Source organism: Pelobates fuscus, chromosome 13, assembly GCF_036172605.1.
Source record: "Pelobates fuscus isolate aPelFus1 chromosome 13, aPelFus1.pri, whole genome shotgun sequence".
In the NCBI taxonomy this organism is placed as follows: Eukaryota; Metazoa; Chordata; class Amphibia; order Anura; family Pelobatidae; genus Pelobates; species Pelobates fuscus.
In genome coordinates, this window is record NC_086329.1 from 72,121,404 (window position 1) to 72,265,582 (window position 144,179).

General features: G+C 43.3%; 1 protein-coding gene across 1 annotated transcript; it reads right to left on the bottom strand.

The window, feature by feature from the left end:
- Window positions 1-40,665: 40,665 nt before the first annotated feature.
- On the bottom strand, window positions 40,666-79,906 carry LOC134582615 (serine/threonine-protein kinase N2-like). The gene is made up of 19 exons (XM_063439280.1): window positions 79,538-79,906; window positions 70,075-70,129; window positions 69,636-69,790; window positions 67,679-67,769; window positions 63,161-63,288; window positions 62,263-62,422; window positions 61,202-61,387; window positions 57,076-57,153; window positions 56,876-56,985; window positions 55,915-56,058; window positions 55,284-55,359; window positions 53,655-54,711; window positions 53,377-53,508; window positions 48,356-48,541; window positions 46,572-46,634; window positions 45,867-45,943; window positions 43,571-43,713; window positions 41,806-41,886; window positions 40,666-40,869 (listed from the first exon to the last, which is right to left on the bottom strand). Exons 1-19 carry the CDS (start codon window positions 79,904-79,906, stop codon window positions 40,666-40,668), a joined length of 3,495 nt encoding a protein of 1,164 aa, XP_063295350.1.
- Between the last annotated feature and the right edge of the window lie 64,273 nt (window positions 79,907-144,179).

Sequence of the window (144,179 nt, forward strand, 5' to 3'; positions counted from 1 at the left end):
GACTACAACCCTCTGTTGCCTGTCACTCAGCCACTGCCTTACCCATTCAACAATATTGGAATCCAAACTCAAAGATTGTAGTTTGTTGATAAGCCTTCTATGTGCAACAGTGTCAAAAGCCTTACTGAAATCGAGGTAAGCAATGTCTACTGCACCACCCTGATCTATAATTTTAGTTACCCAATCAAAAAAATCAATAAGATTAGTTACATATTACACCAGTTAATATAAGTAGATCATACTATGTAGAGAGAATACATTCGTTGGGATGCAACAATCCATCGCCCATACAAAAAAAACAAAAAAAAATAAAACCAGGAAGTCATTAATATGTAATAAACAAAAGTCTGTGGAAATATAGTAGGAAGTATATCCCTGAAAATAAACACAAATTTAGATACCATGTCCATGTGGTAATTTCTACTGACTGATTGGAATTGCATCATCCAGACCCCCATCACCTAAAAAATTTAAGAATTACCATAAAGTAGGGAACAGTTTTTTAGCCAAAATGAATACCAGTCTCTTTTTTTGAGACCACTGACCGGGTATTAAGAATATCATTTTCCATTGTTAGTTGAAATTTAACTTGATTAATTAGGGAAACCTTCTGAAAAGGCTCAGAAGATTTCCACTGTCTCGCTATGATAATTTTGGCTGCAATAAAGCAATGAGTAGCTAAACAACTATATTTACTTGATTTAAAAGGCCAGTTCAGATGGAGGAGGGCCGAGGCTGGATTTTTGTTTATATCGTTAAATGATGCCTCATTCAGAGATATTTCAGAAAAGATATTAAAAGTCCAGGCCCATAATGGCTTAAGTGCTGGACAAAACCACCATATATGGATAAATGTACCTGAATAGGTGCCACATCTCCAACAAGTTGAGTCTTGAGAAGTATACATTTTGGCCAATCTTGTCGGAGTATAATACCATCTGTACAGTAGCTTAAAGTGGCACTCAGTCAGGTTTAAGCCATGGACAAATTTGTTTACCAAAATTAAAGAAGAAAACCAGTCGTTTGGGGAAATCACTAAATTAAGTTCATTTTCCCATAATTTAACCAGTTTGTGAGGAAAGGAATCTAAACCTTTAAAAAGCGAGTTAGCGGGGGGCGGGGCCGTTCCGCCGAGCTGGATGGTCGCATGCCAGACCAGCTCCTGCAGCCTAAAGCGAAATCCCACGCAATCTTACCGTTTTAAGGCACAAAATCGACCAGCGACGGCGGCCCCCACCGGGCGGAGCACCCTGGAACCAGGGTGAGGCTGGCCCAACGGGCTTCAGTCCCCTGGAGGAGGAAGCCGATCTGACCCAACTGCGGCCTACTCCGGAGGCGAGCGGGGCGGACGGCCGCTGCCCTGCCGCACACCGTCCAGCGCTCAGAGTCAGACCAACGGGGAAACCGGCCCCGCACCCCCCCCTATGGACCGTGGGGGTGATCCCGGTCCACACCCTCGGGACCCGACCACCGATAGGTATAACTGTTGAAGCAGCAGGGCCACCATAACCCGCGCTCCAGACACAGACACCAAGATGGCGGAGGCCACGTGGGATGGCGTGCTGATCAAAACCTCCCCAGGCTGCTCATACACAGCGGCGGCTCACCACAGGCACAAGTCCTCGTAGCACAAATACACCTGCAAGCACCCCTGCATCTCAGTATGCTGCCTACCTCGCAGAGACAGTACCCTCAGAGGCCGACCGCAGGTCCCCGGTGTGCCCTCACTCCTCCAAGCAGGGCATCACACCGCCCCACAGGGACATTAAGAACCCATCACTACCGCTGCACTGGGGGGCCCACCGGCACAGGAAGAGGGAAAAATGGACCGTCCACATTGCCGCTGTCAGAGAGAGTCTCGCATGCAGAGAGGGCACAGCGGAGATCTCGCCAAGCACTACAGCATGTACGCCCTGATACCACACACCAGCAGCTGCAGAGGGGAGACATTTTCCGTCCATCTGAAGAGGGACTTGTTCTAAATGAATGACTTACCTTTCGCCACCTTTCCCTCCGGAACCACCAAAGCCTAAGATATGATGCCTGGTGCTATGCCCCATCACGATGCCTGCCTATGGAACACCATAATTATGAACACCCAGCTTGTGGATCTCACCAGCTTGTCTCTTACAGACTGTCACTTATTACAATCACAAACGTATGTTTAACTGATGTTTATCCCGATCAATGACAAATGCAGGATTTGAATAGGCACACTTAATTTAACTAGGCAACGCGACTTCACTAGAGACGGTCACAATATTCAACACACGACCCACCAGTTTTACTTTACTTATTTACTTTACGGCCTGACTGGTCGGACCGCCTGTCACTGCTCCCTACCACGTGAAACATGCACGTCATACCAGAGCACAGTTAACCGAGTAAAGCAAGACTGCACCTAGGGCCCGAGGTTTAAGCGACGAAATCCAACACACTCACCAACCCTAAGCTAATGTAACCAAACGACTGAAGAATACACTATTGCTGACCAGCACGCACTCAGCTTGATTTTTATATTTTCACTTTATGCTTTGTTTGCCTCTCGTACAATAGTCGACCTAGAAAGGCATTACTGACGGAACAACATGTTCATAACTTATCAAAAAAAAAATGTGCGGAAAACCTCATGCCATAAATGTAAAACTACTATGTGTATGTCTTTTAAAATGCTGTTGTGGCACTGATAAATGCTATGTTATTCCTTGCACAAAGAAAATAAAGAATAAAAAAAAATAAAAAAATAAAAAGCGAGTTAGCAACCGTAATAATCTTGGGTACAGTTTGGAAAGAAAATAGAGTTTGCAGCTCTTTAGCCCATGGAAAAGAAGATTGGACAACATGTTTCAGAATATAATGTTTGATACGGAAGTAAGTAAATAATTCTTTAGATGGTATATGAAAGTTATCTGCTATCTGTTGAAAGGGTAGAATATTATCACCCATCATAATATTCGAAAAAGTTAGTGTATCTTTGTTAGGCCAGTGTCTCAATGATAAATCCTCTACATTGGTTTCTGATATATTTAATTTACATGTTCTAGGGATTAAGTTAGTTAAACCCAAAATTTTCTTAATTTCAGCCCATGTTTCCAGAGAGGGGGCCAACGATATTAAGCAATTAGGCAAGCCTCTCAAGAGCTTCCCAGGATCTGACCAAATATAAGAATAGAGACTAGAAGCATGTAAAGCTTCGGATTCCATTTTATGCCAGGGTTCAGAGAAAAATTCTGGTTCTTGTAAAATGTATATATGTCGTATAGTATTCGCATAATAAAGATTAGTGATGCTTGGGAAGTTTAGCCCTCCCTGGGACAGTTTTTTTTTACTTATTCTAGGCTTTTTATTTTTCCAAATGAATTTATTAATAGCAGATTGGATCATCAATAGCCAAACCTTAGGGATTTTGAGAGGGACCATTGAGAACAGATACAACCATTTTGGTAAAATATAGGAATTAATAATATTATTTCTACCTGTCCATAGGGTTTCTAAGTTTTTCCATTTTTAAAAGTTTTGATTCATTTCTTTCATTAACTGCATAACGTTCCTCTCCATTATGTGGGAGGCGTTAGCCGGGAAACTGAGACCCAAATAATTGATTTCTGTGTCAGTCCAAATAAATTGATATTTTTGGGATAACCTTTCAACCTGTATCGGAGATAAATTGATGGTTAAAGCAGTGGATTTTGAGACATTTAGTTTAAAATTAGAAATATTAGAAAAATCATCTATTTCTTTCATTAGTGCAGCTAATGAATCCTCCGGAGATGTAAGAATGACCAAAGCATCATCGGCATATAATGCGATCTTTATGTCCTGAAATTTAGTGAGGACCCCCTTTATTAAGTGATTGTTTCTAATGTTAACCGCGAGAGGTTCGAGAGATAGAATATACAGAAGCGGTGACAGGGGACACCCCTGTCTTGTTCCGTTTTTAAGATCGAACCAGGTCGAAATAATATTGGGACCTACGGTTCTGGCAGAAGGAGAAGAGTACAGTACCATAATTGCAGTATATATCCAACCTTTAAAGCCATAAGGAGTTCTCTCAAGTAGTCCCACCCGACCCTGTTGAACGCTTTTTCTGCGTCCAAAGACAGGGCCAGGAGGGGCTCCTTATGGACTTTAGCTAAGCCGATAATATCAATGAGCTTTCAAGTGTTATTTGATGCCCATCTTCCGGGGATGAACCCTATTTGATCTGGGTGAATCAATTTAGTAATAACAGATTTCAATCTCTCAGCAATAATGGCGGAATATATTTTCATGTCTACATTGATTAGTGCAATCGGTCTGTAGTTTCTTGGGTCCCTACTATCTTTTCCAGGTTTTAAAATTGGGACAATATTTGATTGTAATAATTCCTTTGGTATGGCCTCATTTTCTGCGGCTTGATTAAACATTTCAGTAAGAGGTTTTAAAAGATAAGATTTCATATATTTATAATATAAGTTTGTAAAGCCATCAGGACCAGGAGTTTTATTTGTAGCTAATCTATCAATTTGGAATTGTACTTCTTCAAGTGAAATCTTTTTATTCAAATTGGTCAGATCCTGGGAAGAAATTCTCGGAATTTGGGAACTTAATAAATATTCCTTGGTGTCCTTGGTTTCTGGGGACAGCCTTAGATTGTACAAGTCTTGATAGAATTGGTTAAACTTTTGTCTAATCTCAGATGGGGTGGAGTATACAATTTGGTCAACCACCAGTTTTTCTACCCTATTTTTAGCATATTGATTACGTAATCTCCTAGTTAGACCTTTACTCGCTCTATTGCCCGAGATATAATGGTTTAATTTTAGTTTATTTATATTTAGCTTATTTTTTTACTCTTCTTTTAAATTGATTTGAGTTTGTACATCTTTTAAATGAGTTCTCAACTCCGGAGAAGATTGTAATTTATTCTTTTTAGAGCATGAGTAGAATTCAATATATAAATCAGGCAATTTTGTGCCGTTCTTTTTCTTAAGAAAATGGTCTATTTTAATTATATAGCCCCTCATTACGTATTTATGAGTGCACCAGTTTATTAAAGGGGAGGTATCTCCCAGATTATTTTCTGCCCAAAAATATTCCAATAATTTGGTTAGATCCTCCCTATTACTTGAGTCCTTTAAAATGGTGTAATTCAGTCTCCAAGTATTGCGATGTAGAGGAGGAGAATTACCAAGATCAAATAGGACAAAACTATGGTCTGACCATGTGTTTTTCTTAAGATTAATATGATTAAAAAGCGGAATTGTATTGGCATTTGTTAAACAGAAGTCAATCCGGGAGTAAGTACCATAGACCCCAGATAGATGGAAAAAATCTTTTTCGGAGGGGTGCAATAATCTCCACATATCGTATAAATTGTATTGCTTACAGATATTATTTCGTTTTTTAGCTTGTTTAATAGGTCCTTTGTTATTAGACGAGGTGGACAAAGTAGTTCTATCCATGGATGGATCACTAACACAGTTAAAATCCCCGGCAATGATCAAATGTCCCCTATTAATTTTATCAACTTTATCCATTATCAGGGAAAATTTGGTCATTGGGTCAACATTAGGTAAATAAACATTGACCAATGTAAAGACTCTATCTTCGATCTTACATACCAGAATTATAAACCTCGCTTCTGGATCTAATTCAATATGTAGAATATCAAAATTGATGTCTTTTCTAAATATAATTGCCACACCCCTTTTTTTTATTATTTGTTAGTGAGGCCTGGATCACAGTTACAAAATTTTCTCCACCCCATGTTTGTTTGGTATCTTTAAGCCAATGCGTTTCTTGTAGAAAAGCTACCTGTATGTTTAGTTTTATCAACGAGTCATACAATCCATGCCTTTTCTTATTTGTGTTAAGCCCCTGGACATTCAAGGATAGAAACTTCAACATAGGAATACATAAAAACAATATTTTTGACTTCCTGAAAGAAACAAAACCAAAAATAACGTATCACACTGAAAAGGAAAAAGAAAGAAAAATAAAACCCAACACATATACTATCTGACGTAGGGCACTGAGTAAGACCCACATCAACAGTCATCCATTTAGGTAAAAACCTAATGCTGTAGTAATCATTGAAAGCCATATTGGCGCAATGAAAATCGAGTAGCAAAACTACACAAGAGTGGAAACCCCAAACCATGCCCGAGTTAGAAACCTGCCACTGAGATGCCCTCCCTCTTTCATAGTGTCACTCTCCCTTATATATGGAGGAGGGGGAGAAAAGAGGAGAGAGAAGAAAAAAAAAATCAATAATTTTTAATTTAATTTGTAGATACCTTCATTGGTCTATCATTGTCTTATAGATAGTGCATATAGTATAAATCTATTATGTGCAAGCTATAATAGCTAATAACTTAAGCTTGTGAAAGAATTAATACATTTGTGATATATTAATATACCTGAAGCAACAAATAAATGTTGCCTTTTGAGGTGTTAGTTAATTCGCAACAATTTTACTTTAGATCATATACAGTGATAGTGAGACTGCTTAAACATGAATATCCTTCTTATAATACAACACAGGTAGAATACCTATAGTAACTGGTTAACCTATTTAATAAAATTATATAGTATAAAAGCACCAAGAGTAGTAAATAAATATTGCTTTTTCAGGTATTAATTACTACACAAAAGTTTTACCTTAGTGAATATAAAGTAGAAGTTAAATATTTCGTAAATAGATATATTTCTTATGAGAAAAAAATATATTTTTTTAATTACATTTGGAAATGCCTTCATTTGTCTATCATTACCTTAATCATAGTGCATGTAATATAAATCTATTTTGTGTTAGCTATTAATAGGTAGTATATTAAACTTGTGGAAGGATTCAAAGATTTGTGATATATAGAACCACCTAAAGCATCAAATAAGTGTTGCTTTTTAAAATATTGGTTAGTTCGCAAAAATGTTGCTTTAGTGCATATAAAGTGATAATGACATTACTTAAAGGACCACTCTAGGCACCCAGACCGCTTCAGCTTAATGAAGTGGTATGGGTGCCAGGTCCAGCTAGGGTTAACTAATTTTTTTATAAACATAGCAGTTTCAGAGAAACTGCTATGTTTATCAATTAGTTAAGCCTTCCCCTTTTTCCTCTAGTGGCTGTCTCACTGACAGCCGCTAGAGGCGCTTGCGTGATTCTCACTGTGAAAATCACAGTGAGAGCACGCAAGCGTCCATAGGAAAGCATTATGAATGCTTTCCTATGCGACCGGCTGAATGCGCGCGCAGCTCTTGCCGCGCGTGCGCATTCAGCCGACGGGGAGGAACGGAGGCGGAGAGGAGGAGGAGAGCTCCCCGCCCAGCGCTGGAAAAAGGTACGTTTTAACCCTTTTCCCCTTTCCAGAGCCGGGCGGGAGGGGGTCCCTGAGGGTGGGGGCACCCTCAGGGCACTCTAGTGCCAGGAAAACGAGTATGCTTTCCTGGCACTAGAGTGGTCCTTTAAACATGAATATCCTTCTAGTGGAACGACACAAGGAAAGTGCCTGTAGTGACTGGACTAAACTAATTAGTACAATTGTAAAAGCACCAAGAAAAATTAATTACTTCACAAGAGTTTTACCTTAGTGAGTATATAGTGAAAATAAAATGTTTCATAAACGATTGCTTTTCTTATAATGCAACAGAGAGGAAAACAAAAAAAAAAGAAATCTACAAATTCCCTCCCTTCCCTTTATCTCTCTTTTCACTTTTTCTCTTACTCTACTTTCTGACCTCCTATATTTACATTAACCCCCTACAATATAAAGTTATAGATCTACAGCAGTAATTTGTTATTTTTGAGCCAATCTGTTAAAGACGCATTGGCCTCAAATATTTCTCTTTTGCCTTCATATGAGAGGCTAAGTTTTAGGGGGAAAAGCCACTTGTATTTTATATTGTGGCTTCTCAAAGATCGGGTTTCTTTTTGTTCTGGTTTCAAAGGATAGATCCTGAAATACTTTGACTTTCTGAAAGGGTCCTTCGGAAACTGGATTGGTTCTTGCAAATTTCAAAATGGTTTCTTTGAAATCAAACGAGAAGAAACATGCAATAATATCTCGAGGAGAATCATTTTGAATTACTTGTGGTTTAAATGTCCTGTGGCATCTTTCTATTATCAGATCTGAAGATTTAAAAGGGACACCCAATATAGATAGGTACTCCATCACAGATTGCTTTACGTCCTCTTGTCTGCCTTTTTCTGGAATGTCTCTAAAGCGTAGATTTTTTCGCCTAGATCGGTCTTCTAAATCAGATAATTTATTTTGTAAATTTACAATTTCCCGGTGTGTCTTATCACAATCTTCTGTTAAATTTTTTTTTTTTTTTTTTTTTTTAATTCTTTATTTTGGTGTGCATGGAAATTACAAACTTGCCGTAACTGCCACAACAGCAGGTACCGGCGGTTCTGGGATAGCAAACATAAGTTACAACTGCACAATTTTTATATTTAACATACAAGCTTGGTTTCAGGCGAAGTAGTAGCTATGTCAGTGAACAGTGAACAGGCAACATGCAGCGTAGCAGATTAGACAAGAACGGGTATGCAAACTGACATTAAAATGAAATGATTGCAGACATGTACAAGTTCAGGTGTCTGACATAATATTTGCCCTAATTCTTGCTAGTGTCGCGTCCTAGGCCCTGAGTCTTGCTATAAGTTTAGGTCAAGTAGGAGCATGAATAACATAAAATAAGAAGTAATGCAAGGTAAACTGTGGTACAGTCGATTGAGTGTAAACAGGCGGAAGTCTAGTAGCTAGCCTCTGCTTTGTATAGTCCACTGGGGCTTCCCTGCCCCTTACTGCTAATAGCACTACTTGTGCGGGCAGGTAGGTAGGTTAGGTGATGCTCAAGCCCGCACTAGGAATAGTTACTTAAACATAATAGAAAAAAAAAAAAAAAAGGAAACACTAATAATTTTAAATACATAGAACAGGCCCATGTGGTCTTAGGTCTCGTAACTTTAACGCTGCGTAAAACATGCTAGGTTTAACGTTTGTGTGAGAGTAGGTAATGTTCCCTTATTCAGAGCTTTACACTTAAAATATATATGAATGAGTACATGCTGAACTACAATAGCAGGCATTATAAGCGTGTAATCCCATATAAATGGACAGCGCACCTGTTAGTGTATCGTACTAGGAAAAGTAGACAGTCAGGAGAGAAAACATATTATTAGGGACAGGTTTGTTTCACAATTTAAGATACTGATAACTACTAGTTCAACTTTAGAATGGAGTTCAAGAGCTGTATTTGCAGGTTAAGCTATGCTTCAGTAGATGTGCTAGGCTATGTACAGGGTGTTTGTCAGGTGTCACATGTGAGTACCTAACCGTCTATGGCATGAGATATGCTGGGTGTACATGTGATGGTGTAGCATTGCTCACAGGTGCATATACAATAAGTGTGGTGTTTCACTAGGGTAATAAACATGTAAGAGTTGTAAAACTAAGTGTGTTAATGTGGCCCTGGCTAGAGAGGCAAGGCTGGATAAGGATGGTGTGAGTCAGAGTCCTCTTCGGCTGCGTGGGCTTGGTGGTGTGGTGGTTGCCCTAGCCGTATGATGGCAGTTGGAGTCAGCCTACTCCTGTCGTCGGTGCCAGCAAAGCACATAGAGAGTCCAACTGGGTTTCGGCATCGCGGGTCAAGTAGGCTGGAGGGATACCGCTGCTGCCACCCGGTCCTCCGTGAGTACCTTGGGTGGTGGGGGTATTTCTCTGGCGGTTTGGCCATTTCTCTACTCCCCTCGTGGTTTTGCAGGCCGGAGTCTCTGTGTGTCCCTGTGGTATGGGAGCGTAGCCCTTCTGGGTGCTGTTTGCGGCACTGTGTCGCTGCTTCTGGGTGATGCGCTGGCAGGCCTTGGTTGTGCTTGGAGCCGGCCGTGTCCCAGCCCCTGGAGTGCGCCATTTTGTTTTATTTAGTGGCGGTTCTTGTTTGGGAGCCCTCCGAGTCGGTCGGGATCCATGCCAGCGGTGTCGGATGCGCGGTCTGTGGTTCTTATGTTCGAGCATAGTTCTCGTTTCTGTCAGCGGCAGGGTCAGTCGTTTGGGTTTGTGGGCCCGTCGGGAGCTTCGTCCGTTTTGGCGCCCATTGCTTACTTTATCTGGGGGAGGGAGTTTGCGCCTGCTTAAGGAGTGTGTCGGTAATACCTTGGGTGAGCGTGTGGCCTTATTGTGAGCCTCCGCTTTTCGCTCTTTAGCTGCCATCTTCTCCAAGAACGTAGTTATTATGGCATCTAGCCTGGTCATGAGGTCGGGTCTCTCTGCGGTGTGATTCCACGTGGCGGCGGCCATTTTGCAGGGCCGCGCCTCGTCTCTCCGCTCGTTTGCCTCTTCCTTTCGGTTCTGTGCCCGTGTGTGTCCGCTTGGACCGGGATAACCCCCGCCGGTCAGGGGGGGGGGGACACAGGTTGCTGGCAGGTCCGTTTCTCCGGTTCGTTGACCGGGAGAGCGGCCGTCTCTCCCTGTCGCCGTCGCGTGTAGGCCCCAGCCAGCCATCGTGGGTTCCCGATCACCGAATCGCTCGTGGAAAGCGTCAGGCGTATCAGCGGGACCTCCTTTATGCAGGTAGGGTATCCTGGTAGGTATATGTCTCGGTTTTTGGCTAGTTAACGGTGCTAGTCGGTGAATCCAGCAGGAGCTCAGCCTTCGTGCGTCTGCTCCGCTTGCTGGCTTGGCCCCGCCCCCCTTCTGTTAAATTTTTAACTTGAAAATCTAATTGTTTAAGGTGGTCTTCAAAAATTTCCATTTTTGCAGCGAGAACTTTTATTTCAGTTTTAATATCCAGTTTGATATCTGCGGCAGTTGAGGCCAGTTCAGCTTTAAACTCATCAAGATTGAGCTTAAGACTAGTTTGGAGCAAGGAGATAGTTATTAAATCTTTATCAGGATTTCTTATTGGATCTGGCTCCAGGCTTTTCGAAGTCAGGCCCATATCATTTAATCTCTGTTTGGAGTTCTTTTGTTGCTGGGGAGAGAAGTATGTTGTTAGTGATTTATCATGAGTTTATCTTGGGTGGATTCTTTTTTGTCTTTCCTTGTACAGGGTTTGGTTTCGTGTGTTTTTTTCGTAGCCATATTGTAGCAATTCACCGCTTATGGAGAGAACAAGCCCCTACCAGTCGATCTTTATGCAGACTTGCTATTTTATGGGCTTCAAATTTTTTACACGTTTTGTTGAAATTTTCTCTTATTCTCCTCTCTTTCTCTTCTTATTTCTTGTTTCTTCTTTCTCTTTCTCTTTCTCCCTGCTGCCTTCTGTTTCTTTCTCTTTTTCTTTTCAGCCCCTCTCCTCCTTTCCTTTAAGTTTCTTTTAAATGTGGTCTTAATTTTTTTCTGTTAACTATGGTATAATTAGCTGTTCTATTTCTTTTAGCCTTTACTCCTTATTGCACAACTATAAGTGCCTCAATTAAGTCTAGATACCTGTAGCCTTTTTACATTACGGTGTTTCTCTCGTTTTTTTTCCTCCTTCCCCCCCTTTTTTTTTCTCTTTTCCTTATTGACCTGAACTGAGCTGAGGACACAGAATGTAAATGTCAGCACTTTGAGTTTAAATTTAGTTTCACCCAATTGAAATATAAGTTTATACTCACTGCCACAAAGAGCAGCTAGAATGTGGAGGTTTGAATTATAATATGCAAAAATCTACTTCACCATGTTGTTCCTGGCGTTTGTATAAAAACACACGTGATTCTCTCTCGACGGTACTTCCATACGATTACAGAGTAGAGAAGTAAATAAAAAATGTTTTCGGAGTGCAGCGCTCAGAACCTTGAGCGTATAGTTTCGAGGTGTATCGCAAATGCTGTTGTTTCCCTTTCCTTCGTCACCAAACCTCCCTGAGGACAATCAATTGGGGAGAGAAACTGTTTGTGTGATCTTCTCTTACACGGCAGAGAGAGAGGCATTCAGACGCGGCTACCTCGGCAGTGCATGGCGGGCTCCCCTCCTACTCCGTCATCCCGGCGAGCGTACATACGCACGTCCACACGTCATGACGCCAACTGCCTATAACATTTTATAGGTTTACCGTATTGCAACTTGGGGCATATTACCTAAATCCTGTTTTCCCATTTCTCCTGTATATCGAATCTATAATCTCTCTTATAGGTTTATCTTCTGTTATACTTCCTATATCTACAATTATACGATATCCTGTGTTTATTAGTATGTCCAAAATTATCTAATAAAGACCCTGCAATTAACCACAGTTTAAGTCTCATCCCTGACCTGCACAAGATCATGACAACACTATAACCCTATATTCACACAAACATACTCCATACAAAAACACTGCTCAGTGCTACATACAACCCTGCAAGCATGGGCAAATGGTAGAGATCCAGCTGCCAAAGCATTGCTGGAGTTGCACGACAGATAGGGATCTACCTTTTACCCACCCTTGCAATAGTGGGGCCCAAAACCATTATTGCACCAGGGCCCTTTCTACTTTAGTTCTGCCACTGCGAGGGGGTGAAGGGCATGATTGCATGCCAGGGAGTAGGGGGAGGCCCAAGCAAATGCTTGCCCAGGGTCCAATCACTATTAAAGACGGCCCTTCTTATAAGAGCTGCATTATGGCTGCCAAAAACTTGATCAGTTCCTCTAATCACATCTCATTAACGTGACTGCTGCTGGAGGCGCAATCTTTGAACATTTGCTGTACAGGGTTTATAGGATAATTCCAGAACCCTCAGACTAGAATTAGTAACTACTGATGGGAAAGTTGTTGCTTGTTTGGCATATTTTGTCATAACAATTTTTTTTTAAAAAGGGAAGTGACCTCCAGCATACAGCGTCCTTTAATTCTATCTTTCTGTCTATTTGATGTCCGTAACTTTAAAACATTTTTTTAGTATTGTATGTTTAAAAGTTCGACACAAGATGTTGGCACTGGGGTGCACCTGCAGCTGGAGCCCAAGATGTATTTACAAATCTGCAGTACTGACTGTTCAGTGCTACGTGGCTTCTAGGCACCACATACATAAATAGCAAATATACTGAAAACATTTACAATGGTGTTGTGCCCCCCCCAATTCAAATGTGGTACTGACCTCTCTGAGTAGAGGTGCTAAGCCACACCCTCATTTTAAGCCCCACCCTCATTGCGCCTGGTAACCTGACTGAGCTGGAAGGTGAGCAGACACAGGTGAGGGGGCTACATAAAGGCACAGGAGAGGGGCTAAAGAGGCATAGGAAGGAAGGAGAGCTACATAATGGCATGGGAGGGGGTGGGGCTACATACAGGTACAGGAGGGAAGAGGGCACAGGTGGGGAGGGGTGGGCTAAAGAGTGCATAGGAGGGGGAGCACAAAGACACAGGTGCTGGGGAAAAGGGCTCACAGAGGGTCTGGGGGGCATAGAGCGACACAGGAGCTAAGGGGAGACAAAGTCACACAGAGTGTCTGGGGGCACGTAGACATACAGAGGGGCTGGTGGGACAAGGAGGAACCTAGAAGTACTAGGGTGGGGGGTGGGGCAAAGACGCACAGTGGGGCTGGGGAAGCAAAAAAAGACACACAAAGGAGTTGGGGGAAGAAACAGACACCTGCTGGCGGAAGAGAGAGGCCAGCCGGCTTGCCACAGCAGCCAGACTGCCTGCCAACCACAGCAGCCAGCCCGGATCGGCCCTGGCGAGACACATGGTCTGCAGCTCTGCACCTGGCAGAGTTACGGACTGAATATCATGGCCATTGGTATTTTAGGTATTTTAGTCTGGGAAGGTTGCTCACTTAAATAGCCTATCATTCCACACAGTATCACCCCCTACACACACATTGTCACATTGTTTTTTTTTAGCTGTATAAGTTAGTTTTGGAAGTTATTAGTGCCCCTCCTTTCTCCCCCCGGCCCGCACGTTTTTACTGTTTTATCTTATGTGCCCCCCTTTTATATTATTCCTAGCAGGGGTGGACTGACCACTCACAGGGCCCCCCTCTTGGTCCTGGTACAAGATTTTCTAGTCCCCTGCTACTCGTCTCCCCCTTCTTGCTGCTTTTACACATATATTATGTGTAGGCTGCCCAGCACACAGAATGGCTGTGTGAGAGCCACACAGCCCTGACTCCCACACTAAAAGAGCCCACAAAAATGGCCAGATTTACTTTTAAGGAGTTAATCCAACCAAAAACAGTGTATTAATAAACACTGTTCTTAGATGGAGTAACCCTTGCTGGCGTGCCTTCCCAGCAATTAAAGGATCACTATAGTGTCAGGAAAACAAATCGGTTTTCCTGACACTATAGTGCCCTGACGGTGCCCCCACCCTCAAGGTCCCCCTCCCGTGGCGCTGAAGGGGTTAAAAACGCCTTCAGCCACTTTCCTTAATCCAGCGCTGGGCTCCCTCGGCGCTGGTGACCTCTCCTACCCGTCTGACGTCACCTCATCCCCCCCTGCTCCTACCTGAACCCCCCAGTACCCACCTCAGCCCCCCCGGTACCCACCATGGCCCCCCCAGTACCCACCTCAGTCCCCCAGCTCCTACCTCAGCCCCCCAGTACCCACCTCAGCCCCGCAGTACCCACCTCAGCCCCCCCTGTACCCACCACGGCCCCCCCAGTACCCACCTCAGCCCCCCCAGTACCCACCTCTGCTCCCACCTCAGACCCACTGTTCGTACCTTAACCCCCCTGAGAGACAGGAATTAGGGTATTGGGTATTGTAAGTTAGGAGGTCTGCTCTATCTTTTTTGGTGATGGTATTTATAGTGGTGTTGAGGCGGGTTGGTGAGTAATTTTATAAATACATTTTTCTTTTAGATAATTTGATTGTTTGTTAAAATCTTCTATTTGGGAGCAATTCCTTCTGAGACGAAGGAATTGGCTTTGAGGGGCACTTTCCAACCAAGGTTTGTAATGGCAGCTAGATCTTTCGATAGCTGTGTTGACGCAGACCTTTTTAAAGAATGTTTTGGTGTGGATGGTGTTGTCTGTAATGAAGATGTTGAGGTCTAAAAAATTTATAGATTCCTTACTTGTTTCGTGGGTTAGGGTAATGCCTCTATTGTTGATGTTGAGGTGGTGGATAAAAGAGTTAAAAAGAGCTTCTGTGCCATCCCAGATAAAAAACAAATCGTCTATATATCTAAAATATGTTACAAGGTTCATACACCAAGCTTGCCTTCCCCATATGGCTGTGGATTCCCAGTCGGCCATAAAGAGGTTGGCGTAGCTTGGCGCGAACCTTGTAGCCTTGTTTTTTTTTTTAGAATCTTTATTTTTGTTGTGCATGGTATGACAGTAGGCTTATTCAGCCACAATAGTATTCGTAAGCGGAAACAGGCATAACATTCAAAGCATGGCATACGAATATACTGCACAATTTTTTTAAGTTTTGTTGAGAAAAAGCGTTTTTACAAGTATGACATTTGAGTATTGGCACATTTTTAAGATGAACCACAAAGTTTCCACAATAGTCATAGCAGCTTGCATCGACATATATCAGCATATAATGGAGATTAAACAGTGGCATGCATAGTCACACAAGTTTCTCTCTATATTTATGCAGGGTACAACAGTTATCGGTTATTGTCTAGCTAAACAAAACATCCAACTTAACCTTTACGATAAGGCACTGTAATATTGTAACACGCTTGGTATGAGTTAGGTTTTATATTTGAGGAACCAACAGAGTAGTATGTGTGGCTTGGAAATATAATTTGAGATTAATGCTAGACAGCGCTGCTCGGTTGTCTCGAGTGTGTTAGGGAGGGGGATGAACAAGGGACGTATATTTCCTACGCTTCATGGAGGGAGAGGGGGGACATGTTGTCATTAGCTGGAGAACATAAGGCAAACAAGCATCAAACTTAACCATGTCCCTAGTCAATAAGGCAATCGGGTCCGGCATATCGGGTACTTCTGGCGTGACCTGTGCAGCAGAAGGTACATTCGCGATCAGCCGACACCCATCAACGGGAAGTGCAGAGACCTTGGTAGGTGAGTTGCAAAGTCCCACAACGCCGTCCGAGAGATCTGCCATCGGTGTGGAGGCTTGCACATGTAAGCACTAGTCAGCTGTATTGTCCCTGATCCGGGCTGTAACGCAGGTTTGGTGTTAGCTGGGTGTGTGCCGGTTGGCCGTTCGCCCCTGCTCGTCAGTCTTGCCTTAGTGGAGCCGGCGGTGCGGTGAGCGGGAGATGACTTTGGGCTTCCGTTTTGATTGTGGTGCCATGTTGGTTGTGGGCATCTGTGGCCCTGAAGGGTGGTGGACGGTCCGCCGGAGCTTCCCGTGGGTGGCTGTGGTGCCTTTGCATGGCTTCCAACAGGCCGCTTCGTGCGGGTAATGCCCTTTTGTCGCTTCATCTGCTGAGTTCCAGCGCCCTGCACGCTCCTCCGCATCGGCAGCGCTGTGCATGGGTGTCCCGGCTGCTTTTTAGGGGGTGCGCTATGATTCTTTGCCGGTGAAGAAGGCATCGGTCTGGGATGTGAGCGCCTTACCTCCATTCGTTCCCAGAAGCGCAGGTAGACAGCATCAAATTTAGCCTTGAAGGCCGTCGCCCATTCCTCAGCGGTTTGCTGCTGCAGGTCAGTAACCCCACCGTCGGCCATCTTGGCTGGGCCTTGTGGGCCAGACTGTGTGGTGTGGCGCTGAGTTGCGTCCCAAAGGTGGGTGCTCGCCATATGCTGGTGGACCGGGATAACCCCCACCTGTCCAGAGGGGGGGGAACTGGGACCCTTCCATACCGAGGTCCTCACCCGTGGTGGGGGGAGAGCGGCCGCCTCTCCCGCTCCCACCGGTTGGGTAGGCCTCCTTCGCTTGTCCGGTATCTTTTGCTCATTTCGCCGCTTGATGGGTATCATTGCCCTCCGCTTGATGTTCCCTGTCTATTGCTGGGTCTTTTGACCCGATTAGTCTCCGTTTTGGACGGGAAAGGTGGCTTTATTTTCGGATTTGTGCCGGAGCTCCTGAGGTTGTCAACCACTCGGCTCTGCGGTCAGGCCCCGCCCTCGCAGTGCCTTGTTTTTGTAGGTAAAAGGAGTCAAAAAACCAAAAATAGTTGTTGGTTAAAATTATATTACTACCCCAATAACATCAACACTCATTTGAAAGAAAAATCCAAATTTTACCCTTCCTACTGCAAATCTGCACCCCTCATGTTCGAAAAACTTGTGTTAAAAGACTTTGAAAAAATTAAATATAACAAATATGACTCACACAACCTCACCCATGCCGAGCGCAACACACTGAAACAACTACAAGAAGACAAAGATATTGTCATAAAGCCGGCAGAAAAAGGAGGTGGGATCGTTATCCTATCTAGCAAGATGTACATAGATGAGGCACATAGACAACTACACGATAAGGAAACATATAACCAACTACCCTCTGACCCCACCCCTACCATCCAAATTACCCTATCCACTTTTTTACAAAAAGGCTTGGATTCTGTCATCCTAACCAAAAACAAATACAACTATCTTAATATCAAATACCCTAAACTCCCTGTCATATATTTTTTTACCAAAGATACATAAAAATATTAATAACCCCCCTGGCAGACCCATTGTGTAAGGGATAAATTCCCTACTCTGCAATCTGTCAGAATACATTGACATACTCCTCCAACCATCCGTTAAATTAATGCGCTCTTACCTAAAAGACTATGTCACTACTACGTTTTTTAGACAAATTCAAATGGCAAACTAATTAAATTTTAGCTACTTGTGATGTCCAATCCCTATACACGATTATACCCCACCATATAGGATGCCAGGCAATCAGAGACATTTTAACTAAAGAAAACAGAATCCCCCCAGCCCAAATAGATTTTATTTTAGAGAGTATTAATATCATTTTAACCAACAACTATTTTTGGTTTTTTGACTCCTTTTACCTACAAAAACAAGGCAATGCGATGGGTACAAGGTTTGCGCCAAGCTACGCCAACCTCTTTATGGCCGACTGGGAATCCACGGCCATATGGGGAAGGCATGCTTGGTGTACGAACCTTGTAACATATTTTAGATATATAGACGATTCGTTTTTTATCTGGGATGGCACAGAAGCTCTTTTTACTCTTTTATCCACCACCTCAACATCAACAATAGAGGCATTACCCTAACCCACGAAACAAGTAAGGAATCTATTAATTTTTTAGACCTCAACATCTTCATTACAGACAACACCATCCACACCAAAACATTCTTTCAAAAGGTCTGCGTCAACACAGCTATCGAAAGATCTAGCTGCAATTACAAACCTTGGTCGTCTCAGAAGGAATTGCTCCCAAATAGAAGATTTTAACAAACAATCAAATTATCTAAAAGAAAAATGTATTGAGAAAAAATACTCACCAACCCGCCTCAACACCACTATAAATACCATCACCAAAAAAGATGGAGCAAACCTCCTAACTTACAATACCCAACCCACCACCAACCCCATGCCCCTTTCTGTTGTTTTCAATTTGAATAACAAAAGTGGCCATGTCAAAAAAATTATCAAAAAACATTGGCACCTCTTAAAAGAAGACAAAGTACTTAAAAATATTATACCTGACAAACCTAATGTTGTCTTTAGAGGTGCCCCAAACTTCAAATCCATTTTAACCACCAATTTACAAAAGAAACCAAACCTACTTTTAATTCTTTTATGCCCAATGCCAGTGGCTTTTATAAATGTAAAAGATGCATCGGATGCAAAAACACAGACCCCTCCGTCCCTTCCAAAACCACCAGTTTTAAATCTAATATCACTAACAAAACCTATAAAATTAAAGATTTTATCAGTTGTGATACCAAAAATGGCATCTACTTGTTGGAGTCCCCTTGTGGTCTCCAGTATGTAGGCATGACCACAAGAAGTCTTAAAGTGAGACTGAGTGAACACTGTAGAAATATCAAATAAGGCTACCTGAATCACTCAGTCTCCAAACACTTTTATACACATAATAACGACATAAGACACCTTAAATGCATCGGCATAAAAAAAATGTATAATACCATGGAGAGGTGGTAACATTAAGAACATATTAGGTAAAGCTGAGATGGAATGGGTTTTTAATCTAAAAACTCTTACCCTATCTGGTTTAAATGTTGATTTTGACCTGTTCAATTTTATTTAAATTCCTATATACAACCCTTATCTACATGCTTTTATTCTTTATGTTTGGACCTAACCAACCCTCATAATAATAATTTTTAATTTTTCATCTATGCCTTTCCATTTATGTATCTTGTATTCTGTGTTATTTTTTATTTAATTTTATTTTTCTTTTATCTATTATTTTCATTTAACATCTGTAATATATTATTACTCTGGGGTATAATTTAACCCCTATTTAAATCATTATGTTTGTGATTATATTACCCCCTTTTCATGCATACTCCATTTACATATATCTCTGTATCTCTGTACCTTTAAACCATCTACTTATGTGTTATTTATTTTTTCGATATGTGACGTATGTTTTTTTTATTTATATTTGTTTTTTATGAACTTTATAAAACAACTTTTTTTTTTTACTTTTAAAAAACAACTTTCTCACCCTCGTTTTTACATTTAAATAATTTAAATGGACTCATCACCTTTATAACATCACTCCCATACTTTTGAATCCTAATTTTTAAAAGTGTTTTTAAAAATTGTCTCTGATTGGCCAATTACAATTTTGGCACAATTTTCTAATTAACATAGCCCTATTTAAACAACCCCTGCCAGGTTACTACTTTTATCCCATTCTGAAGAAGCCACTTATGGTGAAACGCGTTTATGGGTATTAATTCTGTATTTTATTGTGTATTTTAGATCAATAAAAGTTTTTTGGCTACTTTATTGTACCAATCCTCTTTTTATTGCACTCTCTATGCACTTTAAACTTTTTTTTACCTATTCCTGGCATTTTAACCTCTCCTGGTTACTTTTACTTCCACTGGCAATTTTAAAGTTCCAGTACTCCAAGAAATCCTAGGTGGGGATCATACCACCAGCGCCTATCCATAGAGCAGTACCTCTGCTCTATCTTTGTATTATTTTATTTCCTCTACTACTCTCTTAACCTATCACAATTGAGAGCACTATTGCTGCTTTTTATTCTTCTATATTGGAGCCTTGGATCAACAGACGGTGCTGACGGACGTTTCGCCGCTACATATCCTATAAGTGGGAATTATACCGCTGTACGCTATCCACACCAGAGCTGGCCATAGCTCCCTCAAATGTGAGTTTTTTACCTCTACTTATCTGCACACTGAACCACATCAAAATTGAGAGCACTATTGTCGCTTTCTGTCTTTCTTTTCCGAGTTCTGGACTACCAGAAGTTCTGGACTACCCCCTCCCTACATATCCCATAAGTGGGGATTATACCGCTGTACGCAAACCACACCAGAGCTGGCCATAGCTCTCTTGAATGTGAGTTCTCTACATTTTGTTACCTATCACACCCTGAACTTTCCTACTATACCATTAGTCGCCTCTACCTCTCTTGTATTTACATATACCGAACGGTCTACACTAGACGCATCCACAGAGGAACTCTATCAAGTATCCTAGACCATCTATTGGCACCCTAGCAATACTTTACTTGACTATCTACCCTTATTTGGCGCAGCCCTTCCATATCTTTTTATAATAGACAATCACAGTCTGCTTAAACTAATAACACACAAAGAATTACATGTTGCCATGTTTTTATTGAACACACCATGTAAACATTCACAGTGCAGGTGGAAAAAGTATGTGAACCCCTAGAGTAATGACATCTCCAAGAGCTAATTGGAGTGAGATGTCAGCCAACTGGAGTCCAATCAATGAGATGAGATTGAAGGTGTTGGTTACAGCTGCCCTGCCCTATAAAAAACACACACCAGTTCTGGGTTTGCTTTTCACAAGAAGCATTGCCTGATGTGAATGATGCCTCGCACAAAAGACCTACGATTAAGAATTGTTGACTTGCATAAAGCTGGAAAGGGTTATAAAAGTATCTCCAAAAGCCTTGCTGTTCATCAGTCCACGGTAAGACAAATTGTCCATAAATGGAGAAAGTTCAGCACTGATGCTACTTTCCATAGGAGTGGCTGTCCTGTAAAGATGACTGCAAGAGCACAGTGCAGACTGCTCAATGAGGTGAAGAAGAATCCTAGAGTGTCAGCTAAAGACTTACAAAAGTCACTGGCAAATGCTAACATCCCTGTTAGCAAATCTACAATACGTAAAACACTAAACAAGAATGGATTTCATGGGAGGATACCACAGAGGAAGCCACTGCAAACAAAACATTGCTGCATGTTTACAGTTTGCACAAGAGCACCTGGATGTTCCACAGCAGTACTGGCAAAATATTCTGTGGACAGATGAAACCAAAGTTGAGTTGTTTGGAAGAAACACACAACACTATGTGTGGCGAAAAAGAGGCAGAGCACAACAACATCAAAACCTCATCCCAACTGTGAAGTATGGTGGTGGGGGCATCATGGTTTGGGGCTGCTTTGCTGCGTCAGGTCCTGGACGGATTGCTATCATCGAAGGAAAAATGAATTCCCAAGTTTATCAAGACATTTTGCAGAAGAACTTAAGGCCATCTTTCTACCAGCTGAAGCTCAACAGAAGATGGGTGTTGCAACAAGACAATGACCCAAAGCATAGAAGTAAATCAACAACAGAATGGCTTAAACAGAAGATAATACGCCTTCTGAAGTGGCCCAGTCAGAGTCCTGACCTCAACCCGATTGAGATGCTGTGGCAGGACCTCAAGAAACCAATTCACACCAGACATCCCAAGAATATTGCTGAACTGAAAAAGTTCTGTAAAGAAGAATGGTCAATAATTACTCCTGACCGTTGTGCATGTCTGATCTGCAACTACAGGAAACGTTTGGTTGAAGTTATTGCTGCCAAAGGAGGTTCAACCAGTTATTAAATCCAAGGGTTCACATACTTTTTCCACCTGCTCTGTGAATGTTTACATGGTGTGTTCAATAAAAACATGGCAACATGTCATTCTTTGTGTGTTATTAGTTTAAGCAGACTGCGATTGTCTATTGTTGTGACTTAGATGATGATCAGATCACATTTTATGACCAATTTGTGCAGAAATCCATATCATTCCAAAGGGTTCACATACTTTTTCTTGCAACTGTAGTCATTTTTTAATAGTCCTTAAGAAATTTCCTGTATAGAAATGAAATGTTGATCTTTTTATTGACTTATTTACATGAAATAAAGGAATACAAAGATGGCCTATCCTATTAAAATATATATTTTTCAGAGGAAAATGCTATTATTTTAATATCTTACTAAGTAAAACTCCCTTAAAATCGAAAAATAGATCCAATTTATTCCTTACTAGGGAAATATTCAGTGAGTATAAATGTCAAACTTTGTTCATTAATAAATAAAAAATAAAAATAGCGTCTGTACCATTTGATCAGGACAGTAGATAGAACGATACCTATTGCGCACTAAAACTGTAACAACGTAACCAGAACCTTTTCTATAACACTCGCCATCTTCTCCCATTACAGCCATCATCTCCACAGACTTATAAACCCTAGAACCAGCAGCCACCAAATCCATCTCATTCTGTATTTCTAATGTATGCCAATACCCATCACTCTAAGCTTCTCAGACAGGTTATTCACTAAATTGAGAATTGTCAGAATTAAAGGACCACTCTAGTGCCAGGAAAGCATACTCGTTTTCCTGGCACTAGAGTGCCCTGAGGGTGCCCCCACCCTCAGGGACCCCCTCCCGCCCGGCTCTGGAAAGGGGAAAGGGGTAAAAACTTACCTTTTTCCAGCGCTGGGCGGAGAGATCTCCTCCTGCTCTCCTCCTCCGATCCGCCTCTTCTCCTCCCCGTCGGCTGAATGCGCACGCGCGGCAAGAGCTGCGCGCGCATTCAGCCGGTCACATAGGAAAGCATTCACAATGCTTTCCTATGGACGCTGGCGTGCTCTCACTGTGAAAATCACAGTGAGAAGCACGCAAGCGCCTCTAGCGGCTGTCAATGAGACAGCCACTAGAGGACATAGGGGAAGGCTTAACCCATTCATAAACATAGCAGTTTCTCTGAAACTGCTATGTTTATGAAAAAATGGGTTAACCCTAGAAGGACCTGGCACCCAGACCACTTCATTAAGCTGAAGTGGTCTGGGTGCCTAGAGTGGTCCTTTAAAGTCAATTAAAATGTTCACTTTAAAGTAGCTGAACTCAAAACAAAGCCGAAATGCAAAGTTTTTCCAGTTGAGTTATTTTTTTTTTTTTGTCAATCTTTGTTTTTATTGAGGCGTATGATGGTTCAGTACAGAAAGTAAAGTAATGGGTTAATGCATGTAAAACATAGTTTGCATAAGTGATGTACACAATAGTTGCATGTATTCCCAAGAATAGCGGCCTCTCTTTTTTTTTTTTTCTTTTTTATATTTTAACAGTAGAGTTGTCATTACAGGTTAAACAAACTAAGCAATTAAAACAATGAAGGTGTGCTGAACGAAGTTGAATGTGACCTAGTTGGTAGAACAGTAGCACTATTACTAGCAGCAACACTACCAGAAGTATCATTATTACAGGCTAAGCAAGCTAGACAATGACGGTTCGGTTAACTGAGTGGAATGTGACCTCGCTAGTAGGACAGTAATATTATTGCTAGTGGTGTCGTCACCATTAGTATCATTATTACAGACTAAAGCAAGCTAATCAAGCTAAACAATAAGGGTCCGTTTAATTAAGTTGAATGCGATCTCGTTTGTATAACATTAGTATTATTACTAACAGCATCATTACCAGACTTTGAGCTATGCGGAGGCTAAAGATTAAGTGGCTAGGAGGCAGAGAAGGAAAAACAGGGGGAGCATGCAGACATTATATACTGTGTATGATTTGCTGGGCACATGCTTAGATGTGAGGTGGTTAACATCACCCCTTAGGCCCTTATAGCTGCACCTAGAGGACAGTAGTAGGGCTGAAGCGTTAAGACAGGAACATTTTATATTGTACAGGCTAACCCTTGCTGAATCCTGCCTATCACAAGGGGTCATGAGAGGGACAACAGAATCAGCAAAATTAAGGTTTCGCCGTTTAGTGTGGGCTGAAGTATATTCACACTGAACTAATCACAATTAGAAAATTTATGCAGGAGTCCCAATATACACAGTAATTGCTTAGGTTAATTATGCCCCGCTTGGTGCTGCATGTTGCCCAGTGTAACATGCCCGCTACGTCCCGGTGAGCATAGGTCCTGCTAGCTGCGCCCCGTGGTGTGTGTGGTTAGTCAACCATGCTGATCAAAGTAGCTTACATAGATGTTTCGACCGGCTGTTTCAAAGATTTTGGCCCAAGTCCAGGTTAAGCACTTGTAAGTCCGCGTGGTAGTAGCTAGCGTGTCCGTTACTTATCCCCTGCCCGTCTGTACACTCAACCGGGCCTGCTGTTGCGTCTCGAGGTGGATATTGCTAGTCTTCAAGTTTCCCCAGTGTTGTGGTGGCGCTGTGTCCTTTGTAGGCGCTCGTGCCCTTGATCCCTTCAGCAGGATCGAGGGCTCTGGGTTCCGATCCCATTCTTCCCCCAGGGTGTATGGCAGGCTTCAGAGGGGTTCCTCTGTGTGAGCACCCAGCCCAGAAGAAGGGCGAGCGGTCTCGTGGGCGGTGTCGTCCTCGTGAGTAGTTCAGCGTGCAGGGTCTTCGGTGCTTTGTGCCTGGAGTGTCTCCGGGCTTGAGTCCTTCGTTACAGTGTGGGCCGTCATATGTGTGCTGCTTTGTGTTCCATGCCAGGTGGAATCTGTAAACAGCCTTAGACTCTGCAGGTCGGACCCAGCACCCGTGGCCTCCGCCATCTTGGCTCTGGGTTTGCATGGTGGTCCAGTAATGCCTCCGAGTGTAGGCTTGGAACTAGGACCGGGATAACCCCCCCGGTCCGGAGGAGGGGGGGGGGAACAGGACCGGGTCCGCCGTTGTGCCTTGTGCATGACGGGCTCCGTGGGGCAGGATAGTGAAGCGGCGGCCGTCCGCTCCACTCACCGCCAGGCCGGATCCCGCTGGTTGCTGCAGGTAATCCTCCTCCGGGGGACTTGAGCTCCGGGAGCAAGCCTCTCCCCGGCTCCGGTAGCCCCTCTTCATTGCAGGTCGCAGTGCTTGGTCGTCTGGGTCCGAGAAAGCCACAGTTTATAGCGTGGATGGGGCATGTTAAGCAGGAGCTGCTCTCCCCTGCGACCGCTCGGCTCGGCGGCCCGGCCCCGCCCCCTTGAGTTATTTTTTGTTATACTTTTAATTCACTATAACTGAATTATAAATAAAAGTGTAGAATCTGCATTTGGCCACAGCAATAGGCAACATGCACAACATCAGCTAGAGCACCAGATTGCACCCACATCATCATATTGCACCCACAGGACTTTTCACATCACAGCACCAGGTTGCACTCACAACCTCCCACAGCACTTTATAAATGCCAGAAATAATAATAATGTGCCCCAGAGAGGGGTCTCACTAACAGAGGCCATCTCAGTATTAGAGCAGAGCTTTCCAAACTTTTCACATTGGTGACACACTTTTTCAGACATGTATCCATTTCCGACACGGTGATGGTCGAGACAGCGTTTTATTTCTTCTCTTCTATTTGCCCTTCTTCAGATCCCCTCTCCTGAGCCCTTGTTCTGTCCCCCACCCCTCCTATGCCCTTTTTTAGTCCTCCCTTGCCCCTTGTGCCCTTGTCTTTCCCCTTCCCTATGCGTGCTCAAACTCACCTCACTCCATGTAGAGTGGCCGAGCAGGTGGACCACTCGTAGATGAGCTTCTGTTTCTCCTACCCAGTCTGATAGGAAGCAGTTCTGTGCTCTCAGTGAGCACTTCCTGCTAGACCGGGTAGGGGGAAACAGAAGCTCGGCCACACTACATGAAGCGATAGCAGGAGGGTAACGCTGTGCAATGTGCTCCCCTTTCTGTCGGACACCTCTGTGCGACACATTCAAACAGTGTGGCCGACACATGTGTTGCACCACAAAATTCAGAAAGCTGTGCATTAGAGTCTTTTATAAAAAAAATACATCTTCACCTGTGTGTCTCTTAACTCCACTTTTGTGTTTCTTATCCTATTTTTCTAATGTCTAAACTTGTATCTTACCACCCATTTAGTGTATGTTATCCTCCATTTCTTTCCCCATTCTGCCCACAAACATTCACCTTTTTCTATATTCTTCCCACTTTGTGTCCCCTAACTTCTCTATTATAATCAGACATACAACAGTATACAGCCAGCATTTTAATCGTATTTGCGGTCGTTTCATTAGACACACACCTACCACTTTCTTCATATCCCACCAACTTCTGCCCCTTTTCCCATATCCCCTTAACACACACCTTTAACTTGCTCCATATTTTGCACCACACCATAAATTGCTCCATATGCCCCCTCACCTTTTGTCCCTTTTCTAATACTTCCTATGGAGGATCCACGAAGGACAGCAGGAGTATGGGGAAGGAGGAGCCAAGCATGACAGCAGGAGGATCCGGAAGGAGGAGCCAGGCAGGACAGCAGAAGGATGGGGTAGAAGGAGACAGGCAGGACAGCAGGACAATGGGAAAGGAGGAGCCAGGCAAGACCGCATGAGGATGGGGAAAAAGGAACCAGGCAGGACAGCAGGAGGATGGGGAAAGTGGATTCAGGCAAGACAGCAGGAGCATGGGGAAAAAGAAGCCAGGCAGGACAGCAGGAGGATGGGAAAGGAGGAGCCAGGCAGAACAGCAGAATGATGGGGAAAAAGGATTCAGGCAAGACCGCAGGAGCATGGGGGGAAAAGGAGCCAGGCAGGACAGCAGGAGGATTGGGAAAGAGGAGCCTGGCAGGACAGAAGGAGGATGGGGAAAGAGGAGCCAGGCAGGACAGCAGGAGGATGGGAAATGAGGAGCCAGGCAGGAAATCAGGAGGATGGGGAAGGAGGAGCCAGGCAGGAAAGCAAGAGGATGGGGAAGGAGAAGCCAGGCAGGACAGCAGAAGGATGGTAAAGGAGATACCTGTCATGACAGTAGGAGGATGGAGAAAAAGGAGTCAGGCAGGAAAGCAGGAGGATGGGGGAAAAGGAGCCAGGCAGGATATCAGGAGGATGGAATGGAGGAGTCAGGCAGGACAGCAGGAGGATGGGAAGGAGGAGCAAGGCAGGACAGCAGGAGGATAGGGAAGGAGGAGCCAGGCAGGACAGCAGGAGGATGGTAAAGGAGATGCCTGTCAGGACAGCAGGAGGACGGAGAAAAAGGAGTCAGGCAGGAAAGCAGGAGGATGGGGAAAATGAGTCAGGCAGGATATCAGGAGGATGGGAAGGAGGAGCAAGGCAGGACAGTAGGAGGATGGGGAAGGAGAAGCCAGGCAGGTAAGCAGGAGGATGGGGAAGGAGGAGCAAGGCAGTGCAGCAGGTGGATGGGGAAGGAGGGGCCAGGCAGGGCAGCAGGAGGACAGGGAAGGAGGAGCCAGACAAGATATATCAGGAGGACAGGGAAGGAGGAGCCAGACAGGATATATCAATAGGACAGGGAAGGAGGAGCCAGGCAGGTTATAAGGAGGATGTGAAGTAGAAGCCAGTGAGGAAAGCAGGAGGGTGGGAAGGAGAAGCCAGTCAGGACAGCAGGACGGTGAGAAGGAGAAGTCAGGCAAGACATCAGGTGGATGTGAAGGAGGAGCCAGTGAGGACAGCAGGTGGATGTGAAGGAGGAGCCAGTGAGGACAGCAGGTGGATGTGAAGGAGGAGCCAGTGAGGACAGCAGGAGGAATGAAAGTAGGAGCCAAACAGAAGAGCAGGAGGATCCTATGTGAATACGTTTTCCCCTCAGGATGTACTACAACTCAGCGATAAAGTATTACATGCATTTACAGAAAAATAACACCAGTACCCAGTATGCATACCTGGATGGTCAGGTTGCACTTCTCTTGCTGCTCCCCCACTGGATCCACATCACCTGAGAACAGAGCACAGCACAGAAAAAAAAATAGCGGCCTTTGCATTGCTGGCATTTCTGCAATATCGGCACCGGCCATACAACCTTAAATACCAGCTGTGCTAGTAAAGTACCAGTTAGGTGGCAACCCTACATGTGAGAGATTTATCAAAGTGTCTGTTCTAAAGAGTGGTACAAAAATGGAAAAAGGGAGGAGTCACCATTAGAATATGCCTGCTGGTTCCAGTGGTTTCATGATGATTGCCCCAATTCTAGTTCTTTTGACCACTCTTTATAACAGAACACTATGATATATGTTTTCTCCACCAATGCAGTGTGTGTCCTGTCTGCACCTGAACTGGATTGTGACGATATTTGATAAATCCTAAATATAATGGATTGGCTAGTGATGCTTCCTTGGTCCCCTATGATAGGATGCTTTAGTGTCTTAGTTCTCGATTACTTGAAGATACAAGTTCCTAAAAATCCACTTATCCATCTTTCTATATAGCTAGCTAAATATGCTTTACAGCTTGGGCCATATAAAATTATGTATATCTGTTGCTACAGTCGAAATAAAATATAGTTAAAATACTATATAAAGGCTCTGCACTCACTACTAAATCCAGAATAGAACCTATGTGATCAAAAGAGACACAGTGGTGGTAATGGGGAGAAAACAGGGTGTAACCCCTAATTAATTTAAAGGACCACTATAGGCACCCAGACCACTTCAGCTTAATGAAGTGGTCTGGGTGCCAGGTCCATCTAGGATTAACCCTTTCTGCTGTAAACATAGCAGTTTCAGAGAAACTGCTATGTTTACAAATGGGTTAATCCAGCCTCTAGTGGCTGTCTCATTGACAGCCGCTAGAGGCGCTTCCGCGCTTCTCACAGTGATTTTCATATAAACTCAAAAAAACAAAAGCACATGTGGTATACTAAAACATATAATTTTAAAAAGGCCAATTTCAATAAATTAAGAGCAGCATTACAATATATTGACTGGCATAAACTAGTGAAAAAACAACACTGAGGATCAATGGATCATCTTCCAACAAATATTAGAAATGTACATTTCTCAGTATGTACCATTGGGAAATAAATATAAAAGAAACAAATTAAAACAAATGTGGAACAGTACAAAAAAATCAAGTAAAAAAAATGGCGCTATACAATTAATGAAAGTAATTAAAATATCACAACAAAGGCTAGCAAGCACTAATAGAAGTGAAAATAACTCTAAAACCACTCAAATAGTATGTGCAGAAAAAAGTGCGCTGTGCCTTTAAGTGCTAATTTAACAATTTTAAATCAGTCTGTACATAAATTTAATAAAAGGATAATGAATAAAGTGCAAATACAATAGGTTATATACTTAAAGTGCAAATATATTAATTCCAACGTTATATATTGAGTGAATTTGTGCTTTAGTGAAATATAACCAAAGGAACAACTTACTCCTCACAATATTGAAACAGCTGCAGATGAAGGACTAATTTTTAAAACGCTCCACATATAAATAAAGGGAATAAAAAGACAATATAGTGTAAATCCATATGATGAATATAAATCAAAATAACAAATAGATTGGCAACTCACAATGGCAGAGCAGAAGAAAGTCTGCTCTAGCTTATGATGCTTTGAAATCCTTTCTGTAGGATTCTGTAGAAGTCGGATGGTGTGCTTTAAAACAAGCAGGACGGCACCAGAATCAAAAAAAGCCCTTTATTGGTTCAAAACAATATAAAATTAATCACCCCTCTCCCTGGAAAGCTTCGATAGATCTCCACACACTTTGGACTCGCGGCATGCACTTGCGGTCTTTACAGTGTTAGAATGCTTCCGGGAATGGGAGGTGCTAGTAGCACGTACTGACGTCGTGCGTCCAAAAAACGTGATGACGCGTTTCGCCTTGGCGGCTTCCTCAGATCACGTTCAGGTGGTTGCCGTCACTCACATAATATACCCATCACTGTGGGCGTGGTTTCTTTTTAAATGCACATAATTAGTCCCAATAATAAAAACAAGTCCGTGAACTCAAGGGCATATCGCCTAAATGTCTCTTTATGGAAATGTCTCTTAATGCAAAAACGTCCACTATATGAAATGTAAACTGATAATATCATTGGATCAAAAGAAAATAATGGGTTCAAATATGCATATACAGATAAAAATATCCTACTTCAAGAGGGATAAAAAAAGAGAGATATAGATGTTACTTAATAGAGAATTACAAAACAAACACATAATAATATAGACCAAAAATGAAAAAATGTATATTTAAAATCTATTTAAAAAACAGAAGAAACATTAGAATAGTACCAGACAGAAAGGACTCATCATAAGAAATTATATAAATCAAATTCTATGTTAAGTCCATTGGGCTCTAAGGTACCTAATTTATGCACCCATTTCATTTCTTCCTTCCCAATGTCTGCAATATAATCGCCACCTCTCCAAGATTTTTTAACTATCTGAATCCCTAGAAATGTTAAGCCACTAGGATCTTGTTTATGGTATCTTTTAAAATGAGCTGAAACGCTGTGTTGTTCAAAACCCCTTTTTATATTGTATATATGTTCATACACTCTTTTGTGTAAAGGGCGAATAGTCCGGCCCACATATTGCAATCCGCACGGACAAATTAAAAGATATATAAGATTTTTACTAAAACAAGTTATGAAATCATTTATTTGTAAATCCTCTTCTTTTTGCTTTGTTTTAAATTTGCTAATGCCTTTAATAGTTCTATTTTTACTGCATTTGCATCCCGCACATTTCCCACATGAATAGAAGCCATTTTTATTATTTTTTAAAAAAGTAGTAGTTACTTCAACTTTAGGGTGGTTAAAAGTTAGCATACGTTTAAAACTTGGTGCTCCTCTAAAAGTAATAAAAGGTTTGTCAGGGATCACTTTCAATAGCTCTTTATCTTTTTTAAGAAGGTGCCAGTGTCTGTTTATAATAGATTTCACTTTTTTATTATCATTATTAAAATCTAGGACCAAAGGCATTAAAGTTGAATTATCAGATCTTTTATTTGTATTACATTTGGAAATTAATTCATGCTGATTTAATGTATTGGTCTCTTCAAATGCTTTTTTAAGTAATGTGTCAGGGTATTTCTTTTGTGCAAATTTGTCTAAAACTATCTTAGCTTGTTCTTTAAAAATATTATCATCAGTGCAATTTCTACGGATCCTTTGTAGTTGTCCTTTTGGTATATTGTCTAACCAAGGCGTATAGTGTCCGCTGTTATATAAAACATAGCTATTAGCGTCCACTTTTTTAAAGATTTTTTTTTTGTTTTAAGGGTATCCCCTTCTGTATATATCTCCAAATCTAAGAAATTAATACTCTTAGTACTAAATTGGCTATTTAGTTCAATACCCCAGTTGTTATTATTAATACTAATTAAAAAAAATTTCAGATCACTTAAAGTTCCCTTCCATATAAAAAAAAAGGTCATCTATATACCTATGGTATGTGACCAGGTTCGCTCCCCATGCCGTACTATTAAAAACAAATGTGGCTTAGTAGAGAAGTAAAACAAGAGATTAAAAATAAGAAAAGGGCATTTAAAGCATTTAAATCGGACAAATCAGATGCATCTTATAAAAGATATAAGGAAGCAAATAATGCGTGCAAAAGGGCAATTAGATTTGCTAAACTTCAAAATGAAAAAATGATCGCTAAAGAGAGCAAAACCAACCCCAGAGCATTTTTTTTAACCCCTTAAGGACACATGACATGTGTGACATGTCATGATTCCCTTTTATTCCAGAAGTTTGGTCCTTAAGGGGTTAAGTACATAAATTCTAAAAAAAAAAACAAGAATGAAAGTGTAGGTACACTAAAAACTGAAACGGGGATGTTAGTTAATTAAGACAAGGAAAAGGCAGGAATTTTAAATAACCTTTTCTCCTCCGTATATATTAAGGAAGAACCCATGGCTATAGATGTGTAAATGATTGCTACTAAAAACTTGCAGAATAATTGTAATTGGTTAACTCAAGACAAGGTGCTGCAGCAACTAAAGAAAGTTAATATAAACAAAGCTCCAGGGCCTGACGGTATCCATCCACGGGTACTTAAGGAACTAAGTGTAGAAATAAGTGAACCTCTGTTTTTAATCTTTCAAGATTCTTTTCTTTCAGGAAGTGTTCCGGAGGATTGGAGGAAGGCAGATGTGGTTCCTATATTCAAAAAGTGTTCAAAATCCTTGCCTGGAAATTATAGACATGTGAGCTTAACTTCTGTGGCTGGGAAAATATTTGAAAGGTTATTAAGGGATAATATTCAAGAATTCCTTGAGAAGAACATGTTTATCATCAAAAATCAGCACGGTTTTATGAAGCACAGGTCATGTCAAACTAACTTGATTGCGTTCTACTCAGAAGTAAGTAGAAGTATAGATCAGGGTGTTGCAGTGGATATGATCTATTTGGATTTTGCCAAGGCATTTGATACAGTTCCACATAATAGATTAGTGTTCAAACTCAAGGAAATCGGTCTAGATGAAAATGCTTGTTCTTGGGTAGAACATTGGCTTAAAAACACAGTACAAAGAGTTGTCATTAATGGTAAATTTTCAAGCTGGACAGAGGTGGCAAGTGGTGTCCTTCAGGGGTCTGTTCTGGGACCCCTTCTATTTAACATGTTTATAAATGATCTTCAAGACAGCGTTGAAAGTCATGTTTCGGTGTTTGCAGATGACACAAAACTCTGTAAAATAATACAATGTGAGCAAGATATTACTTTGCTGCAGAGGGATTTAGATAGACTGGGGGACTGGGCACTCAAATGGCAGATGAAATTTAATGTTGAAAAATGCAAAGTTATGCACTTCGGCGTAAAGAATACACAAGCAACGTATACCCTTAATGGAAGCGAATTAGGGAGAACACGAAAAGGACTTGTGAATTGTTATAGACGACAAACTATGCAACAATGTGCAATGTTAATCAGCAGTGGCCAAGGCCAGTAAGGTATTGTCATGCATGAAAAAGGGCATTCATTCTCGGGGCAAGAATATAATTTTGCCTCTTTATAAATCACTGGTAAGACCACATATTGAATATGCTGTGCAATTTTGGGCACCTGTTCTAAAGAAGGATATTATGGCACTAGAAAAAGTGCAGAGGCGGGCTACAAAATTAATAAAAGGAATGGAACATATCAGCTATGAAGAAAGGTTAACAAATTTAAACCTATTTCGTTTAGAAAAACGTCGCCTGAGAGGGGATATGATAACAATATACAAATATATTTGGGGCCAATACAAACCATTGTGTGGAAATCTATTCACAAACCGGACTTTACATAGGACACGAGGTCATGCGTTTAGACTGGAAAAAATACTATTTCGTCTAAGGCAAAGGAAAGATTTTTTCACTGTAAGAACAATAAGGATGTGGAATTATCTGCCTGAAGAAGTGGTTTTATCAGAGTCCATACAGATATTCAAACAACTACTAGATGCATACTTGCAAAAACAGAATATTCAATGATATCATCTTTAAATGTAGGGTAATAACTGCTTGATCCAAGGATAAATCTGATTGCCATTCTGGGGTCAAGAAGGAATTTTTTTCCTAACTTGTTGCAAAATTGTGCTTCAAACTGTTTTTTTTTTTACTTCTTTTGGATCAACAGCAAAAAACAAATGTGAGGAAGGCTGAACTTGATGGACACAAGTCTCTTTTCAGCTATGTAACTATATAAGAAGACGCCAGCGTCCATAGGAAAGCATTAAGAATGCGCATTCAGCCGATGACGGGGAAAGGAGGAGTAGAGTTCCCCGCGCCGAGGGACCCTGGCGCTGGGAAAAAAGGTAAGATTTAACCCCTTGCTCTCCATCCAACGCGGCAGGGGCATCCTCAGAGCACTATAGTGCCAGGAAAACGAGTATGTTTTCCTGGCACTATAGTGGCCCTTTAATTGGTAGGTAGTAAAAAGAAACAATGCTAAAGAAAAAGTGAAAAAAACCAAGACAAAAACTACCAGCAGGTGTCTCCCAGGAGATGCAATTAGTAAGTAATATCGAGGTGAAGCCTTTTCACTGTAACATATAGTGATTATAAAACTTAACTTATAAGGTTTATAGTTAAAGGGATTCTCCAGTGCCAGGAAAACATATCTGTTTTCCTGGCACTGGAGGACCCTCTAGTGCCCCTCTACCTCCCACCTTGTCTTGAGTTAACCAATTACAATTATTCTGCAAGTTTTTAGTAGCAATCATTTGCACATCTATTGCCATGGGTTCTCCCTTAATATATACGGAGGAGAAATAGTTATTTAAAATTGCTGCCTTCACAAAACTCTTCACCAAAATATTAGCCACCCGACTTAACAACCTGATGCCTACACTAGTGCACCCCGATCAAACAGGGTTCATACCGGAGCGAGAGGCTCGAGACAGCACCCCGAGAGTCCTCGCTATACAACATTTAGCGAGACAAAACAGATCCCCACTCCTTCTATCCACGGACGCCGAAAAGGCATTCGACCGAGTAGACTGGACATTCTTGAAAACGGTGATACGTCTCTTGGGGTTTAACGTCAACATACAGAAATGGATCGGAGCGATCTACAGCACCCCGACGGCGGCGGTACGCGTCAACGGAGCCCTGACGGAGTCCTTCCCAATTCGAAACGGTACGAGGCAGGGCTGCCCCCTATCCCCGCTATTGTTCGCACTAACATTGGAACCCCTGTTGGAGGCAATCCGACGAAATATTAATATCTCAGGCTACACTGGGAAAACCGCCACCCACAAGGTTGCAGCGTACGCTGACGACATGTTATTCTTCATTACACGCCCAAGACTCACCTTACCTTGCCTAATGGACGAACTTGAAAAATACGGGCACCTCTCGGGCCTCAAACTTAACCTAAGCAAATGCGAACTGCTCAACATCACGGACCCGACGGGGGAACACAGAGATATAGCCTTGACCTTCCCGTTCCGGTGGTGCCAAACCCAAATGAGATACCTGGGGATATGGGTGATGGCGCACCCCAACACCACCTACCAGAAAAACTTCATTCCACTCCTCACGCGCATCCAACATGATCTCCGAACATGGAATTACCCACACATATCGTGGTTCGGCCGCATAGCGGTCATCAAAATGAATATACCAGACCTATATTTGTTCCATACCATCCCAGTGGCATTTCCGATGACCTTCTTCGCAACACTAAAAACCGCATTCCTGACCTACGTCTGGAGAGGATGCAGACCACGACTAAGATATGAAATACTATGCAAGACCAGGAGACAAGGCGGGCTGGCACTCCCAGACTTACGCAAGTACCACCAAGCGACAGCCCTACAACGGATACTGGAGTGGCACACTAACCCAAGATACAAACAGTGGGTTACCTTGGACAAGGAATCATGCGGCCGATCCATTTTCGCATCCCTATGGAATAAGAAAACGCCACGAAACAACTATCCCAGCGCACCCTCCCCGGCGAGCCAAACCCTCCGAACATGATGGTCAACAATGAGGAATACGGCGACCATCTCCCCAACACCCAGCCCGATGACCACGCTAACGCACAACCAAACACTAGGAGGAGGACTACCGATCAAGGCCTGGGACTTTCTACAAGGGGCGGACTTCATCCCACTCGCTAACCACCACTGGACTGACCCCCCTGGAACAACTGATGGAAGGCCCACCAACGCCCATGCGCAGATTCAGATACTCCCAGCTGACACATTTCTATCACACACTACTGAACAAACAAGAGGTGCACAGAACCCTCACGTGGTTTGAGGACATCTGCGACAAAAAAACACCAATCCAGAAACCAACGGCGACGCTCTACCAATACCTAATCACGGATGGTCAGCAGGCAACACGAAGAAAATAAAGAAAAATGGGAAAACATCACCGACCAAGTCTTCACCGACGCACAATGGAAAAAAATCTCATCCTTCATCACAAATCTACGATTAGTTCAAAATACCAAGAAATGAACTATAAGCTATTGACATTCTGGTACAGAACCCCACATCGCACATACAAACAACTCAGCTGACTGAATTACACAAAGCTAGGACATAAGACACATGAAGGAGAGGAGGGAGAACAACATAACTGGGATGGACCTGGGAGCCCATCACACACTGAAAACAAACGCCACTCGCTCCAACCACCCACGACTACAAGACAACCTTGTCACGAGAGCTACACCTACATATCAATTACTGTTTACCCAAAAATACACTGCGCAGAATGCAGTTTACAAAGGAGCACAAATTAAGGGATCGGAACCTCGGAGCCCTTAGGAACCACCGACATATGTGCCCATATGGATATTTCATACACATCACTAATACCTTTATATGCAAACCCAACATAGGACCTACGTAACCCACACGATCCATACTGCGAAAGCATATTACAACGAGATAATCCTAAACAAAAAACACAACAGTGTACCCCACCTGAGAAGACCTAATCTCCTCATGAGAAGATAAACCTCTATTAGGACCTGCGAGTCCACTATATTTCAGATATATGCTCTCATATGTGACCTGTGTGTCACCACACTGTATTAAGATACTCAATAATCCTCCTAATTGAACGAAATCGCAACACTCATATGGGACCTGCGAGTCCACACTGCTTTTCGAAGTAATGATGAAAAATATACAATAAAAATATATTTACGAAAACACTTGGGAAAGCCACAAACACCAAAAAAAACAAGTTGCTCACTGCAGGGTACCACAAGCAATTAGAACTGAAAGAGACAAAGCAACAATACCTAAATCGGACTCCAGATGCTTAAGAAGTATAAATATACACAGTCCTGTAAAAATACCCTGTGGTATTACACTTTGTATAAGTGAATAATAGGTTTCAACTCTAATCTCTGATTATTAAACGGTTAATTGAAATTGCTGCCTTTTCCTGGTCTTCATTAACTAACACCCCCGTTTCAGTTTTTAGGCCGCCATTCGACAAACGAACATGTGGCGGCGACCATTTTAATTCAGCTGAAGTTTTACCTTCTCCAGACTTCAATGCATTCGACAATTTGAATGCCGTTCGACAATTCGAACACCATTCAACAGTTCATTCGACAATTCGAATGGTTGGCGTTCGTCTGTTTGAACTGACTTTAACATGGAAAATAGACCGGTGTTCTATCATTTCACTATAACTTGTCAGAATTCTATACCGGAAGTGACGTTTCCCAGCTGGAGGAGGAGGAGGAGGCGTAGAAGGTCAGGTAGGTGAAATTTTCAGCCACAGTACGGGGAGAAGAGGCCGCCCATTGCGCATGTGAAAAACCAAGCAGTCGTCCACCGGGACACACTGTGCCTGGACCAACAAGAGGGGGTGTGCGGTAGGGGATGTAACGGGCCAGTGTGCACGCCGGCTAAGTACTCCCGTCATGCACACAGAGCGGGATACACCGCACGTGCGCACCAGCGTCCAGGGAGAGACGAGCATTTATCCAATCTCCCTGCCCCACACTGCAGACGCGCCTACCCAGCAAGGACAGCCTCGCGCACAGACACCGCACGTGCGCAGTATGGGGGTAGGGAGGTCTGATGGTCCCTTTCACTGTCAAATCTCTATACCCCATACTGCGCACGCGCGCACAAAATCAGCTGTGGCTTGCCTGCGGACACCGCGCGTGCGCACTTAGGGGTATAGATATCTGATGGCCATTTGTGCTTCTGAGAAATCTCCTACCCCTTAGTGCGCATGCGCTGTGTCCGATCCTCAAGTGCATCCTGACATCTATCAGGTCAGTCTCGCTCCCAACACTCAGCCATCCGGGGGAGGGGGGTCTGTGCAGTATGGGGGGGGGGGGGTTGTGCAGTGTGAGGTGGTCTGTGTAGTATGGGGGGGTCTGTGCAGTATGGGGGGGTCTATGCAGTATTGGGGTGGTCTGTGTAGTATGGGGAGGGTTTGTGCTGTATGGGGGGGGTCTGTGCAGTATGGGGTGGTCTGTGCAGTATGGGGGGGTTGTGCAGTATTGTGGGGGTTTTTGTAGTATGGAGGGGTTGTGCGGTATGGCAGGGTTTGTGCAGTGTGGGGTGGTCTGTGCAGTGTGAGGTGGTCTTCTAATTCTAAAATTATGGGGGGGGTGTGCAGTATGGGGGTGGTCTGTGCTGTATATTGGGTGGTCTGTGCTGTATATTGGGGTGTCTGTGCTGTATATTGGGGGTGTCTGTGCTGTATATTGGGGGTGTCTGTGCTGTATATTTGGGGGGTCTGTGCTGTATATTGGGGGGGTCTGTGCAGTACATGGTGGGCTTTGTATTAGGGGGCTGTGCGTTAGATGTAGGAGGCAGTCTATTAGGGTGCTGTGCGTTAGTTGTGGGGATGGGTGGTTGTGTGTTAGATGTGGGGGGGGGGGAGGGCAGTGTACTAAATAGGGGGCTGTGCAGTATGTGGGGCCTGTGTGTTAGATGTGTACAGCCCTAATTTGACTACAAAACATTTATTTCAGAGATCTCAGACGCCATGGCCTGCTTTTTGCTACAAAAGCCCAGCCATCTAGTCACTCAGCAGGGGTGGATGAGAAACTGCACCCCAGCCAGAGGGACTGTCCCACATCTGCAACCAAATCCGTCTGTCACTGAATTCTGTAATCTCCGTGTCTTTGTGCATTATGTATGTATAGTACTCCCAATTCTTATATTTAATACGGTGTGTCTCTCACAATCTTTGTGTCTGTCTGCTGTAAATATGTGGCACGCAAGTCTGCATGCACTGTGTCTGTTATGCCATTTTACTCTAACCATTATATTTGTGTGTATGTCACAACTTTGACAAGCATGTTCTCCTATGGGGCACGAAGTACATAAAGAGGAATGAAGAAGCCCATGTTTGAGGCTCGCGTCCAGGGTGGATTATTGAAGTGGCACCTGTCATGTGATAAGTTTCTCCTGTTTGCATGGCGATATCAACATTGTGTACTGTGATCAGAGGTAGGTAACCTTAGGCAGTCCAGATGCTGTAAATTACATCTTTGCCAGCATTATGGGAGGTGTATTCCAAAACATCTGGAATACCGAATGCGTATGAGGTATGAGGTTCGTTGCCTCACTGCGTGCCTCGTCGTTCTCCTACTACCCAGCCTTGTTAAAAACACAATATGACAAATAACATTTTCTATTTCGGGTAGTATGAGAGAGAATTCAGTAGCACAACTCTTTTGCTCAGACGTTGAAAGCCTATGATCTTCCCATCTGGCCCACTTGGGTAGGTAACCTTGTGTGCCACAGGTAGCCAAATCTGACCTACTGCGTTGTCAAATGGCCAAGCAACAGTGTTCCTGGACAACGTAAAGTTTTTGTCATGATGATTATTATTATTGTTAGAGGTACATAATAGAGAGAAGAAAAAGGTATGGGTCCCTTGATAATGGACCATCCAACTAAAAGGGCCTAAGCCTAATTATAATTACAGAAAGTTGTTCCCAAAGGATGTTGGATAGCCTTGTTTAATTAAAGAGCTTACGTTTAATATAAGTTTACAAAAAAAAACAAATAACAATTAAAAATGTAGGAACAACATATTGAAACAAGAACTTAAAGACAATGCCCTCTCATATTTCCAGTGCTAAATCATATAGGGAAAATCATTTATTAGTTGCTAGGGTATTAGTAGAGTGGCATGTCCACTAAAAGTCTTAAAGTAGGAGCAAATTTGTCTCTACACAGGAGGTAGTTAATATAAGTCTACCTGTATCCACAGAGAACCACAAAATGTTGCAACTAGTGTTAACCTCTTGTGCCTCAGTGGCAACACTATATCGATAGTAGTGTTATAGAGGAGAGCTCAATATTATACAGTGAATGGAAGCATGAAAAGTGTAATTCAATCTGGATCGTGCACACAGCATGCACGTTTACCCCCAAGTTACCCAGACACCCTGAAGGATATGACTCCCGACTACACTCTAATGGAACTATGACATGCTGAAAAATATATAGCCGATGTGTAGTTATAAGGTACAAAATCCTACAGGTAGTAACCCAAAATCTGGAGGAGAAAACCACAAACCAAAGGGCACACAGAGGGTTTGGAGGGGGTTAGAGGTGCACAGAGGGCTGGGAAAGGGGAAAAAGACACACAAAGTGTGTGGGGACGCGTCTCCGAAAAGGGGTTTCAGACGCTCGACAACCATGTACCACTGCCTGCGTTAGGGAGACAAAATGGCCATTCACTAGAGCACGTGTGTTCAGTTAAACAAATCGCAGCCACCAAGGGAAAGCACTTGAGCTAATTAGTTCTTTGAAGTTAACAAGCCAGGGGATGGTCGGGGGGTAAAAAAAGAGAGACTCTCGTCATTATTCAGGAAACAGGGGGTGGGGGGAGATGGATAACCGAATGGAGAGGGGAACAAGTCAATTCAAGAACGGACGGTTCACTTGCTGCCCAATAATTTCCACCCCTTGACAAGGTGCCATTTTAATGATATAATCAATGTTATTCACTTCACCAGTCAGTGGTTTAATTGTTGTGGCTGATTAGTGTATAGTGAAATTGATCCAATTTTTGATTACTGTTCGCAATGTATGAGACTCATACAAACACCCTTTCCAGGAAGGCATGTTCCCTTTTAACATTTGCTGACTTTTTTCTATTTTCTTTCTTACTTTTCCTCTATCTTTATTTCTATTAATCAATTGATCTTCATGCCATCTATTATGCACATTATCCACAATTAGATACTGAATCAATTGGAAATAATAATACTTTTATTGGAATAAATAACAATGCTAATATGATGATTCCAGCGAAGTCCATCCATGTCTATCTCCAGCTTTAAATCCTATCGGAAACCCAGTCAAAATCTTTGAATAGCTCCAGCTCTACATCAGATAGTGACTCAGACTCGCCTGGCGGTGTCAGAATGGGGGCGCATGATGTGTACATTCTATTAAAGTAGCGGACGTCGTCTGGTCCCTCGATGGATGGTACGCATGGCGGCCTGACACTCTTAAACAATAATGCGAACCAGTCTATTTGCTGTTAAAAATTCAAAAAGTTTAAGGGAAAAGGATGAGGAAGATAAGTAGTGTGTACTCTTATACAATCAGTAAACTAAGAATATAGAATAATAGATATGAAAATAGGGGTGGCTTTTCCATAGGGACAAGGAGATGCTGGGTATAATTTTCCTATGATCCCTGAATGATTAAATATAAAATACCGTATTTATCGGCGTATAACACGCACCTTATTTTCAGAAGGAAATTCCAGGAAATTTCCCCCCCTTCATCCCATAGTGCTCCCCCCCCTCCCATAGTATTCCCCCCCCCTCCCATAGTGTTCCCCCCTCATCACATAGTGTTCCCCCCCTTTCCATAGTATTCTCCCCCCCTCCCATAGTATTCTCCACCCCCTCCCATAGTGTTCCCCCCCTCATCCCATAGTGTTCCCTCCCCTTTCCATAGTATTCTTCCCCCCCTCATCCCATAGTGTCCCCCCCCTTTCCATATTATTCTCCCCCCCCCCCCCCTCGCATAGTATCCCCTAGTGCACTTTCCCTCTTGTCCCATATTTACTTACCTGTCTTGAAGCGTGGGCCGGCTTCACAGCGTACACCGCGGTACTGGAACTTCAATTTCAGGTACCGGTTTCCGGCGGGACTGAAAGGAAGTGTGCACACAATGTGCACACTTCCTTTCAGTCCCGCCGGAATCCGGAACCTGAAATTGAAGTTCCAGTACCGCGGTGCGCGCTGAACACCGGCCCACGCTTCAAGACAGGTAAGTAATTATGGGATATCGGCGTATAACACGCACCCACGATTTTCCCCCTATTTTCAGGGAGAAAAAGTGCGTGTTATACGCCGTTAAATACGGTACATGAACTCCAGAAATATTGTATATTTGGTTAAAAATCTCAACTAAAACCTAATATTTATTTAGCTGCTAGAATGTGTCTTTCTATTTGACATACTTTAAAAAAAGGGTGGCTCTTCAGATCCCAGGCATCATTCTCGCTGGCTCCTAGACGGACTTTGGGATCTTTATGCAAAAGCTGTAAAAGAAAATTTAGAAAAATGGAAAATGTTATTTTAACTGAAAAAAACTGAGCATTAAAGGCATTTTCTTGCAGGTTCTGTAAAATCTTATTTTATGAGCTCAGGCTGTATACGTTAGTACAGAGCTCAATGAACAGAAGGCACCATATCGCCATGGCATCGTGTTCTGGTGCCCGGACATAGCTCTGCCCTGATCGATGGTATTAGTCATGCTTATTATTTCATTCACCACATGGAATTCTAACCGGTTTTATTCTGTAACTAGATCCATGTGTTTGTGACTGCTTGTTGTTCTCTGTTACAATCTAACACACCGAATATTCACACAGGACCAGCTGTGTTTCCAGAGCCTTACAAATCAAACTGCCCGAGCCCACATTCACACACAATGGAATCATTATAGCATGATAAGCCATAAGAGTAGTACTGCTTAGAAGCAGGAACTTTAATCCTGGAGGGTCCAAGAACGAGCTAACTCAATCTATCTAAATTAGAAAGCACTATGTGTTGGCAACTTACACTTCTTAATATTGATCGTGCTTCTGCAGTCAGGAACCTCGGATAGTGCGGCGTTGAATAGACAATATTATACCTCACCTCTCTTCTGTTACCTGAGAAGGGATACTAATAGAAAAACTACAGTTAGAAAAAGTGCAGGGTTGGCATGGGATCTACGGTGGGTAATGTCTAATGTAAATGGTTTGCCAAAGCAGAACCAATAAATATAATATAAATAAACAGAGAGTATTATAGGGTTAAAATTAAACAAAGTGGACAGCACACTTGTGTGATATGAATCTAGAAAAAAAACATTCACCACAATAGTTAACATTCTAGTGGTGTGTGCGGATAAATAAATAAGGACATGGGCATGTCGGGGGACACAGAGAGGGGAGGAAGGTCAACAAAGCACTGGAGCCAGTGTTCGTACAAGCCCTGTCAGGGAGAGCGGGGAAGCAGGGCAAGAGCACAAGCAAGAGTGTTTGCTGAGAAAGTCACCCAACGATCGTCCAGACACCAGGTGAACCTGCAAGACAGTTGACTCCAGGGATATTTCCATCCCACATATGTTGAATTACCTGAGCCAGTTGCACATAGGCTCATTAAGTGTAATGCAACAATAACATTATTTTTTATATTTATTTTATGTTCAAACTGTATTACACTATTTGGAGTATTTCCCCTTACAGAGACATTTGGGATATCATATACATGGTATATTCCTTATTTTTTTACCCTTACACACCACTAGTGCTCACTATTGTGCTAAATGTTTATTTCATAGATTGATATCACACAAGTGCGTTGTCCACTTAGTTTAGTTTTTATGTCTGAATATATTTGTAAAATTGACTGATTGTTTTCACTGTGGAGATTAGCAGCACTTATCGTTACATCTACACAGCGCCTGTTTGTACCATACATCTGTTTTTTGTTTTTTTTTTCTATAGGGTTAAAATAAGTTTGGATAAAGTGAAGAGGGAGTTATTGGGTTCTGATATTTAGATACACAGTATAATGAGCTGTAGTAGTTATGGTGCTCAGGTTTCCCTTTAACCCCTACCAGTCTACAGTTTGAAATGCTATCACTATTATCAATGGACTGTTTGACATCACACAAGGTATTTTTGGTTTATAAACGAGGAATCCTACTAATTGGTAAAAATTAGCTATTCTTACCATTCCACACAGCATTATATAAATAACTGCACCGAGACTCCACCAGTCAATAGATGTTGTGTATGGTTTACCGCAAACCATTTCCGGTGCCATGTAATGCAGGGTGCCACAATATGTTCTGTCTTGTTCTCCATATCCCATCCCTCAGAAAAAGAGAAAAGATAAATGTGCATCGGTAAATATACTGATAGATGTTGACACTTCCTTTCAGTCCCGCCGGAAACCGGAACCTGAAATTCAAGTTCCAGTACCGCGGTGAGCCCTGTGCTGCCGGCCAACGCTACAAGACAGATCTGAGACTTTAACTTATAACAAAAGACTAAGACAACATCAGATGGTACAACATCAGATTCCCAGTAGACAGGAATAAGCCCTATGAAGTATTGGTAATTTTAAATATTTTAGAGTGCTCTCACCATTTTATATTTCACTTTGTTTCACTTGTATATGTGTTGAGTGGTGCACATAGGTGATAGCAGCACCAGATTTTCACTTTTCCCAACACTCTGTTTCTATTGTATGATACAGATAGATGTTGCTGATATACAGTATATGTTATAAGTGATATTAGAATATTGCTGCAAGGAGTTGGTGCATTGCAGCTGCAGATTCTCTCTGTAATTTTGTATAAAGTTTTACATGGTGTTTACGAATCTGTGGCTGACAAGCCAACCAATCAGAGTGCTCTAATGAGAATTCAATGTGTGGGAAAGCCTTTATAAAGGCAATTCCCACTTTAAAGCTTCATATTGCACTAGCCCTCGCAGGACAAAGAAAGATTTATTTAAGTTGTGTCAGGTTTATAATTTTGTGGGCAGGTTTTTGCAATTGGGATTTGTAAGTGTTACATTGCAGGATGATGGATACTAAAGTAGCTTTTTTGGGGCTGAAGATAAGATTTACAAGAAAAAAAGACTTCAGAAGAGAAGTATAATTTATTTTCTTTCAAAGATATTAGTTTTAATGCCTCCCTCCCAATTTTATTATAATGAAAGGGGTTGGTAGGTGTAATTCATTGTAAAAGAGGGGATTGGGGACCCAATAGTGACAATCAATTTTGGGGGAGGGTTGGACAATGGCATGTTCAACCCCCATTGTTTAAAGGGACACTATAGTCACCAGAACAACTACAGCTTATTGAATTTGTTCTGGTGAATAGAATCAATACCTTAAGGCTTTTTGCTGTAAATACTGTCTTTTCAGAGAAAATGCAGTGTTTGCATTACAGACTAATGATAACTTCACTGACCTCTCCTCCGATAGCTGTTAGAGATCATTTCTAGGTCATGGCTGCCTAAAATGCATCCAAACATTCAGTGTCTTCTCCCTCTACATGCAGACACTAAGCTTTCCTCATAGAAATGCATGGGTTCAATTAATCTCAATGAGGAGATGCTGATTGGCCAGGGCTGTGTTTGAATTGTGCTGGCTCTGCCCCAGATCTGCCTCCTTGACAGTCTCAACCAATCCTATTGTGAAGCATTGTGATTGGCTCTGGCAACAACTTCTGATGATGCCAGCAGGCAGCTTGCTAGTCTGAGACAAACAGCATATGCACAGCTACAGCTTCAGGCTTGAATACAAGTAAGATTGTGCTATATTTAGGGAGGCATGAGGGGCCCAGGGGGGCTAGATGGTGGTTTTAACACTATAGGGTCAGGAATACATGTTTGTGTTCCTGATCCTTTAGCGCTCCTTTAAATATTTAGAGCCCCTACCCAGCACTAATGAATGTGGTGGGGACATTAGGTTCTCCCAGTATAAAATGAGTAGCCTTCCACCAACTGTCGACCTGCATTATTGATTTTTAGCCCCCCACCAAATGCCTACAGGTGGGGATACAAGGGACTATGTGCTCCCAATTATTTACTATGGACATTGGCTGCCCAGTCGCTAGTTTTAAACAGTCCCTATGGCAGTTAAGGGAAGGGGGAGGTTTTAAACTTCCTTATAGTCATATGGGGATCTTAATGGTCCCCACAGGGTTTTTATTTATATATTTTGACCAACTGCAACATAATTAACCCTTGCAGTTGCCAAGGCTTTAACTATTTTCATTCTGGTTTCTATAAATGCCTAGGGGAAATAATTTTGGAAAATTTCGCTGCATTTCTGACAAATTTCAGTCAGATGGGTTTGCCCCATTAAGTACGAAGCCAATCGGACATTAGTGAGTAACGGTTTGTGTTTCATACATACTTTTAATTCGGTTTGCAGTTGGATGTTATCTGAAGGTAAAGTAAAATTCTGCAACTTTGTGAGAAATGACTTTTGTTTAATATAAACTAATTTTTACCTTGTTTACTAAGACCAAAGTCTGTAATTTTGGCAAATCCATCTATGTCAATTACAATGTTTTCCAATTTGAGATCTCTGGATTTAAAATACAGAAAAATAGTTTTTATTTTTTTCAATATCACTAGAGGCACTTGAATTACATGGGTTTTTTTTTTAGCCTTTTTAAAGATTAGATTTAAAGACTTAACTATTATAAGACAAACAGTTAACATAATAACATAACTAATCAATCAAACCACAGACACAGCATTTTGATCACAATACATTAAAATAACACAGATAATATTTATGGGGACACTATGTATGTATACATTTGTTATACACCTACCCTTAGAAGGGTGACTTGATGCTGTCTTTACAAAAGTGTGTCCAATTCAGGTACATATACACATAAAAAATACAGAAGATATAAAATCTTTTACCTGAATAGGACGTACTACACGCAATTTTGTTAAGACAGCATCAAGTCACCCTTCTAAGGGTAGGTGTATAACAAATTTATTGAATGATCCACTCCTAAGGTGAACTGCTGTTAGCGTTTTTCCCTTTCTATTTTACTATACAAATTTGTGGTGGGTGAAAGGGACTCCCACCAGAGTGTTGTAGCGTTTTGCAATTTACCATAATCACTACCTAAGCGCCTGCAACACACAGCTCTTTGTTCACTATGTATGTTCAACTTTATTTTTTCCTGTACACTTACCTGTGAACAATATCGTTTTGATGCAAGAAATCCAGGCCGAGCACACAACACGCCGCATAAAACCTGTAGAAAAGAGAATAAGTTAGTTTCATTTTAGGGAAGGAAATGAAGTTTTTGTACCATTGAAAATTTTGATTCCACCAATCATGTGTCAATCTGTGCTCAGATATATTTCCTGCAATGTCTTGTATCTTCTGTATTAACAGTCAGCTTAAAGGACCACTCTAGTGCCAGGAAAACATACTCGTTTTCCTGGCACTAGAGTGCCCTGAGGGTGCCCCCACCCTCAGGGACCCACTCCCGCCGGGCTCTGGGGGGAGGAAGGGGTTAAACTTACCTCTTTCTCCAGCGCCGGGCGGGGAGCTCTACTCCTCCTCCTCTTCTTCCTCGCGACGTCATCGGCTGAATGCGCATGCGCGGCAGGAGCCGCGCTCGCATTCAGCCGGTCGCATAGGAAAGCATTCATAATGCTTTCCTATGGACGCTTGCGTGCTCTCACTGTGATTTTCACAGTGAGAAGCACGCAAGCGCCTCTAGCGGCTGTCAGTGAGACAGCCACTAGAGGCTCTGGAGGCTGGCTTAACCCTCAGAATAAACATAGCAGTTTCTCTGAAACTGCTATGTTTATAAAAAAAAGGGTAAAAGCTAGCTGGACCTGGCACCCAGACCACTTCATTAAGCTGAAGTGGTCTGGGTGCCTAGAGTGGTCCTTTAATCTGTTTTTGATTTTGTTTTCAAATTTCTAGTCCACCTTAAAGGAACACTATAGGGTCAGGAACACAACCCTGTATTCCTGACCCTATAGTGTTAAATCCACCATCTAGCCCCATGGTCTCTCTAAATAGAGTAACATCATACTTGTATTCAAGTCTGCAGCTGCCTCTGACCCTGATCTGCCTGCTTGGCTGACATAGTTTTCCCATAGGATTGGCTGAGACTGTCAAAGAGGCAGATCAGGGCCAGCACAAGCCAATCACAGCCCTGGTCAATCAGCATCTCTTCATAGAGATGCATTGAATCAATGCATCTCTATGAGGAAAGTTCATTGTCTCCATGCAGAGGCACTGTACACTGTACAGCACTTTCCCATGAAGCACTTCCAGCTGCCATCTTAGGAGTGGCCAGTGAAGTTATCACTAGGCTGTAATGTAAACACTGCATTTTCCATGAAAAGACCGTGTTTACTGCAAAAAGCCTGAAGGGAATGATTCTACTCACCAGAACAGATACAATAATCTGCAGTTGTTCTGGTGACTATAGTGTCCCTTTATTACATTTGGTTAGGATGTCTAGCTTGGTGTCACGAGTCCATGAATATTGGCTGGTTTTCTGATCTCTGCAGTTTGGTGCAGTACCTCATACTGCCAACACCTTTCTGTGGTGCTGTTGCAGGCTGCTGTCCTCAGACTGAAGAGATCTGACTGTCCCCAGCAGGCCTTTCCTTAGGATGATGTTCTCCCTATTTAGTGTAGCCCAGCCCTTTCTGTGTCAATTCATTGGATTTGTTCTGGAGTTGCTCCCTGTGTCCTGCTCCTGGAGATCCTGTGTCCAGAAGGTCAGAGACCCAGAGGCCTCCAGTTTCCTCAATTTCCCTTTTCTCTTGTTTTGCATTTGTGTTACCCACTTGTTTTCGTGCAGCTAACATACTTGTTATCTTTCCTCATTGCTTTGTATTTATATGGGTATTAATTTCCTACTTACAGTGATTGCTGCTGCAGTCAGCACCCTTTACCAACCAAACTGCGACAATCCGTTTCCATAATCCCAAAACTATTGTTACTTACACAGCTCTGGTTGTGGAAAATGGCTGAAAGTTGTTGTTCCTAATATCGGTCATTAAGTCCCCACCAGCGGCATACTCCATTAAAAAACAAAAATGACCCTGAGTCTGGAAGCTTGCCAACATGTTAACAAGGAAAGGATGCTGTACTTCGCTCACAGTCTGTAGGATTTCCTTTTCACATATAAGCCTTGGAAATAAAAATGGAATAATTCAACTAATCACTTTTTTTTTTTGCTGTGCAAATAACAACATTCATACTTGTAGTGCCACGACAACATTTACAAGCCTAGCAATAAGAAATTGTATAAAGCTTCAGCATGGCATGTAGAGTAAACGCACATTTTTAGAATATAGTAATAACAAGCTAGAGTCATGTCTGGGTATATATTAAGATAGAGGCTTGCTAACGAGTAGCTTGTCCAGACACGGTGACAACTGATGAAGTAACATAGGGTAAGAATGCTAAATCACATGCTAAGCCATTACCCAGAGGAGTACTACTGCATCTAAAAGCTCTACCAGAGTGTCTCATCCACGCAACATAAATTATACGAAAAAAAAATACAAAAAAAATGTAAGACTAAAGTAAAGTCAATGATAACATTTTTTGACTGAACAGCTGAAGGCAGAATGGGAGTTGGAGTCCTTCAGGAATCCCAGCAAAGCTCATACAGGAGGTGTAATGGCTATATGCTGTAGTGAGTCCCATGTTTAGCCAATTCCCAGTCTCTGGATATAAAGAATAGCTGTAATAGAACGGTGAGGCAAGGCAACTCCATAGCCCCAGGCCTTTGTGTAGGCCTGGATCCCTGATCCACGGGCTTGAGAAATGACAAAGTTGAAGTCCTTCCCATCTAAGGGACAGCAGAAGAGTGGTATGGTTTATCGCTGATTGCTGGTGTGGTTGATGCAAGGTGAGTAAGCCCTTATTGACCTTCAGCCCAGGAGTATCGTGGAAACGAGGAGCAGTTGCTTGCGGTTGAGTAATGCCCACAGGGTCCTGTCACCATCTCGCGTCTGTCGCCTCTGATCTCGAGATCGGGAATTCAGCCGGGACAGTTTTTCTCGGGCTGTTAGCTTAGGCCAGAAGTCGTTAAAGATAGCTTCCAATATTATCATAGAGTGCTCAACGGGGTCACTCCAGGGCTACTCTGTCATATTTACAGCATGCCCCTGATGGGAGAGTACCTCCACCATCCTGCATTCAGAGTTGCGTTCCAATACACTGCTGTACGATTCCAGACAGGTGACAGGTAGCGCAGTGGGGACCGGGATAACCCCCACCAGCCCAGGGGGGACACAGTAGGTCTTTGCAAGAGAGTTGTGCTTCACAGGTCAGAAGACTGGCCGCCTCTCCTGCCTGGTGCCTTCACTAAGCCTCATCGGCTCCGCCGGAGATAAAGGCATCGGCACCTCTAAAAACCGGACCGTACCATTCAGTGTTAGCAGCTGGTAGGGCACCGAATGTGTTGATTGTGAATGCAGATTGCCTCAAGAATAGGCTTAAAATAGGAGTATTGTGAGGAGCACTGTCAAGATGCAAATAGAAACATGGAATGTGACCAATAAGAACCATTCGGCCCATCTAGTCAGCCCAATTTTCTAAATACTTTTATTAGTCCCTGGCCTTATCGTATGGCTAGGATAGGATTATGCCTATCCCATGTATGCTTAAACTCCTTTACTGTGTTAACCTTTACCACCGCAGTTGGAAGGCTATTCCATGCATCCACTACTCTCTCAACAAAATAATACTTTCTGATTTTATTTTTAAACTTTTGTCGCTCTACTTTAAGACTAAGTCCTCTTGTTGTGGTAGTTTTTCTTATTTTAAATGGCAACCAGCTACCATGAGGCATAGGCCTTGCCCCCAATTAATCACTTTTTTAAAGGCAACTCTTGCACACAAATAAAAACTGACAAATAGTATCACCATCCAAAAAAATAATCAAAAAATTAGGATGATAAGTACCCTCCATTTACTGACCTTGGGACTCTTTTAGTTCCAGTTATGTCTTGTTTTTTTTGGGCTTTTAAAGCAAATTTGCTCTTTGTACGCTTGTACTCAACAAGCAGAACCTGAAATGCAAAATGCATATATATATATATATATACAATAAATACACAAGATCCAGCGCACTCTCCTATCTACTAAACAGCAACTTCAATGTCGACAGACTTTATTAGTCTGTAAAAGTTTTTTTTAAAAACACCTAATCTAGGCAAAAAAATGGGGATTTAGTTACATTATATGATCATACATTGCATAAGCCTGCCACAACGTCAATGTACCCCATCTTTGGCAGGTCCTACTCTCACAGTCTAATGTCTGCTCTTATGAGATTAACCACTTACTTGGGAAAAAATTCCATCTGAGGCTCTCTGCAGTACAAGGCTAAATAGGGACCTGAGATGAGGCACCTGTAACAGGGAGGGGTGCAGAACCAAGGAGTTGGCTAGACTCCCAAATATATATAGGAAACATGGGGGGATGGTTGCACTCACCTAAACATGCTTAAATGGGGTGCTGCTGGGGGCCATATTATACAATAAATACACAAGATCCAGCGCACTCTCCTATCTACTAAACAGCAACTTCAATGTCGACAGACTTTATTAGTCTGTAAAAGTTTTTTTTAAAAACACCTAATCTAGGCAAAAAAATGGGGATTTAGTTACATTATATGATCATACATTGCATAAGCCTGCCACAACGTCAATGTACCCCATCTTTGGCAGGTCCTACTCTCACAGTCTAATGTCTGCTCTTATGAGATTAACCACTTACTTGGGAAAAAATTCCATCTGAGGCTCTCTGCAGTACAAGGCTAAATAGGGACCTGAGATGAGGCACCTGTAACAGGGAGGGGTGCAGAACCAAGGAGTTGGCTAGACTCCCAAATATATATAGGAAACATGGGGGGATGGTTGCACTCACCTAAACATGCTTAAATGGGGTGCTGCTGGGGGCCATATTATACAATAAATACACAAGATCCAGCGCACTCTCCTATCTACTAAACAGCAACTTCAATGTCGACAGACTTTATTAGTCTGTAAAAGTTTTTTTTAAAAACACCTAATCTAGGCAAAAAAATGGGGATTTAGTTACATTATATGATCATACATTGCATAAGCCTGCCACAACGTCAATGTACCCCATCTTTGGCAGGTCCTACTCTCACAGTCTAATGTCTGCTCTTATGAGATTAACCACTTACTTGGGAAAAAATTCCATCTGAGGCTCTCTGCAGTACAAGGCTAAATAGGGACCTGAGATGAGGCACCTGTAACAGGGAGGGGTGCAGAACCAAGGAGTTGGCTAGACTCCCAAATATATATAGGAAACATGGGGGGATGGTTGCACTCACCTAAACATGCTTAAATGGGGTGCTGCTGGGGGCCATATTATACAATAAATACACAAGATCCAGCGCACTCTCCTATCTACTAAACAGCAACTTCAATGTCGACAGACTTTATTAGTCTGTAAAAGTTTTTTTTAAAAACACCTAATCTAGGCAAAAAAATGGGGATTTAGTTACATTATATGATCATACATTGCATAAGCCTGCCACAACGTCAATGTACCCCATCTTTGGCAGGTCCTACTCTCACAGTCTAATGTCTGCTCTTATGAGATTAACCACTTACTTGGGAAAAAATTCCATCTGAGGCTCTCTGCAGTACAAGGCTAAATAGGGACCTGAGATGAGGCACCTGTAACAGGGAGGGGTGCAGAACCAAGGAGTTGGCTAGACTCCCAAATATATATAGGAAACATGGGGGGATGGTTGCACTCACCTAAACATGCTTAAATGGGGTGCTGCTGGGGGCCATATTATACAATAAATACACAAGATCCAGCGCACTCTCCTATCTACTAAACAGCAACTTCAATGTCGACAGACTTTATTAGTCTGTAAAAGTTTTTTTTAAAAACACCTAATCTAGGCAAAAAAATGGGGATTTAGTTACATTATATGATCATACATTGCATAAGCCTGCCACAACGTCAATGTACCCCATCTTTGGCAGGTCCTACTCTCACAGTCTAATGTCTGCTCTTATGAGATTAACCACTTACTTGGGAAAAAATTCCATCTGAGGCTCTCTGCAGTACAAGGCTAAATAGGGACCTGAGATGAGGCACCTGTAACAGGGAGGGGTGCAGAACCAAGGAGTTGGCTAGACTCCCAAATATATATAGGAAACATGGGGGGATGGTTGCACTCACCTAAACATGCTTAAATGGGGTGCTGCTGGGGGCCATATTATACAATAAATACACAAGATCCAGCGCACTCTCCTATCTACTAAACAGCAACTTCAATGTCGACAGACTTTATTAGTCTGTAAAAGTTTTTTTTAAAAACACCTAATCTAGGCAAAAAAATGGGGATTTAGTTACATTATATGATCATACATTGCATAAGCCTGCCACAACGTCAATGTACCCCATCTTTGGCAGGTCCTACTCTCACAGTCTAATGTCTGCTCTTATGAGATTAACCACTTACTTGGGAAAAAATTCCATCTGAGGCTCTCTGCAGTACAAGGCTAAATAGGGACCTGAGATGAGGCACCTGTAACAGGGAGGGGTGCAGAACCAAGGAGTTGGCTAGACTCCCAAATATATATAGGAAACATGGGGGGATGGTTGCACTCACCTAAACATGCTTAAATGGGGTGCTGCTGGGGGCCATATTATACAATAAATACACAAGATCCAGCGCACTCTCCTATCTACTAAACAGCAACTTCAATGTCGACAGACTTTATTAGTCTGTAAAAGTTTTTTTTAAAAACACCTAATCTAGGCAAAAAAATGGGGATTTAGTTACATTATATGATCATACATTGCATAAGCCTGCCACAACGTCAATGTACCCCATCTTTGGCAGGTCCTACTCTCACAGTCTAATGTCTGCTCTTATGAGATTAACCACTTACTTGGGAAAAAATTCCATCTGAGGCTCTCTGCAGTACAAGGCTAAATAATATATATATATATATTGTTACCTAGCATTTATCTTGACACCTTTTATATTGAAAGTGGAATTCACACCATAACCCACCTTTCCAAATGCTCCTCTTCCCAGCACACAGAGACAATCAAAATCCTGAATGCTCAGCCGAGCTCCTTGCTGAATACTGCAAAGAAAAGAACACGTTTTAAATATATTTAAAATTACATACAGTCCCCTCCCCCATGAAAAAACAAAGACCCAAAACAAAATTCTCCTATAACACACAGTATACGTTAACAGCATTGATGAGAAAGATGAATATCTCAATACCCAGCTGATGATGATGGATTTTCCACATCTGCTTCTGCCAATGGAACAGCGTCACGAACTAAACCCTTTGGTGGTCCAGTGGTTTCTTCTGCAATGTTATCAATATCAATAACTGCATCTTTCTCTGTTGATGTTTGGATGTTTTTTTCCATATCAGTAGCAGCACCAGGTGGTGATGATTCCACTTTCTTATTGTCCACTGCTGACACTTGAGGCGTGTCAATTACTACAGCCTGCTCTGGAGCTGGTTGGATTATCTTTTCTGTATCTTCATCGTCAGCTGGCAGCAATGGCTTCATGCTCTCAGAGTCCTCTACTGGTAGTGATTGAGGATTAATAGCTGCATCCTCCTCTGGAGGTGGTTGGATTGTCTTTTTTGTATCTTCATCGTCAGCTGGCAGCAATGGCTTCATGCTCTCAGAGTCCTCTACTGGTAGTGATTGAGGATTAATAGCTGCATCCTCCTCTGCAGCTGGTTGAATTGTCTTTTCTGTAATTTCATCAACAGCTGGCACCGATGGCTCCACGCTGTCCGTGTCCTTTACTGGCAATGGAGTAGGGTCAGTAACTAAATCAACTTCTAGAGCTGGTTGGATTGTCATTTCTAGCAAGCTTACAATAGCTGGTGGTAATGGTTCCATGCTCACAGAGTCCTCTACTGCTACTGGCAGTGGAGCATTGTCAAAAATTCTAGCTTCCACTGGAGGTGGTTGGATAGTTTCTGTACTAATGGTGTTGATAGCTGGTAGTGTTGAATCCACATTCTCAGTGTCCACTGCTGGTACATTGTCAATAGTTGTAGCTTCCACTGGAGGTGGTTGGAAGGTCTCTTCTGTAATGGTATCAGCATCAGGTGTTAATGGACGCATGCTCTCAGTGGCTACTGGCAATATAGGATTGTCAGTAACAACATCTTCTTCTGGAGCTGGCTGGATGGTCTTTTCCGTTTCAGTATCCACAGCCGGCGCCGATGAATCCACGCTCTCAGTATCCGATTCTGGCAGCGAATGAGCATCAATAGCTGCATCCTCCAGTGGAGCTGGTTCGGTGGTCTCCTCTACAAAAGTAGCACAGAACATAACTTGAGTATTGTATATGATACACAGAGATCTATAATGGATTAATTGCTTACATCATAATCCAAAAACTCTAAAGTAAAAGCATAAGAAAAAAAAGAAGGAACACAATCTCCAAGCCTAGAACTTTATTTGAATGTATTAATTGTGAGTTATGGTTTATAATATTACAATAACCAATAATACCAATGTCGTTAATGGGAATGGCATCCAGTGAAAATGATGATCTTCAGGTAGGTATAAGTAATTTAATCTGTGTATACTGTATATGTTATAAGATGTACATCCTGCAGTATGGTTGTTAGAATGGATGTATATGTATCAGTTTCTCTACCTGTAAGATAATGAAATGTGAAACCCCACACTGGTTACTGAGTGCATTCACACTGCTTGACAAGCTTGATGTGTTCTATCACACTGGGGGCTAGTACTGGGGTACAAGGGTTCGCCGCTTGTCAGTAACCAATCAATAATCATTTCTGCCTGATAGATGCCTTTAAAGGCCCATGGGCAGTTTGCTATTTAATACGAGGCATGTTAAACATACACTTACCTTGTTTTGAGGAGATTAATTTCTTAATTGTTTGAAGCTTTGGCCTTTTCTGGGTGAAAGGACTGGAAAACGTCACCTATTCCAAAACAAGGTGAAAGAGTTAACTGCAGGAAGTAAATGATAATATCTTATTTTGCCAAACCAACATAAAAACAGACACACAAATGGAAAAGTAAACAGCTTCAAATCTGTTCTTCTACAGCTAATCACAATAAGTGAAGCCCTTTATTTAGACAGTCTATAACGTAATATAGTGTCCTTTATCTAAAAAAGTCAAAGATTGCTAAAGATGCTATAAGTGGTAATGTAGGTAATATGACGTATATACAAAGGTTTATTCAATAAATGGCAAATTGCATGAATTGAAAACAGAGTCCCTTTAAGCTAAAAATCCAAGTTACTACTATTGCTGACTTAAGGAATGCTTTCAAATCACCTATTGTTACCTAAGTTGTGCATTTCAGTTTACACTTCAGTACAGTTTGATTTATATTTATACACTTATTCACTAAGTGTGAAAATCCACTATCTTTTAATTGTAAAGTTGTGTAACGTAATCATTCTTTTGTTTTCTGTATTATTACATTAAAATATAACTATAAATTTATCGTGGCCAGAGATTGGTTCTCACCTTGATGAAAAGGGTGCCCTGTGGTTCCAGTTGTAGACACAGTTCCTGTTTGGGGTTCAACAGGAATTCTTCCAACTTCAGAGTCTTTGTGGCACACAGTGATCTCTGATCATGCCAATATAAGGATATTTCTAGCTCCCGAGACTATGTAAAAATTAAATGAACAATAGTTATTTAAACAAAAAAAGTTTTGGGCCAATCATGTTTTCGTAAGGAACCATTTCCACACATTTAAACCACATTTTACCATTTTCACATAAAAAAAAACAAAACAAAATTATTTTTCAATATATTGAGGTTAGTAAATGAATAGATATAAATTTGTTTAAAGTGTTATATTCTTTGCCCTATTACTAGCCACACTACTAGTCTTCCATGTGTGTGCTTGACACAGCAGGACTTGCTCACTTTGAGAGATTAATCGCAGTTCATTCCAGGTCAGGTGTACAGAGCATTAAGCAGACCCAGAAGTGGTGGGTATGTAAACATAAAATCAGTTTGCACCTATAAATTTTCTATCCACATGGCAAGCTTGTTTATTGGGGAAAATAAGCAATTAAACAACGTGGTTAGTTAATGCTTGACAGAATGCCTTTAACTAAAAAGTTATAAAAAGTCAAGGTGGCAAATGTTTTCTAAAATATGCAATATATCACAGATTGTTTAACCCCTTAAGGACCAACTTCTGGAATAAAAGGGAATCATGACGTGTCTCACACGTCATGTGTCCTTAAGGGGTTAAAAAATCCTTTAACAATATCTAGAGAAAGATAAACTAACCCAATGTTAAACAACTCTACATTTTAACTGTCTGACACATTAAGGTCCTAAAAGGTTTAGAAAAAGGAGTTCAATTAGACAACTCTTTACAGGATTTGAAGATTTATAACGTATTAATTCTACCTGGGGCCAAAAATGAATTCAAGCTAAAAAAAAAATAATACACGCATGCCATATGTACCTTATCTAAATCCAGTTTAAATGTCTTATTCCAGGATGGGTTAGAAACAGTTTTCCAACTTGTTGAACCCACTGGAATATGATCGATCTTCAGCTGAGTACGGACTTCACCTGTAAGGAAATTTCAGGAACTCAACTTAAAAGGCTAAGAGTATTTTAATTTAAAGAACATTTCTACGTAGCTTTGGTCAATACACAGACAATATAAAGGTTCATCTATTAGCTTTACACAAAGCTCTAGAGGTTTGCTTTCATCAAAGGAGTCTAATCTCCTGTATTCTGTAAAAAAAAGCAAAAGAAAATAAAAAACTAGACAACTTTATAGTCAGCCAGGTAATACAGTCTGAATATAAGCAAAGAGATATATGTGAAATAACACTAGAACCAATTCACTAAAAACATGTTGAAAATGATGTTCCTGCTGTCGGTCTTTTTTGTCTAACAAATAATGTAAAGAATGGAGTTTGTACGATGAGTGAGTCCAAGTTTATATGTGGGTAGAGTAGTTTGGTGTTGACCTGCTACAAATTTTGAACAGGATATAGATCGATATTGTGGTTTTGATTTTCATTTGGATAGCGATGTTTATTGTAAATACATATTGGCCACAGATTTGGAAGAATTGTTTTACAGAGGTGTCTTCAATAAATAATTTGTGTAACCAATCCAATAGAATCAGGTAAGTGAGTTTACGATAAATAAGGCCATTGTAGGGCATAAGGCCCGTCTACCAACTTAAAATGTAGTTTGTGAGCTGCTGTATAGAGTAATGTTAAAAATGTCTTATTATGGAACAATGGCCATCAAACGATCTGAACAGGTGTTGCAATGTATAAAGCTTCTTTTACTTTTTAAAACTACTTTGCTATACATTGCAACACCTGTACAGATTGTTGGCTGACTAAAACGGTCTACTTGGTTTTTTACTTTGGAGCAGCGCCATTTTTTTTGTAAATCTCAAGACTGAGATATCTAATGGATTTCCCTGATTCTGAATAGTCTCACTACGCTAACACGTGGAAACCTACAGCATGACAACAATGTGGGACTAGGAGGTTTCCCACTGCAGCCTCGGTTTGGCACAATGGAAGAGGTCCCATGCTGCAGTCTTGGTTTGGCACACTGGATTAAGGAGGTACCATGCTGCAGCCTTGTTTTGGCACACTGGATTAAGGAGGTACCATGCTGCAGCCTTGTTTTGGCACACTAGATTAAGGAGGTACCATGCTGCAGCCTTGTTTTGGCACACTGGATTAAGGAGGTACCATCCTGCAGCCTTGTTTTGGCACACTATATTAAGGAGGTACCATCATGCAGCCTTGTTTTGGCACACTGGATTAAGGAGGTACCATGCTGCAGCCTTGTTTTGGCACACTGGATTAAGGAGGTATCATCCTGCAGCCTTGTTTTGGCACACTGGATTAAGGAGGTACCATCATGCAGCCTTGTTTTGGCACACTGGATTAAGGAGGTACCATGCTGCAGCCTTGTTTTGGCACACTGGATTAAGGAGGTACCATCCTGCAGCCTTGTTTTGGCACACTGGATTAAGGAGGAACCATCCTGCAGCCTTGTTTTGGCACACTGGATTAAGGAGGTACCATCATGCAGCCTTGTTTTGGCACACTGGATTAAGGAGGTCCCATGCTGCAGCCTTGTTTTGGCACACTGGATTAAGGAGGTACCATCATGCAGCCTTGTTTTGGCACACTGGATTAAGGAGGTCCCATGCTGCAGCCTTGTTTTGGCACACTAGATTAAGGAGGTACCATGCTGCAGCCTTGTTTTGGCACACTGGATTAAGGAGGTACCATCCTGCAGCCTTGTTTTGGCCCACTGGATTAAGGAGGAACCATCCTGCAGCCTTGTTTTGGCACACTGGATTAAGGAGGTACCATCATGCAGCCTTGTTTTGGCACACTGGATTAAGGAGGTCCCATGCTGCAGCCTTGTTTTGGCACACTGGATTAAGGAGGTAACACCCTGCAGCCTTGTTTTGGCACACTAGATTAAGGAGGTACCATCCTGCAGCCTTGTTTTGGCACACTAGATTAAGGAAGTATCATCCTGCAGCCTTGTTTTGGCACACTGGATTAAGGAAGTATCATCCTGCAGCCTTGTTTTGGCACACTGGATTAAGGAGGTACCATCCTGCAGCCTTGTTTTGGCACACTAGATTAAGGAGGTACCATCCTGCAGCCTTGTTTTGGCACACTAGATTAAGGAGGTCCCATCCTGCAGCCTTGTTTTGGCACACTGGATTAAGGAGGTATCATCCTGCAGCCTTGTTTTTGGCACACTAGATTAAGGAGGTACCATCCTGCAGCCTTGTTTTGGCACACTAGATTAAGGAGGTCCCATCCTGCAGCCTTGTTTTGGCACACTGGATTACGGAGGTATCATCCTGCAGCCTTGTTTTGGCACACTAGATTAAGGAGGTCCCATCCTGCAGCCTTGTTTTGGCACACTAGATTAAGGAGGTCCCATCCTGCAGCCTTGTTTTGGCACACTAGATTAAGGAGGTACCATGCTGCAGCCTTGTTTTGGCACACTAGATTAAGGAGGTACCATCCTGCAGCCTTGTTTTGGCACACTAGATTAAGGAGGTACCATCCTGCAGCCTTGTTTTGGCACACTGGATTAAGGAGGTCCCATCCTGCAGCCTTGTTTTGGCACACTGGATTAAGGAGGTCCCATCCTGCAGCCTTGTTTTGGCACACTAGATTAAGGAGGTACCATCCTGCAGCCTTGTTTTGGCACACTGGATTAAGGAGGTCCCATCCTGCAGCCTTGTTTTGGCACACTAGATTAAGGAGGTACCATGCTGCAGCCTTGTTTTGGCACACTGGATTAAGGAGGTCCCATCCTGCAGCCTTGTTTTGGCACACTGGATTAAGGAGGTATCATCCTGCAGCCTTGTTTTGGCACACTGGATTAAGGAGGTACCATCCTGCAGCCTTGTTTTGGCACACTGGATTAAGGAGGTACCATCCTGCAGCCTTGTTTTGGCCCACTAGATTAAGGAAGTATCATCCTGCAGCCTTGTTTTGGCACACTAGATTAAGGAGGTACCATGCTGCAGCCTTGTTTTGGCCCACTAGATTAAGGAGGTCCCATCCTGCAGCCTTGTTTTGGCACACTAGATTAAGGAGGTACCATGCTGCAGCCTTGTTTTGGCACACTGGATTAAGGAGGTACCATCTCGCAGCCTTGTTTTGGCACACTGAATTAAGGAGGTTTTCTTGCAGTTTATACTCCACATATATTGAAGTGCTACAGTTTCCTATGAGGTTTGCTACATAGACCCTCCTGTGTTATACACCCCTGGGTATGACATTATGTCAAGGATTTTACTGGTGATCTGAGAGGTGGGCCTATCTTATTTATATATTTTTTGTCACACTATTCCATGTTTTCTACTATACAGTAACGTTTGTGTATTATTGTATTTGTTTAATACTATTAGCATTTATTATGAATGTACAGGATTACATAATAATGTACTGTTATATATCACAATGTCATTGTTAGATACATGTAATAATAATATTTAATGGCAATTAAATGGATGAGAAAACTAACCCAAAACATTGCATTAACAAATAATCAGGAAAGTCCAGAGCATAAAATTGAAAGTCAGGCTGTGAGCTGTGTTCAAGTCTCAGAATGGTAAAGCCGCAATCCCAAAGAAACAATGAAATCATCAATGAGTAAAGTAGTCGAGATCTCGTCTACTGATTAGATAAGACGATAATGTAAGGGGTGTTGTGAGCCAGTATTCTCCCCATGGACCAGGAGGATGTTTCAAAAGGCAACTTGTAACTTGTTTAGAGGAGGATATAAAGTTGACAGATAGGATTCCCAGCTTGAAGAATCTTTGGTAAATGTTTCCTTCACTTTTAAAGTTTAGAGTCACTTCATTCAGAATTTGTAAAATAATTTGGTGGAAAAAGGCAATTGTGGAGGGATATCTGGAAATATGTTTTGTAAAACTGATCTCCTTGACAACACTTTCAGTATTGTGATTGATTGGCAGGGTCTTTGTGAAGGATGGAGAATCCTATTAGATAATAATATTTGTATTTCGCCTCCATTCTCCCCAAACAGGAACATTGCAGAGTTAAAGGATCCAAGATTCCTATACAGACCTTGTCTAACCATGACCAGTCAAATGTTACTGGACTATGATTATAAATTCTGTCAGTAAATGGTGGGATATGTAGTTTAACAATTGTAGCAGGGAAAGGTTCGATACCCCAGATATTGAGCACTGTTATTGAGCGTCACTGTACACATAACGGGATTAATAAGATAAAAATCACTGTACTAGAAAAGTCAAAAGTCTCCTGGATGTTCTGATTGCTGCCACGGTTGTTTCTTCTGATCCGGTTCATTAATAAGAATCTTCCTCGACGTGGACTCCTGCCAGGGAGAACATCTGACGGGTCCTTTAGTCTGCCAGGTACATTCTCCAGAATACCGTGACAGCCCTTTACTCGCACTTTCAGAGTACCTGTCAAACAATCAGAATAAATATTGTAACAATGGCTATTACACTTTCACATTGATGTTAAAGAAAACTTTGTGTTTGGTCTAAGTAGCACACACAGAATATGAAATGATTAGGCAGCTTTTACATCTTTATCAGAATATAAATCAACCAAAACTGAACTTACAAACAGATAAAAACTCAGTAACTTCAGTTAGTCCCTGCTTGGTAGTCAGACAAGGTTTATCTCACTGGTGCCATTAGAGAGGAAACGTATACTATTTGCATTATTAGATATTTCTAAACACTCACAGGAGTAATTCAGAACCAAAATGCAACAAGTCCACGCTATACAAGTTGGAACCCCTCTATGCAAAGTGAACAAGGAGTCCACGTCTGGATTAACCTTTACACTTAGTGGGACTCTAAGATAATAAAAAAAAAAAGTAAAACTGAATTCATGAGAATACCAAAAAAGTGCAAATTCTCAGTAACATGTCATTTTCACATATTCAGATGATTATAAACTGTGTCTTAGACAGTAAGTAAAGTCATTTATCTAATTTCCCATTAGTAAAATATTCCTCAAAGTGTAATGCTTAACTTGTTTACTTAGTTTATGCTATTAATTCACTCAATAAAAAGTTATGCAGAAAGCTAGCTCAGTACATTTGGAAGAATGATGCTAAGAGTTACATATTGTTATCATTTAAAATGTCACCGGTCACATTTAAACTTGCATACACGTCACATAGAATAAATCCTGCTGGAATATCAGTAGGCTAACTGTGAGTTTCCTCCAGTCAGACTTCACACAGATGGAAACATGCTCGGATATTTCAATGTTAAATATTCTTGTTTCGTTTATTCCCAGATCTTTCAGAGACAAAACAACTTACCGGTTAGTGCTATGGACTTGGATTTGACTGAACCAAGGGACAGTTCCTCGGTGGTTATACTCTTCCTATGGTGGCCATCAGGAAGTTCTTTCACTCGTTCCTGCAAGGAATATTTAAGGAGGTCCAGCTTTTCATTTGACGCCTGTAGTATTGATTGTGCCTGTTAAAAAGTGAAAAAAAAAGATAAAGGATCAACAGAACGACAGACATTATCTGCTGGCAAAAATATCTGGAAGCTGCTGTCTAACATGAGCTGATGTTCAAGGTTAGACACACAAGTCCTACAAGTGTGGCTCATACTTTCACTGTATTTATAAAGGGTGTTATAATTCCACATCATGTTCAATGTATAAAACTCCGGATTAATCACTAAAGTCTGAAATCTGAACTGCAAATATTTAAACTAAAAATAGTGATCTGGAGAAATTCCATCTCGGCTTTAGTCAGAGCTTATCTAGGTTTGTTTCAGTTTGGTAATTCAGATTTTTATTTCCTACAAATCAGTTTATTGAAAAAAACCCGTATTTAACTTAAATGCTGAATGGAAAAGAAAAAACTAGTTAGCATAGATTTCCATAGATTGATATTATGCTATTGGCTTTTAATAAAACTAAATGGGAATTAAACAATTGGGAGAATTGTAAATAAAGCACCATAGAGACAGAATAAAATACAGAACAAATGGTCCAATAAAGACTTCAAACAATTAAGGTCTCAGAAGAGAGAATATAAATTATTCATGAAGCAGATTCTGTTGGCGCTTTATAAGTCATAATACTATACCATGGCTACTTGGCTAATGCCAATAAACTGCAACTTCCAACCCCTTGACAGACATTGGAGGCCCATTATTCATTCTGGGGATGAAATGGTTAAGAGAATACACTTTGTAACTGACCTCAACAAGCGGCTTTCCATCCAATTTCTGGGTGGCATGTTTGGCTCCTTCAGCCACGGCACGCTCGATCGCAAATCGGTGGCTCAACTCCTCAATGCGTTTCTCCAATGGACTTATTGTAGGTGTTTCTAGGACACAAATTATTAAATTTTATTATATTAATGGTAAAAAGGAAATCGACATGGTAGTTTCAGGTGTCACAGTATTAAACGGGTAATTTCTATAAGGTTTCTCTACATATTTCTATATGTCTCAGTGCACTGTTTCAAACACAAAACATTTTAACCGCTTTCCGACCACAGACAGAAATTTCCCATCAAGCTTGTCATTGCCTAAAGGAACCTTGATGGAAAAGTTCTGTCATTTATTAAAGTTAACCCTGGATCACCGCAATCGCGGGGTTAACGCTCCTCTGGTCTGTCTCGGTATTCAACGCAGACTGGGAGCCCCCGATCGCACTGTCCCTGCAGCTGTGATCGCTCTGACAGCCTCTGACTCTTCCGCGGCCAGTGTGAAGTGCATGGAGACGGATCAGTGATGATCTGCTTCTCCCTGTAAATAAAAGTTTTTAAGTTAAATCCCACCCCCTTTCACCTGCTTTAATATAATTAACCCCTTTCATGCCAATTGATCACTGACTACAGTTGCCAATTGGCAGGGACTACATTTTACAGTCATCAGCTTTTTATTTTTTTAAACCCTGAGGGTTAATTTTTATTTTTTTGAATCCTCAGGGGTTATATTTATTCTATTAATTCATTAAAATATTTTAAAATTATATATTTAGCTAGCTGGGGTGGGCGGAAAATAGTGGGGAATTGGTGAATTCGGTGTTAGGCTAGCTTGCCTGCTAAAGAGCTCCAAAGTGGGACACGGACACATCAAAACACCATGAAAATTCACACTTAAAAACCTGAACTTGTCACGTCTCGTTTACAGCACTGTAACATCACAAAATAGTGTCTAGGTCATACATTGGGCATATTGGTTTACTCAGAAGATGTAACTGAGCATACTTTTGGGGATATTATGACAGTGACACATATCAAGTGTAAGAAATATTTTTTTTCCTTTCACCACAAACATTGGCATAAATTCGTAAAAAAATGGTGACAAGTTAGGGCACAATATACGCCATATAAAATACCCTGGGGTATCTGCTTTATCAAATGAAAGCCCTTTGTGGGGTTATTTAAACAGTCAAACTGCTATAATAGATATAACTGGTATGTGAGCGCTCCAATTAATTATGCAGATCTACATAAAAATCAAGATGAAAATATCAATAAACTTAAAAATGACCAATCTCGCCGAGATCACCACAATGACCACCATAAACCACAATTGAATGTACTGGGTGAGTCTTATCTGAATCAGAATACTCTACACATATATATAAGAGTATAACAAAATATCATTTATTGTATAATAAACCAATCATAAAAAATGAAACAACATCTCAAAACGTCCAGTATCAGATGTAAACGTGATGAATAGTAAGGGGCCCCTTATTCATATTCTTGTCGACAAAGGACTGATGTGAAAAATCAGAGATGTGCACATTAGCATAAAAACTATATGTGAACTAAAAAAGTTCAAGCAATAGGCTCCAGTCCAGTCCGTGAAAAAATATATAAGTGGATAAACGGATAGTGCCCAGACGACCAAGCTGTCTTACGGAGAGGGAGCTCAAACACCAGCCAAACACCCTGGTCAAGACTAAGAGGGAAGCGATAGGGATGGCCCCAAAGGTGAAAAATCACATCCAGATATGGAAAACTATGGGGATATCACTTCAGCAACTTACCCTATCCGTCCGACCATCGGGTGAAAAACTGGGAGCACATAAACTCCAAACCGTGAGGGCTGCAGGAAAAAGGCCGTTCTCGCCAGGTCGCTTGCCGAAAATCAATGGCGGGTCGTAAAGGACGAATCGGCTGGGAAGTTCAAATCCGTCGGCGGTGTGGTGAAGTAGCAGACAGCACGTCTACGCGTTTCGTCCTAGCTGGAGGACTTTTTCAAGGGGTCTTGAAAAAGTCCTCCAGCTAGGACGAAACGCGTAGACGTGCTGTCTGCTACTTCACCACACCGCCGACGGATTTGAACTTCCCAGCCGATTCGTCCTTTACGACCCGCCATTGATTTTCGGCAAGCGACCTGGCGAGAACGGCCTTTTTCCTGCAGCCCTCACGGTTTGGAGTTTATGTGCTCCCAGTTTTTCACCCGATGGTCGGACGGATAGGGTAAGTTGCTGAAGTGATATCCCCATAGTTTTCCATATCTGGATGTGATTTTTCACCTTTGGGGCCATCCCTATCGCTTCCCTCTTAGTCTTGACCAGGGTGTTTGGCTGGTGTTTGAGCTCCCTCTCCGTAAGACGGCTTGGTCGTCTGGGCACTATCCGTTTATCCACTTATATATTTTTTCACGGACTGGACTGGAGCCTATTGCTTGAACTTTTTTAGTTCACATATAGTTTTTATGCTAATGTGCACATCTCTGATTTTTCACATCAGTCCTTTGTCGACAAGAATATGAATAAGGGGCCCCTTACTATTCATCACGTTTACATCTGATACTGGACGTTTTGAGATGTTGTTTCATTTTTTATGATTGGTTTATTATACAATAAATGATATTTTGTTATACTCTTATATATATGTGTAGAGTATTCTGATTCAGATAAGACTCACCCAGTACATTCAATTGTGGTTTATGGTGGTCATTGTGGTGATCTCGGCGAGATTGGTCATTTTTAAGTTTATTGATATTTTCATCTTGATTTTTATGTAGATCTGCATAATTAATTGGAGCGCTCACATACCAGTTATATCTTTTCGGTTTCATTTAATAAGTCGCTCCCTTGTATGTGACGCAGCCCTACTGTCATTTCATCCCATTGGGTATATTTATTTCTCACTGTCAGTCCATATTACATTTACATTTTGCAAACTGCTATAATACTCCAAAATGAGACATAGGCCCGTCAAATCATTATATGAAAATTCTAATGATAGAAACTGAAATAGCCTTGTCTCTTATATGGCATTGTAGATTCACAGAATAGTGCCAAAGGCATACAATGGGGGTATCGTTATACTCAGCAGATGTAGCTGAACACAATAGCACACACTAGCTTTACGAAATACACTTTACAAAACCGTTGTTATTGGTGTATATGCCAAAATAGAGAAAAAAAACACTTTTACTCCAATATTTAGCAGAGATTGGCGATGAAATCGCTACGTTAAAAGTGTCAAAATAATCTTGGGTAAATAGCCTGTTATAATAAAACACAGTAAAAAAGGAGGGATATTGGTAAAAGGTGCTCAAATCACCAAGTGTGAGTCACTCCAAATCACACAGAAAGTGTATAAAGCAATATCGTAAATAGTATAGTGAGAGCAAGTAATTATACACCAAATATAAAATAGATAAAATATATTAAACAGGCAATATTACCATATGTCTTGGATGTCCTAAAAATATAAAATAAAGGACATAGTATAGCCTGTATAAAATGAATGAAATGAAATAAATATAAAATTGACCACTCACGTGGTGCTGAGCCTTAAATAGCGGCTCAGACTATAAGCGCCTTTTTATAATTTCCTGGAGACCGCAATGCTGGAAAGGCAGGTTAAGTTGATCTCTGTCAGAATCCCCTTGTGTCAATTGATGAAAACCAAGTCAGGAAGTACAGGAACAAACTTTATTTTCATAGCATAGCATATAATGGAATCTCCCAAGAATATTGCACTAACGCGTTTCGACCGTTATAGTCTTTATCAAAGTGCTGTAGTGTGAAACAAATTTAGCGTTTAAATACATTAAAAAAGGCGCGCATTGTGATTTATTCGCCGGTTTACTTCCGGTTTCCGGCTGTTACTCCTCGTCATTTAATTTCCGGCTTCCGGTCACGTTGCGTGTCACACGGCATTTCCGGGTCAGCGGTCATGTTCCCTTTGCGTTCCAGCGAAACTCCGGTTCCGGTCAGCATCAATTAGTTTTTCTCAAATATCTTTTGTACCATGTCCATAATGTAAATAAACAGTGTAAAGAACATCCATTTTATACATATTTATCCATGCTTTGTACTGCTATTCGGAACTTTGGTGGGGAAGCTTATTGGAATAAAATATTTTACTAATTTTAACACAGTAAAAATTATTGAAAAGGATTACATATATATAAGAATATGTCATATCACGGAATATATAAAAACAGGCGAAGAAATCACAATGCGCGCCTTTTTTAATGTATTTAAACGCTAAATTTGTTTCACACTACAGCACTTTGATAAAGACCATAACGGTCGAAACGCGTTAGTGCAATATTCTTGGGAGATTCCATTATTTGCAAATAATACAAGAAATAACATTTGAATCATAGCTGAATTCCCTTTGTCTGACACTTCCAAGAGCTGTATGTTTCCCCATAAACCTAGCTTTCTATAAGAGAGCAGAACACAAACCACATTCACAATACACAGAACATATGACATCACTGAACCTTTACCTTTATGTTGGAGAATCAACATGCGCAAAATTTCTATTTTTCTTTTGCTGTCATGGAGTATTTTCTGAGCATCACTGAGATGTTTCTGATCCTGTAAGCAGAAAAATCAAATGGATAATTAAGATAAACAAAGACTGGACGTTTAGGTTTATTACCCCACACCACCATGTATACATGAGCTAAGTTTAATTTTCACTGTCCCTTAAAACCCTTTTGAAGAGACAATGAAGTCACCAAGGCGCTTAATCTCAGTGAAATGGCCTGGGTGCAGAGTTCCTTTCCCTTTTAATCCTGCAATGTAAAACAGTGCAGGTTTTTTTAGAAGTTATTGCTAGGTTAAGTTCACCTTTAAAGGCTGTCATACTGACAATGATTAGAGGTGCTTCCACAGCAACAAGTAAAAAACAGTCATGTGTCGCGGAAGCTCATAGAAAAGCATCAGATCTCCAATGCAACCCAGGAGGAACATTGGATTGGACCATCAAGAATGATGCCACGTTTCCTCACTGATGTTGCGGGATGTAGAGAGGTGGAAAAGGTAAGCAAAACTTTACTATTATTTTGTATTGCACATGAGGGGAGGGGGACGATGACATGTATTTGACTAAGATCCAGCGCACTCATCCATTCACCAAATAGCAATCTCAAGGCTCATATAATGTAGTCGCTTTATTTAAAAACACCTAACCTGGGCAAAAATAATGGGAATTTAGTTACAGTATATGATCATACATTGCATAAGCCTGCCACAACGTCAATGTACCCCATTCTTGGCTGGTCCTAATCTAGCAACCTAATGTATGCTCTTATGAGATTAATCCACCTCAACTAGGCAAAAACATTGGAGTTGTGGCAGGCTTATGCAACGTATGATCATATAATGTAACTAATCCCCCATTATTTTTGACTAGGTAAGGTGATTTTAAATAAAACGGCTACATGTTAATACTTAAATTATTGTTTAGTGAGTGCGCTGGATCTTGTATGTTGTATGAATTGGCCCCAGCAGCACCCTTATAAGTATGCATGTTTAGATGAGTGCCTCCCTCTTGGTTTCTTGTATTTGACTAGGGACAGGGGCACCTCAGCATTAGGGATACAGGTTTGTATTTCTAACACTGTAATGTTCCTTGCATTTCTCCTCTATTGTTGGTCTTCACCTAGAGATTTAATATATTTCCCTCTTTACCACCAAATTACTTCACATTTTCAGAACGGACACACTATTTACAATAACGGCAAAAGGAAAGCTAACAAAAAGGATTTTGCAAATGTGGAAACTATACATCAACATATTGTACCCCTCCGCTATTAACAAACTATTTTAAGACAACATCATGGTAGATGGAGAGGATGTTAGGGAATACTCGTTTACCAATCTTTACCTTGATCCCTACCTTATCTGAAATGCCAGCCCCTTCTAATTAGACAGAATGTGCTCTCTGGGACGTTTCAATTTATCCTGTATTTTACTTTCATTCACTCTTATGGTATTTACTTATGGCTGCCTATTCCTTGTACATCCTTTATATCCTTTGCTATCATGTCTTTCCACGTTTTTTTTCTCACCCACGGTTTTGTTTCTTATTTCTCTTTCACCATCTATCCACCCCCCAATATGTCTTGTAAATACATCAAATCAAAATAACTAAAGAAAACGAGAGTTGTGTATATCTTTGTACTTAAAAAAGTGGAAGGAAGAGCCTTGTACTATTCAGCTGAGAGAGAGCCGTAGGCGAACTCCACAAAATGATGTATTTTAATTTCAGTCCGATCCAGGAGCAGAAAGAGTCCATTAGCTTCTGGATCCCCAGCCTGCTATCAACTAAAATTAGCTAGGATCCCATCACGAGTGGGAAAAAGTCACACATTGCAGAAAGTGGAAGGAGTTTTCTAAAATGCAAATAAATAAAGATATAGTTTATCTTTAAGATAAAATAAAATATGCCAAACATACTTTGGAGCGGTCGGTAGAATACGCCTTTATCAGCTTTTCTGCTTCGCTCTTAACTTTGTACTCATCTTCGAGTTGTTTCTCAAAAGTGGCTAACTTGTCCTCATCTGGTGAGGAGAATGAATCACTATCAGAAGCAACTGGAATCTGGGGACCATCTGCAAATTAATAATAAGACAAAATAAGAATTACAAATGGCAGCAGACAGTATCACTCAATCGAGGTTAATGAAAGACAGACATCGAAAAGTAAAACCACGATAGCTGAAGCCAGTCATGATAGCAGCATCTAGTCTACAGTAAGTCACAAAGTGGATATAAAAATGGTGTAAGCAGGTTAATGATGGGTAGTTTGGTTACTTTAATGGGATATGTTATATGTATCCAATATATATTTATATATTTACAACACACACACACACACACAAAGTGTTTTAATGTACCTGGGTGTGCCCCTGCTCCTTGCTCGATAACATCGATTACTTGTGTTCCGCTGACCTGAAAAGGCAGAAATTAAAAGAATCAGAAAAAGTCTCTTTGCCAGACGAACAGGATCACAAGTTATTTGTGGCTCTCAGCGTGGTTACTATGTGCTGGATTGTCTGCGAGGAATCTCTGGTCCTGTCTGGTGTGGTAGACTCTGCTTCTATTGATCTGGTGCCGATTGCCTGTTCCTGTGCTGCTAGTATTAGTGTCTCAGTGCTGTCTTTCAGTCCGGATATATTTATTATATACATATACAGGATATATGTGTGTATAAGCATCCTAATAACAATACTCTATAGTACTTTCACTTGACATACCACTAACTGAAATGAATAAGGGTCAAGGAATTCATACCACAAAAACCGATACAGTAACCATATGCTGTCACTGTGCTTTGGACATTAAAACTGGAGCCATGAAAGGGTTAAATATTGAAGAAAGAATAAAATGATAGACCTGAGTGTAACCTCCCCAGTGTTCACCATTACTAATCAGATAACATGTGCAATCTGTATTCTCTTTATCCCCCATCCTGGACTACACTGGGGATTTGGTTAACATAATAAAACTCAGTTAATTATATGTAGAACTGGAATCTTATACAGAAAATCAAGTCTTTTACTTACATCACAGCATACACATGGAAAACAGGAAAAAATTGTTCTACTATTTGCCATCTTTAGCCACGTGATCACCACAGCAGCTAAGCAGTGACTACTGTTTAAGCAGTGTGTAGTGACTGAACTGTGCTCAGCAAGGATGATGTCACAGTGATGTCACAGCGAACAATCAGACCATCTGTAGCTATCTCTGCCTTTCAATACTCCGTATAGGAGGAAATGCCCTAAATACCTAAAAATATAAATAAAATGCATTCCCCAGTGGAAATTAACGGTATATATATATACACACACGCACACATATACACATACACACACACAGTGAGGGAAAAAAGTATTTAATCCTATGTTGATTTTGAACGTTTGTCCACTGACAAAGAAATGATCAGTCTTTAATTCTAATGGTATGTGTATTTTAACAGTGAGAGACAGAACAGAACAAAACAAAATTGCAGAAAAACGCATGTCAACAAAAGTTATAAATTGATTTGCATGTCAATGAGTGAATTAAGTATTTGATCCCCTATCAATCAGCAAGATTTCTGGCTCCCAGGTGTCTTTTATACAGGTAAAGAGCTGAGATTAGGAGCACTCTCTTAAAGGGAGTGCTCCTAATCTCAGCTTGTTACCCGTATAAAAGACACCTGTCCACAGAATCAATCAATCAGATTCCAAACTCTCCACCATGGCCAAGACCAAAGAGCAGTCCAAGGATGTCAGGGACAAGATTGTGCACCTACACATGGCTGGAATGGGCTACAAGACCATCGCTAAGCAGCTTGGTGGTGCGATTATTTGCAAATGGAGGAAACACAAAATTACTGTCAGTCTTCCTCTGTCTGGTGCTCCATGCAAGACCGCAAAAACACAAAGCCAAGGCAACAAAGGAGTGGTTCAGTCTCCAGACGTTAATCCCATAGAAAATCTGTGGAGGGAGCCGAAGGTTCGAGTTGCGAAATGTCAGCCTCGAAACCTTAATGAATTAGAGAGAATCTGCAAAGAGGAGTGCGACAAAATCCCTCCTGAGATGTGTACAAACCTGGTGACCAACTACAAGAAATGTCTGGCCTCTGTGACTGCCAACAAGGGTTTTGCCACCAAGTACTAATTCGAAGAGGTCAAATATTTAGCAAAACATACAAAAAGATGGGGTAGACCGCCAACTCCAAAAGAGGAGGTGGGATCTACTCCAATCCACAGATACCTCCAAATGTAAGTATAGCTAAAAAAATGGTGGGGACCTTTATTGACAATCAAAAAAATATATATAAATTCAATTAAAGTAAAGGCAAAATTGCTAGATACCCAAATGAACTCCAAAAAACAACGTGTAGCAATCATGAGAAAAGTGAAAACTTCACCTAGTTAAAATACCCGGTAACTAATGGCATGAAGACAAAACACAGGTAATTAGGGGCTAAACGTAGCTCATACTATATGGGCCTTAATAGATCCCCAAGTAACGTCATGTTAACCCCAGACACCTGATGGTACTGTTGGAAACACCTCTAAAGATAGTGAGGACCCAACCCAATAGCCAAACACAAAAATCCCAGTAACTGTAAAGGAGGTAGAAGTCACTGGATAGGTTCCTATGGGTACTGGTCTACTAATTTAAATCAGTCGCAGAGGCGGTAGCTAGTGGACCTTACTAAGTATAAGTGGTAAACAGCCGGTATACTGAAGTGGCTGCTAGTAGCTGGGTGCAGAACTCAGTTGATCCATAGAAGTGAACGAAATTGGAAAAAGAGGACGGACTTCCCCCCTAGTACATACCAAATTGCACCAGTGAAACCCATATAGGGGTAAAACGCCCTGAATGAAATAGCCTAGAGACACTGCACCCTAGTATGCCCTAGCCAGCTCACTAACTGAACTTAAAAATGGCAAAGCTACCTGCTGCTTCGAGGCATCCTCAAGCTATCCCTCATAAGTAGAACAGAGGAGCACAGTCCACTAACTTCGTTAGGTACACATAAGTACAGGCATCATGGCAACCCAGTTAAAGATAAAAATAAAGAAAAAAGAAATAGTTCTAGCAAATAATATGCATCGGCATGGTACAGCTCGAGGCGCGTTTCGGCGTTTACATACACCTTTGTCAAGAGCAAGCCGGTAATTGAGAGGAAGACTCCTTATAAAGGGACGGAGGGAGACCCCTCCCCTTGTCAGCGTCCAATACGGACTGGTGGGTGGATCAGGAGGCAAGACTGGGCGTGTGAAAATTCCCTCTCCCCGCCCATACTACCAATCAAATGGCGGTAATTTTCCAGTTTTTCCAGTTGAGCTATTTTTTTGTGATACTTTTAATTCACTATAACTGAATTATACATAACAGTGTAGAATCTGCATTTGGCCACAGCAATAGGCAACATGCACAACATCATCTAGAGCACCAGATTGCTCCCACATCATCATATTGCACCCACAGCACTTTCCACATCACAGCACCAGGTTGCACTCACAAAACCTCCCACAGCACTTTATAAATGCCAGCAATAATAATAATAATAGAGAGACCCCTCTCCAGGGCACATTAACAGAGGCCATCTCAGTATTAGAGCAGAGCTTTCCAAACTTTTTACGTTGGTGGCACACTTTTCAGACACGCATCCTTTTCCGACACGCAGTTCTGTGCTCTCAGTGAGCGATTCCTGTCAGACCAGGTAGGGGAAACAGAAGCTCGACAATGCTACACGAAGTGATAGCAGGAGGGTAACGTTGTGCAATGTGCTCCCCTTCCTGTCGGACACCTCTATGCGACACACTCAAATTGTGTGGCCGACACACTAATGTGTTGCACCACAAAGTTTGGTAAGCTGTGCATTAGATAGTCTCTTTTAGAAAAAAAAAATCTATCTATCTTCACCTGTGTGTCTCTTAACACCACTTTTGTGTTTCTTATCCCATCTTTAGTCTTAACTCGTTTTGTGTATCGTACCACCCGTTTATTGTGTTATCCTCCATTTTTTCCCCATTCTGCCCAAAACCTCCTCCATATTCACCCCACACCTTTTGTCCCTTTTCTCATAATCTGCCCTCAAACCTTCACCTTTTTCTATATTCTCCAAACTTTGTGTCTCCTTTCTCAGTCCCCCGTCCCCCAACTTCTCTTATATAATCAGACATTCAACAGTATTTTAATCGTATTAGCTGACTTTTCATTAGACACACGCCTTCCACTTTCTTCATATCCCACCAACCTCTGCCCCTTTTCTCATATCCCCTCCACACACACACACGCCTTTAACTTGCTCCATATTTTGCCCCACACCATAAATTTCTCCATATGAACTTCACCTTTTGTCCATTTTCTAATTCCTCCTCTAGAGGATTCAAGGAGGACTGAAAGGAGGAGCTAGCAGTGGCGTCGCTAGGGTGGGGCATCCCTACATCATGCTGTGCCCCCCCAAAAGGGCAACTTGCTGGCCATGTGTTTAAATTCTATTCCCTCGGACTGTAACAGTCTATTACAGTCCGAGGGAATGCAGTGCTGGGTATTGTCTGTGGAAAGATGCTGGGGCACTGAAAGCTCCGCCCTCAAACCAAGCCCCGCCTACTGCACATAAGCCCCACCCCCGCAGTTCAGCAACACCCCTTGCTGCTGTGTGTGTGTGTGTGTGTCTGTCTGTCTGCTAGTGAGAAAGGTTGTGTGTTTGTGTGTGTGGACTCAGCAATCTGTGTCTGTGTGTGTCTGTGGATGGACACCGCAGTCTGTCTGTGTGTGTGTGTGTGTGTGTGTGTCTGTGGATGGACTCCGCAGTCTGTGTGTATGTACTCAGCAGTATGTGTTTGTGTGTGTGTGTGTGTATATGTATGGACTCAGCAGAATGTGTTTGTGTGTGTGTGTGTGTGTGTGTGTGTATGTATGGACTCAGCAGTCTGTGTGTGTGTGTGTGTATGGACTCAGCAGTCTGTTTGTGTGTGTGTGTGTGTATGTACTCAGCAGTCTGTGTGTGTGTGTGTGTGTATGGACTCAGCAGTGTGTGTGTGTGTGTGTGTATGGACTCAGCAGTGTGTGTGTGTGTGTGTGTGTGTATGGACTCAGCAGTCTGTGTTTGTGTGTGTGTATGTGTGTGTGTATGTGTGGACTCAGCAGTCTGTGTTTGTGTGTGTGTGTGTGTGTGTATGGACTCAGCAGTCTGTGTTTGTGTGTGTGTGTGTGTGTGTGTGTGTATGGACTCAGCAGTCTGTCTGTGTATGGACTCAGCAGTATGTGTGTCTGTGTATGGACTCAGCAGTCTGTGTGTCAGTTTATGGACCCAGCAGTCTGTGTGTCTGTGTATGGACTCAGCAGTCTGTGTGTCTGTGTATGGACTCAGCAGTCTGTGTGTCTGTGTATGGACTCAGCAGTCTGTGTGTGTGTCTGCCTGCTAGTGAGGAAGCTTTTGTGTGTGTATGGACTCCGCAGTCTGTGTGTGTATATGGATACAGTGCCAACTATGGCACTGTATCAAGGGAAATGTGTTTGTTTTTTTAATAATCCCTGGTGGAAAATAATAAATCCTCCACCAGGGATTATTAAAAAAACAACAACACATTGTGTCGGGGGTGGGGCTTAACATGCGGCAGGGGCGGGGTTACACTGCGGCAAGGGCGGGGTTAAATGTGCCCCCCTACTTTTGTCCCTGGACCACCATGTGCCCCCCATAAAAATGAATCCTAGAGACTCCACTGGGAGCTAGACATGATAGCAGGAGTATGGGGAAGGATGAGACATGCAGGACAGCAGGATAATGGGGAAGGAGGAGCCAGGCAGGACAGCAGGATAATGGGGAAAGGAGGAGCCAGGCAGGACAGCAGGAGAATGAGAAAGGAGGAGCCAGGCAAGACAGCAGGAGGATGGGGAAAAAGGATTCAGGCAAGACAGCAGGAGGATGGGGAAAAAGGAGCCAGGCAGGACAGCAGGAGGATGGGGAAAAAGGATTCAGGCAAGACAGCAGGAGGATGGCGAAAAAAGAGACAGCAGGAGGATGAGGAAAAAGGAGCCAGGCAGGACAGCAGGAGGATGGAAAAGGAGGAGCCAGGCAGGACAGCAGGAAGATGGGAAAGGAGGAGCCAGGCAGGAAAGCAAGAGAATGGGTAAGGAGGAGCCAGGCAGGAAAGCAGAAGGATGGGGAAGGAGGAGCCAGGTAGCACAACAGGGAGATGGAGAAAAAGTTGTCAGGCAGGACAGCAGGAGGATCCTATGTGAATACGTTTTCCCCTCAGGATGTACTGCAAATCGGCAATAAAGTATTACATGCATTTACAGTAAAATAAACACTGGTACCTAGTATGGATACCTGGATGGACAGGGTGCACTTCTCTTGCTGCTACCCCACTGGATCCACATCACCTGAGAACAGAGCACAGCACAGAAAAAAAATAGCGGCCTTTGCATTGCTGGCATTTTTGCAAATCGGCACCGGCCATACTGTGGCGAAAGTAACCTTGCCACTGGTTTTTGGAGGGGCCGGTTTGCCAGCCTCCTGCCCTGCGACTATGGCCCTGGGATGTATTGCGCTTTACAAACTATATTTGGGCATAATGGATTTTTGTATGCTGTTCCTGGCCCTTTAAATACTTTGGAGTAGTGTTACAACTTTTAAACTGGCACTTCGAATGCAGTCGAAGTGCCGAAGTCGTCGACAAGGCCGCCATTCGACAAACGAACACGTGGCGGCGGCCATTTTAACTTATACTTACGCGGTCAGGTGACCCATACCTACTTCGACACCGCGGCTGGAGATTAAGTCCCGTTCGAAGATGCGAACGCTCGTTCGAATGGGACTTAGTCATTTTCTCGTTGTAAAATAGACCGACCACACAGCCCAAATCCATGGAACTGTTTTGGGCATGAAAATGTGCCTGCGGTCGGTCACAAAGGACTTGCGACTAACTTTTGAACTAATGGAAGGATTTGCATGATTTTTGAGTATGTTCATATTTCAAGTATGCTGATTTTTAATATGTGAAGATGAATGTATAGTTTTAAAGTTATAAAATGTATAAAAATGTATAAGTTTTAGCTTGGAGATAATTGAGTAGATACAGTAAGAAACTCAGAGAAGAGGAAGGAGACGTCTGTCACTCAACAAGGTAGGTATATCTATACAAACCAAGGTAGGAGAGTAGTCGAAAAATAATAATACTTTATTAATAACACAAAAACATAGTGTAAAAACTAGAGCACAAACAGAAGAATAATCACTCCACCCTATCCATAACTACTAGTCTAGTCCAATATGACAGACCGTAGTGGTTGGAAGGGAGGAGAAGGGTATCAGGGGAAGGGGAGGGGGAGTGGGTAAGAGGAGACTAGGCTAAATAAAGTGTAGGGTGCCTAGAAAAAAGTAAAGCTAATTCCAATTCCTACAGTGTAATAATAGCAATATCGTAGATGACCAGTCAGGATCACTAATAATTGAAAATAAGATCTGTTGACTGGATCATTAGGCGTAATGTGACACTATAGTTGTTGGCCACTAGGGGTCACTAGAGAAATAAATCCTAGACCTATTGGTTTACTTCATTCACAAAATAATATCAAGTGTCAATGTGTAAACAGATAGAAACATTACAGTATCGGAAGATTGAACAAAGTGTAACATATCTGTCAGTATTGCAATTTGCTGGTACTGACAGAGCACTACAACTGAATAAAACCGTTGCGTGCTTGGTTACTCCTGTGCTGGAGTTTGGTTTACTTCATTCGCAAAATTGTATCAAGTGTCAATGTGTAATCAGATAGAAACATTACAGTATCGGAAGGTTAAACAAAGTGTAACATATCTGTCAGTATTGCAATTAGCTAGTACTGACAGGGCACTACAACTGGTTAAAACCGTTGCGTGCTTGGTTACTCCTGTGCTGGAAGGGTGTTAAGTGCATATACGATCGTGCGATATTAACACCTGGCAAGGACAGTTATTTATTAGGTCTACTGCGTGGTCTCTTACTCACCGTGCTTGATAAGATTATATGTATCAGATTGTACAATATAATCACAGTATCTAGTTTGCAACGGTAGTATACTCGATACGTGATGTTATCTGTTACTCCTGTGTGACATACAATTTAAGCGTACGATCTATCAGTGCGCTAACAGTGCTTAAATTAGCAAGTATAGCTCATATGACACAATAAATAGATTTAGAAAGACATAGAATAGGAATAGTGCCTTCATGGGCACTGGTTATAGTAAAGAGAGTATGCCAATAGAGCGGCACAATAGTAAATAGGTAAAAGATATTGCATATACTGTGGAATAGTTTAGATGAATCAGTACCCAGATCGGTATGATAATTACTTTCCAATTCATATACTGTGGAATAGTTTAGATGAATCAGTACCGGTATGATAGTTACTTTCCAATTTAACTTGGTCGATATGTTAGATTCCCAAACTTTAAGTTCTGAAAGGATTATTAAGTATGATCGGTAGGTAGTATCCTCAGCTAACACACTCGGTCTATTATCTGCCTATAGGGCTGTTAAACAGCCAAGATAAACTTTAGTAAGGCAACTGCTGAGACCAGATCGTCAGATACTTGGAGGAATAGAGTCTAAGTGGGGAATGACGGAAAGTAGACGACGATGTCAAGATGATGTCGGTGTAAACCCGACGCGCGTTTCGCCTGGATTAGAGGCTCGTCAGGGGGAACTTGCTCCCCAGGCAAGTAAAGTTTAAAAAGCCCGCCCTTAGTTCTCATTGGTTGTCTCGGAGCACAGGGGGGAGGGGGCTTGATGAGCTGGTACGGTGGCCAGGAGTGCTCAAAACGGATATATCAAACTTCTATAGATCCCTTAGTGGAGGAAAAGTTCCATAATTAAGGGTTTCTAGCAGTACCCAAATAGGGCATATGTAACACTATGTAGTGAATGCTAGTAGTACACTAGCCAGTCTGCAGACTAGATGTATAAGGTCTAGCAAGATAATGAGCCCATAGATATAAAATGTATAGATAGGCATGCTAGGCTCATGCTATAGTAAAGACTGCATACTAGAAAAAATAGTATACTGGTGCCAATCTTGAGGATGATGTAATACATATTCTGATAACTGAAAACATGGACATTAAGGCAATAACTAAAAAATGATCGTCATCATTAATGATAGTGGACTTAAGCCCGATGTTGAAAGCTACTTAATTTATGAATGGTGTAAAATTGATTTCCTCATTTAGACCGAGAAGAGCCAAGGTCTTAAATAAAAAAATCCATTGCGATTCTTTTTGCAGTAGAACTTTATTAAAGTTGCCCTTTCTAGGATTGGGAAAGAGTTTTTCAATTGCTTGAAATTTCAGAAATTCGGATTTGCCAGCATGGAAGTTCTGGATGTGTCTTGCCACTGGGGATGGACGCCACGTGTTGTAAAATTCTGCGTCTGAACTGCTGAAACGTTTTTCCAATGTATTGGATTCCACAGTTGCATGTGATTAGATAAATAACCCTAGTGGTGCTGTAGTTCATGGTGATATGGGTTTGTGTAGACGTAGTTGATTTTGAAGGTAATATGAATTGGCAGGCCTTGCAATGGCTGCATTTGTAGGTTCCCAATTCGTGGCTGGTGAGGGAGATGATAAATGGCTGCGAACCAATTGATCTTGTAAATTGCGAGGTCTGCGTGCTGTTACAGAAGGGTAGTCAGGTAGCATGTTGGATAATTCAGGGTTATGTAATAATATGGGCCAGTTCTTTCTAAGAATCTTGGACATAGGTGCCCAGCCCTGATCGAAAGTCGCGATACAGCGTGGGGCCTTTTGTTCCACTTTGGGCTTGGTGGAATGAAGACTTAAGTTCCTATCCACATCACATACCCGCTGGAATGCCCTTTTTAAAACTCGGTTCGGGTAACCAAGTTCCTTAAAGCGCGATCTTAATATTTTGCATTCATCGTAAAAGGTTTGGTCAACCGAGCAGTTGCGCCATGCTCGTAGATACTGTCCATAAGGAATGGAAGCTTTTAATTTATATGGATGGTGACTATCCCAGTGTAACAGACTATTAGTCGAGGTGGCTTTCCTAAATAGTTCTGTTTGGATAGTCCCGTCTTGTTGTAGCAAAATCTTAAGATCTAAAAAAACTAATTCATGCTCATCAATAACATGAGTTAGTTTCAGATTGATGTTGTTGTCATTGAGAGCCTTCACAAATTCTTCAAAAGCAGGAACAGAACCTGACCACATGAGTAACAGATCATCTATATATCTGTGCCAGCTTATAATGTATTGATGAAAGTGGTTAAAACGGGATGTCAAAACAATGCACTGTTCCCACCACCCCAAAAATAAGTTGGCGTAAGTATGGCGGTCCCGGAGATCTGTAGATAATACTGGCTATTGAAAACAAAATAATTATGTTTGAGAATAAACTCCAGGGTGGCTAGAATGAATGTGATTTGGGGCTCGCTATATGCAGCGTTATCCAAAAAGAATCTGCATGCTCGTAGGCCTGCCTCATGTGGAATGTTTGTGTACAATGCGACCACGTCCAGACTTGCCAGCTGGGTATAAGGTGGAACTGTCATGTCCTGTAGTTTTCGAAGTGTGGATTTGGTGTCTTGTAAGTAGGATGGTAGTTTAAGCACCATAGGATGAAGAATTTTCTCAATAAATTTACTGAGGGCTTCGGTAAGGCAGTTATTCCCAGATACAATGGGTCTGCCAGGAGGGGGACGAATGCCATTGTGTAACTTTGGCAGACAATAAAATGTTGCGATGGTAGGATTTTTGTGCGTTAACAAGTACCGGAATTTGTCTTGATTAATAACCTGTTTGACCAAAGCGTAATTTAGGAGTGTCTCTAGTTCACCTATAAACAGACTCGTGGGGTCAGAGGGAAGGGTTTTATAGTGAGTAGAGTCACTCAGATGTGCCATGCACATGGTGACATATTCAGACCTGTTCATAAGAACTATATTGCCCCCCTTGTCGGCTGGTTTGATAATAACCTCTGTTAGTTGTTGTAAGTTTATTAAGGCCTTGCGTTCCATATAGCTTAAATTGCTTCCAGTTGAGACTTGGTCAGTAACTATAATACCGATCTGGGTACTGATTCATCTAAACTATTCCACAGTATATGCAATATCTTTTACCTATTTACTATTGTGCGGCTCTATTGGCATACTCTCTTTACTATAACCAGTGCCCATGAAGGCACTATTCCTATTCTATGTCTTTCTAAATCTATTTATTGTGTCATATGAGCTATACTTGCTAATTTAAGCACTGTTAGCGCACTGATAGATCGTACGCTTAAATTGTATGTCACACAGGAGTAACAGATAACATCACGTATCGAGTATACTACCGTTGCAAACTAGATACTGTGATTATATTGTACAATCTGATACATATAATCTTATCAAGCACGGTGAGTAAGAGACCACGCAGTAGACCTAATAAATAACTGTCCTTGCCAGGTGTTAATACCGCACGATCGTATATGCACTTAACACCCTTCCAGCACAGGAGTAACCAAGCACGCAACGGTTTTAACCAGTTGTAGTGCCCTGTCAGTACTATCTAATTGCAATACTGACAGATATGTTACACTTTGTTCAATCTTCCGATACTGTAATGTTTCTATCTGTTTACACATTGACACTTGATATTATTTTGTGAATGAAGTAAACCAATAGGTCTAGGATTTATTTCTCTAGTGACCCCTAGTGGACAACAACTATAGTGTCACATTACGCCTAATGATCCAGTCAACAGATCTTATTTTCAATTATTAGTGATCCTGACTGGTCATCTACGATATTGCTATTATTACACTGTAGGAATTGGAATTAGCTTTACTTTTTTCTAGGCACCCTACACTTTATTTAGCCTAGTCTCCTCTTACCCACTCCCCCTCCCCTTCCCCTGATACCCTTCTCCTCCCTTCCAACCACTTCGGTCTGTCATATTGGACTAGACTAGTAGTTATGGATAGGGTGGAGTGATTATCCTTCTGTTTGTGCTCTAGTTTTTACACTATGTTTTTGTGTTATTATTAAAGTATTATTATTTTTCGACTTCTCTCCTACCTTGATTTGTATAGATATACCTACCTTGTTGAGTGACAGACGTCTCCTTCCTCTTCTCTGCTAATTCAATTAGGGTTACCCCCTTGTCTGTCCTCTTGTAAATATTATTATCTGGCCACTTTTTTCTGTTTATACAGTAAGAAACTCAATTATCTCCCAAGCAGAGGGGAGGGAATATGTGGGATGCAACCGATATTTGATTGGTTAATGCCTAATTGCTGTGGGTGTCTCCCTTGCAGGGGAGCACTGCATAAAAGCAGAGTACCTGCCATTAAACATCAGAGTTCTTCTTCACCCTCAATCTAGAGTCCTGTCTCTTATTAAGGGAATTGCTATATCACTACAAGGGATTGCTATGCTCTGCATGCTCCCTTGGATAATCACTTCTAGGCTCTTTTAAAGAGCCTGTTCCTGCTTCACTCTCTTGGGAGGAGAGGTTCACCCACTGGAACCTGGAGCCTTGTCGTAGGTCCAGGGTGGGTAGGAGACGGCAAGACCCCAACTAAGCTGTGGCGGTTCGTGGGGTCTGCGGTGGCTGCGGTGTCTGCGGAGCGCTTGGAGCCCTCTGTAAGCGCTAGGAGCATCCTTCAACGGAGGTACCCAGTCGGGGTGCCAGTTGATCCGTTACACATACAACCTAAATACCGGCTGTGCTAGTAAAGTACCAGTCAAGTGGCAACCCTACATGTGAGAGAGTTATCAAAGTGTCTGTTCTAAACAGTGGTACAAAAATGTAAAAAGGGAGGAATAACCATTAGAATATGCCTGCTGGTTCCAGTGGTTTCATGATGATTGCCCCAATTCTAGTTCTTTCGACCACTCTTTATAACAGAACACTATGATATATGTTTTCTCCACCAATGCAATGTGTGTCCTGTCTGCACCTGAACTGGATTGTGACGGTATCTGATAAATCCTAAATATAATGGATCATCCACTATGATAGGATGCTTTAGTGTCTTAGTTCTCGAGTACTTGAAGATACAAGTTCCTAAAAATCCACTTATCCATCTTTCTATATAGCTAGCTAAATATGCTTTACAGCTTTGGCTATATAAAATTATATAGATATCTGTTGCTACAGTCAAAATAAAATATAGTTAAAATACTATATACCGTATATACTCGAGTATAAGCAGAGTTTTTCAGCACATTTTTTGTGCTGAAAAACCGGAACTCGGCTTATACTCGAGTCATAGTCTGTATTATGGCAATTTGCATTGCCATAATACAGACTGGGGGGAGAGGGGGGCTGGCAGAGCTGTAACTTACCTTTCTTGCAGCTCCTGTCAGCTTCCTCCTCCTCCGCGCCGTCCGTTCAGCACCTCTGTCAGCTCCCAGTGTAAGTCTCGCGAGAGCCGGCTCTCGCGAGACTTACAGTGTGAGCTGACAGAGGGAGCTGCACGGACGGCGCGGAGGAGGAGAGAGCTGACAGGAGCTGCAAGAAAGGTAAGTTACAGCTCTGCCAGCCCCCCTCTCCCCCCACTGAACTGCCAATGCCACTAGACCACCAGGGAAGGAGCCCCCCTCCCTGGCCAGCTAGCAAGCAGGGAGGGGGGACGAAAATAATAATACAAATATTATTAATAATAATAATGAAAAAATATTAAAACAATAATAAAAAAAATAATAATTAAAAAAAATTTATATAACAAAAAAAAAAAACAATTAGTATTAAAATAATAAAAAAAATAATAAAAATGGCCACCCCCACCAAGGCTCTGCACACAGCATCACACACACAAGCACACTGCACTCATACACACACACTGCATTCATACACACACTGCATCACACACACAAGCACACTGCACTCATGCACACTGCACTCATACACACACACTGCACTCATACACACGCACACACTGCACTCATACACACACACACACTGCACTCATACACACACACACTGCACTCATACACACACACTGCACTCAAACACACACACACTGCACTCATACACACACACACTGCACTCATACACACACACACACTGCACTCATACACACACACACACACACACACACTGCATTCATACACACACACTGCATTCATACACACACTGCATTCATACACACACTGCAAATAAATATTTAATGAATATAATTTTTTTAGGATCTAATTTTATTTAGAGATTTACCAGTAGCTGCTGCATTTCCCACCCTAGTCTTATACTCGAGTCAATAAGTTTTCCCAGTTTTTTGGGGTAAAATTAGGGGTCTCGGCTTATATTCGGGTCGGCTTATACTCGAGTATATACGGTAACTCATTATAGAAAGGCTCTGCACTCACATAACATTAAAAACAAGTTGCGGGGATATTTATGGGATAATAATAGTAAACAGTGCCCACTATTTCAATTCTCAGATTCCAAAGATCGTTATCGTGTAAGTGAAATGTATTTCATATAAATAAAATCACAATTTGTTATTAAAATAGATACAATTTATTGTGACATTTTAAATAATAATAATGAATAACATGCGTGACAATAATCAATTAAATTTTCAGTATAACATGAATATGCAATACAAATGGTAATATATTTTCCAACGGTTAACACAGCTTAGAATCTACAACATTAGTTGTAAAGAAGATTTATGATGGGCTTCACAGAGAAAAAGTTTCACACAGAAAACAGAATTCCTCAGAGTGCAGCGTAAGGTCGTAACAACTTTAGCTGATAGTTAGAATAACCCTTTCAATGCTGGCTAGACCTCCTAGGTAATTAAGATCTATTCTTATGTAATTTTAGATAAAATAACATTTAACACAGTTCATTAGTCACTTCCTGGAACCATCCAATAAAAGAAATCTATCAAATTCTACAAGCTGAATTTTAATTTGCCTAAACAGATACTCTATCTTCTTTTAAAATAAATCAATACGCCTGGATAAATATCACGACATGCTATCATGTGATAATAATCACATTAATATATATAATTATTATTAATCCCATCTGCAGATTGGGATGCTATAACCATATATATTCTTTAGTAACTAAGATGTCTGAATATCGAAATCTGATCGTGATTTATCTAGTCATATATCATGCTATTAGAAAATTTCAATTAATTTAAATTAATTAAATGAAGCCAGTATAATTACCAGTTAAGTAGAAATTCTCACCAGATGTTCTCAGGTAGTTAAGTGTCAAGGAATGTTTCTTTCTCGCTCTGACTCTGCTTGCTACTTACTGCTTGCTTCCGACTTTCTTGATTACCTCTCTCTTCCTTTTGTCTTAACTTTTAAAGGAACAGATTCTCTGTTCGTCACTAGGTGGTAGACCAATAGAAACATTGGAGGTGTGATTATCTTCTAAATAACAATTTTAGTATTTGGTCTATAGAGGGCAGTCTCGTCCCACTAAACATACCTATCCAGGAAAGAGTTAACTTTTCCTGGTGGCTATTTTGACGTCATTTTCCTTATCTTTATGGTTATTCATAATTTAAGTTTTCTGTCAGATCAAACCGTTTTCTTGAATTTTCTTCAGACTATGTGTCTGCAATTCCTACTGTAATTTCTAATATGACCGTTCGTAAACTATTTCTGACCCCTTCAATACAATGGGATCTTGTTAGATATAGAAAGTAAAATTTAATTATTTAATCTTCTCTGTCACAAATGTCTGGGTTTTAGAATTATTCTATTCCATTAGCATTTTAGACAGTCTCTTATCACTTGGTTTGTTTATACTATACATTCCTTTAGCTCTGGCAAGTGGTTAGTTACAGAAGGGATAGAAATTTCGTGTCTCTTTGTTAACTTGAAAATAACAAGATGGAGTCTGGTCTGTTCAGAGTGACTTCAGAATATACACTTTTAATTTCTATCATAGCACAAAATGTCTGCCGATATAAATACCCTGACAAAGTGCCCTTTAAAAACAAAAAAATAAAATAGTCAGAGCACTATATCAGTTTAGTAGATATCCTCTTTTTATAAAAATGGCCATTGATTTCCAATCAATCCCAGACGGGGTCCCTCCTGTACTATATACGTGTTTGGTAGTGTTTGGTAAATGGCTTGAAGGTTTAGTAATACATCTACAAATTCGATATTCCTGGATGGGAGGCGGTGTCGCACATGAGAGCTACCCACATTGTAAATAGTTTCTTTCCCCAACATCATATGTTATAGGTTTCAATACAGACAAGCAGGTACTGTTTAGCCACACAGTCACCACCAACCTTCACACACACACACAGCACAATTCTACAGATCCACAGCACAACATACCCCATATGTTACATAAGATGTAATAGCATAATAAAGAGTACATGGGGTGGGAGAAGCCAACTCCTGAGACGTATTTAACATATGTGTATGTAATGTATGCCTACATAATATATGAATATGTGTACAATTACCCAAATTGAACAATAGAATGCAATATCGATTTTTTGTTACTGTCTAAAGTTGTAAAGTGCTGTTGAACAACTACGATGCCACTTAATACACGCTTTGACGTCATCAAAGTTGTTGTAACCTGTGTATCAATAACAATTGTAAAAGGCGAGTTCTAATATGTACCAGAGCCTGTTTCATATTTTATGTTGCCCTAAAGGCACATTATACTATGGGTTACCATTTTGTTTATTGTACTGCGCTCTATATTATGTGTTTAACTTTTTGACGTACTACAAAACGAATGACGATGTTATGAATGTACCGAAAACCGGTCAATTATGTCGACAAAGTAATACCTGCTTTATAAATTCAATTTTCCCATTTCTTTTCTGTACCCCATACACTTTTACAAAAAACAATAAAAAATTGTTTCTGACTGTCCTGGGACAGCAGGGAGCGGTGGCCATCTTTGATGTGGCGAATCATGGCAGTACCCCAGTTTTGTTCTCGCAGAACCCTAGGGTTCCGCGGAACACCAATTGGAAAACGCTGCATTAGAATGAAATAAATGTAATGTTAAATGAAAACCACATTCATTTATCACATTTTCTTTTTGCCCCCCCACAATATTATTTTAAAGGCGCCAACAATTTCAGCTGCATTGTACAACAGATTCACAAGATATATAAATAAATTAAAGGGACACTCCCCTGCCCAAATACAAAATAAATAAAAATCGCTGTTTTGTAGATATAGCCCATATGCAAAAATGCATATGTTTAATTAAGCATTTTTGCTTGCGGTATATCAAAAATCAGCTGTAGATCCTTTGTCGTTCTCTATGTTGTTCTCACGCCAAAAAAAAAATATATAAATAAAATACAAGTTGAAAAAAAAAATGAAAACAGTTTGCTAAACCTGCAGACCTCTTGTCAGCATCCTTTGCAAGCTCCATCCCCCTCCCCCCCCTTCTAACCCCGCCAGACTTTCTGTGTCTGTCCAATCACAGACTTCCCAATGCAGCTCGATGAGAAGTCTTTGCAAGGCAGGTGTTCTAGGCAATTGCTGCTTGGCTTGGCTGACAGAGGGTGATAGGACTGGAAGAGAGTGATGGAGGTGGCTGGACTGGCAGAGAGTGATGGAGGTGGCTGGACTGGCAGAGGGTGATAGGGATATAATAATGAAAAGAGGAGCACAACCAATAAAAATGCAAAAAACTTTATTGTACAGGCACACATATAACAAGTATCAACAAGGACATCATAGAGTGTCAATATACTTAAACATATCTACCCAATATGTAAGCAATGACTAGGACCAAAGAAAAAAAGATCAAAAAGAAGAAAATTCTGATCTAAATAAATCAACAATACGTGGTGTAACCACTGATGCAACAGAGCAAGGTTATGATACCTGTATAAGATAGTGAACCAAAAAATACATAACAAACACAGACCCTATCAAGGAACATGAGAAGAGGGTGAAATAGCCCGCAATGTTTCGGCACTATCAGCCTTTATCAAGGGAGCATGCTTCGCCCTCTTCTCATTAAGCTTTTTGAATTTTTATTGGTTGTGCTCCTCCTTTCATTATTAAATGATTATATTAGTAGCTCTTTGGAAATGGAGCTTTTGGAGTGAGCACCCTTTTTGTGTATTAGTTTTCTTAGTCCACCGTTAATGGCTATTAATCGGGTGTGCCTATCTTTCTTTTGTTAATACAGATGGTGATAGGGATGGCAGAAAGTGGATGGCAGAGGGTGATGGGGTGGCAGAGGGTGGATAGCAGAGGGTGATAGGACTGGCAGAGGGTGGATGGCAGAGGGTGATGGGGTGGCTGGGCTGGCAGAGGGTGGAACAGACGGTTACTCACCAGACTCTCCGGCCGCCTCTCACAGAGAGGCAGTGAGTGAGAGTATGTATGTCAGAGAGTGTGTGTCTCAGTCAGTCAGTGAGCGAGTGTGTGTCTCAGTCAGTCAGCCAGCGAGTGTGTGTGTGTGTGTCTGTCAGCCAGCGAGTGTGTGTGTGTGTGTCAGCCAGCGAGTGTGTGTGTGTCTGTCAGCCAGCGAGTGTGTGTGTGTGTCTGTCAGCCAGCGAGTGTGTGTGTGTGTCTGTCAGCCAGCGAGTGTGTGTGTGTCTGTCAGCCAGCGAGTGTGTGTGTGTCTGTCAGCCAGCGAGTGTGTGTGTGTGTCTGTCAGCCAGCGAGTGTGTGTGTGTGTGTGTCTGTCAGCCAGCGAGTGTGTGTGTGTGTGTCAACGAGTAAGTGACATGAGAGGGCGGCAAAATGGATCTTTGTCTAGGATGTCAGAAATCATTGCACCGGCCCTGCATGTAGGCTCTAAAACTTACCTTTAATCCAATGCCTGGTCAGTCTCTTGGGACCAGACACTCCGCCCTAGAAAAGATGACTGTTGTCCAATCCAGTGGTTCCCATAGAAGAGTAGTGGGGAGAGGGGCACAAGGGAAAACTGGAAAATTCTCCAACTATTCAGCTCTTTTTGATATTCTAGTTAACATTTGCAATTTTCTTATCATTTCTCTAATATTCCTGTATAGCGAATTAACCCATGAATATTTACAATATATAAGGCAAACTTACTAATACAATGTCCTTTCCATTTCCGCTGGGAGTTCAGATTACTGAGTTACTTACGGCAAATCGTCCTTGATCAGCTTATGAAAGGATTGTTGAGGCAGTGGAGTTCCTTCCAAGATAACTTTCCTAGTGTAAAGAGCAAGACATGTCAATGAAGGTTTTTAATGATTTAAAAAGGTTTTACTAAATAAATAGTTTCATTAATCACCACAAAAACGGTTGCACCCGTGTATCACTTTCATACTGAAGTCTTCACATTCTATTTATTATAATCAGTAGCTTACACACAAAGGAGGAAATCTTGGCACAAGGATTTACACTGCTGGAGTCTGCAAGTCCATACTGAATTATAAAAACAACCGAGACGTAACAACACATTGGTTGGGACTATAATAACTCTTAAAGCTGCACTGTCATGCCATTCCCCAATCGCTCCTCTTCTCTTCCTCGCTCAGGATCTGTTCTTTTTTCCCAAACTGATCTAGTTTTCTTTAAAGGAACACTATAGTCACCTAAATTACTTTAGCTAAATAAAGCAGTTTTAGTGTATAGATCATTCCCCTGCAATTTCACTGCTCAATTCACTGTCATTTAGGAGTTAAATCACTTTGTTTCTGTTTATGCAGCCCTAGCCACACCTCCCCTGGCTATGATTGACAGAGCCTGCATGAAAAGAAAACTGGTTTCACTTTCAAACAGATGTAATTTACCTTAAATAATTGTATCTCAATCTCTAAAGTGAACTTTAAATCACATACAGGAGGATCTTGCAGGGTCTAGCAAGCTATTAACATAGCAGGGGCTAAGAAAATCTTAATTAAACAGAACTTGCAATAAAGAAAGCCTAAATAGGGCTCTCTTTACAGGAAGTGTTTATGGAAGGCTGTGCAAGTCACATGCAGGGAGGTGTGACTAGGGTTCATAAACAAAGGGATTTAACTCCTAAATGGCAGAGGATTGAGCAGTGAGGCTGCAGGGGCATGTTCTATACACCAAAACTGCTTCATTAAGCTAAAGTTGTTCAGGTGACTATAGTGTCCCTTTAAAACATAATTAAACATAGTTATAAGAGCTTCCAAATCACACACAGAAGAGAAAATAGCAGAGTCAGTAAAAAAAATTAATTAAAAAAAAAAAAAGGGACAAAACTTTTTTTAGATACATACATGATAAAAGGAAAGTAAAACAAGGTTTAGTTAGATTTAAAACAAAAGAAGGAAGGTATGTAGAAGAGGATAAAGGTCTAGCTGACTGCCTCAATGAATATTTTTGTTCAGTATTTACAGATGAAAATGAAGGAAATGGGCCTCATTTAGGGAAAGGACAAATGAGTCATATGTTACATGTGAGTTTACAGAGGAAGAGGTTCTATTTCAACTGCCAAAAGTAAAGACAAATAAGTCAATGGGACCTGATGGAATACACCCAAAGTTATTAAAAAAGCTTAGTGGTGTACTAGCAAAACCATTAACAGATTTATTTAACCAATCATTGTTAACAGAAGTAGTCCTAGAAGATTGGAAGTTTGCGAATGTTGTGCCCATTCACAAGAAAGGTAGTAGGGAGGAGTCGGGCAACTATAGGCCAGTAAGCCTTACTTCAGTAGTGGGGAAAGTTATGGAAACCATGTTAAAGGATCAGATTGTTGAACATCTAAAAACACATGGATTTCAAGATCAGAGACAACATGGGTTTACTTCAAGGAGACCATGCCAAACTAATCTTATTGATTTATTTGATTGGGTAACTAAAATAATAGATCAGGGTCTTGCAGTAGACATTGCTTACCTAGATTTCAGTAAGGCTTTTGACACTTGCACATAGAAGGCTTATCAATAAACTGCAATCTTTGGATTCCAATATTGTTGAATGGGTAAGGCAGTGGCTGAGTGACAGGCAACAGAGGGTTGTAGTCAATAGAGTATATTCAAAGCATGGGCTTGTCATCAGTGGATCGCCGGCGGGGGATACCCACCGAACAGGCAAGTCCCTTGTATGGTGGGGACGTACTACGCCGCCCGTCGGCAATTAGAGCCGGGTCCCCAAGGACGGCATAGTACGCCAGCCGTCCTTAAGGGGTTAAATGAATGAGCTTACTATCCTGAAATCTGTCTAAAGACACAAGCAGGATATGAATTCATTTTCCATTTCCCATTAACCTTTTTAAATATAACCAATACCTGCATAACTTGATTTTAACCATCAGTCACGTTCAGCCATGCCTTTAACGTGGAATATTTCAAACTGTGTGCAAATCAGAAACATTACAAAAAACAAAAAGAAAAACTAGCAAAGAGAAATACAGACCTAGGAGAATTGTTTTATTATTGAAAATGATATCAAGCCATATCATCTTCACCTTTATTTCAATAAAAAAAAAAAAAGGAGGACAACACATAACAGTATAAAGTAATCTGCACACAGGGGATACGTTTCCTACGTTCGCTGTTTAGAAGTGACTGGAGAAAGAAGGGATTGGGGGCAGGGCCGGACTGGGGACACGAAGCAGCCCTGGAAAAAAAAAAATCTATGGCAGCCCCATAAGTCATTGTGCACACACATATCTATATACACACACCGGTATATATATATATATTATTGGAATATTTATTTTTCAATTCAAAATATTAGTCCTTTTAGGGTAATAACAGTTGCAAGAAAAAGTATGTGAACCCTTTGGAATGATATGGATTTCTGCACAAATTGGTCATAAAATGTGATCTGATCATCATCTAAGTCACAACAATAGACAATCACAGTCTGCTTAAACTAATAACACACAAAGAATGAAATGTTGCCATGTTTTTATTGAACACACCATGTAAACATTCACAGTGCAGGTGGAAAAAGTATGTGATCCCCTAGACAAATTACATCTCCAAGAGCTAATTGGAGTGAGATGTCAGCCAACTGGAGTCCAATCAATGAGATGGGATTGGTCACAGCTGCCCTGCCCTATAAAAAACACACACCAGTTCTGGGTTTGCTTTTCACTAGAAGCATTGCCTGATGTGAATGATGCCCTGCGCAAAAGAGCTCTCAGAAGACCTACGATTAAGAATTGTTGACTTGAAAAAGCTGGAAAGGGTTATAAAAGTATCTCCAAATGCCTTGCTGTTCATCAGTCCACGGTAAGACAAATTGTCTATAAATGGAGAAAGTTCAGCACTGCTGCTACTCTCCCTAGGAGTGGCCGTCCTGTAAAGATGACTGCAAGAGCACAGCGCAGACTGCTCAATGAGGTGAAGTAGAATCCTAGAGTGTCAGCTAAAGACTTACAAAAGTCACTAGCAAATGCCAACATCCCTGTTAGCGAATCTACAATACGTAAAACACTAAACAAGAATGGATTTCATGGGAGGATACCACAGAGGAAGTCACTGATGTCCAAACAAAACATTGCTGCACATTTACAGTTTGCACAAGAGCACCTGGATGTTCCACAGCAGTACTGGCAAAATATTCTGTGGACAGATGAAACCAAAATTCAGTTGTTTGGAAGAAACACACAACACTATGTGTGGCGAAAAAGACACCAACATCAAAACCTCATCCTAACTGTGAAGTATGGTGGTGGGGGTATCATGGTTTGGGGCTCCTTTGCTGCGTCAGGGCCTGGACGGATTGCTATCATCGAAGGAAAAATTAATTCCCAAGTTTATCAAGACATTTTGCAGGAGAACTTAAGGCCATCTGTCTACCAGCTGAAGCTCAACAGAAGATGGGTGTTGCAAAAGTACAATGACCCAAATCATAGAAGTAAATCAACAACCGAATGGCTTAAACAGAAGAAAATACGCCTTCTGAAGTGGTCCAGTCAGAGTCCTGACCTCAACCCGATTGAGATGCTGTGACATGACCTCAAGAAAGCGATTCACACCAGACATCCCAAGAATATTGCTGAACTGAAACAGTTCTGTAAAGAAGAATGGTCAAGACTTACTCCTGACCGTTGTGCACGTCTGATCTGCAACTACAGAAAACGTTTGGTTTAAGTTATTGCTGCCAAAGTCAACCAGTTATTAAAGCCAAGGGTTCACATACTTTTTCTACATGCACTGTGAATGTTTACATGGTGTGTTCAATAAAAACATGGCAACATGTAATTCCTTGTGTGTTATTAGTTTAAGCAGACTGTGATTGTCTCTTGTTGTGACTTAGATGATGATCAGATCACATTTTATGACCAATTTGTGCAGAAATCCATATCATTCCAAAGGGTTCACATACTTTTTCTTGCAACTGTAAATTATACAGTAAGGCATACTCACATGCAGACACAGCCAATCTTACTGATGCACACAAATAAGCTCATTGACAGACAATCTAAATGACACACACAGACAAGGTTACTGGTACACACACAAGCTTACTACAGACAAGCTCACTGCATACACATGCTCACCACAGATAGGAGCAGACATACCCATGCTCCCTACAGACAAGCTCACTAACACACACACAATCCCAACAGACAAGCTCACTGACACACATACAAGCTCACTCACTAGCCGGCACACACAAAAACTCACTAGCAGGTGCATACACACAGAAGCTCACTCCCTAGCAGATGCGCACACACATACACAGAAGCTCACTCACTCACTAGCAGATGCGCACACACATACACAGAAGCTCACTCACTAGCAGATGCGCACACACACAAAGACATCCACACACACAGAGGCAGGCACCCACACACACACAGGGACAAGCAGACAGCCACACACACCCCAAAAGCCTCACACACACAGGCAGATAGCCACACACTCACACAGGCAGATAGTCATACACACACACAGGCAGACATTCATACATACACACAGAGGCAGACAGTCACACACAGTCATACATACACATAGAGGCAGACAGTCACACACACACACAGGCAGACAGTCATACATACACACACAGACAGTCACTTACAGACACACTGACCTGCTTCTTACCTCCACATCCCTTGGAGCTCCTGGAGACTGGTTGTTGGAGAAGCAGGGACTCCTTCCTGCTTCCCATGCTGCATTAACCAGCCCCCCCCCCCCGCCGCACGCTAAGCCCCGCCCTGATTATTATTATTATTCCGTCCGGCCATGTGTGAGCTGTGCCGGCCGCCTGGCTCCCCCTGCTTTCATGGGGTCCTGTCCGCACAGCTCACACGTAGCCGGCCGGGATTACAGGAGCCTGTTCAGTTTTGAATGGGGCTGTCAGCCCAGCCCCAGGTGCCGAGGCCCACCGGGAAATTTCCCGGTATCCCGGTAGGCCAGTCCGGCCCTGATTGGGGGTATTCTTCACGTGACAGCTTACAGATTGGTGAGTGCAGGCAGACACTTAGCAAGAACACCAATCATTCTACTTCCAATCTTCCACCCTGTGACACAAAAAAGTTAAATAAGGTTTGACAATGTTAGAGTTTATGAGTTTCTCTTTACCGTACCAGGTGTTGTAAACCTTGCCATGCATTCCCCGGATATCACAGCCAAACGTCATGTGTCCCCTGAAAGTAAATATCACTGCAAGGAACTTTGACAGGAAGAAAAGAATAACAGATCCCGAGAGAGGGGGAGAAGAGGAAGAGATTGAGGAAAGGTAAGTTCGGCATGACAGTGCCGCTTTAAATACATTGACTTTCCTTGAAAATTGTCACATTTTTTAAAATCTTATAATGGCAGCACAATTAGAGGCTGGTTATAAAATGGAGCAAACAAAACTATTTTAGAGGGATTTCACCTTTATTAATATAAATAATGGTTAATAATAGTCCTTACCTTCAGTCAGTTGTGTCCTATCCAGTGTGATGTTTGCTGCAAACAGATGTGAACATAGTTGTTATAACAGAGACAGATAAACAGTGACAAACAGGTACAACAACACATAAAACATTATGTATGTGTAAAATGTGTGGGAGTTAGCAGAATTTGGCAAATTGCTGTTGACACTAATTAGGCTACTATCTCTCAATTCAGAGACACTAACAGAGTTATTTACTAAAGAGGGAATTAAAGTAAATTTCAAATATAAGGCCAGAGAAGCTGAACTGGAAGCATACATTTCTTTCCAGCTGAATTTTCCAGTGTGGGTATTTTGATCTTAAAGGGGCACTATAGTCACCAAAACATCTTTAGCTTAGAGGAATCCAGAGGAATCATTACCAAATCTTATTGAAAAATTTCGTGAATACAGTAAAGTCTCTAACTACAAAATTAATATAGAAAAATATATGATTCTTCCTACAAATATAAAAAAAAAGATCAACACAATCTGCTCAAAAGTCTCTATAATTTTGATTGGATTAAACATAGCTTTTCATATTTAGGTGTTAAAATCACCCCCAAAAATCTAAATAGACTACGGTACGGTAATTGAAATAAACTTTCTAGAGATGCTAAAATCAACAAACCCTTCACTTAAAGAATGGAGGAAGGTGGAACTATCATGGTCGGGTCGCATCAACCTTGTTATCAGTATCATTCTCCTTAGATGGTTATATATCTTCCAAATTATTGGCTTATGTTACAATCTAGCCTAACAAATTTCATATGGAAAGCAAAGCAACATAGGATTAGCACAAAGATTCTATCAATGAATAAGAACAAAAGAGCTATAGAATTTCCAAATATGAAAAAAAAAAAAGATATATCAAGCCAGTATAATGACCCATATATACCAACTACAAATCCAAAAACATAAATAAAAGAATGAATTATGTTGGATCATAATCATTTATCTTCAATTATATGGAATGCAAAAAGAAAAAAATGTTAATTTCTTATCTAAAACAACAAAGTAGTATTAAGTGAAATATTAGAATCCTGGATAACTATCAAAAAGATAACTTAAGAATTTCCTAGAAATTAAAGGAGTACTATAGTGCCAAGAAAACAAACTTGTTTACCTGGCACAATATGGTCATTAGGCACCCTCACGGCCCCCCTCCCGCTGGGCTGAAGAGGTTCAAACCCTATGGGGTTTTGGGTGACATTGGATGTCTCCATGCATAGAGTGAGCATGTCCAGTGTCAGGCGACCAAAAGTTGAGTTAATCAGATGAGAAATGAATTAGAAAACTGGAGGATCAGACAAATGAGTGGGTTGTAGGTATACAGGTCATTAACTTATGGTAACAGAAGAGGAACGACTTATTTGGAATTTTGGTAAACAATACAGTAGCACTGGGGATAAGGCCAGATGAATGATTGTCTGTATGCACTTACCTGGTCCTGGGAGCTTCTCTCTCTTTTCTCCTGCGCTGCTGTCTTCAAAGAGCGCGGGGAGGAAGTGACATCATCGCGTGTGACCTCACTTCCTCGAAGCGCTGGGAGGGGAGCGAGAGAGGGAGGGAGGGACATCTCCACCGAGAGGCAGCAAATGGGGGCCTACGGCGTTGGCATAGTGGGGAAGCCAACAGGCCCCCTCTTTACTAACACGGGTCCCAGCTCATTCTGGGACATTAAATTGTCCCAGAATGAAAGTGCCCGGGACACGGGACAGACCCATAAAATGCGGGACTGTCCCGGACGATCCGGGACACAGGGGCACCCTACCCACATCTGTCTTAGTATATTAACCCCTATCTGTCTCTCTGTCTCAGTATATTAACCCCTATCTGTCGCTCTGTCTCAGTATATTAACCCCTATCTGTCGCTCTGTCTCAGTATATTAACCCCTATCTGTCTCTCTGTCTCAGTATATTAACCCCTATCTGTCTCTCTGTCTCAGTATATTAACCCCTATCTGTCTCTCTGTCTCAGTATATTAACCCCTATCTGTCTCTCTGTCTCAGTATATTAACCCCTATCTGTCTCTCTGTCTCAGTATATTAACCCCTATCTGTCTCTCTGTCTCAGTATATTAACCCCTATCTGTCTCTCTGTCTCAGTATATTAACCCCTATCTGTCTCTCTGTCTCAGTATATTAACCCCTATCTGTCTCTCTGTCTCAGTATATTAACCCCTATCTGTCTCTCTGTCTCAGTATATTAACCCCTATCTGTCTCTCTGTCTCAGTATATTAACCCCTATCTGTCTCTCTGTCTCAGTATATTAACCCCTATCTGTCTCTCTGTCTCAGTATATTAACCCCTATCTGTCTCTCTGTCTCAGTATATTAACCCCTATCTGTCTCTCTGTCTCAGTATATTAACCCCTATCTGTCTCTCTGTCTCAGTATATTAACCCCTATCTGTCTCTCTGTCTCAGTATATTAACCTCTATCTGTCTCTCTGTCTCAGTATATTAACCCCTATCTGTCTCTCTGTCTCAGTATATTAACCCCTGTCTCTCTGTCTCAGTATATTAACCCCTATCTGTCTCTCTGTCTCAGTATATTAACCCCATCCGTCTCTCTGTCTCAGTATATTAACCCCTATCTGTCTCTCTGTCTCAGTATATTAACCCCTATCTGTCTCTCTGTCTCAGTATATTAACCCCTATCTGTCTCTCTGTCTCAGTATATTAACCCCTATCTGTCTCAGTATATTAACCCCTATCTGTCTCTGTCTCAGTATATTAACCCCTATCTGTCTCTGTCTCAGTATATTAACCCCTATCTATGTCTCTCCTTGCTCTCCTACTTGTGTCCCCTCCATCCCTCACTTACCTGATCTGTTGGCTGATTAAAGGCTGGAGCTGAACTTGCTGCCTGATAAGAGTTCAGAGCTGCTCCCCTGCGGAATCAGAGAGTAGAGAGAGGGGGAGGTGATGTCACTTCCTATCTCTGTCTCTCTCCACACAGCGCCACCTACTGGCCGGCGCCGGTATTGCAGTGGAATTTCAATCAGCAGCGTCTGGGAAACCATGGCAACCGTGCTAGGCATCCCGTCACCATAGCAACCAGGGAGGATGTGAAATGCTGATGTCAACATACGTCAATCAGAGTACTAGCCGAGCAGGAATACTTCAGAGGCCCCTTTGGAGGTGACTACAATAAGGTTATTTATTTGAGGAGGTTTTTGGATAGTAATGTCACTTTTATTATAATTTTCATAGAGCAGATCTATTATATGCATTGTGAGTATATACACCAGAGCACTATCACTTTAATTATTTAGTCTAGACACTGAATTGAATTGTGTTTATCACATTGATATTGCATTATATATTCACAATGCTCTTACAGCAGATTATTAAAATACACTTTAGCTTATTTAGCACTAGCACTATTTAATCTGTCTCCACGTTGGAATTAGTGTAGGACCCACAGATATTGGGGTACTGTGAAGTATTGGAGGGTTTAACACAATATGGCAATACGGTGGAACTGAATCTTCATATTTGTTCGCTAAGATGATTTTGCAAAACATTATTTTTATGTGTGCGCTGTCCTTAATCTGTAATATAATAATAATAAGAGCTGGAATACTAGCTGGTCAAGATTACTAGCAAAGCTGGAGTACTAGCCTAGAGCTGGAATACTAGCCGAGAGCCACAGTACTAACCAAGCTGGAATACTACCCGAGAGCTGGAATGCTAGCTGAGCAGGGGTATGAGTACTAGCCAAGAGCCGAATTATTAACCGAGTCGAAATACTAGCCAAAACCGAAGTACTAGCCAAGAACCAGAGTACTACTCGAGATGGAGTGCGAGCCAACAGCCAAAGTACTCGCCAAGAACCAAAGTACTACTTGATCTGGAGTACTAGCCAAGCAGGAGTACTAACCAAAAGTTGAAGTACTACTTGAGCTGGAGTAGTAGCCAAGAGCGAAAGTACTAGCCAAGCAAAAGTACTAGCCTAGCAAAAGTACTAGCCGAGAGCCAGAGTACTAGCCAAGAGCCGAGGTAGTAGCCAAGCTAAGGTACTAGCCAAGAGTAAAAGTAGTAGCCAAGCAAAAGTGCAAACCATGAGCCGAAGTACTAACCAAGAATCAGAGTACTAGCCAACAACCAAAGTACTAGCCAAAATTAAAAGTACTAGGCAAGGAAGAATACTACTCAAGAGCATAAGTGCTAGCCAAGCAAAGTACTTTCCTAGCAAAAGTACTAGCCATGAGCCAGGAGTACAACCAAAGAGCAAAAGTACTAGCCAAGCAAACGTGCTAGGCGAGCAAAAGTACTTGCCATGAGCCAAAGTACAAGCCAAGGGCCAGAGTACTAGCACAGAGCTAAAGTACTACCCATCAGCCAAAGTCCTAGCCAAGACCAGGGGCGGACTGAGAACCCTCAGGGCCCCCGGACAAAATAAATCAAGGGCCCCCTTACAGACCCCACCCATGCTCCGCAGCAAGCCCCACCCTTGCCTCCGTGCCCCGCCTCCAGCCACACCCTACACAATCTTTAGACACAAGGAACAAAAGCGCAATACGATTTAAACAAATGCAATATAATTAGCAAATGCAAAAAATGGTGCAAAATAAATAACAATAATCCCCTCGAGGCCCCAGTAGAGACTACAATGGAGTCTAATGGAGCTTGGAGGGGGGTCTCTCCAATACTCTCCTTCCTATTCACAATATAGCAACACAACATAGCTCGCTGATACCTAGGCCAAGTTGGCTCCTCTTACCTCAATTACGGTTGCTGGTTGGCAGTCTGTGGGTTTGGTGGCTGCGGCTGGCAGGCTGTGGGCTTGCTGGCTGCGGCTGGCAGGCTGTGGGCTTGCTGGCTTTGACTGGCAGGCTGTGGGCTTGCTGGCTTTGACTGGCAGGATGTGGGCTTGCTGGCTGTAGGCATGTGGCTTGCTGTAGGCCTGTGGGTGGCTGTGGGCGACTGTGGGTAGCTGTGGGCCGGCCGGCTGCTGGCCTGTGGCTGATCGGCTGCTGGCCTGTGGGCAGCTGCTAGCCTAAGGGTGGCTGTGGCCAGCTGCTGGCCTGTGGCTTGCTGCTGGCCTGTGGGCTGGCTGGCCTATGGGCTGGCGGCCTGGCCTGTGGGCTGGCTGGGGGCCTGTGGGCCGGCTGGCTGGCCTGCTGGCCTGTGGTGGCTTGCTGCTGGTCTGTGGGCAGCTGCAAGCCTGTGGCTTGCTGCTGGCCTGTGGCTGACCTGTGGCCGGCTGCTGGCCTGGCCTGTGGGCGGGCTGGCTGGCCTGTGGGTGGCTGGCTGGGCTGCTGGCCAGTGGTGGCCGGCTGCTGGGCTGTGGCTGGCTGCTGGCCTGTGGGCAGCTGCTAGCCTGTGGGCGGCTGTAGCCGGCTGCTGGCCTGAGGCCGGCTGCTGGCCTGTGGGCTGGCTGTGGCCGGCTGCTGGCCTGTGGGCTGGCTGGCCTATAACTTGGCGGCCTGGCCTGTGGGCTGGCTGGTCGGCCTGTGGGCTGGTGGCCTGACTGGCTGGGGGCCTGGGGCTGGCATTCCTGTGGGCCGGCTGGGGGTCTGGGGCTGGCTGGCCTGTGGGCTTGCTGGTGGCCTGGCGCCTGTGGGCTGGCTGGCCAGCTTGCCTGTGGGCTGGCTGGCCTGTGGGCTGGGCAGCTGCAGGCCTGTGGGCGGCTGTGGCCAGCTGCTGGCCTGTGGCTGACCTGTGGCCGACTGCTGGCCTGTGACCGGCTGCTGGCCTGTGGGCTGGCTGGGGGCCTGACTGGCTGGCCTGCGGGCTGGCTTGCCTTTAGGCTGGCTGGCTGTCCTGTGGGCCGTTTGGGGCTGGCAGTCCTGTGGGCTTGCTGGTGGCCTGGCACCTGGGGCTGGCTGGCCTGTGGGTGGCTGTAGGCAACTGTGGGCGGCTGCTGGCCTGTGCCTGGCTGCTGGCCTGTGGGCAGCTGTGGCTGGCTGCTGGCCTGTGGCTGACCTGTGGGCGGCTGCTGGCCTGTGGTTGGCTGACCGGCTGCTGGCCTGTGGTTGGCTGACCGGCTGCTGGCCTGTGGCTGACTGGCCGGCTGCTGGTCTGTGGCTGACTGCCCGGCTGCTGGCCTGTGGCTGACTGGCCTGTGGCTGGTTGGCTGCTGGCCTGTGGCTGGCTGGCTGCTGGCCTGTGGGCCTGACTGGCTGGCCTGTGGGCCTGACTGGCTGGCCTGTGGGCCTGACTGGCTGGCCTGTGGGCCTGACTGGCTGGCTGCCCTGTGGGCCGGCTGGGGGTCTGGCGCCTGGGGCTGGCTGGCCTGGCCCGGGGGCCTGTGGGCTGCCTGGCTGGGGTCCTTGGGCTGGCTGGCCTGTGGGCTTGCTGGTGGCCTGGCACCTGTGGGCTGGCTGGCCTGTGGCTGGGGCCTCTGGCTGGCCTGTGGGCTTGCTGGTGGCCTAGATGGCCTAGTGCTGGCTGACTGGCCTGTGGCTGACTGGCCTGTGGCTGGCTGACTGGCTTGTGGCTGGCTGGCTTGTGGCTGGCTGGCCTGTGGCTGGCTGGCTGGCCTGTGGCTGGGGCCTGGGGCTGGCTGGGGGCCTGTGGCTGGCTCGGGGCCTGTGGCTGGCTGACCTGTGGCTAGGGCCTGTGGCTGGCTGTGGCCTGTGGCTGGCTGGCCTGTGGCTGGGGCCTGTGGCTGGCTGGGGCCAAGAGCCAAGAGCCAAAGTATGAGCCAAGAGCCAAAGTACGAGCCAAGAGCCAAAGTACGTGTCAAGAGCCAAAGTACTAGCCAAAAGCAAAGGTACAAGCCATGAGCCAAAGTACTAGCCAAGGGCCAGAGTACTAGCCAAGATCAAAAGTACTACCCATGAGCCGAAGTACTAGCCAAGTTAAGGTACTAGTCAAGAACCAAAGTACAAGCCAAGAGCAAAAGTACTAGCTAAGAGCAAAAGTACAAGCCGAGAGCCGAAGTACTAGCCGAACTGAAGTACTAGCCAAGAGCCCAAGTACTAGCCAAGAGCTGAAGTACTAGCCAAGAGCTGAAGTACTAGCCAAGAGCCTAAAGTACATGCCAAGAGCCTGAGTGCTAGCCAAGGGCCAGAGTATTAGCGAAGAGCCAAAGTACTAGCCAAAAGCAAAAGTACAAGCCATGAGCCAAAGTTCTAGCCAAGGGCCAGAGTCTTAGCCAAGTGCAAAAGTACTACCCATGAGCCAAAGTACTAGCCGTGAGCCGAGGTACTAGCCAAGCTAAGGTACTAGTCAAGAACTAAAGTACTAGCCAAGAGCAAAAATACTATCCAAGAGCAAAAGTACAAGCCAAGAGCAAAAGTACTACCCATGAGCCAAAGTACTAGCCGTCAGCCGAGGTACTAGCCAAGCTAAGGTACTAGTCAAGAACTAAAGTACTAGCCAAGAGCAAAAGTACAAGCCAAGTGCCGAAGTACTAGCCGAGCTGGAGTACTAGCCAAGAGCAAAAGTACTAGCCAAGAGCAAAAGTACTTACCAAAGAAAGTACTACATAAAAATGGAGTACTAACCAAGCTAAGGTACTAGTCAAGAACCAAAGTACTAGCCAAGAGCAAAACTACAAGCTAAGAGCCTTAGTACTAGTCGAGTTGGAGTACTAGCCAAGCGCCAAAGCACTAGCCAAGAGCCGAATTACTAGATGAGCTGGAGTACTAGCCAAGAGCAAAAGTACTACTCAAATTGGAGTACTAGCTAAGAACCAGAGTACTAGCTAAGAACCAGAGTACTAGCCAAGAGCCAAAGTGCTAGCCAAGAGCAAAAGTGCTAGCCAAGCAAAAGTACTACCCATGAGCCTGAAGTACAAGCCAAGAGCCAGAGTACTAGCCATGGGCCAGAGTCCTAGCCAAGAGCCAAAGTACAAGCCATGAGCCAGAGTAGTAGCAAATAGCCAAAGTACAAGCCATGAGCAAAAGTACCATCTAAGCAAAAGTACTAGCTGAGCAAAAGTATTAGCCATGAGTTAAAGTAATAGCCAAGGGCCAGAGTACTAGCCAAGAGCAAATGTACTAGCCATGAGCAAAAGTACTAGCTGAGCTAAAGTACTAGCCAAAAGCCAGAGATCTAGCCAAAATTAAAAGTACTGGGCAAGTAAGAGTACTAGCCAATAGCCAAAGTACGTGCCATGAGCCAAAGTACTAGCCAAGGGCCAGAGTACTAGCCAAGAGCAAAATACTACCCATGAGCCAAAGTACTAGCCGTGAGCCGAGGTACTAGCCAAGCTAAGGTACTAGCCAAGAGCAAAACTACTAGCCAAGAGCAAAAGTACTACCCATGAGCCTGAAGTACATGCCAAGAGCCTGAGTGCTAGCCAAGGGCCAGAGTACTAGCCAAGAGCCAAAGTACTAGCCAAAAGCAAAAGTACAAGCCATGAGCCAAAGTACTAGCCAAGGGCCAGAGTACTAGCCAAGAGCAAAGGTACTACCCATGAGCCAAAGTACTAGCCGTGAGCTGAGGTACTAGCCAAGCTATGGTACTAGACAATAACTAAATTACTAGCCAAGAGCAAAAGTACAAGCCAAGAGCAAAAGTACTAGCCAAGAGCCAACGTACAAGCCAAAAGCAAAAGTACAAGCCAAAAACCGAAGTACTAGCCGAGCTGGAGAACTAGCTAAGAGCCAAAGTACTAGCCAAGAGCAAAATTACTAACCAAAGAAAGTACTACTCAAATTGGAGTACTAGCCAAGCTAAGGTAGTAGTCAAGAACCAAAGTACTAGCCAAGAGAAAAAGTACAAGCCAAGAGCCGAAGTACTAGCCAAGCTGGAGTAATAGCAGAGAGCTAACGTAAAAGCCAAGAGCAAAAGTACAAGCCAAGAGCCGAAGTACTAGCCAAGAGCCAAAGTGCTAGCCAAGAGCAAAAGTACTAGCCAAAGAAAGTACTACTCAAATTGGAGTACTAGCCAAGCTAAGGTACTAGTCAAGAACCAAAGTAGTAGCCAAGAGCAAAAGTACAAGCCAAGAGCCGAAGTACTTGCCGAGCTGGAGTACTGGTACAAGCCAAGAGCCGAAGTACTAGCCGAACTGGAGTACTAGCCAAGAGCCAAAGTTCTAGCCAAGAGCAAAAGTACTACTCAGGTTGGAGTACTAGCCAAGAACCAGAATACTAGTCAACAGCCAAAGTGCTAGTCAAGAGCAAAAGTACTAGCCGAGCAAAAGTACTACCAATGAGCCTGAAGTACAAGCCAAGAGCCAGAGTACTAGCCAAAAGCAAAAGTACAAGACATGCGCCAAAGTACTAGCCAAGGGCCAGAGTACTAGCCAAGAGCCAAACTACCATGAGCAAAACTTCTAGCCAATCAAAGTACTATTCAAGCAAAAGTACTAGCCATGAGCCAGAGTACTAGCCAAGAACCAGAGTACTAGCCAAGAGCTAAAGTACTTGCCAAAAGCAAAAGTACTAGGCAAGCAAAGTACTATCCAAGCAAAAGTACTAGCCATGAGCCAAAGTACTAGCCAAAAGCCAGAATACTAGCCAAGAGCCAAAGTACACGCCAAGAGCAAAAGTATTAGCCATGAGCAGGAGTACTAGCCATGAGCAGGAGTACTAGCCATGAGCTGAGGTACTAGCCAAGAACCAAAGTACTAACCAAGAGTAAAAGTACTAGCCAAGCAAGAGTTCTAGCTAAAAGCTGAAGGACTACTCGAGCTGGAGTAGTAGCCTAAAGCCAGAGTCAACAAGTACTACTCGAGCTGAATAACTAGTCAAGAGCAAAAGTACTACCCATGAGCCTGAAGTACATGCCAAGAGCCTGAGTGCTAGCCAAGGGCCAGCGTACTAGCCAAGAGCCAAAGTACTAGCCAAAAGCAAAAGTACAAGCCATCAGCCAAAGTACTAGCCGATCTGGAGTACTACCAAGAGCCAAAGTGCTAGCTAAGAGCAAAAGTACTAACCAAAGATAGTACTACTCAAATTGGAGTACTAGCCAAGCTAAGGTACTAGTCAAGAACCAGAGTACTAGCCAAGAGCAAAAGTACTAGCCAAGAGCAAAATTACTACCCATGAGCCTGAAGTACTAGCCAAGGGCCAGAGTACTAGCCAAGAGCAAAAGTACAAGCCAAGAGCAAAAGTACTACCCATGAGCCTGAAGTACAAGCCAAGAGCCAGAGCACTAACAAAGGGCTAGAGTTCAAGCCAAGAGCCAAAGTACTAGCCAAGCTGCAGGACTAGCCAAGAGCCAAAGTACTAGCCAAGAACAAAAGTACTAGCCAAGAGCCGAAGTACTAATCGAGCTGGAGTACTAGCAGAGAGCCAACGTAAAAGCTAAGAGCAAAAGTACAAGCCAAGAGCCGAAGTACTAGCCGAGCTGGAGTACTAGCCAAGATCAAAAGTACTAACCAAAGAAAGTACTACTCAAATTGGAGTACTAGCCAAGCTAAGGTACTAGTCAAGAACCAGAGTACTAGCCAAGAGCAAAAGTACTAGCCAAGAGCCAAAGTACAAGCCAAGAGCAAAAGTTCAAGCCAAGAGCCAAAGTACTAGCTGAGCTGGAGTACTAGCCGAGAGCAAAAGTACTAGCCAAGTGCAAAAGTTCAAGCCAAGAGCCAAAGTACTAGATGAGCTGGAGTACTAGCCAAGAGCAAAAGTACTATCCAAGAGCAAAAGTACTACCCATGAGCCTGAAGTACTAGCCAAGGGCCAGAGTACTAGCCAAGAGCAAAAGTACAAGCCAAGAGCAAAAGTACTACCCATGAGCCTGAAGTACAAGCCAAGAGCCAGAGCACTAGCAAAGGGCTAGAGTTCAAGCCAAGAGCCAAAGTACTAGCCGAGCTGCAGGACTAGCCAAGAGCCAAAGTAATAGCCAAGAACAAAAGTACTAGCCAAGAGCCGAAGTACTAATCGAGCTGGAGTACTAGCAGAGAGCCAACGTAAAAGCTAAGAGCAAAAGTACAAGCCAAGAGCCGAAGTACTAGCCGAGCTGGAGTACTAGCCGAGATCAAAAGTACTAACCAAAGAAAGTACTACTCAAATTGGAGTACTAGCCAAGCTAAGGTACTAGTCAAGAACCAGAATACTAGCCAAGAGCAAAAGTACTAGCCAAGAGCCAAAGTACAAGCCAAGTGCAAAAGTTCAAGCCAAGAGCCAAAGTACTAGCTGAGCTGGAGTACTAGCCGAGAGCAAAAGTACTAGCCAAGTGCAAAAGTTCAAGCCAAGAGCCAAAGTACTAGCTGAGCTGGAGTACTAGCCAAGAGCAAAAGTACTACTCAAATTGGAGTACTAGCAAAGAACCAGAGTACTATCCAACAGCCAAAGTGCTAGCCAAGAGCAAAAGTACTAGCCAAGCAAAAATACTACCCATGAGCCTAAAGTACAAGCCAATCGCCTGAGTACTAGCCATGGACCAGAGTCCTAGCCAACAGCCAAAGTACAAGCCATGAGTCAAAGTACAAGCCATGAGCCAAAGTACTAGCCAAGAGCAAGAGTACTACTCATGAGCCGAAGTAATAGCTGTGAGCCAAGGTACTAGCAAACTTAAGGTACTAGTCAAGAACCAAAGTACGAGCCAAGAGCAAAAGTACATGCCAAGAGCCGAAGTACTAGCCGAGCTGGAGTACTTGCGAAGCGCCACAGTACTAGCCAAGAGCAAAAGTACTACCCATGAGCCTGAAGTACATGCCAAGAGCCTGAGTGCTAGCCAAGGGCCATAGTACTAGCCAAGAACCAAAGTACTAGCCAAAAGCAAAAGTACAAGCCATGAGCCAAAGTACTAGCCAAGGGCCAGAGTACTAGCCAAGAACAAAAGTACTACCAATGAGTCGAAGTACTAGCCATGAGCCGAGGTACTAGCCAAGCTAAGGTACTAGTCAATAACTAAACTACTAGCCAAGAGCAAACGTACTAGCCGAGCTGGAGTACTAACCAAGAGCCAACGTACTGGTTAAGAGCAAAATTACAAGCCAAGAACCGAAGTACTAGCCGAGCTGGAGTACTAGCCAAGAGCCAAAGTGCTAGCCGAGATCAAAAGTACTAACCAAAGAAATTACTACTCAAATTGGAGTACTAGTCAAGCTAAGGTACTAGTCAAGAACCAAAGTACTAGCCAAGAGCAAAAGTTCAAGCCAAGAGCCAAAGTACTAGCCGAGCTGGAGTACTAGCCAAGAGCAAAAGTACTAGCCAAGTGCAAAAGTACAAGCCAAGAGCCAAAGTACTACATGAGCTGAAGAACAAGCCAAGAGCCAGAGTAATAGCAAAGAGCCAGACTACTAGCCAAAAGCAAAAGTACAAGCCATGAGCCAAAGTACTAGCCAAGGGCCAGAGTACTAGCCAAGAGCAAAAGTACTACCCATGAGCCGAAGTACTAGCCGTGAGACGAGATACTAGCCAAACTAAGTTACTAGTCAAGGACCAAAGTACGAGCCAAGAGCAAAAGTACAAGCCAAGAGCAAAAGTACTACCCATGAGCCTGAAGTACAAGCCAAGAGCCAGAGTACTAGCAAAGGGCTAGAGTTCAAGCCAAGAGCCAAAGTACTAGCCGAGCTGGAGTACTAGCCAAGAGCCAACGTAAAAGCCAAGAGCAAAAGTACAAGCCAAGAGCTGAATTACTAGCCGAGCTGGAGTACTAGCCAAGAGCAAGAGTACTACCCATGAGCCGAAGTACTAGCCGTGAGCCGAGGTACTAGCCAAGCTAAGGTACTAGTCAAGAACCAAAGTACAAGCCAAGAGCAAACGTACATGCCAAGAGCCGAAGTACTAGCCGAGCTGGAGTACTTGCGAAGCGTCAAAGTACTGGCCAAGAGCAAAAGTACTACCCATGAGCCTGAAGTACATGCCAAGAGCCTGAGAGCTAGCCAAGGGCCATAGTACAAGCCATGAGCCAAAGTACTAGCCAAGTACTAGTCAGTATGTGGGACTACCAATGAGCCGAAGTACTAGCCGTGAGCCGAGGTACTAGCCAAGCTAAGGTACTAGTCAATAACTAAACTACTAGCAAAGAGCAAAAGTACTAGCCGAGCTGGAGTACTAATCAAGAGCCAACATACTAGCCAAGAGCAAAAGTACAAGCCAAGAAACAAAGTACTAGCCGAGCTGGAGTACTAGCCAAGAGCCAAAGTGCTAGCCGAGATCAAAAGTACTAACCAAAGAAAGTACTACTCAAATTGGAGTGCTAGCCAAGCTAAGGTGCTAGTCAAGAACCAAAGTACTAGCCAACAGCAAAAGTGCAAGCCAAGAGCAAAAGTTCAAGCCAAGAGCCAAAGTATTAGCCGAGCTGGAGTACTAGCCAAGAGCAAAAGTACTAGCCAAGTGCAAAAGTACAAGCCAAGAGCCAAAGTACTAGATGAGCTGGAGTACTAGCCACGCACCAAAGTACTAGCCAAGAGTAAAAGTACTACTCAAATTGGAGTACTAGCCAAGAACCAGAGCACTATCCAACAGCCAAAGTGCTAGCCAAGAGCAAAAGTACTAGCCAAGCAAAAGTGCTACCCATGAGCCTGAAGTACAAGCCAAGCCCCTGAGTACTAGCCATGGGCCAGAGTCCTAGCCAACAGCCAAAGTACAAGCCATGAGCCAAAGTACAAGCCATGAGCCAAAGTACTAGCCAAGAGCAAGAGTACTACCCATGAGCCAAAGTACTAGCCGTGAGCCGAGGTACTAGCCAAGCTAAGGTACTAGTCAAGAACCAAAGTACGAGCCAAGAGAAAACGTACATGCCAAGAGCCGAAGTACTAGCCGAGCTGGAGTACTTGCGAAGCGTCAAAGTACTGGCCAAGAGCAAAAGTACTACCCATGAGCCTGAAGTACATGCCAAGAGCCTGAGTGCTAGCCAAGGGCCATAGTACTAGCCAAGAACCAAAGTACTAGCCAAAAGCAAAATTACAAGCCATGAGCCAAAGTACTAGCCAAGTACTAGTCAGTATGTGGGACTACCAATGAGCCGAAGTACTAGCCGTGAGCCGAGGTACTAGCCAAGCTAAGGTACTAGTCAATAACTAAACTACTAGCAAAGAGCAAAAGTACTAGCCGAGCTGGAGTACTAATCAAGAGCCAACGTACTAGCCAAGAGCAAAAGTACAAGCCAAGAAACAAAGTACTAGCCGAGCTGGAGTACTAGCCAAGAGCCAAAGTGCTAGCCGAGATCAAAAGTACTAACCAAAGAAAGTACTACTCAAATTGGAGTGCTAGCCAAGCTAAGGTGCTAGTCAAGAACCAAAGTACTAGCCAACAGCAAAAGTGCAAGCCAAGAGCAAAAGTTCAAGCCAAGAGCCAAAGTATTAGCCGAGCTGGAGTACTAGCCAAGAGCAAAAGTACTAGCCAAGTGCAAAAGTACAAGCCAAGAGCCAAAGTACTAGATGAGCTGGAGTACTAGCCACGCACCAAAGTACTAGCCAAGAGCAAAAGTACTACTCAAATTGGAGTACTAGCCAAGAACCAGAGCACTATCCAACAGCCAAAGTGCTAGCCAAGAGCAAAAGTACTAGCCAAGCAAAAGTGCTACCCATGAGCCTGAAGTACAAGCCAAGCCCCTGAGTACTAGCCATGGGCCAGAGTCCTAGCCAACAGCCAAAGTACAAGCCATGAGCCAAAGTACAAGCCATGAGCCAAAGTACTAGCCAAGAGCAAGAGTACTACCCATGAGCCGAAGTACTAGCCGTGAGCCGAGGTACTAGCCAAGCTAAGGTACTAGTCAAGCACCAAAGTATGAGCCAAGAGCAAAAGTACATGCCAAGAGCCGAAGTACTAGCCGAGTTGGAGTACTAGCCAAGAGCCAAAGTGCTAGCCGAGATCAAAAGTACTAACCAAAGAAAGTACTACTCAAATTGGAGTACTAGCCAAGCTAAGGTACTAGTCAAGAACCAAAGTACTAGCCAAGAGCAAAAGTACAAGCCAAGAGCCAAAGTACTTGCCAAGCTGGAGTACTAGCCAAGAGCAAAAGTAATAGCCAAGTGCAAAAGTACAAGCCAAGAGCCAAAGTACTAGATGAGCTGGAGTACTAGCCAAGAGCCAAACTACTAGCCAAGAGCAAAAGTACTACTCAAATTGGAGTACTAGCCAAGAACCAGAGTACTAGCCAACAGCCAAAGTCCTAGCCAAGCAAAAGTACTACCCATGAGCCTGAGTACTAGCCATGGGCCAGAGTCCTAGCCAACAGCCAAAGTACAAGCCATGAGCCAAAGTACAAGCCATGAGCCAAAGTACTAGCCAAGAGCCGAGGTACTAGCCAAGCTAAGGTACTAGTCAATAACCAAAGTACTAGCCAAGAGCAAAAGTACAAGCCAAGAGCTGAAGTACTAGCCGACCTGGAGTACAAGCCAAGACAAAGAATAAGTCAAGTGCAAAAATAGAAGCCAAGAGCCGAAGTACTAGATGAGCTGGAGTACTAGCCAAGAGCCAAAGGACTACTCAAATTGGAGTACTAGCTAAGAACCAGAGTACTAGCCAACAGCCAAAGTGCTAGCCAAGAGCAAAAGTACTAGCCAAGCAAAAGTACTACCCATGAGCCTGAAGTACTAGCAGAGCTGGAGTACTTGCGAAGCGCCACAGTACTAGCCAAGAGCAAAAGTACTACCCATGAGCCTGAAGTACATGCCAAGAGCCTGAGTGCTAGCCATGGGCCAGAGTCCTAGCCAACAGCCAAAGTACAAGCCATGAGCCAAAGTACAAGCCATGAGCCAAAGTACTAGCCAAGAGCAAGAGTACTACCCATGAGCCGAAGTACTAGCCGTGAGCCGAGGTACTAGCCAAGCTAAGGTACTAGTCAAGCACCAAAGTATGAGCCAAGAGCAAAAGTACATGCCAAGAACTGAAGTACTAGCCGAGTTGGAGTACTAGCCAAGAGCCAAAGTGCTAGCCGAGATCAAAAGTACTAACCAAAGAAAGTACTACTCAAATTGGAGTACTAGCCAAGCTAAGGTACTAGTCAAGAACCAAAGTACTAGCCAAGAGCAAAAGTACAAGCCAAGAGCAAAAGTACAAGCCAAGAGCCAAAGTACTTGCCAAGCTGGAGTACTAGCCAAGAGCAAAAGTAATAGCCAAGTGCAAAAGTACAAGCCAAGAGCCAAAGTACTAGATGAGCTGGAGTACTAGCCAAGAGCCAAACTACTAGCCAAGAGCAAAAGTACTACTCAAATTGGAGTACTAGCCAAGAACCAGAGTACTAGCCAACAGCCAAAGTCCTAGCCAAGCAAAAGTACTACCCATGAGCCTGAGTACTAGCCATGGGCCAGAGTCCTAGCCAACAGCCAAAGTACAAGCCATGAGCCAAAGTACAAGCCATGAGCTAAAGTACTAGCCAAGAGCAAGAGTACTACCCATGAGCCGAAGTACTACCCATGAGCCGAGGTACTAGACAAGCTAAGGTACTAGTCAATAACCAAAGTACTAGCCAAGAGCAAAAGTACAAGCCAAGAGCCGAAGTACTATCCGACCTGGAGTACGAGCCAAGACAAAGAATAAGTCAAGTGCAAAAATAGAAGCCAAGAGCCGAAGTACTAGATGAGCTGGAGTACTAGCCAAGAGCCAAAGGACTACTCAAATTGGAGTACTAGCTAAGAACCAGAGTACTAGCCAACAGCCAAAGTGCTAGCCAAGAGCAAAAGTACTAGCCAAGCAAAAGTACTACCCATGAGCCTGAAGTACTAGCAGAGCTGGAGTACTTGCGAAGCGCCACAGTACTAGCCAAGAGCAAAAGTACTACCCATGAGCCTGAAGTACATGCCAAGAGCCTGAGTGCTAGCCAAGGGCCATAGTACTAGCCAAGAACCAAAGTACTAGCCAAAAGCAAAAGTACAAGCCATGAGCCAAAGTACTAGCCAAGGGCCAGAGTACTAGCCAAGAACAAAAGTACTACCAATGTGTCGAAGTACTAGCCGTGAGCCGAGGTACTAGCCAAGCTAAGGTACTAGTCAATAACTAAACTACTAGCCAAGAGCAAACATATTAGCCGAGCTGGAGTACTAACCAAGAGCCAACGTACTGGTTAAGAGCAAAAGTACAAGCCAAGAACCGAAGTACTAGCCGAGCTGGAGTACTAGCCAAGAGCCAAAGTGCTAGCCGAGATCAAAAGTACTAACCAAAGAAATTACTACTCAAATTGGAGTACTAGTAAAGCTAAGGTACTAGTCAAGAACCAAAGTACTAGCCAAGAGCAAAAGTTTAAGCCAAGAGCCAAAGTACTAGCCGAGCTGGAGTACTAGCCAAGAGCAAAAGTACTAGCCAAGTGCAAAAGTACAAGCCAAGAGCCAAAGTACTACTTGAGCTGAAGAACAAGCCAAGAGCCAGAGTAATAGCAAAGAGCCAGACTACTAGCAAAAAGCAAAAGTACAAGCCATGAGCCAAAGTACTAGCCAAGGGCCAGAGTACTAGCCAAGAGCAAAAGTACTACCCATGAGCCGAAGTACTAGCCGTGAGACGAGGTACTAGCCAAACTAAGTTACTAGTCAAGGACCAAAGTACGAGCCAAGAGCAAAAGTACAAGCCAAGAGCAAAAGTACTACCCATGAGCCTGAAGTACAAGCCAAGAGCCAGAGTACTAGCAAAGGGCTGGAGTTCAAGCCAAGAGCCAAAGTACTAGCCGAGCTGGAGTGCTAGCCAAGAGCCAACGTAAAAGCCAAGAGCAAAAGTACAAGCCAAGAGCTGAATTACTAGCCGAGCTGGAGTACTAGCCAAGAGCAAGAGTACTACCCATGAGCCGAAGTACTAGCCGTGAGCCAAGGTACTAGCCAAGCTAAGGTACTAGTCAAGAACCAAAGTACGAGCCAAGAGCAAACGTACATGCCAAGAGCCGAAGTACTAGCCGAGCTGGAGTACTTGCGAAGCGTCAAAGTACTGGCCAAGAGCAAAAGTACTACCCATGAGCCTGAAGTACATGCCAAGAGCCTGAGTGCTAGCCAAGGGCCATAGTACTAGCCAAGAACCAAAGTACTAGCCAAAAGCAAAAGTACAAGCCATGAGCCAAAGTACTAGCCAAGGGCCAGAGTACTAGCCAAGAACAAAAGTACTACCAATGAGCCGAAGTACTAGTCAATAACTAAACTACTAACAAAGAGCAAAAGTACTAGTCGAGCTGGAGTACTAATCAAGAGCCAACGTACTAGCCAAGAGCAAAATTACAAGCCAAGAAACAAAGTAGGCCGAGCTGGAGTACTAGCCAAGAGCCAAAGTGCTAGCCGAGATCAAAAGTACTAACCAAAGAAAGTACTACTCAAATTGAAGTGCTAGCCAAGCTAAGGTGCTAGTCAAGAACCAAAGTACTAGCCAAGAGCAAAAGTTCAAGCCAAGAGCCAAAGTATTAGCCGAGCTGGAGTACTAGCCAAGAGCAAAAGTACTAGCCAAGTGCAAAAGTACAAGCCAAGAGCCAAAGTACTAGTTGAGCTGGAGTACTAGCCAAGCACCAAAGTACTAGCCAAGAGCAAAAGTACTACTCAAATTGGAGTACTAGCCAAGAACCAGAGCACTATCCAATAGCCAAAGTGCTAGCCAAGAGCAAAAGTACTAGCCAAGCAAAAGTGCTACCCATGAGCCTGAAGTACAAGCCAAGCCCCTGAGTACTAGCCATGGGCCAGAGTCCTAGCCAATAGCCAAAGTACAAGCCATGAGCCAAAGTACAAGCCATGAGCCAAAGTACAAGCCATGAGCCAAAGTACTAGCCAAGAGCAAGAGTACTACCCATGAGCTGAAGTACTAGCCGTGAGCCGAGGTACTAGCCAAGCTAAGGTACTAGTCAAGAACCAAAGTACGAGCGAAGAGCAAACGTACATGCCAAGAGCCGAAGTACTAGCCGAGCTGGAGTACTTGCGAAGCGTCAAAGTACTGGCCAAGAGCAAAAGTACTACCCATGAGCCTGAAGTACATGCCAAGAGCCTGAGTGCTAGCCAAGGGCCATAGTACTAGCCAAGAACCAAAGTACTAGCCAAAAGTAAAAGTACAAGCCATGAGCCAAAGTACTAGCCAAGGGCCAGAGTACTAGCCAAGAACAAAAGTACTACCAATGAGCCGAAGTACTAGTCAATAACTAAACTACTAGCAAAGAGCAAAAGTACTAGCCAAGCTGGAGTACTAATCAAGAGCCAACGTACTAGCCAAGAGCAAAAGTACAAGCCAAGAAACAAAGTACTAGCCGAGCTGGAGTACTAGCCAAGAGCCAAAGTGCTAGCCGAGATCAAAAGTACTAACCAAAGAAAGTACTACTCAAATTGGAGTGCTAGCCAAGCTAAGGTGCTAGTCAAGAACCAAAGTACTAGCCAACAGCAAAAGTGCAAGCCAAGAGCAAAAGTTCAAGCCAGGAGCCAAAGTATTAGCCGAGCTGGAGTACTAGCCAAGAGCAAAAGTACTAGCCAAGTGCAAAAGTACAAGCCAAGAGCCAAAGTACTAGATGAGCTGGAGTACTAGCCAAGCACCAAAGTACTAGCCAAGAGCAAAAGTACTACTCAAATTGGAGTACTAGCCAAGAACCAGAGCACTATCCAACAGCCAAAGTGCTAGCCAAGAGCAAAAGTACTAGCCAAGCAAAAGTGCTACCCATGAGCCTGAAGTACAAGCCAAGCCCCTGAGTACTAGCCATGGGCCAGAGTCCTAGCCAACAGCCAAAGTACAAGCCATGAGCCAAAGTACAAGCCATGAGCCAAAGTACTAGCCAAGAGCAAGAGTACTACCCATGAGCCGAAGTACTAGCCGTGAGCCGAGGTACTAGCCAAGCTAAGGTACTAGTCAAGCACCAAAGTACGAGCCAAGAGCAAACGTACATGCCAAGAGCCGAAGTACTAGCCGAGCTGGAGTACTTGCGAAGCGTCAAAGTACTGGCCAAGAGCAAAAGTACTACCCATGAGCCTGAAGTACATGCCAAGAGCCTGAGTGCTAGCCAAGGGCCATAGTACTAGCCAAGAACCAAAGTACTAGCCAAAAGTAAAAGTACAAGCCATGAGCCAAAGTACTAGCCAAGGGCCAGAGTACTAGCCAAGAACAAAAGTACTACCAATGAGCCGAAGTACTAGTCAATAACTAAACTACTAGCAAAGAGCAAAAGTACTAGCCAAGCTGGAGTACTAATCAAGAGCCAACGTACTAGCCAAGAGCAAAAGTACAAGCCAAGAAACAAAGTACTAGCCGAGCTGGAGTACTAGCCAAGAGCCAAAGTGCTAGCCGAGATCAAAAGTACTAACCAAAGAAAGTACTACTCAAATTGGAGTGCTAGCCAAGCTAAGGTGCTAGTCAAGAACCAAAGTACTAGCCAACAGCAAAAGTGCAAGCCAAGAGCAAAAGTTCAAGCCAGGAGCCAAAGTATTAGCCGAGCTGGAGTACAAGCCAAGAGCAAAAGTACTAGCCAAGTGCAAAAGTACAAGCCAAGAGCCAAAGTACTAGATGAGCTGGAGTACTAGCCAAGCACCAAAGTACTAGCCAAGAGCAAAAGTACTACTCAAATTGGAGTACTAGCCAAGAACCAGAGCACTATCCAACAGCCAAAGTGCTAGCCAAGAGCAAAAGTACTAGCCAAGCAAAAGTGCTACCCATGAGCCTGAAGTACAAGCCAAGCCCCTGAGTACTAGCCATGGGCCAGAGTCCTAGCCAACAGCCAAAGTACAAGCCATGAGCCAAAGTACAAGTCATGAGCCAAAGTACTAGCCAAGAGCAAGAGTACTACCCATGAGCCGAAGTACTAGCCGTGAGCCGAGGTACTAGCCAAGCTAAGGTACTAGTCAAGCACCAAAGTATGAGCCAAGAGCAAAAGTACATGCCAAGAACTGAAGTACTAGCCGAGTTGGAGTACTAGCCAAGAGCCAAAGTGCTAGCCGAGATCAAAAGTACTAACCAAAGAAAGTACTACTCAAATTGGAGTACTAGCCAAGCTAAGGTACTAGTCAAGAACCAAAGTACTAGCCAAGAGCAAAAGTAATAGCCAAGTGCAAAAGTACAAGCCAAGAGCCAAAGTACTAGCCGAGCTGGAGTACTAGCCAAGAGCAAAAGTACTAGCCAAGTGCAAAAGTACAAGCCAAGAGCCAAAGTACTACATGAGCTGAAGAACAAGCCAAGAGCCAGAGTAATAGCAAAGAGCCAGACTACTAGCCAAAAGCAAAAGTACAAGCCATGAGCCAAAGTACTAGCCAAGGGCCAGAGTACTAGCCAAGAGCAAAAGTACTACACATGAGCCGAAGTACTAGCCGTGAGACGAGGTACTAGCCAAACTAAGGTACTAGTCAAGGACCAAAGTACGAGCCAAGAGCAAAAGTACAAGCCAAGAGCAAAAGTACTACCCATTAGCCTAAAGTACAAGCCAAGAGCCAAAGTACTAGCCAAGGGCCAGAGTACTGGCCAAGAACAAAAGTACTACCAAAGAGCCGAAGTACTAGCCGTGAGCCGAGGTACTAGCCAAGAGCTAAACTACTAGCCAAGAGCAAAAGTACAAGCCAAGAGCAAAAGTACTAGCCGAGCTGGAGTACTAACCAAGAGCCAACGTACTAGCCAAGAGCAAAAGTACAAGCCAAGAACCAAGGTACTAGCCGAGTTGGAGTACTAGCTAAGAGCCAAAGTACTAGCCAAGAGCAAAATTACTACCCGAAGAAAATACTACTCAAATTGGAGAAAAAGCCAAGCTAAGGTATTCGTCAAGAACCAAAGTACTAACCAAGAGCAAAAGTACAAGCCAAGAGCCGAAGTACTAGCCGAGCTGGAGTACTAGCCAAGAGCCAAAGTACTAGCCAAGAATAAAAGTACAAGCCAAGTGCCGAAGTACTAGCCGAGCTGGAGTACTAGCCAAGAGCCAAAGTACTAGCCAAGAATTAAAGTACAAGCCATGAGCCAAAGTACTAGCCAAGGGCCAGAGTACTAGCCAAGAAGAAAAGTACTACCCATGAGCCAAAGTACTAGCCGTGAGTCGAGGTACTAGCCAAGCTAAAGTACTAGTCAAGAACTAAACTATTAACCAAGAGCAAAAGTACTAGCCGAGCTGGAGTACTAACCAAGAGCCAACGTTCTAGCCAAGAGCAAAAGTACAAGCCAAGAGTCGAAGTACTAGCCAAGCTGGAGTACTAGCCAAGCGCCGGAGTACTAGCTAAGCATGAGCAGTAGCCAAGACCTGAAGTACTAGCCGAGCTGGAGTACTAGCCAAGAAGCGAAATACTAGCCGAGCTGAAGTACTAGCCAAGAGCATGAGTACTAGGTGAGCAGGAGTACTAGCTAAGAGCTGAATGACTGCCTAAGAGCTGGAGTAATAGTCAAGAGCTAAAATACTAGCCGAGCTGGAGTACCAACCGAGCTTGAGTACTTGCTAAGAGGAGGAGTAGCTCCCAAGAGGTGGAGTACCATCCAAGAGCTGGAATACTAGCCTAGCAGGAGTACTATCCAATAGAAAAAGTACTAGCCAAGAGCTGAAGTACCAGCCGAGCTGGAGTACTATCCAGGAGATGGAGTACTAGCCGAGCTGGAGTATTAGCCAAGAGCTGAAGTACCAGCCTAAAGCTGAAGTACCAGCCGAGCTGGAGAACTACCAAAGAACTAGCCAAGAGCCGGGTACTTTCACGATTCTGGGAACCAAACACGCTAACAGGTCACAGAGAGGAAGGGTGCTATACCGGCCAGAAAACAGGAGAACGAGAAACAAGCCAAGGTCAAAGGAGAGGAGAAGATAGGATAATCGGAATAACGAGCAAAACAATCGGTAACCAGAGAACAACACGAGAAGACTGCACTACAGGTATCACAAGACCACAATAGGGCACTGAGAGACAGGAAAGGTAAGTATAAATACGCTAGGTTTAATTCTGATTGGATAACTGCCAATCAGAATTAACAATCACACGTGGGAGATATCTACGCCTCCCAATGTGATTGTGGTACTGTTGCTTTAACGCCGGGTCACTCACGTGACCCCGGCGTTTGCATAAATTAACGACCTTCCAGCGTGCAGCGTTATACATGCTGCCGCTGGGAGGCGTGGAGGATGCGAGCGGCGAGCGGCGGAGAGGAGACGTGCAGCCTCCCCTTATAGCCTCCCCTCATAGCCGCCCGTGGACCCCTGACATAACCCCCCCGAGGACCGCCCAACGGGCGGGAAGCCGAAGGCTTCAAAGGAAACCGCGCATGAAACCCAGGACCGCTGCTCAGGGCCGTAACCCTTCCAATCAACCAGATACTGCAAGCGACCCCGAGAAAAACGAGAATCAAGCAGAGCAGCCACTTCGTACACGTCACTAGAGACAGCGCGGAGGGAATCCGGACGACTGAGAGGAGCAGAGAATCGATTACAGAGCAGGGGCTTCAAAAGGGAGGTGTGAAAAGTGTTAGGTATACGCATGGAAGGAGGCAAGGCCAGGGAGTAGGACACAGGATTGACCCTACGCAACACCTTGTAGGGGCCAAGGAACCTGGGCGCGAATTTCATCGAGGGGACCCTGAGGCGGAGATTCTTAGAGGACAAGAAAACCCTATCACCCGGGACATAAGAAGGAGCAGCACTTCTACGACGATCAGCAAATCTCTTCTGAGTAACAGCCACACGAGAAAGAGTAGCATGGACCTGATCCCACATCTTCCGTAAGGAGGTGAGGTGCTCGTCCAAAGCGGGTATTCCCTTGTCGGAGAATACGCCGGTAAGGACAGAGGGTTGGAACCCATAAGCGACCAAAAAAGGACTTAAGCCAGTGGACGAATGAGTCACAGTGTTCCTGGCGAATTCAGCCCAGGGAAGGAGGTGAGACCAGTTGTCCTGGTGTGCGTTCGTGAAGCAGCGTAGATATAACTCCACAGATTGATTCGCCCGTTCGGCAGCTCCATTAGATTGTGGATGATAGGAGGAAGTAAATGACAAGGAAATCCCCATCTCAGCACAAAAGCCCCTCCAAAACCGAGAGACAAATTGAGGACCCCTGTCGGATACGATATCCTGTGGTATACCATGCAAGCGGAAAACCTCTTTGGCAAATACCTGAGCCAACTGAACCGCAGAAGGTAGTTTTTTAAGTGGAATAAAGTGTGCCATCTTAGAGAACCTATCAGTCACAGTCAAAATCGCTGTCATTCCATCGGATGAAGGAAGATCCCCAATAAAGTCCATGGATAAGTGGGTCCATGGTTTCCTGGGTACGGATAGAGGCATTAGGAGTCCCGGGGGTTTAACAGTAGGGGACTTACACTGTGCACACACACGACAAGCCTGCACATAATCCACTACGTCTTGCTTAAGTGAAGGCCACCAAAACTGTTGAAGGAGACCCTTGTATGTTTTGGTAACCCCTGGGTGACCAGCCGTTTTGGCGGTGTGAAATAGAGCTAACAATTTCTTTCTATCTTTTTCTTTCACGTATAACCTATCAAAAGGTGTCTCAGAGGGTGCTTGGGTTTGGTATGCCTTGATACCATCAAGGAAAAGGGACGAAATAACCAAACGGGTAGCGGCTATTATCTTAGACGTGGGTACAATGGGTTCAGGAGCGGGGGCAACAGACTCCAAAGGTTCGTATTGTCGGGAGATAGCATCAGCCTTGACATTACGGTACCCAGGCCTATACGTGATAATGAACTGAAAGCGTGAAAGAAATAAGGACCATCTGGCTTGACGAGAGGACAACCTTTTAGCATCAGCTATATAGGAGAGATTCTTATGATCAGTTATAACCAGGATTTTGTGTCTGGCTCCCTCTAATAAGTACCTCCTCTCTTTAAAAGCCATCACAATAGCTAATAGTTCCCTGTTGCCGACGTCGTAATTCTTTTCCGAATCAGATAGTTTTTTAGAAAAGTAACAACAAGGATGGAGGGGTTCGTTATAGGATAGGTTGTGATAATACAGCTCCTACACCTGATTCTGAAGCGTCTACTTCCATTACAAAGGGAAGGGAAGGATCGGGATGGTGTAGGACAGGGGCAGTGGAAAATGCCTTTTTGAGAGTCTCAAAGGCTTTAATGGCTTCAGGAGTCCAAACCCTGGGGTGCAAACCCTTTTTAGTCAGTTTAGTGATAGGAGAAATGACTGATGAAAAGTTTTTAATAAACCTGCGATAATAATTGGCAAAGCCTATATTGCCTTAAGGCCTTGAGGAAGAGGCCAAGACAACATGGCTTCTAATTTTGAAGGATCCATGCTGAACCCCTGTTCAGAAATGATGTACCCTAGGAATTGTACTGATTTTTTATCAAATAAACATTTCTCCAATTTACAATAAAGACCGTTTTGTAGCAATCTCTTAAGTACCTTCCTCACATGGGCATGATGAGACTCCAAATCAGGAGAAAATACAACTATATCATCGAGATAGACCACGGCACAGACGTGTAGTAAATCTCTAAGGACATCATTTATGAGGTCCTGAAAGACAGCAGGAGCATTACACAGTCCAAAAGGCATAACTAGATACTCGTAATGCCCACTGCGTGTATTGAACGCTGTCTTCCATTCATCATTTTCTTTTATACGAACCAAGTTATAAGACCCCCTGAGGTCTAGTTTGGTAAAATATCTAGAACCTTTGACACGGTCAAACAACTCAGTAATGAGAGGGATAGGATACGCATTTTTAACTGTTATATTATTCAGGCCCCTATAGTCTATACATGGCCTTAAATCGCCCTCTTTCTTGGCAACAAAAAAGAAACCAGCACCAGCCGGAGAGGAGGACCTTCTGATAAAACCTTTACGTAAGGATTCCTGTATGTACTCCTCCATGACCTGGTTTTCTTTCTCAGAAAGCGGGTAGACCTTGCCCCTAGGAGGCATCGTTCCAGGTAACAGGTTTATGGTACAATCATAATCCCGGTGTGGGGGTAGTTTATCAGCTTCCCTTTTTTCAAAGACCAATGCGAGGTCTGCATACACAGGAGGGACACAAACAGAAAGTGGTTTAGCTGTAGGCACATTAAGTAAACAAACGGGACGTAAATGGGCCATACAGTCTTGTTGACAGGATTCCCCCCAGGAGAGTATATCTAAACAACCCCAATCAAGTACCGGGTTATGCTTAACTAACCAGGGGAAGCCCAGTATGATGGAAGCTGTAGGGGAGTCAATTATTTGGAAGGTTATCCTTTCTTTGTGTAAGGCACCCATGGCCATAACCATTTCTTGGGTCTCATGGGTCACCAAAGGTTTCTCAAGTGGTCTACCATCTATGGCCTCAACGGCCAAGGGTGTGACATTTTGGATCAAATTCAAGGCTGCGGTTTTAGCAAAGTTCTCATCGATAAAGTTGTCTGCAGCACCTGAATCGATCAAGGCTTTAGTTGTTACAGTGGTTTGATTGACCAAAAGAGTAACCGTAATGAATGGTCTGGAGATGGACACATGAGGGGAAAAAACCATAACACCCGAGGCCGACCCCTCTCTAGGCCTTAGGTGCTGAAGTTTCCCTGCAAACTAGGACAGTTTCTTCGGAGATGCCCCCTCTTTCCACAATAAAGGCACAAGCCCTCCCTTCTGCGGTACGTTCTTTCAGCTTTAGATAAGCCTACAGCACCTAATTGCATGGGTTCGGGAGGTGGTTGATTAGGGGGAGGTAATGCTAATAGTGCAGTACTGGGTAAAGCAGGTAACCCCTGTGTATTCATCCTTCATTGACTACGCCTCTCTCTTATACGGTTGTCAATTAAAATGATATAATCTATATCATCATCCAGAAGAACAGGCAATTCTGGATGCTATTTTGTCTAATATGTAAGCGGCCAAACCCTCCTGAAAAGCTGTTACGAGGGCATCGTTATTCCAAAGCACTTCAGCTGCCAGAGTGCGGAATTCAATGGTATAATCCGCTACTGATCTATTGCCCTGTCGGATCCTAAGCAGATCTTTGCCAGCAGAAGCAACCCGGCCGGGCTGATCAAATGTACATTTAAATGCTGTTAGAAAGTCTGCAAAGGACATTGGGGACGTATTCTCCCACATGCGGTTGGCCCATGCTAGAGCTCTCCCGGACAAATGGTTGATCAGAAAAGCAATTCTGGTTCTGTCAGTGGGGTAGGAACGCGGATTCATCAATTCATCAATTTGGTTGAGGAAACCACGGCACGATGCTGGATCACCGCTATAGCGCTGAGGTGGCGTCATGTGAACCACGTGAGCAGGAGCGGGTACTGGATCAGGACTGGGTTCTGGCCCAGCAGCAACAACTTCTTGAACGGCAGGTTGCAAGTGGGCAGTACGAGCCAGTATGGTTTGTAAAGCCTGGGCAAACTGATCCATACGATGGTCTAAACCATCCATTCTAGCCTCCTGATTAACTAGGAGCTGTGGAATGTCAGCAGGTTCCATTATGGCCCTGTTGTAATGTCACGATTCCGGGAACCAAACACGCTAACAGGTCACAGAGAGGAAGGGTGCTATACCGGTCCTTAAAGTGGCCGGGCTAAGCACACAAGAATGGTCAGGAGACAAGCCAAGTAAAGGGAGCCAGAAAACAGGAGAACGAGAAACAAGCCAAGGTCAAAGGAGAGGAGAAGACAGGATAATCGGAATAACGAGCAAAACAATCGGTAACCAGAGAACAACACGAGAAGACTGCACTACAGGTATCACAAGACCACAACAGGGCACTGAGAGACAGGAAAGGTAAGTATAAATACCCTAGGTTTAATTCTGATTGGATAACTACCAATCAGAATTAACAATCACACGTGGGAGATATCTACGCCTCCCACTGTGATTGTGATACTGTTGCTTTAACGCCGGGTCACTCACGTGACCCCGGCGTTTGCATAAATTAACGACCTTCCAGTGTGCAGTGTTATACATGCTGCCGCTGGGAGGAGTGGAGGATGCGAGCGGCGAGCGGCGGAGAGGAGACGCCGCTTGCCAACAGGTAGGAGGAGGAGAGACCACGGGCGACGATGGACTGAGGGTGAGTGCTGCAAGTTGCGTGCAGCCTCCCCTCATAGCCGCCCGCGGACCCCTGACAGGTACTACCCGAGAGCTGAAGTACTAGCCGAGCCGGAATACTACTACAGAGCATGAGTACTAGCTGAGCAGGAGTAGTAGCCAAGAGCCAAAGTAAGAGCTGAACTGGAGTACTAGCAAAGAGCCTAAGTATTACCCGAACTGGAGTATTAGCTAAGAGCAGAAGTACTAACATAGTTGGAGTAATAGCCAATATCACATTGCTGCCTGAAAGGAAAGCTGCAGAGGAATAGGCAGAGGGGATGGTACCTGCCTGGAAGAAGGGCTACAGAGGAATATGCAGAGGGGACGACATCTGCCTGGAAGAAGGGCTGCAGTGGATTAGGCAAAAGGGAAGATACCTGCCTGGTAGGAGACCTGCAACCTAGTCAGGTGGAAAAGCTCCAGAGAGACCCCAGTCAAGCCTCAGTGACTAGGGTTGAACCGCTCCAGGAAGCGAGTTGGGTGGAGGTACTCAGTCAGAGTACAGGAGCTCCGCCACAGACTGATTTCTGCAAGAGGTACTGCGGTGGCACACATTCAGAGGACAATCACGTTTCTACTTCAACTTACAGTAAGTGATTTTACCAGTGTATTTTGACGTGTGCCTTGGTGTCAGTGTATGCATCTCTGCATGTCTGTCAGTATGTGTGTGACAGTGTATGGATCTCTGCATTTCTGTCAGTGTGTGTGCGTGTGTGTGTGTCAGTGTATGGATCTCTGCATGTCTGTCAGTTCGTGTGTGTGTCAGTGTATGGATCTCTGCATGTCTGTCAGTGTGTGTGTGTGTGTGTCAGTGTATGGATCTCTGCATCTCTCATGAGATTTCTGTGTGTATATATGTCTGAGGGCATCTTGTGGAAGCCACATAATGCACTGTGTTTAATTTGTGTATTTTTTTTCTTGTTATCTGTTCTTTCAATTGGATTTCTTATGGCTTCCAACATTGATCACGTGGATTGAAGAGATAAAGGAACAGGTACTCTAACACCTTCCATAATACTACTACTAATGACATGTATTAAATCAGCACTGTTACCGTCTGTGTACTTCATCAAATTTGCAAAGACCACTGATGTTGAATCGCTGCTGGTGGGATGATGGATGGGGTCCCTACTTTGTCTCTTACTGGCTGGGGTCCCTACTGTACTTCTCTTAACTGGGTTGTAATTTCTGTGTAATACTTTATACTTATTTTTAAAAAAATCTATTTCCAATTTTAGGTACAATGCACTCGGAATCCACATTGGATCCTGGAACTTCTCAGGTTTTGAATGCTGTTGAAAAGGTACTTTTTCTATTCTTTCTATTAAATTCTAGTTTAGCTAATTCTACAGCTGAACTGTCAACCACCCCTGAATAATGATTATTTCACAAAGATAGAATCAATATAAAATACTCATTTTGACTGTGTTGGAGTTTCACAATAATCTCAGGAGATATACTGAGACAAAGCTGTCCCTACGTTGTCTCTGTATATCTCTTGACTGGGTTGGAATATAGTATAATTCCAACACAGTCAAAAAGTGTATTTCATTCCATAACGTGGTCAGACCACGCAGATATTGCTATAACACTGGGTGCTCTATGCACAACAACGTCGTGGAATTGGAGACTTAGCCAACATTTGCTGAGGGACCCAGAATCACAGGAGGTAATCCGAAAAGACATACAAGAATACTTCGAAACGAACGACACTGAAGACGTGTCCCCAAGCACTGTCTGGGCAGCTCACAAGGCAGTGATCAGGGGCACATGCATAAAACTAGCCACAAGAAAGAAGAAACAGAAAACGCAGAGACTGACACAATTGCTCGCCTTGTTGAGAAAACAAGAACAACAACACAAGACTACCCCAACCCAACAGATCCTAGAGCGCCTGGAAGACACCAGAAGATCAATAACGGAATTGCTTCTGGACGACGCAGCCAAAGCCATCACCTGGTCCAGAAGGACGTTTTACGAAAAATCAAACAAGATGGACACCCTGCTAGCAAGGACCCTACGCCCACGACAGAGTAGAACTCATATCACCACAATCAAACACAGGGATGGAACCATAAAGAACACTCCGACGGAAATAGCACAGATATTCACAGACTATTACAAGAGACTCTATAATCATACCACGAGAGACCCCACGGCGCAAGCAGCGGCGAGGGAGAACATGACAACGTTCCTGCAAGGCCTAGACATCCCAAAGCTACCGACGGCAGCAGCAGAGACACTGAACGGAACAATTACTGAGGAAGAAATAGATAAAGCAATAACACAACTGAAAGGCAACAAAGCTCCAGGACCAGACGGATTCGATGGGGCCTATTACAAAACGTTTAGGGAAGAACTTACACCTCGCCTCGAAAGACTCTTCAATAATTTTATGGATGGAGGCAACCCAGAGAGTGGGATGTCATTGGCCAACATCATACTCCTTCCGAAACCAGGCAGGGACCCCCTATTACCAGAGAACTACAGGCCCATCTCACTGATTAACCATGACATAAAAATTTTAGCGAAAGTCCTGGCAGACCGCCTTAACCCGCACTTGAAAGCAATGATACACCCGGACCAGGTGGGCTTTATACCAGAGCGACAACTGTTTGAAAATACCAGACGGAACATAGACCTCATATGGCACCAGCGAACCGTGGGCACTCCCACGGCAATCATAGCAATAGACGCCGAAAAGGCTTTCGACAGGGTCGAAATGGCCCTATCTATTCCACCTCCTCGAACACCAGGGATTCCCGGAGAAATATGTGGCCACAATTAAAGCAATGTATAATCAAGTAAATGCACAAGTTAAAATTACGGGAGCGAGGTCCACACCTTTTAAACTGAGCAACGGGACCCGACAGGGATGCCCCCTATCACCACTATTGTTTGTACTGACCCTAGAACCGCTCTTGCAAGCCCTACGCCAACACCAACGGATACACGGCGTAACAATAGGAGGACAAGAGTTCTTAGTGTCCGCCTATGCAGATGACGTCCTGTTAACGATTACAGAACCGAAAGACTCCATGGAGGCTCTGCAAGAAGTATTAACACGATTCAGTGAATTCTCCGGTTACAGGGCTAACCTAGAAAAATCAAGTGCCCTAACAATGGGCATGTCCGCGGCGGACACGGCAGAGTTGGGGGACACATATAACATCCCAATAGCTACAGATCACATAAAATACTTGGGGATTCAACTTCCAAAAGACCCGGCCAAACTATACCACCTAAACTACACCCCGATGCTACGAACCCTCATTCACGATATGGATAAGTGGCTAGATAAACCTATCTCTTGGATAGGGCGTATTCACGCAGTAAAGATGAATGTGCTACCCCGTATTCTATTCCTCTTTCAGGCGCTCCCAGTTAAACTACTAAAATCGGATCTAGCACCGTTGCAAAAGGCAGCCGGGGACTTTATATGGCAGAATAGGCGGCACAGGATATCCCAAAACATATTATATAGACACAAACAGAGAGGAGGGTTGGGACTCCCCCACTTTTACTTTTATTATGTAGCAGCGCAATTAGCGCAGGTAGCCATGTGGCACACACCACCGACGGTGAGGAGATGGGTACACCTGGAGTCCCTTCTCACCGACCCAGATCTACCACAATATCATATGTGGGTATCCGGAGGAGACAGGCCAACACTGAGAACCTCTTGTCCAGCCATACATAACTCCTTGAGATTATGGGACGCGTCTGCGTCCAAATATAAACTGGCGACATCCCCTTCCCCACTTACTCCACTTCTACGAAACAGAGCCTTTCCCCCGGGAATGGCAGCCAGGGAGTTCGCGAACCTGGAAAAGGTGGGATTGCAGAGAATATGCCACATGTTTGATGGCAAAAACATTGTTACGTTCGAACAATTAAAGCAAGAAACACATCTCACCCCCAGGGACTTTTTTCGATACATGCAAATCAAAGATTTTGTACGTAGCCCCCACATACAGAGAGCAGGAACAGCCACACTAACATTCTATGAGAAAATGTGCTTAAAAGAATCCACACCATCAGGCCTCATCACGACACTGTACACACACGTTTGTGCAGAAACAGAGGAATGGGGTACATTAACATACACGGAGACATGGGAGAGGGAACTGGGAGAGGTCCTGGAGGGCGTAGAGTGGAGGGAAATATGGGAAGCAAACACTGCAGTGTCCATATGTGTTTCCCTCCAGGAACAATCCTATAAAACTATGTTTCGGTGGTATACCACCCCGGTGAAACTTTTTCATATGCACCAAACACCGACCGATGAATGCTGGAGAGGATGCGGCCTCAGAGGCACGTATCTCCACATGTGGTGGGAATGCCCAAGGGTACAAGAGTACTGGTCGAAAATATTTGACCTACTTCAACAGATACTACACAGGGCACCCGAGCTTAACCCCTGGACATATTTATTGAATAGAGCACTGGATAACTGGACCATCAGGGAACAAAAATTAATACACAAAGTAACATTAGCAGCACGTAGAACCATGGCACAGGCTTGGCTAAAGGTAGACTTGCCCCCCATTCGGAAGGTAATCTCCAACCTGAAAGACGTACACTTAAAGGGAAACTCCAGTGCCAGGAAAACAATCCGTTTTCCTGGCACTGGAGGGTCCCTCTCCATCCCACCCCCCAATCCCCAGTTGCTGAAGGGGTGAAAACCCCTTCAGTCACTTACCAGGGGCAGCGACAGGTCCCACGTCGCTGCTTCCTCCTCCCCCGCCGCTCCTCCTTCTGGTTACGTCGGCCGGTGGGCGAGACTGATCTCGCCCGCCGGCCGAGGAGACCTAATGCGCATGCGCGGAAATGCCGCGCATGCGCATTAGCGCACCCCATAGGAAAGCATTGAAAATGAATTTCAATGCTTCCCTATGGGGAATAGAGCGACGCTGGAGGTCCTCACACAGCGTGAGGACGTCCAGCGACGCTCTAGCACAGAAAACCTGTGCTATGAAGCAGGAAGTGTCCTCTAGTGGCTGTCTAATAGACAGCCACTAGGGGAGGACTTAACCCTGCAAGGTAAATATTGCAGTTTTAAAAAAACTGCAATAATTACACTTGCAGGGTTAAGGGTAGTGGGAGTTGGCACCCAGACCACTCCAATGAGCTGAAGTGGTCTGGGTGCCTGGAGTGTCCCTTTAATGGACAAATTGACGGCCACAGTGAGAGGCTCCATGTCCAGGTTTGAAAAAATCTGGGAACCTTGGACTAGTAGCGAACTCTCCCGAGACATAGATTAGCAGGGGACGACACTGGGAATCTGGACACCCCCACGCAACTCGGGAATGGCGCACAATGCTCTAAATGGCCTGAGCTAGGAAGACAGCTACTAATGATCTTCAGCCAACAGAAGTGCAGGCCAGAGGTGCCATACTGCCTCTTCAGCATTACAGAGGGGCAGACTAAATATGTCACATAATACTGCGAGTTGTTATGCTTTGGAGCTCTGGATTTTCCTTATTTACCTTGACCTCTTTGGAATAAAAAACATGTATCACTGAACTCCACAGCAACAAAAAAAAACCCTCACAGTACTAGGGGGTGTGTACCTGTATATCACAGAACTCCCCAACAATAAAACTCCCAGTAATATGCCTATTAGTGTATCACAGAGCTCCCCCACTATAAAACACAGAGCAATGTGCGTTTTGGATGCCAGAGCTCCACGATAATACATATCACTATAATATGATGTAAAGTGTGTGTTGTTTGTGTGTGATATTTGTAATGGGTTTATTGGCTGTGTACTGTGTGCGATGAGTATTTCATTCAGATAAAAATGTGCATGTATGCCCATGTGTATATTTTTTGCAGAGTCACATGCACACAGTCCCACAGTCAGATGCACAGATTTATACATTTACATTGTCATATACAGCAACATGCACACAGTCCCAGGCACATAGTCAAACTCACAGTTGCAGGTATATAGTCAAACATACAGGTACAGGCAGTCACACACAGGCACAGGCAGTCACACACATACACAGGTAGTGGAAGGCAGTCACACACATACAGCAACACACACACACAGTTACAGACAGGCAGATAGACACACAAACACAATTACAGGCAGACAGTTTCACACTCTCACACAATTAGACAGTCACACACACAGTTACAGGTAGACAGTAACACACACATGCAGTTACACGCAGACAGTCTCACACACAGTTACAGGTAGACAGTAATACACACATGCGCTTGTATGCAGACAGTCACACACACACACAGTTACAGGCAGACATACACACAGAGATACACACACAGTTATAGGCAGACAGTCACACACACAGTTACCTCGTTCCAGGGATGAGTAGAGTCAGTGCACTTCCTGTACTCTGATAGTTGTTGGTAAAGTACCAGAAGTTACCAGGCATCGGCTAATGGGCGTTATTTGCCCCGCCCCTGCTACCTTATTGTTTTCTTTGATAGTCCCGTGTGAAGAATTATAAAAATCTTGCACCCGGGTAGCCGGACTTGCTTTTGAACCCACTTCACAGCTAGGCATGTGTGAGCTATGTTAGCCGTATGGCGCCCCCTGCTGCCATGGCACCCTGTGCGGCTGCACAGCTCGCACACCCCTAAGGCCGGCTCTGGCTGTGTTCGATATTGTAATCGACTTTTAAGGCTATAGTGCCAGGAGTTGAAGAGGAGCTGACCGAGAAAGATGTTGGGATCCATGAGGAATTGGTTCAGGTAAGTAAACTCACCTCTACCCCCTCCCTCCCTTTGTGTTTTAAAAATATACTAAGACAACATAAGTAATATTTTGCGTTTGTATTTTCCATGCTTTATACAACAGTGTCATAACCTGTATTTCTTCGGCATCTTGTTTTTAAAAAACTGACCCAAGTTTATCTATGTAGGTAAATGAGGAAGACAGCATCCTGAGGCTTTACAACTTGGATTCACGGTTACCTATGACAAAGGAATCGCAGGCCCATTCCGACATGTGCTGTTAATGCTATTGGTTCACATTTCCCAGACAATGCATATGTCAGTGTTATTAAACTTCACGACTATAATACCATTGATATGGCTTATAATCTTTATCTATGCATTTTATTACCAAGTATGCATTGTTAATATTCATCCAGAATTTAAATTTTATGAAAAATAAAGTTCATTACCGACATTTCTCCTTTTCAACCTCATTATTGTATATTGTGAGTTCTTTGGGGTTTTTTTGTGGTTATTATTATTATTATTTTTTTTTTAAGAATACAACACATTTTCTTCAAATTTTATTTGTGTATCTACAGTGACATCTGTGTCGTGGTAAGTGTTTCAAAGTATACAATGTATATTGTGAATGGCTAGGCGGGACTGTCAATGTCTGTGGACTTTGCCGAATTCCCAGACAGTGACATTGCTGATGCTCGTACGGTGGCCTTGGGGGGTAAGAAAGGTGAGAATTACATAACTGAACCTGTCCCATGTAGGCGCCGTCCTCTTGATCGTACTGCTTCCCTGCAGCTCCTAACGTTTCATCGTCAGGAGCAGACATCACTGCTGTACTCTTGCGCATGCAAGAAAGTACATCAGTGAGGTCTTGTTGCAGTCACCGGCCCGCCGAGCCTCACGGTCGTGCCCGACCGGCACGACCGCACCGACTACACGAGCTTACCTGCTCGTCAGCGAGCCGGGAACCGCGCACGTAGTTCTTCCGGGCATCACGCCAGAATCCAATATGGCACCGACCACGTGGTCGCGTCTGTGGATAGCCCCGCCCCCGAGAATTATACTAACGTGTGCGTGACGTCACGACGTCAACGCACAAGCACGTTCTGGGGTCAGAGGTCGCCCTCTGACCAATCATAGCTTAGAGAGGGGTATTTAAACCCCTAATTCACCCCAGTACTTTGCCATGTCGTGGTTTCAGTTTCCTGGTTTCCTGAAAGTGCTAATTCCGTGTTTCTGATTTCCTGGTATCCTGATCCTTGGCGTTTCCCTGGTTATTCTGATCTCTGGTTTCCCTGACTTGGCTTGTTTAATCGGTATTGAGTATTTTCTGGCTTCCTTGACCTCGGCTTTCCCTTTGACCATTCTCTGTCTCTAGCGTATTAGTCCGGCCATTCTAAGGTCCGGTTTACGCTCTATCCTGTTATTTTCCTTTTCTTACTTATGTATATGTTCACATAGTTTCTGCGTGCTGGACCACATTACTAGTCGTGACAGGTCTATGGAGGATCCCACAACATCGCCGGATCCTCCATAGACACACCCAATTCTCTGCAGCGATCACTGGTAACGACTGTCAGGATTGACTCTTAGACTTACACCTTGAGCATAGGCGTGCGCACGGGGTGTGCCGGGTGTGCCTGGGCACACCCTAATCACACCTCCGTGCTGCACTGCCTCTGGACAGACTGACATGTCGGGTCCTCGGTCTATGACCGAGGACCCGACACAGGAGGGGGCCCGGCGGCTTGCCCATAATGCCGCCGGGTGAGAGGCCCCTCCTGTCCGTCTGCCCTGATGGAGATCCAGCCTCAGTCTGCAGCTCCGCCGGGAGTGAGCTGCAGACTGAGGTGTCTCGCAATCTCCAGCCTGTCAGAGCGTTGCCGCGGCAACGCTCTGCCTGGAGATCGCGAGACTCACCATGTGGTCTGCAGCTCACTCCCGGCGGAGCTGCAGACTGAAGAAAGATGGCGCCCACTGGACCACCAGGGCAGGTATTTAAACCCCCCTCTGCCCTCTGTCACTCACTGCCCCCCCCACCCTGCCTCTGCCCCCATACCCCCCCAACCCCTGTCCCTAGCCCTCTAACCCCTGTCACTACCCCTCTAACCCCTGTCACTACCCCCCTAACCCATCACTACCCCTCTAACCCCTGTCACTACCCCCCTAACCCCTGTCACTACCCCCTAACCCCTTTCACTACCCCTTTAACCCCTGTCACTACCCCTCTAACCCCTGTCACTACCCCTCTAACCCCCTAACCCCTGTCACTACCCCTCTAACCCCTGTCACTACCACCTAACCCATCACTACCCCTCTAACCCCTGTCACTACCCCTCTAACCCCCTAACCCCTGTCACTACCCCCTAACCCCTGTCACTACCCCCCTAACCCCTGTCACTATCCCTCTAACCCCCTAACCCCTGTCACTACCCCCTAACCCCTGTCACTACCCCCTAACCCCTGTCACTACCCCCCTAACCCCTGTCACTACCCCTCTAACCCCTGTCACTACCCCTCTAACCCCTGTCACTACCCCTCTAACCCCCTAACCCCTGTCACTACCCCCCTAACCCCTGTCACTACCCCCTCACCCCTGCCACTACCCCTCTAACCCCTGTCACTACCCCCTAACCCCTGTCACTACCCCTCAACCCCCCTAACCCCTCTCACTGCCCCTCTACCCCCTAACTCATGTCACTGCCTCTCCACCCCCCAACCCGTCACTGCCTCTCCACTCCCCCCCACCCCCTGTCACTGCCCCTCTACCACCCTAACTCCTGTCACTACCCCCCTAACCCCTGTCACTACCCCTATATCCCCTGTCACTACCCCTCTACCCCTAACACCTGTCACTGCCCCTCTACCTCCCTAACCCATGTCACTGCCTCTTAACCCCTGTTACTGCCCTTCCACTCCCCCACCCCCTGTCACTACCCCTCTATCCCCCTAACCCCTGTCACTACTCCTCTATCCCCCTAACCCGTTACTCCCCCTCTACCCCCTAACCCCTGTCACTAACCGTCTACTCCCGCTCCCTCCTGTCACTGCCCCTCCACCCCCCTACCTCCTGTCCCTCTACCACCAACCCCTGTCTTTGCCCCTCCACCCTCCTAACCCCTGTCGCCCACACAGTGCACCCCTCACAATCATACACACTGTACCCCACACACACTGAATCCCTCACAATTACGCAAACTGTACCCCTTACAATTACATACACTGTACCCCTCACAATCACACACTGCACCCTTCACAATTACACCACACTGTACTCCTCGCAATCACACACACTGCACCCCTTACACGCTGCACCGCTCACAATCACACACTGCATCTATGTATATTTGTATATATATATATATATGTGTGTGTGTGTATGTATGTATGTATGTGTGTGTGTATGTGTATATAAAAATACATATACACGCGGCGTGTGTGTTTGTGCTTTAGGGTGCACACCCTAATGCAACAGGCTTCGCACGCCTATGACCTTGAGTGTAAGGAAGTCAGACTGAGGAGAAATACAGAGAGAAATTAGAACCTGCTTTGTCTCTGTATATCTCTTAACTAGGGTTGGAATTTCTCTCTCTGACGTTCCAGCACAGTCAAAATGAGTATTTCAAAAAGATTCAACCTGTATGAAATACTCACTTTTCAAGGGTTGTTGACAGTGTCGCTATAGGCGTCAATTACAACGATGGCATTTACAGAATGCAATGATTTCTCTCTTGAGAAACCATGATCAAACCATGATCAATTTTGAATGAGGCCCACTTGTAGTCTCTAACACAATTGTGAATAATTACATTGTAGGACTAAGGAGACAGGGACATTGCAATGAGCTGAAGTGTTCTGGGTGCCTATAGTGTCCGATTTAATGTGTGTAACAGATAATAAATAGTTGGTCCATGGTAAACATAGACTATAAAAAGATACATTTATTACAAGAGAAAACAAATATATAAATAATACAGGTACATATAGAAATACTTGTTTTATGGGAATTATGGGAAACCATGTCCTGCTCATTAGGACTTATTGGGGTGATATTTCCGTAACTCAGATTATCTGGTGATGAAGAAGATGCGCTAGCTGCTGTTACCTGCACTGACGATCAGGCTACAAATCAGGCTACAAATACCACCTGGTGATTTGATGAAATGAATGTAGGTGGGTAAAAGCACAGTAATAGAAAAAAAAAAAGCAATAGCCCTTAACTGTATTGTGTTGTTTATAGCAGTGATACATCCTAGCTGCAAGCAAGGCTCTAGTGACTCTTACCCTATGCCAATTAATATAGGGTCCCAGCCTTTCCCGCCATCTGCTAACTCGGTGAGGCCCCCCGCCCCACTGAGCCTAAGCTCCATGTCAGTCCAGCAGAATCCTCCACAGGAAGGTCAATAGATCTCTGGCCAGAATCCACATCCGTGGTGTCCCAGTCCTCCAAGCTCGCCATTTAGCTTCAGCTACCCCTGGACCATGAAAGTGCTAAGTGTAAAAAAACAAAAATAAGTGCTCTCTTTCTGTAAGTGAGCTGCAATTCACCAACAAGGTGTTCCCCCAACCTTGTGAAAGACAAGACAGATATTACAAAATAAAAAAAGGTGAACAGCGCTGGCCACGCTGGGGGTGAGGAGATTTGTGCTGCTGCTCTCTGGGTGAGTGGTAGTGAGGATGCTTGTCTGAGCAATGGGATACAGATGTTCGCTGTGGTTGCCTTTTGCGCTATCTCCTACACCGTGCCTCTCTGGAAACACGTGGGCGATGTCTGTACATGCGGCAACGGTTCCTTGGATGGTTCCCCGGACTACATCCAGACTACAAGTAAGCTCACGATCATAGAGCCTTGACCAGAAGGTTGCGCAGACTCTGTCAAAGGCCTGGAGCAGTGGTTCTACGTGCGTTGCTGCAGGCACTTGCAGGGTTGCCATTTTGGTAGGTAGGCCTCGACTCTTTGGGTGGGTAGATGATTTTCGGCTTGGCGACTCATCCAAATCATCAGTTGGGACCAGGATAACCCCCACCGGTCCAAAGGGGGGTCACAGGGTGCAGTGTCCTCAGACTTCAAATCAAGGTCGAGGTGCAAAACCAAAGAGCTGGCTAGACTCCTAAATATATATGGGAAAATTTAGGAGTCTAGCCAGCTCCTTGGTTTTGCACCGCCCCCTGTCACAGGTGTCTCATCTCAGGACCCTATTTAAGCCTTGTACTGCAGAGAACTCGAGATGGAAGGATTTCCCCAAGTGAGTAGCTCATTTAGTAGACAGTTGGCAGTGAGAGTAGGACCTGCCAAAGATGGGGTACATTGACGTTTGTGGCAGGCTTATGCATTGTATGATCATATAGTGTAACTAAACCCCCATTATTTTTTGCCAAGATTAGGTGTTTTAATAAAACTTGTCAAATCTGTCAGCATCAAAGTAGCTGTTTAGTTGATACGTGAGTGCGCTGGATTTCTATTTTTACTGTACTTATTGGCCCCCAGCAGCACCCCATTTAAGCATGTTTAGGTGAGTGCAGCCAGCCCCTTGTTTTCCCATGCAAATAATGTAAAACATATACTTTATTGTCTTATTAAAAATGTATTTACAAAAGGTAACATTTAATAACAAAGTGTGGCATCAAAATCCCCACAGCAAACACAACACTATCAAGATAACACCAGTCCAAGAGTGTTTAAGGACACAGTTAGAGATTTAAATAATTAGAAAAGCAGGAAGTCTAATCTATGTAGCTGTCTGCAGTGATAGTGGTCTATAACCTTAATAAACTCTACTGTGCCTTCGAGGGCACCTATCCACTTTAAGCTATTTAATTATCCCTAAATGTGTTTAAATAATAGTAGAGCTGTAACGAAATTCTAAAATACCCAAAAATGATATATATAAAAATATATATAAAATATATCTACATATAGATATATCCTTGAAGAAGTCTGCTCCTGGACGAAACACGTTGAATTGACATGTTGGAACTTTTTAATTCCATTTCTTGCTTTTATTTATTTTTACGATATGCCACCATATGCAGTTTCTCTATTTTTATCTTTATACAGATATACCTGGCTAAGTCCTTGTTTATTTATTAGGTGGTATCCATCTTTGTTAGATTGTAACAGTCTTGAGCTTATGTAGATATATTTTCTATATATATAATGGTTGGGTATGATTTGTTTTGGTGGTCTTGTGAGGTTCACCATTAGTAGCTCCAGTTCACTAATATTTACACTTATAGTGATCACCGTATTTTTTGCTCTACCTTGCTCTTGTGGAGCGAATGTGTGCGCACCGCGGTACAGAACCTTCTGTACTCACTGAGAGAGCACTTCCTTTCAGTCCGGCCGGGTACAGGACATAAAATACATACAATGTAGTAGGTGGATCCCACTTCTAGAATAAATCTGTAATATATAAAAAATAATATAGTGTAATATGTCAATACAATTGTATAAATCAAGATGAGAGTCAGGTACTCACAATCCTAGAGCCAAATTTCAACATATGGCTCTCATGGATGGCGCTGTGGGACTTTTTAGGATGTCCCTCTCCTATTCCCAGATCACCTTTTGGTTGCTCCGGTTGAGTGCAAATCCAGGTTCCACAACTTGAATTAGATTTTTCAGGAGAAAACTTTATTGCTCCCCAATGTGGAGTAAAATTGATAAAAAATAAAGTGCAGATAAGAACAAAATCAAAATGATATTACTATATCAATATGACTCAAAGTCAGTCCTGCCAGTTGGCAAATAAGTGTCAAGTGTCCGAAACGCGTTTCGCCCCTTACCAGGAAACTGAATCTCCGCGATGCGCACTGCTCCCCTCAGCCATGGTACAATGAAAGTAGGAGACTTACCGGGGACCAGGGATGGGGGGCACTAAGGGACGGGGGGAGTAGTGGTAAGGAACACTGTGGGACAGGGGAGGGGGGGAAAGAACACTATGGGACAGAGGGAAAAGAACACTATGGGACAGGGGAGGGGGGGAGAACACAATGGGACGGGGGGGGGAGAACACAATGGGACGGGGGGGGGGAGAACACAATGGGACGGGGGGGAAGAACATGATGGGACAGGGGAGGGGGGGGAGAACACTATGGGACAGGGGAGTGGGTGGTAAGGAACACTATGGGACCGGGAATGGGGGGGGGGGGAGAAAACTATGGGACAGGGGAGGGGAGTGAGTGGTAAGGAACACTTTTTTTTTCCTACTCTAAAAACTAGGTGCGTCTTATGGAGCGAAAAATACGGTAATTGTTTTGTTATATTGGAAATTCTAAAATAAAAAGGGTTTAAAAACAGAGGGAAATAGCTAGCTGCTTTAACAACACCATGAAATATACCATCTCAAACACAGCAAAATGATGTGGTTGCAGCAGGGTCCAGACGTGCGTGTTTTGCCTGTTAAGCGACGACAACACTGAGACATAAATCAGACTCTCACACTCTCCAGCCTTTCACGTTACATGAGAAGTGATTAATAGTGAAACAGACCTCTCAAAACTCAACGAGGTAAGAGAGTGAACATAGCCAGTTAAACCAAGACCTCCCAAAGGGGAGGGGTAGAAGTTCACTAATACAATAGTTAGTTGGGTTTTCCAAACTGACAAGAGAGTAAAAACTGGTACGAGGGAGGGGAGGCGGAGTGAAGAGTCACGTTAAGAAATGGGGATACTCCCAGGAGGTAAAACTAAATTGTCGACAAAATGTCTTTGTGCAAGCATTAAATAATCCTCAAATAAATGCAGGAATATAATATAAATAAGAGCTGTGGTCCTAATTGGATCACAGCTTCTTATTTAATCAATATTCCTGCCTTTACTTCAGTGCTTCACTCCGCGCCCTTTTTCAATCTATTTGGAGCACCCAATTAACTACTGTATTAGTTCACTGTAGTGGTGATGGTGCTTAGAGTGTTGGTTTAAGGAAAAGTTTAAGGTTAATTGTAGTAGTAGCTCACAACAGCTAATATAACATCTCAACTGCCACAATCCTTCACATTATCATAGTACGCTGTGATAATAACCTGGATATATTTGGAGCCTGAACCGTCATTCAAGGCTTATAAGAGGGGAATGTGAAAAAAGTAATCATTATTTGCAAACGGTGGCTACATTTTAAACACCAACACTTTCTGTGTGATTCTCACTTCTCCTCGATTGGAACATTTGTTAATGATCAATAGGCTACATACTAAGTTAGACCACACTAGGCAGGTTCTTAGAGAGCTTCTTTTTTGAAAGAGTTACAATGCGGGCAACTCAGCGGGTAAATATATAATGGTGAAAAATATATTGATTCATACAATGACTGATACAAAGCAAATATAATGAGGCAGAGACTTTTATGAGTGTTTAACCAATCAAGCATATGGCTGACATCCGTATCCTTTATTTCAGCATTTATCCATTCTTTTTCTTTTGCAAGAAAAAAATATTATTATTTACCGGTTAGGTTCCTGCAGTTCTTAATGAAATGTGTTATTTCTGCCACCTCAGTATTTGCAATATCTTTCTTCAAGCTAGGAAAAGGAAAATAACAAACAAAATAAATATTTTTGGTGATAGAATGCATTTTTTGTAAAGTTTTCCAGAGCATACTAATGATATAAGTTGGGTAGCACTGAAGGTTAGTGAAAGTCATTACAGCATTTATTTTAACATGTTTATGGTACATAATGTTACACATTAACCCCTTAAAGCTTCAGAAGCTGGACATACCCTTAAAGCGATTCTCAAGTGCCAGGAAAACAATTTTCCTGGCACTGCAGGACCCTGTAGTGCCCCTCTCCCTCCCACCCTCCATCCCAAGTTGCTGAAGGGGTTAAAACCCCTTCAGTGACTTACTGGAGTCCAGCGCCGATGTCCCTGGGCACTGGTCAGGCTCCGCCTACTCTCCTCCCCCGCCGTCAGACGGCGGGGTAGACTGCATGCGCGGCAATGGCCGCACACGTGCATTAGACCTCCCCATAGTAAAGCATTATTCAATGCTTTCCTATGGGGATTTCGGCGACGCTGGAGGTCCTCACATAGCGTGAGTATGTCCAGCATTGCTTAAAACACTTTTCGTGTTCTAAGAACACGGAAGTCCCTCTAGTGGCTGTCTGATAGATAGCCACTACAGGAGGACTTAACCCTGCAAGGTAAACATTGCAGTTCATGAAAACTGCAATAATTACACTTGCAGGGTTAAGGGTAGTGGGAGTTGGCACCCAGACCACTCCAATGGGCAGAAGTAGTCTGGGTGCCTGGAGTATCCATTTAAGGACACAAGCATTTTTTTTTGCATGTTTTGCTGTTAGTGTTCAACTGCAATTTGCATCTCTCTCATTTATTGTACCAACACATTTTATATATAGTTTTTTTAGACGACGAAAATGGCTTTAATTTGATGTGACATATACATACATAAATTCTCATTTATAACAAAAAAATGCATTTTCCCAGCTTTTGGCAATAATAACGTGTGTATATGTCCAGCTTACAAAAAGTAATTCAAAATCAATTCATTTACCGTATATACTCGAGTATAAGCCGAGTTTTTCAGCCCATTTTTTGGGCTGAAAAACCCCAACTCGGCTTATACTCGAGTCAAGGTCTGTATTATGGCAATTTGCATTGCCATAATTATACCCCCCCCTCCCTCCCATAGCGGTCCTTTAACCCCCCTCCCTCCCATAGTGGTCCTTATACCCCCCCCCCCCTCCCATAGTGGTCCTTATACTCCTTTTTTTTATTATTATTATTTCTTATTTTATTTGTATATATTTTTTTTCGTCCCCCCTCCCTGCTTGATATAGGGCAGGGAGGGGGGCTCTCCTTCCCTGGTGGTCCAGTGGGGGGGAGAGGGGGGCTGGCCTACGGCGGCAAATATCCTTGCACCGGCCCTGCACACACTGCATTCACACACACACACACTGCATTCATACACACACACACTGCATTCATGCACACACACGCTGCACTCATACACACGCTGCACTCATACACACACACATACGCACACACTGCATTCATTATACACACACTGTAAATAAATATTCAATTAATATATTTTTTTTAGGATCTAATTTTATTTAGAAATTTACCAGTAGCTGCTGCATTTCCCACCCTAGTCTTATACTCGAGTCAATAAGTTTTCCCAGTTTTTTGGGATAAAATTAGGGGCCTCGGCTTATATTCGGGTCGGCTTATACTCGAGTATATACGGTATGTTTCTTGATTTACAGAGTACATAATAAGTGTAGGATTTCAGTTTATTTTGAAAGTTACAGCACACAAACTACAAGGTCTACAATAAAATATCACTGTGAAACAATTTTAGAAGTTGGTATGTTTGCCTTGGAAGTTTTATACCAATCACAGAAAACAAAATTGTCACACAAAAGTATATATTTATATAAATTAGACATCACAGGCTATTTACCCAACGTTATTTTGACACTTTTTACGTAGCCACTTCACCGCCAATCTCTGCTAAATATTGGTGTAAAAGTTTTTTTTTTCTATTTTGGCATATACACCTATAACAAGGATTTTGTAATGTGTATTTCGTAAAGCTGGTGTGTGCTATCCCTGTACAGAACCCCATATTGTGTTCAGCTACATCTGCAGAGTACAATGATACCCCCATTGTATGCCTTTGCCACTATTATGTGAAGCTACAATGCCATATAGGAGACCATGCTATTTCAGTTTCTGTAGTTGGAATTTTCAGAGATGGTCATATGTCTGATTTTGTGGCATTATAGCCATTAGACTGTTCAAATAACCCCACAAAGGCCTTCCATTGAGTTGCGTAAATAACAACTGTAAAGATAAGAAATCATATAGCATGGGTGTGCTGGTGCCTGGAAAAACCTGTAAAGTAATACAGCAGCTGAATAAACCAAATTATAATAAACAAATACTATACTAAAGACTTCTGGGGTGTCCCAGGTATGATTTCCTCTTCGAGCTAGCCGGCAAGTAGAGAAATGCGCCACCAAGATCATGGGTTTGTGCCGTGGCTCAAGGTGCTGTGTGAGGTCTCCCGGCTAGGAAACCAGCGTCCCGATATGCCCTGGGTGGTTCACCCTATGCCTCGTTGGGGCTGGGTACATCTTTGCTTCGGATGCTTGTGTTGCCGTGTTGCGGTACAGCGATTGAGTGGGTTCGTTTGGAGTCGATTGGCTGGGCCGTGCGGCTGGAGCAGGGTCACCCCTGATGCGGTGGTACTTGAGGAGGTCCCGTACTTGGCTTCAACGGTCCATGCCACGCCGCATTGAGGCATTCATTGCTGCAAAAGGGGGCCAAACCAAGTACTGAGTACATATGCATTCTTTTCAGAGGTCCGATATTGTTCTATTTACACTCCTTGTTTTATTGATTGCATGTAATATTCTAATTTACTGAGATTGTAGATTTGGGGTTTTCCTTATTATCTACTTATCCTGCAATACGCTTGAATGCAATGCTCTTGATATTCCAATTGTAACGGATCGACGGGCACCCCGACTGGGTACCTCCGTTGATGGATGCTCCTAGCGCTTCCTGAGGACTCCAAGCACTGCAGCAGACACCACAACCACCGAACCGGAGAAGCATACGAATGCTCTCAAGCATATGAATGCTGTAAACAGCTGAACAGGAAAAGCATACAATCAGCTTACACTCCTGGCAATCAGCATACAATCCAATTCCCCCAATAATGAGACGACACTTCGTTTTGAGTTCAAGCAGAACTGACTGTACTGGCACATACAGCCTCTTTTATTCCAAATCCACAAACCTAGTACTGCCCACAGGGTTTTGAAATACAACCAATCAATCTGTACAATACACGCAGACACTCCCACACAAAACCCTCCCCTCTGCCTGTGATATGATTACTGAACACAATGGTTAATATCATTATCACAGGCAGAGAAATACAGTATTATAAAACATATCACACAGACCCCAAAATCCCTCAGAACCGGGGGATCTGGGTGAACCACATATCCAAAATTCACTCAGATCCGTTCAGTAGTTTGAAAGATACGGGTTAATGCAGATTCCGTAGAACATATACAGGCTGTAAGAAATTATGACCCTCTTCCAAGGATATTCTTTTAGGGAATGTGTGACAAATAAGACACAAACACAAGTGTATAATAAAATGTATTGGTAATATTAATTTAAGGATACTGTTAGATTTTAAAAAGGATATACACATTACACATTATAACCATAGTCAGTCCAAAACCAAAAGATACATAATAAAAGGGCAATACTTAAACATTTCAATGGAGGTCTTCCCCTTGCGCCTTCATCTTGGGTAATCTGGGACAGACTATCAGTTCACCATGGCCCTGCTTGCTGTGCTGTCCTCTCCAAAGAGACAAACAGAGAGAGAGTTCCTTGGATGTTGTCCTTTTAAAGACTGATTCTTGGAGTAATAAACTACAAGTCCCAGAATTCCTTTTCCCTCCCAAAAGTGGTTTATCCCGCCCTCTTTCGCCAGAGAGTTCTGTCTTCACACAAGTCTTTCCCTTTGATCTCTTGGTTTCTGGGTAGGTTAGACAGAATTGCTTGGGGAAAACACACACTTCCATGGTTACACCTAGATGTTAAAACAGGTTGGCAGGAGAACTGCTGGAGGGATGTAAGCTTTTGTTTTAGCTGGATGTTGTAAAATGAAATTGAAAGCTTTGATCCTTATCACACTTTTATCATGTAAATGACCCCAACTTGTGAAACCAGTCACATACACAGAAAGGTATATACAATATTGCAGTTTGGCATATCAATTTCTTACACAGGCTATATGAAAAATAATTACTGTTAAATGTGTCCCCTGTTCTGTAGTTTAAAACTACTGAATGATGGGGGCGGGGCCTGACCGCCGAGCTGGCTGGACGTGGGGCACCTCTGCTCCTCAAAGAATCCCCAATATCCAGCGCAAAACACCCTAATCTCTCCTGAATACCCGAACAGCTGCTACAAGAAGGCGAGGGGGGACCCGAGCACAACTTAAGGGGTGAATACTGACCCCCGTCCTGCCGGCAAGGATGATCGCTGGATGGCTGGGATTGTGGCCTGTCATGAGGCTCTGGCGGGAGATGCGGCCGGTCTCCCGTGCTTAGTCCGGCGGGACCTCCCATGCACTTAACGAGGGCCCCGTTCACCCCCCCCCCCCCCTGTGGGCCGGGGGGGTTATCCCGGACCCCACCGGGGAAACAGCGATCTCCTATGTAGCCTCAGTGACAAACGGCGCAAATAGGGACCGCATGGCGAAAAACTAAATGGCCGCCGCATCAATCACCAGCGGCAGAACAGGAGACCCACAGGCACAGACACACTCTTGCTGCACACCAAACAACTCTAAGGAGGAAACGCTCAGACTGTAAAGAAGGCTCACACCTGCATAACATGAGGCAATCTCTCACCATGGTCACCGGAGGATCAGAGGGAACTCAATCGGGACTCTAACCCTGCTGTGTCACAAGCTCCCTCTCTCAAACACCAGAAGCTGCAGCTAGCACAACAAGAGATTAACCCCTCCCTGGCAAGAGACCTGACTACATCAAGGACACTGACCGATCCAGCACAGAGGCAGGGATGATCAAGCGGAGGCTAATTATATATGCCATGTGTATATGTATGTATAAGGTTGTGGACTATGGCAAACCCTGTGTTTCAGCACCTTACCTTTACAAAAATCCCGAGTGTATACTGCAGCTGAATCTCCTTCTGTAATTCCCCATAGAGAGCAAATATGAAGCGAGACCATGTGGAAAACCTAGCGCTCTGCTGCCCCCTGGTGGTTAAATTTATTTAAGCATACAGAAAACCACTCTTGATGTTTACTTTTATAGCCTGTGCTAACAATCTAATGTTCACACTACTTTAAAAAAAAACCAAAATGTGCATTGTTACACATGCCTCACTAACACTGATCTATGTTAAACGATCTCTCGGCAACAGCTGTTGAGGCATTGCCAGACTATTTGTACTGTTTATCCTATGCACCAAAAATAAAGAATTTAAAAAAAAAAAAAAAAAAATACTGAATGATGTCTTTGTGCACCAAATACCAGCGAGATGGCACCATGTAGAAAAGTCAACACAGTGTCTGTGAGTTAAAATGGCAGCCATCCATTGTTCTCACAATGTGCTTCATCCATTGTTCTCACCATGTGCCTCTGATACATGAAATGGTGGCCACCCAGTAACTCCACAGTATGTCCCCAGATGGTTCTTAAAGGTCCAGTAGCAGCATAATAAAATACAACATGACCAAATCAGTTCCTAGGGCAATACATCCCAGGGCCATAGTCGCAGGGCAAGATGCTGGCAAGCAGTCCTCTCCAGGCACAAGTGGCGGGGCTGGTTCCTCCACACCAATTATTTCCAATTTTTATTTTTCACAGTTTAGCAATGATCTGTTTTCTCCTCCTCTTTATTTCCTCAGTCTCCCTCAGTATAAAAATCTCTCCTTACACCCACTTCACTCATCCCCCCATCCACATTTACATATGCCCCTCTCTGCTACACTCCCCCCTTCTCTCATCTATTTCCTTACACTCATTTTTCGACTCTCACTCCGACCCACAATCGATCTCATCCTAGACCCCATGCATACAAAACCCATTCACACCTCCTGTCACTTTCTCTCCTCCTACTTCTAGCAGCTGGTGATGTCTCTCCCAATCCAGGGCCCTTCACCTTCTCTACACACACGAAGACAACCAGAAACCCCACAAACCTCATCACGATACCCTGCCCTTTACCCTCACTTACCAAAATTCATTGTGCACTTTGGAATGCCCGCTCCATCTGTAGTAATTTAAAATCAACAACCATACACGACTTTTTCATCTCAAACTCACTCACACTGCTTGCACTTACAGAGACCTGGCTGTCCCCTTCTGATAGCGCTACTCCTGCCTCTATGTTTTGGTGGACTACAATTCTCTCACACTCCCAGACTCAACTGTAAAGGAGGCAGCATAGGCATCCTTCTCCCCCCTCAATGTACCTTTCAACCAATCATAACTCCCCCTGCCCTATCCTTTTCTTCTTTTGAAGTTCACACTGTCTGCCTATTTAAACCCACTCCTTTAAGAATTGCTATCATTTACCCCCCCCCCCGGTTATCCTAGACTTTTCATTGAGCACTTTTCTTCCTGGCTTCCCCACTTCCCCTTATCTAGCACTCCTTCCCTTATACTTGGGGATTTTAATATCCCAATCAACAACCCCAATTGCACTGATGCCTCTCGTCTGCTCTCTGTAACCTCCTCCTTTGGACTTACACAA

Coding starts and splice junctions, on each gene's coding strand:
- LOC134582615 (XM_063439280.1), bottom strand. CDS start 79,906: ATGTGGTCAGGTTCTGTTCCTGCTTTTGAAGAATTTGTGAAGGCTCTC. Junction 56,059..56,875: donor TTAAACTGGATTTAGATAAG/GTACATATGGCA, acceptor ATTTTTACATAG/TCTCGGGAGCTAGAAATATC. Junction 41,887..43,570: donor ATATAATGCTGTGTGGAATG/GTAAGAATAGCT, acceptor TTTCTTTTACAG/CTTTTGCATAAAGATCCCAA.